Below are 121,896 nucleotides of genomic sequence, written 5' to 3'. Positions count from 1 at the left end.
GTTCCGGCAGCTCCTGTCTTAGTTTAAGAAAGAGCCTGTGTCTTGTCCACAGTTGTTGCTCAAGAGTTTGGTAACGGGAACTGAGCATCCAAGAGATAGCGTGTTAGCTTCCTGTGGCTCTAGCACAGTGCCTGAGATAAGTATTTAGAGCAAAGGTGCACTTGGGCTCACAGTTCTGGAAGTTCCAACTGAAGGTCAATGGGACTTGTTTTGGGTCACTGGTAGGTTTGCCAGATGGTGGCACCAAGGAGCCTGTGACAGGCAAACAGGTGTAGTGATGAGTGCAGGAGACAGATCCCCCACTGGGCACATCTGCAGTGACCTAGAGACCTCCCTGAGGACTTTTTTTTCTGACAATGAGTCAGGAGAGGGTGTGGCTCACAGATAGAGATCCTACTTAGGATGTCCGAAGGCCTGGGCTCCCTCCGAACAGTCCAAACATGTTCACAAAAGCAAAATCTGGAAAGAAATAGAATGTACACAGCCAGGGAATCCCTCAGCCACTGTTGTTTTAGTGACTGCAAAAGAATGTGCAGAGGGAGGCGCAGACTTCACACCTAAATGAGAATAAGTTCACAGTTTAACACCGGAGACTAGGTCCTCCCTCTTCCTCCTTCTCAGGGTTGGCTGGATCCAAAAGCCCGTCAACTTCGGCCCATCTGTGCTTGGGGCTCCCTGAGAATTGGCTAAGATGTCACATCCCGCCTCTTGCCACAAATTAAGACCAGTGGCTTTCAAATATGAAAGAATAACACCAAAAACTTTAATCTTTATAAAGTTAAGACCATCCATAAGCTAAAGAACAAAGGGGCGCTTGGTTCCTAGCCCCCCCACATCCCTCCCTCTCCAGGGACCTGGAGACCTTAGGTGCCCAGATCCGGAGCACTCATTATCACCTTAGTAAGCTTGGGCCACAGGAGAGACTCAGGGACAGGGCACAGTGCAGCAGAAGGAAGTTCATCTGAGCACTACAATTATGCACTCAAGAATCCTACTAGAGGAAAACGGGATGTGTGTGATGTGCTTGTATATCAAAGAAGTTTAAAAACAACATGCTTGCTCTAAATTACTAATATGAAAATAGTTTCTGCCACTATTCAAAATAGTTGTAGATATGTAGTGTCTACTTTGAAAAATATATTTAAAGCTTATGTAGCTGTCCTTTTGGAAAAATTAGGCAGCGGCCAGGGATCATGGGGTGGGTTTTGTCAGGGCCAGGGGACCTGATGCATGCAGGAAGCTGGGCCATGGCGGGCAGTCCCCGGCATCAGCGCCCCGCAGGCCTGTCGGCGGGCCCCAGCAGCAGCTTGTCCATGCTGGAGTTCGCACTGTCCGCGGACTTGTCCGGCTCGGGCACGCAGGTGCAGCCCACCGGGATGGTGATGTAGTGTTCGGCGTACACAGAGCGGCCGCCCGCGCAGGCCGCTGTGCGCCGCAGCACCACGGCTGGAGAGAAGACGGGTGTGCTGCGAAAGCGGAAGTCCTCCTCCCCGTAGAGCCCGGTCAGGCAGCCTCGGCACAGGCAGTAGGCTTCGGGCAGGTACCTCGGAAAGCGAGCAGGGTCGTAGGAAATCCTGCAGACAGAGCGAGAGAGTGAGGCCGCAGCAGGAGCATCACTGCGAGTTCGCGGCCAGCTTGGGTTACATAGCAAGCCTGGCCAAATGAAGAAGGCCTGAGAAGGCTGGATCTGACAATGCAATCCGCAGTAAGCACTCTGGAAGGGCCTATCTGGAACACTAGGCTGTGAGCCCCGACCGGGAAAAGATTATGCTGCCATGGCACGTGACCTCTATCATTTCAGATGCTGAAGGCCGCATGAACCTCTATCCCTGAGTGCCCGTAAAACTACCCGCTGTCAAAATCCAAATGCCAACTTCCAAGCCTACCAGGCTCTGCAGGTCTACATGTGTTCCCTACATGTGCAAAAGGCCATGAGGTGACTCTGTCCAGATGCAAGCTCTCTAAAGGAGCTAAAGCAACATACAGCAGGGGACAGAGAGCTGGCAGGCCAGGGATATTTGAAAAGTGAAAATGATGGGTTAAATTCCATCACTTTGATTTTTCTCCAACTCTTGCAAGTTTCAACTCAGATGCCAAATGTAAGTACTTCCGGGTCAGCCTATGGCCAAATCTCAGGAAAGCTACAACGGTGGCTCACTTGGAGATAAAAATCAACCCCCAGAACAAGAGCCTGCTCTTACAGAAGCCACCTACACAGCTACAGAAACCCAGGGGGTCATCAGGAGGAACCTGGGACCCTTCTTGGTTGTCCCCTTGCAGAAGCAAGGGTTATCCCCACTGCTTGTGAGACTTCTATGTGCCTAAATTCACGTCCATTAACCTATCCAACCAGAACACAGGCAATCCCTTATAGGTCTTTTCTTTCCTCTAGGCAGAGTTCTAGAGACTCTCATATCCATCGTCACGGCTTTGACCTTGGCTAACATGTCGAGAGTCAGACACATCTGAAGACCCACTATGCACCAAACAGTAGCCTCTGAGTATAGTGAAGAAAATGGAGGCAGGATGGAGAGATGGAGAGGGGACAGGCTTGGAGATCTTTCTGTTCTAGCCTGGGGATGTGAGGGAGGGGGCAGTGGGCATGCCATGCCTGCAGTCAGTGCCCATCCAAGGACATGCTTTCTCCTTACTACTAACGAGGGCACTTGCCAACAAAATAGACCTCCCTCCACTCAGAGCACACATGCCATGGAGAGGAACCGGTCTGCAGAAAGCAGGCACTGGAATCGGTGGTGCTGTTTTGGCGAGAGGTACTTGGGGTCAGGAAGGCCTCCTGGGCATAGAACCGTTCAATTTCCCTTGCACACTGTTTCTAGGGACCAGAGAATGGTCTGAGTAAAAGCTGACGACTAGGGCAGAGACAAATGCAGTCTAAACAAACCCTGACTCTGCCCCTCGGTGCTCCCCTCCAGCACAAAGTCTGCAAACATCCACTTCTGAAGTCTGTTGTTCCCGTTTGCCCAGTTCCACCATCAGGAGTTTGGGAGCAGAATGAGCCTGGCGAGTCCTTGCTGGAACCCATCTGTCTCCTGACGCTCCCTCTCACTGAACATATGAAGGAGGAGGAAGTCCTAAATAGCTCGGATGCATAAGGTCTACAATTATTTCCAACGTTTATCCAACGCGTAGAACTCAGCTCAGTTCTATTCCAGGTAGCTGGAATCCAGGCAGAACACCTATGTACCACCGGAGGCGTGTGGCAGAGGTGAGCACAAGTAATCACGTGGACTGAGTGACCTAGAGCGAGCGGTAGAAGGGCATTTGGAAAAGAGGCCAGAGTCAGAGTTGGACAATGTGTCACAGAAGGGAGAGTACAAAGTGGGAGGCGTCAGAGAGGAGAGTGAGGCTGTGTCAGGAACTTAAACCGTAGTCAAGGATTTGGATTGGACCCTGACAGGTTTCCCTAAGTGATGTGGCCCAGCGAGCAACACTTTAGAAAGATCCCTCGACTTCCTGGTAGAAGCTCGTGTGGGACAAAGAGGGAGCTCTTGGTCAAGGATAGGGTTTGGAGTTAGATATGGGAGTGTGTGGAGGGAGAAGGATGACGGTGGGAGACACCAGCTTTTGAATAGCACGAAGTCTGAGTACAGAGACTAGTGTTCCAGGCTGAGAAAGGCAGAGCCGAGATGGGGCCACTCAGAATTTCAGTGAGGATGGAGCCAGCTCACCAGACAGATGGATAGAGAGGATGTTTCAGTCCACCTGCTGGAGCTATAACCTAACACTAGAGACTGGATAATTCATACAGAAGAGGACATTTACTTGGGTATGGTGGCACATCCCAGCGCCAGAGAGGTAGTGGCAGGAAGATCATGAGTTCAAGGTCAGAGTGGACAATATCGGATGGCTTGGTTTCAACCAAGAGATGTTTATTGAGGGAGGGTATGGGGGACTTTTGGGATAGCATTGGAAATGTAAATGAGGAAAATACCTAATAAAAATATTTTTTTTTAAAAAAGAGATGTTTATTTAACATTTAGCATTTAGTTGATTTTGGAGTCTTAGAAGCTCAAGAACATGGCATTCTCGAAGCATTTCGCATGAGGGGGCAGATGGAGTGGCAAGACAGACCAGTCACTGCAGCTCAGATCCCTGTCATTACAAAGCCATTGATGCCAACATAAAGTGCTATGACCCAATCACTTCCCAAGCCCACCCCGAACAAACCATCAACACACGGACTCAAAGACCAAGCTTCTTCTTTCATTTTTCCTTTTCTTTGTTTTTGTTTTGTTTTGTTTCGTTTTTTCAAGTTGGGGCTTTTCTGTGTAGCTGTGACAGTTTTGGAATGCACTCTAGAGATCAGCTACCACCCAGTTTGTTTTGTTTTTATGAGACAAGGTGTCATTATATAGCCCTGGCCATACTGGAATGTGCTATGTAGACCAGGCTGGACTCAAATTCAGAAATATCGCCAGGTGTGTGATGGCACATTTCTTTAATCTCAGCACTCAGGAGGCAGAAGCAGGTGGGTCTCTGTGAATTGAAGGCCAGCCTGGTCTACAGAGTGAGAGAGAGAAAGAGAGTTTTAGGACAGCCAGGGTTACATGAAGAAATTTGTCTTGAAAAACAAACAAAAAAGAGATCGGTCTCTGGGTTTTGAGTTGTGCCACCACTCCTAAGCTTGAAATTACTTTTAAATGAAGAGCCAGAAAAAAAATTCAAAAAAACATTAAGTTATTAAATCTCCCTCATGGGAGAGCCATGGAAATCTATGCCTGACTAACCACAGAGGGCATCAGAGTGAATGAACTAACAGTTGGTGTGTTGAGACACCGTGGTCTGTGCGGCAACACCCTTGACATTTGGTGGTTGGTTCACCAATGGAGACTGATGATGACTCTGGATACCCTGGTGACCTGGGCAAGGATGTGGGACCTGTTTCTAAGATCACACAGATCTGTGGACAGGCAAGACCATGGGCATCAGGCATTGGCCATAGCCAATTCCAGAGGAGGTTCTGGGAAATGCTACAGGGACCTGGAAGTTGAAGTATAGACTTTGCTAAGAAGAAAGCAAGCCAGAGGAGGCTGCAGACACAATGCAGTGACACAAACCTGGACCTGAAAAGAGATGACTGTTGCAAAATGTCCCATGGCTGGAGTGATGTGCATGAGGGTTAACATAGGGCATAGAGGTGTGTATATGCATGAGCATGGAGGAGAGAATGACTGTGTGTGAGCATGTATGTGTGAACAGAGGCATGGGGAAAGGTTGGGTGTGAGATATGAGCACACGTGTGTGTGCAGATGTGAGGCTATGCGAGCACGTATGGTACACAGCTGAACATATGGACATAAGCATGTTCGACTGTGTGAGCATGGGAGGCTGAGAATATATGTATGTATGTGTTGAGTCTGTGAGTAAGACCATGAGAGCACATGTTCTCATGTATGTGCTGGCAGGCTAGGGAATCTGGTGGGTGGTACGGGGTGTATAACAGCCCTGGAGCCAGTGCGGAGGATGGGAATTTAATCTCACAGCTCTCTGAATGTGGAAAGAAGACAGACCACCCAGCAGCATCCAGAGAGGCTCCGGGAGAAGACAAGGAACCGCTCAGAAGAACTACAGAGATGAGGCGCCTCTCTTTGACATGTTTGCCCTGAGACCATCAGCTATCCAATTCAATATCGACCAACATCCTGGGCATGCTTTGGGGACAGCCAGCACTCAGGTGTCACTCTGGTTAGTTTTCTATTCCGGCTTGGGTACCTGATAGCCAAAGGCTCATCCAACTAAAAATATCCACCCCAATACACCAGTTGGTCCCCAAGCCAACGCTTTCCCTTCTCCCTTGAACCCTCTGGACTAAGGCCAGTGACAAGACACTCCCTTCTATCATCCCACCTGCCACCTGGGAGAGAATGGAGGAACAAGGGGCGTTTTCAAAATGTGCCTTTGACACTTAGAACATTTCCTCCAACAGGAAGATGCCCAACATAGAGACCAGATATGCCACTCATGGCAGTGGCTCTCACTCAGAGGGACCAGCACCACAGAAGGGGAAGTGGCCCCTGAGCTGGCAGACACCCAGCTTCCTGCCAAGTCAAGAGAAATCACCAGCTCCGTGGAGAAGAACGAGGCCTCCGTCGGGACCCTTTCTCTTCCCAAACATGGAAATACAGCCCAGCAGAAACCACGCCTGGCCTCCGAGGCCAGTCTCCTGTCATCTGAGTCTGCTGAACACTGCCCTGTGCAAACTTGGCCTAGGACTTGGTTAAAACACATCAAGTTTTCCCCACTGACGAATCAGTGGCGTGGCCCTGGCTCTGGTGAGTGACAGCTGTCGGGGCTTAATCCAAGAACAAAGGACAAGCCCTCCAGAGATGATTAGAGGTGATGGAAGCTGAGCTCTTGGAGGAATTTAAGTGACAGCAGAGACAGAAAAAGAGCACTGCCCCTGGGGCCTGGACACCGTAGGAAACAATTCTAAGCGGTCTGGAGGCGGAACTCAGAGAACAATGAACACATTCCAGGGAGGAATCTGCCACCTGATGTGCGCTGGTGAGGGCCAAGAGTAGTTTGGCAGCCACTGGCCCAGTCTCGCACTTCACAAAACATTTCCATTTCAAAGCAGCGGAGTCCTAGTGAGACTGATTCCCTCTGGGCAACCCAAAGACCCCATTCCCAGGCACCAAGCTGGGGGGTCCTGGTGGTGCGGAGAGGGGAGAGGCATCTATGAGTAAGTGGGGACAAAATGGGCAGCCTGACTTCATGCACACTAGGGACCAGTGAATTCAGCCCAGCCGACTTTCCAGAAAAGGCAGGGACCTGTCAGATATAAGTCCTGCAAAGAAAATGTTGGTACAGTAACCCAGAGTGATCGCTGATGCTGCCTATTGAGGGAAGTGGCCTGACAGAAACGCTACCACTCAAGTTTCCTGAAGGCCCTGAGACCAGGCTTGCGGCTCCAAGGTCTTGGGAATTTCCTCAACCACGCGTATTCCTTTAGTCCGTTAACATCAGCACATCTCAACCCAAAAGCTCAGCTTATGCCGAAACTCACAGGGAAGGAAAAGAAAGGCTCAGAACCTCAGGACACGTCCCAGGGAGAATGAGGGGCTTAAGTGTCCGAGAGACTGGATGAGATTAAAAGACAGTGGGACAGCCGGGCGTGGTGGCGCACGCCTTTAATCCCAGCACTTGGGAGGCAGAGGCAGGCGGATTTCTGAGTTCGAGGCCAGCATGGTCTACAAAGTGAGTTCCAGGACAGCCAGAGCTATACAGAGAAACCCTGTCTCGAAAAACCAAAAAAAAAAAAAAAAAAAAAAAAAAAAAAAAGACAGTGGGAAGGAAGTCCGGGATGGTGGGCCATCACCAGGGATAAGCGGCTTCCCTAGGTAAAGCGAGCGAGGTTCCTCTGAGAAGGCCCTGTCGGTACAAGACAGGAGACAAAAGCAAGACTGCCGGCATGGAGTTTACAGAGCACCTGTGTGGCTCTCACTGAAAATGCAGGCTCTGGCAGAGTGTGGTGTGTGACACACCATGCCCATGTAGCCCTCAGAAGGCTAAGGCAGGAAGACTGTAAGCTATAGGCCAGCCTGGGCTGCACTGAATATGGGACCCTAGCTCCTGAGAGATGTGCCAATCATCTTGACTTGTTTGTTAGATAACTCACTCATGTATTGAAACCTTACACGTGGTGCCTCATGGATATGCAATAATTATTGCGCTAATAAAACTTAACCTTAGAAGAATAGAAACAATTACGGTTCCTAGTCTTCTTGTCCGCCCTCAGAGTACACGGCTCTGTGCTTACTCGCTGACTGTCCAGTGGGTGACCTGCTCTGCTCACTTAAACAGGGCATCTTGTTGAATACACAGATATATGTCTGCATCAAGCAGCAGTGTCTGGTCACAGCTGCACTGGATGGCTAGCCAGTGTGTTACCACGGACAGAGTGTAGCAGCTGGTGGCCAACAACTGGATGACATTTTCCCAGTGCCCACCGGACCCTCTTCGCTAACAGTAGTTCACACAGAAGGTCATTATAACCCGAGCTGGCACTGCCTCAGGGTGTCTGTAGGACTTAGTTGTACTTCACTGGAGGCACATAAGTGAGTTTTTTAAAAATAGCAATGCTCTTCCCTCACCCCTAGCGATTCTGAATTAATTGCTCTGGCGTGGAACCAAGATGTTGCTTTTTTTTTTTTTAAAGAAGCCTCCCAGATCACTCTCCCAGAGAGCTCTGTTCAGGCTGTTTGCTCTCCACATTTAAGAAAAATGAAGCCAGACTTGATGGTGCACACCTGCATTCCCAGCATTTGGGAGGCTGAGGCAGGAGGATTGCCACAAGTCCGAGGTTAGCCTGGGCTATATAACAAGACCCTGTCTCAAAACAAAAAGAAGTAATGACTTCAGGGTTTGACAGCTGGGTTCTTCTCTGTGGGAGAAGCTTTAGGCTCTATTCCCAGCATCGGGGTGGGCTTGGGGGGAAACTGTCTAACCTTCCATTATATCTTTGGAATTAGCCCTGCAGCTGGGGTTGGCAGGAGTCATCACACAGGAAATCTCCCTGTACATAAACTACTGTCCGGTGCTCCAGGGCCTTGGAGCAGTGGGCTCTGAGGGAAGCAGGGCTAACTGGGGACACTGGAGGCTACAAACGGCTTCTTCCCTCTAGGGGGAAGCGGTGGCCAGCAGCCCATCAGCCCCTCCCTCCTTCCATTTGCTAAGGCCCCAGGGAGCCAAAGCGCTGCAGGGTCTGCTGCCAAGAAGCACTGAAAAACGCGTCTCTGGCCCCTAAAAGAAACCACTGTGCATTTCTCATGAAAGAGGACATGGAAAAACTCAGCAGGGATTGCAGCAGTCCTGAGCAGGACGCAGATCCCCTCAGCTTCACTTGGCCAGGGAGAGTTAGAGGTCAGTTCTTCTCTAGCTGCTGCCATCTGAACTTAGCAAAGCTGAGGCTGAGCCTGTGGCCGCTCCAGAGCAAACGTAGCTCTCCTAGCAAGGACCCAGCAAGCTCACCGCTACCAGCAGCAGGAAGGCTCACCTGCCCACCTTCCTCTCACACATTCGGGGAGATAGAGGTCCTAGGATGATGGCACCTGACCACCTGGGTTAGCCTTCACGGCAGTGGCCACAGTGTAGTCTAGGGACACAAGAATGTCCAGTCCCACCTGGGAATCCATGTATTCTGTGTAAAACCAATTCACCAAGTGGCCAAGTGAGATGACAGAGTATTAGGAAAGAATTTGGAAGTTCATGGTGGTGGTGGGGCCTTGCACAAGGAGAGAACGGAATGAGCCAGACAGCCCAGACTTCTCGAAGGCTTTCATTCTTTTGTCATGGCAAATGTGACTCTCTGAGCAGCTGGGAAGCATCTCTTCAAAGGAAAAACTCACTCATGCCCACAGGATGGCTAGGCTCTCCAGGGGAAGCTGCAGAATGCGGGTCCAGAACCATCTTTGATGTTCCCGACCTTGGAACAATGGGGGAGGAGGCTGGCTGTGTGAGGGAGGAGCCCACCTGGTCTGTGGCGCCAGCTGTCACCCTGGAGGGGCAGTTCACAAATACCAGCCTCTGGCCCCTTCCTTCAACTCTAAGAGCCCCTGGTATTTTCTCCTTGACAACGCAGTAATTTGGGGAGATGTATCCTCTGTCCTCCACCTTTTTAATGTGCCACTTGTGGAGGACACAATATCAGAAGGAATGTCACTTCGTGGCCCGTGTGGGACCGCCTGCATTTGCCCAAATCCTTCTGTTGGCACGGGCACCCACATTTTATTCAGGTGAAGAGCGTTGAAAGAGGTATCAGGAGTGAAATACTGTCATCCTCGCTGGCAGCTCTCTGCATGCTAAAGTAAAGCCCCAGCCCTGCGGAGCCAACCATCAAAGCCGACGGTAATCCGGGAACAATGCTCCATGACAATGTTTTTATTTTTATTCCCTGACAGGTGATAGGTGCGGCAGAGCTGGCTGGGTTTTGAGAAGCCCACTGGGGGAAACTCAGCTTTGTCCTTGAGCAAAGCCAAGGCCATCTGTCCATTAAAATAAATACATATATATGTATATATTCATATGTGTATATATAAATTTATATGTACATATAAGTTCATATGTATATATAAATTCATACACACACACATATTATGAAAACACCAACATCTCTTACTTCAGCTGCTTGGAAAACAGTAAATCTCCTTTTCTACAGTGACCAATAGGGATAAACAGCATTATGAAGACCCCAGCCAGACCTAAGGCATTCTCTTGGGTGTTTGTCCCTCTTTTCCTAACAAGCATTAGCCTAGTAAGCTGGCGTAGGAAGAACATAGTACCTGCACTACTGAGATAAATGCCAGCGCATTAGATAAAACAGAATCTCCATCTTCCTGGAAGACAAAAGAGGTCTGTGATGTTGTCTCAAGGTCATTTGGAGCAACCCACAGCTACGGAGCAGAGACACAGGAAAGAGTGAACTTCCCAAGGCAAAGCTTAGTTATGAAGGGACCCTCCATCCCAAATTCCAAGGAGTTGAGAGGCCCTGGGCCACCATTTGGCAGGATGCTTGCCCTGTGCTGCCCCCTGTTGGCCAGTGGCGCCTCTGCAAGGTGTAATGGATTCCCTGGGTCCAGAACTCTGGTCAGTTTGCAGAACTCTGTACTCCAGCCTGAGCAAAAAAAACAAAACAAAACAAAACAAAACAAAACAAAAAAAAAACAAACAAACAAACAAAAAAACCTCTGAAAATGCATTACAGTGAGAGGGTGTGTTTTTAAGTGGTAAATAGGAATGTTTTTAAAGGGTAGGTATTTTAAAGGGTAGAGGATAGTGTTTCCTCTAACATTAAACTACAGATTCCCCTTAAACCTTAGCCACTAGATACCTTCCTGGAAACGTGTCTCCCCGTGCCTGAAACTTCAGAGAGTTCATTGCTTATAAACTAAAGTTTAAGTTATAAATTAGGTTCTCTAGGTTAGCTAAAACAGTCAGTACTATAGTATGTGAATCTCAACATGTCACTGATTTTGAGATTCATGCTTCTCGTGAGGAGATGTAGTGTCTACATGAGATGAACTGAGGAAGGCTAGTGTGCTGACACAGCACTAGGTGACTCTTGCAGAGTCACTTGTACACAGAGTCACTGGTACAAGGGTCACTTGTACACAGCATGGCAGTACTGGGATGCATTGTGACAGCTGAGATGGTTACTGTGTGACTGTGTGGCTGCAGAGAGGGCAGAGCACACAGTGTGTTTACACTGCGCAAAGTGGTAGTTCATGTCCCAGAAGGACAAGGTTTCATGGCACTGCTGAGGTTGACTGCGTGTGAAACATATGGGTTTCTGGAATTCCTTTAGTATTCTCAGGTCACAGTTGGCCCTGGGTAATTCAAGTCACGGGGTAGAAAGTCACGGAGGAGGGAGGTAGAGGCCACGGTGCCTTGATTCCCTTACCACTCTCCAACATTACATGTCTTTGATGTTTAAGTCAGCGTAATGCTATGTAGGCCAAGAGCCTCAAAAACATGATCCTCCTGCCTCAGCCTCCTGAAAGCTGGATGGTGGGTGTCATACCACCTTACTGCCTCTGATTTTTAACTTATTTTCTCTTTTTCTTCCTTCCTTCCTTCCTTCCTTTCTTTCTTTCTTTCTTTCTTTCTTTCTTTCTTTCTTTCAAGATTTACTGGGCAGAAAGAGGTGTGAACAGTATCAGCGCTCATAGCAGCATTTGGGGCCAGTGGCTCCCCTTGTTCCGGTAAAGGCCCTGTAAAACCCTTGTTAACATTTAATGGGTAAATGTGGCCTTAGGTTTGGGGAAGATGGAATAACTAATTGACATCTCACAGGATAAGAGGGTTGCTTAGGTGAGCCATCCTTTCTGTTGGCCTGGCCTTTCCTTCTAGGCCTTTATAAATCAGCACCCACAGAGAGCAGACCACAGCTTGTCAGAGCCAAAGTTCACCCGGAATGCCTGGGCCACCACTGGGCACGGGTAACCTTGTCTGCTCACTAGTATAGTGACTGGAGGTCATATGAGCTGCATCAGTACATTTAGACAGAAGTTTCTCCATAACTGAGACTATGCTACAGGTCTATAGGCAGATGCTCAAGTGATTCCTTAATCCCTTGCTAAGTTACATCTTGGTGGCCCACATGTCTGTTTTAAAGTCACCTGTCCTCTCCAACCTTTGCTCTCAGTACTCTTCCTTTGAGATGTTTGAAGACGTGGCAGGGTCACCCTCAACAGGGTGGCACAGGGAAGCCAGGGTGTTCAGGATAGGGTGGGCTGTAAAAAGTCATTACAGCCCAGGTGCTGGCTGAAGCAAATGCAATTTCTTCCTGTGGAGAACTCTGGAATGCAGAACTTTGAACTTGGAAGTTACCTTGGAAAGAAGGAAAGTCAAGGGCATATGAACCCACCTCAGGCTTCCAAAACAATACACACACCAAAGAATGCTTGCAAGGGATTAAGGGGTCACCTCGGCATCTGCCCACAGGCCTGTGACATTTACTCACAGTTGGTCACCAAGAGCCAACAAATTTTGTTTGTTGTGAAATAAATTTAGATGTAGGCTCTTTTTTTTTGTTGTTGTTATTGTCTTTGTTTGTTTTTTGTTTTTTCGAGACAGGGTTTCTCTGTATAGCCCTGTATAGACTGTCCTGGAACTCATTTTGTAGACCAGGCTGGCCTTGAACTCAGAAATCCGCCTGCCTCTGCCTCCCAAGTGCTGGGATTAAAGGCGTGCGCCACCATGCCCGGCTAGATGTAGGCTCTTAGAGGAGGAAAGGGTATATAAAAAAGCAACAATGCCTCAAAATAAGCTATTTTGCATTATTCATATCCTAGAGAAAAAATATTTTTAGTCCTCTACTATAAGAATAAACAAGCTAAAATTGCTTCGAGTCCCGGCAGGTGTTTATCTTTGGGGTGTCATCATACAAGCTGGTGTGTCTTTAAGCGGTAATAACCTCCAGTGTCCCGGCAGTACATTTCTGAATATATTACGTTGCTGTTTAAAAAATGTTCCTGAGCAATCAAGTTGATTTATTTTTGGCATTTTTGTTTTTGAAGCAAAGGAGAAACAAACATATTATGCCAGAAGGTAAATGAGAAAATGTTTTTATGCTCTGGGAGATGAATGATGCTTTTCTAATAACAGACCAGGGGCTGGATGGAGGAAGTCTCAGGTGCCCCATATTCCAGGTCTACTATTTTGGATCTTTCACCTGGTGATAATCTCTTACAGTCTGAGCTGTGATGTCATCAGAGTGCAGCCCGACAACAACGGAGCCACAGGCCTCTAAGAACCCCACCTCACTGTCTACAGCACCCCTTCTGTGAGCCCCCGGCCCCTTCTAACAGAGACTCTGGCTGTCTCTCCAAGGCTGAAACATGCGTTTTTGCAGCTTCTGCCTTTTCCTCATGCTTGGGAAACTTCCCTTCTCTCTGTTAACAAAGTTGGCACAGTAGCACAGGTCTGTAGTCCCAGATACTCGGAAAGCTGAGGCAGGAGGATCACTTAAACTCAGGTGTTTGAGACCAGCCCAAGCAACACAGTGAGACCCTTTTTTAAAAAAATGCAGTAGGTGTGGCACCTAAGCCTTTAGTTCCGGTGCTCTAAGAGTTCCAGACCAGCTGGGACTATTGAGACCCTGGCTCAAAGAAAGGAAGGAAGGAAGGGAGGGAGGGAGGGGAGGTGGCTATTATTATGTATGTATTATGTTAATTTCTCTTTGAGCACAAATGTGGCAGGTGCTGATCAGAACTTTTCCCTTCATGGAGGGCGACTTATTTAAGTGATCTGAAAGCTATCTTCTTCTTCATTGCTGTTTTATGCAGCTCCCTATTTCTTAGTGGACATCGTGATGCCTTCCACCCTTGCCACTACAGCAATGACTAAAGTCCTTTCCCACCAGTCATTTGGTGTGTGGACACCTGGGTTTGCAGGAGAGATGCTGGTAAGCCGATTCATTGGGTCAAAGTGATAATGACTGAGACTGAGCCAGGCACAGGGGTGCACCTGCAACCTCAGGAGGTGGAGGCAGGAGATCACTTTAGCCCAGAGCATGAAGCCAGCAAGATCCCTTCTCAAGACATATTTTTGATAATTACAGTCCCTGTTTCCTCCTTCCCAAGTCATCCCAATTCACACCCCTCAGCCGCGCCAGGATGTGGGCTTCCTTCTTCCCCCGCCTTTGTCAAAGCAGCTCCCCGATGGCTGCACAGAACAGCTTCTCGCTGTGGTTTCCATGTGTTTTGCTCCCTTGACTGCAGTAATCAGCTCTTCACTGAGAGAGAGAGTCAGACCACGTGGTTTTCCTTCCCTGCATGTGCCCTGACCTTGGCCCACCTTCCCATGATGTCACTGGCTTTATTGGTTTGTGGGAGCTCATTGGGAAAGGAGCCCTTAGTGACATGAGTTGCCCTGCACTCTTTTATTTCCACAAGACAGCACAGCATGTAATTATGTAACCACGTTACTTGGTCTTATCTTTTATGGTGTCTGGGGCTGTGAGCTACTAAACAAGCCTCCTCCATACCAAGATTATAAATAAAATTGTTCGTGTTTTTCTTCCTCTTTGTGGCCTTATTTTTCACACTTAAATCTTCCAATCATCTGGAATTTGTTGTCACACAGGAGCGAGATCCAACCATATTTTCTTCCAACTGGAGACCCAGCTGTCCTAAAACCAAACAGCCAGCTGATAGCTCGGTGCCTGCTTTAAAACCTGAATTCCACCTACAGTGATCTTTCTTGTGCTGTGGTATTTCTGACTCTACATCTGTTTTCCTACCCATCTTCCTGAGCTTCTACTTTGCCTATAGGGATGTGGGCATCTCAGGCCTCCATCCCCAGAGGAGACGGCTCTGGGAATCCAGAAGAAAAGCAAATTCCCCACACATTCAGGAACCATATATGCAGTGGTGTAGAATATGCACAGAACCTCTCGTACTCTCCTCTAGACTTCAGCCATCTCTCCAGGCTTGCAATGTGACCTGACCTAGCCATGCTCTGTATGCTGCTGCGCCATTGGGAGTCATGATGGGAGAGACTGCACACTCTGCCATGCAAGCTTTCTCAGATAATCTTGCAATGCAGCCGGTTGGCTCTGTGGATGCACAATCTGCAGATCAGAGGAAGGTTGAGAGCACCACCTCTGCAGCGGGTACTAAATCCTGCAGCTGAGCTGGTGGGATTTGTGCAACCCTCTCACAGATGAGCCTCTGCACTTCCTGGAATGCACCCCCCACCCCCTTCCCTGACCCACAGGTTTTTTTTTTTTTTTTTTTTATTTCAATCCCATAGATCTCATTATGGGTGGTTGTGAGCCACCCATGTGGTTGCTGGGATTTGAACTCATGACCTCCAGAAGAATAGTCAGTGCTCTTAACTGCTGAGCCCTGGAATGTACTTTTTCTACCTTCTTTAACTCAGGAGGTGAGTGACAATGGAGGAAGTGCCCAGAGAGGCAGGAACCAGGGCTGGCTTCAACAGCATCTGCAACAATGGCCCTGCATGGTCCCCTGAAGCCTAGCTTCCTTCTAGTCAGCATAAGCTACCTGACCCCCATTTTCTCACAGGGCAGATGGGGGTGATAACTCATCACTGCTGTGAAGACTGCATGGGATAAACAAGGGGCCTGAAGCTATGTGATCTTCGAGTGGTAGATGGAAACTGTCCCCCCTTCAGTCACCTCAAGTATGGGGGGGGGGGTCACCAACCACTTCCCTCCCTGCCCCTTCCCTGCTTTCAGATGTGGCCATGGAAGAAATAAGTTCCTGCAGCAGGACCAGCTTAACCTCCCATGTAGGATGCTGAGTGGAGGATCTCTAGCCTCTTTCTCCCTCCCTCCCTCCCCCCCCCTCTCCCTCCCTCTCCCACATCTCGAGAGTCCTTATCACCTGTCCCTCCCAAAGGCAGTAAGACTCAACAAGCTCGACTTAACTCCATCTTCAAACATCTTTTACAGACTATGCCTTGGTCAGAACCGTAGGAGACATGCCTAGAGGGAGAGGACTTGAGACTTGCTGTGTGTTACCTGTGTGTGTTTTGGCCAGCCTCAACTCCAACACTGTGTCCCTGTACAGAGCTAGGATTTGTTACAGAGGGTCCCCTGTATGGGCCCACTTCCACGTGGGTGGAGCTGTGAGAAGGGATGCACCACAGGTGGGCTTTGCCTGAAGAGCAGCCAGGTCAAGGGCTGGGTACCTGGGAGAGGGGCTGCTGCTCAAGGGAACTGATAAGATTGGCCCCAGCCTTGACCCAGGACATAGTTCACACCCCTGATGCCCCCTCACCCCTTCCTGCTACTCAGCCAGCTACTCAGCCAGCCCTCCCTTTTCAGTATCCTTGTTCCTGTCTCTTTCCACTCTGCCGCCTCAGCTGAGGCCCTCCTTGTCTCCTGGAAGCACCGCAGCATGCCTGCTGGGCCCTACATCTCTTACTTGCTACAGTTTGTAACTTAAGTCGTCCGTCACCCCCCCCCCACCCACCCCCCCCCCGTGGCAAAGGCTTGCTCCTCAGGGTGCTGCTATTGGAAGGTAGTGGCGCCTTTGAAGGTGAGACCCAGCTGCTGGAGGCCTTTGGGTCACTAAGTGTGCACACGGAGGAGACTGTGGTACTCTGACCACTTCCTTTTTCTCTCTTTCTCGCTTCTCAGTAATGAGGTTTTGCCCACATGCCCCTGATACACTGTCACCTGGTACCCCACTAGAAGCCTAAAGCAACAGGTCTGCCTGATCATGGACCAGCATCTCTAAAACTGAGCCAACCCTTTTTTTCTTTTTCGCTTTATTATCTCAGCTGTTTGTTTTTTATGACTTATTTCCTTACTTATTTTGTGTATCAGGCGGTAACCTTGTATGTGGAGGCCAGAGGACACTTGCTTGGGGTCTATTCTCTCTTTCTATTGTGTGGGTTCTGGGAATCAAACTTAGGTCCTTAGGCTTGCCAGCAGGCACCTTTATCTGATGAGTTAACCTGTTGGCCCAGGTATTTGTTACGGTAAAGGCCAACTGACTAATAACATCTTCTCTGGAATACAGGAGGGGATCACTGTACAGCTTTAGAAATCAAGAAACATGTACTTCCAACACTCAGAAGGATCTCTGTGGGTTCGAGACTAGGTTGGTCTACACAGAGAGTTCTAAGACAGCCAGGGTTACATAAGGAGACTCTGACTCAAAACAACCAACCAAACAATATGTTACTGGGGTGGGATGCAGCTTGGTGGTGGAACACTTCCTAGAAAATCTGAGGCCCTAGGTTCCATCTCCAGCATGACAAGACAGACAACCACAAAGCCCCTCTGGTAGCTCTCTGTAGACTCGACATTATTCCTCTCCTCTGCCCACACAGCCCTTACCTAGAGTCCACCCCCATCCTGGAAAGGCTCTCGTCCAAGGTGCCTGCCTATCTTTCTCATCTACAGGGTGGAGTGAGGGCTCCCTCATCCGAGCTACTTATGCATCCTGTCACGGGCATCTGCCCAGGCCACTGTGGCCACGCTCCACATCCCCATGCTTCCCTTGGACATGCTCTTCTTTTGACACAACACCTGGATTGGGCCATCCTCAAAATCTTGCCCATTCTCCACAAGGCCTGAATGTCACTTTCTCCTTCAAAGGGGTGTTCTCTTCCTCCCTCAACTTCAGGCTACCTCACGCTGGAAACTTTGCTTCTCATCTGAGGTTCTATCCCCATATTAGTTTCCCCAGACACTCTCTCAGAGGGCGTGCCTCTTAGCTCTCGGCGCCCCAGCACTTCTAGATTACACTCCTACAGGCCTCCTGTAAAAAAGGGTCATGTGGCCTGGTTCTTCATGGTGTATCTGGCAGAGAATTGGTATTTATTGCATAACAAATACAGAAGCAGCATTTCTTCAAAGATCGTGACAGACCTTTGTAGAAACCAATCGCTCCCAATTTAGTTATACCATCTGCCTCTCCTAGCCCCTCCCTGAGCTCTAGGACCAGTAGACACCCGCCTTACCTGGCCTGCCCCCCGTGGTTCATCCCAGTAGTTCCACCCGGCCCCACCCATCACCTCCGTCCGCTCCTCAGACCCCGCCCCTCGGGCACTACACCATCTCCATAGCACCACCCGACCGTCTTGCCACTCCCCTCCCGCTCCAGCCGATCCCACCCGATCCCCCTCACGACCCCTTCCTTCAAGCACCGTCCACCTATACCGCTCCAGTGGCAGCCGGGCCCCGCCCAGGCCCCACCCGACCCCGCCCACCACGTGCTCCGCCCCGCCCCTCGGCCCCGCCCTCCAACGGACTCCACCCTGCCCCACCCACCTGTTCTGCAGGCCCCGCCCCTCCCCTCGGGCCCGCTCACCTGTACGCCCAGGGCGACACGCTGCGCAGGTTGGTGGGTGGCCGGAAGCGGCGGTCGGCGGCCCTGCCCCCGGCCGGGCAGCTGGCATTGCGCGCCTGCTCGCGCGGCCCGAGCTGCAGCGTGTGGTGGAAGGCGCTGAGCACGCCGGCCGCCAGCCGCCCGTACAGCTGCTCCAGGAGCTCCTCCGGCCGGTCCGCGCAGTCCCGCGGCCGCGCCGGGCGCCTCCCGGTCCTCAGCGCGCCCGCCGCGCGGCCCGGCGCCAGTGCCAGCAGGAAGCCGACCGCGAGCATCCAGACCTGCGGGACAGGCCGAGCTCAGCGTCGCGGGACCCGCCCGGCGCTCCGCACACCGTGAGGCCCTCCCCGAGCATGGGCGCCGCGCGGGCCGGCCCCCGAGCGCCGTCCCCGCCCGCCCGCCGCCCGCGCGGTCCCCGGGGCCCGGCCCGCCGCCGGCCCGCGCGCCCCCGGCCCCCGCCGCCGCCGCCGCCCAGAGCCGGAGCCCGCGCGGGGGGCGGGTGCGGGGCGCGCGTGCACGTGTGCGTGTGCCTGCCGGGCTGCTGCGCGGCGGGCTGCGAGTGCCTGTGAGACGCCTCTCCGGGCCGTCCCGCCGTCCTCCCCCCGTCCCTCTGCCCCAGCCCGGCCTCGGCCATGCCTCGCCGGTACCCCCGAGGGCGCTCACCAGTGTCCCCAACATCGCGTCGCCGTGATGCTTTCCAGACTTGTTAGGAGGGGGGCTGAAGGCTCTTCTGCGAAGTAAATAAGGGCGCCGCACACGCGGGGCGTGTGGCCTGCGGGCTGGGTGTCGCCCCTACAGAAGTGGACTGGCGGTCCGCCTGGCTGGAGGAGGAGGAGGTGGTGACTGGCCTCGACGCCTCGGCACGGACCAGTGGGGCCTCGGGGATGCAGTCGAGAGGCCGACTTTGGCTCAGAGGAAACGGATTTCTCTAGACATTGAAGCGGTCCAGGAGCTGGACAGGCCACTTGGAAATGAATGAACTCCAACCTAGAAGGACTCTCCTTCTTGCGACCACTTCCTCTTCTGGGATTTCATAGTTCGAAGAATTATACAAGAGATTAAAAAACAGTTATGTTCTGTTAGGCTAGAAGGAGGCTGTTTTCCCTTAAATACTCATAAAATGACTCCATGCCTCTTATTCAGCTAAGGGCCGAGTAATAAATACCCTCCCCCACCTGACACATGCTGTAAATGGGCATCTCTTGGTCTAGTTTTACAGTGTTGGAGAACTCAATCATGGTAATTAATTGTGTGAGCAGACATGTAAAATGAGCCTAAAGTTCTGTGAATAAATTAAGGGGAATCAGCTCAAATGAAGGACTCTATTGAATCTGAAGAGAGCTTGCTCACTTACTTGTTCATTATTTAAATGCCTTGCTTACCAGGCATCCAGCTAGTGAATATGATTACTTTTGAGCATTTACGCTTTGAGAATAAAGAGAAATGGCTGAGACTAGCTGAACGCTTTTTGAAAGTGTGCAAAATATTTTTTTGACTCCCTAAAACGGCTTGCAGCTTTGGGTTTTAACCAAGTTGTAAACCAGTGGTTAACTGCGTTTCAGTTCTGCTATGCAGAAAAACACTTGCCTTCAATGTTTTAAAACTGAAATACTTTGTAGCGGCTCTACCTTTAAAAGTCCCTTCAAACCTTACAGCTTAAAACATTTTACAATTCCTAGTAAACACATTTGGGTTTATGAAACACTTTGACTCGCACATAAATTGTTAACGTTGTCTCCTTCCTAGTAAAAAAACGGGAATAAAGACATCAGCACTCAAGTACTACTAATTTTCCATTTGAAAGGTACAGCGTAGGAGTATTTTCGAGGCGAGCTTGTCATTACCAGAGTTCCACGGAACTACTCACTGTGCTAATCAACAAAGTACCTTCCAGTGTCTGACCAGTTTGTGGAAGCCTCCAGTTACTGAAAACTTAAACTGAGTAGAGCATAAGATTCATTTGTGATTAAACAGGGGAGCAAAGGCTATAAATAGGTGCAGATTAAATAAAAAGTTCCCAGATCTGAGCATTTTATGAAGATACAAACATGTTAATAATTATTCCAGACTTGAGGCTGGGGAGATGTCTCGGTGGGTAAATGGGTTGTTGTGTTCTAGGGGTGGCCCAGGTTCTATGCCTGGGTCCCAAATAAAGGTGGGAGGAGAGAACCCACTCCACAAAGCTGTCCTCTGACCTGCACATCCATCCATCTTGACCTGCATGTGCATTGTAGTGTGTGTGCTATCACACACGTGACTTTTTACACAATTCTAAAGATATTTTAAAGATTAATCCAGTTACGAGCACTGGCTGTCTTGCAGAGGACCTGTGTTTGGTTGCTAGTACCAAAATGGTGGCTCACAGCCATCTGACACTAGTTCCAAGTGGCTTCACTTGGCTGTTCCAAGTCTAGCAAAGCTGCAAAAGCAATCTTTCAGGTGCCCATGAGGCTAGAAGAGAGCATCATATCTCTTGGAATTGGTATCACAGGTGGGTTGTAAGTGGCCTATTAGAGTGCTGAGAATTGAACCCTGGTCCTCAGTGAGAATGATGGCCAATGTTAACCGCTGGGCATCTCCAAAGCTTCCAAAGCCAGTGTGGGATTGGCTCGTTCCATCCTGACCTTGGATTTCTGAGTAAGGTGCACGTGCAGACATTTTCTCTCCTCAGAGGCTCCTCACATAGCAATCCGCACAGCTGCCATGCACCCAGCTCCTCCCATTCATGGAGATTTTTAGCACTTGGACCTTTCATTATGTGTTCTGCTTATTTTTGTTTTGTTTTGTTTTTTCGAGACAGGGTTTGGGTTCTGCTTCTTAATCCTGCACCATCAACCCGTACTGGTTCTGAGTGCCCACTTGCAGTTTCGTCCTCCACCAACCCAGTCTGATCTTTGACATTAAATTGTGTGGCCATATCCAAGGTCTCCTCATCAGAAACAGCTGACCGCATCCTTGGATCTGATTCCAGTGATCACCCATGTCCTGTCCTGCACCTCTATCTTCAGATCATGCCGTTTTCCACTCACATCGAAACTTTCCCTCCTCATATCTTCTCGAGTCCAGTTTCATTGCTCATCTTTATTATCATATTCTTACAGTCCTTTGGTGCTCCATTATTCTGCAGTACTTGTCTGCACTAAGCTCTTTAAAAAAAAAAAATCACACATGGTTTGGGGAGATGGCTCAGCCACTAAAGTGCTTACTATACAAACATGAGGACCAGGGTTCAGTCTCTCGGAATCAATGCAGAAAAGCTGGGACTAGCATCTGGCTCAGATTAGCAATTTTTTTTCTGGTTTGGAGAAATGTCCTCCAAGGTCTATGTATACAAGGTAGTCCCTGGGGCTCTGTCCTTGAAGGGGTAAACCCTGAGATTAATGGGGCTGTTCCACCATGATGCACTTCCAGTATTGTGATAGTGTTCTATATTCATATATCTGTCATAGTATTCTAGGCTCCTATGTTCTGTCATAGTGTTCTATATTCATATGTCTGTCATAGTGTTCTAGGTTCCTATTTTCTGCCTTAGTGCTCTATGCTCACATGTTCTGTCATAGTGTTCTATGTTCATATGTCTGTCATAGTGTTCTGTGTTCACATGTTCTGTCAAAGAGTTCTATGTTCACATGTTCTGTCATAGTGTTCTGTGTTTGTATGTCTGTCATAGTGTTCTGTGTTCTGTCATAGTGTTCTATAGTCATATGTCCGTCATAGTATTCTGTGTTCACATGTTCTATCATAGTGTTTTGTGTTCATATGTTCTGTCATAGTGTTCTATGTTCACATGTTCTGTCATAGTGTTCTATGTTCATATGTTCTGACATAATGTTCTGTCATAGTGTTCTATATTCATATGTCCATCATAATGCTGTGTTCATATGTTCTATCATAGTGATCTGTGTTCACATGCTCTGTCATAGTGTTCTATGTTCATTTGTTCTGCCTTAGTGCTCTATGTTCACATCTTCTGTCATAATGTTCTATGTTTGTATGTCTGTCATAATGTTCTGTGTCCGTATATCTGTCATAGTGTTCTAGGTTCATATGTTCTGTCATAGTGTTCTAGGTTCATTTGTTCTGCCATAGTATTATGTTCTGTCATAGTGTCCTGCCATAGTGTTCTGTGTTCATATGTTCTCTGTCATAATGTTCTGTGTTCTGTCATAGTGTTCTATGTTCATATATGTCTGTCATAGTGTTCTATGTTCATATATTCGGCCTTAGTGCTCTATATTCACATGTTCTGTCATAGTGTTCTATGTTCATATGTCTGTCATAGTGTTCTGTGTTCACATGTTCTGTCATAGTGTTCTATTGTCACATGTTTTGTCATAATGTTCTAGGTTCATTTGTTCTGCCATAGTGTTCTGTTATGTTCTGTCATAGTGTCCTGTCATAGTGTTCTGTGTTCATTTGTTATCTGTCATTATGTTCTGTGTTTTGTCATAGTGTTCTATATTCATATGTCTGTCATAGTGTTCTGTCATAGTGTTCTATATTCATATGTCTGTCATAGTGTTCTAGGTTCCTATTTTATGCCTTAGTGCTCTATGCTCACATGTTCTGTCATAGTGTTCTGTGTTCATATATTCTGTCATAGTGTTCTATTGTGTGAAGAGATACAATGACCACAGCATTTAATTGGGGCTGGTTTACCGTTCAGAAGTTTAGTCCATTATCATCATGGCAGGAAGTATGGTGGCACACAGGCAGACATGGTGCTGGAGAAGGAGCTGGGAGTTCTACGTCCAGAACCACAGAAAAACAAAAAGGGAAAGACTCTGGGCTTGGAATGGGCTTTTTGAAACCTCAAAGTCCACCCCCAGTGACATACTTCCTCCAGCAAAGACAGACCTCCTAATCCTTTCAAACTGCCATTCTCTGGTGATTCAAATGTATGAGCCTATGGGACCATTCCCATTCAAACCACCACAAGTACCAGTACAGGCTCAAAGCAATAGGACTGTTTTAGGGTTTTACTGTTGTGAACAGACACCATGACCAAGGTAACTCTTATAAGGACATTTAAGTGGGGCTGGTTCAGAAGTTCAGTCCATTATCAAGGCGGGGGAGCATGGCAGCATCCAGGCAGGCATGGTGCAGGCAGAGCTGAGAGTTCTGCATCTTCATCTGAAGGCTGCTAATGGAAGACTGGCTTCCAGGAGCTAGGATGAGGGCCTTAAAGTCCACATCTACACTGACACAGGGCCATACCTTCTAATAGTGCCACTCCCTGGGCTGAGCATATACAAACCATAACAAGGACCAAGTAACCAGAGACTAAAGCCAGAGAAGCACTAAGCTGAGATAAACTTCCCCCACTCTAGATTGGTTAGCTCAGGCATTCTGTCACAGTAGTGAAAAGCTAATTATATTATGTGTTTTTCTCATCACTGACCAAATTCCTGAAAACAGCAGCTTTAAGGAGACATTTATTTTGGCTCAGATTAAGAGAATACAATCAATGGCAAGAAAGGCATGGTGGCAGGAAGCACTGGAATGCAGGAGTGTAGAGGCAGAAGCAGCTCACTCACTGTGGGGAGCGGGTGTGGCGGCAGTCCCAAAGGCGCCAGGGACTGCAGCTAAGTCATATGACTTGCACCTGACTTCCTCATATAAGACACAAACATCTTGAGTGCTGCGCAGGTGTACCAGGATACAGGTGAATCCAATTTGGTGGAGATTTGCCCCTGCTGCCCTGATTAGCTGAAGCCTCGTGACTGGCGAGGGGGCGTGGCCTGCAGTGCGTGGATGAGAGAGAGTATAAAAGGAGTGAGAGGCCCAGGGTTCGGGGGAGATATAAATAAGAAGAATCAGGACTGAATAAACTGCTGTTAGAAGGATTGGTGGTCGCGTCGTTCTTGCTGGTCGAGAGCGGGCGCGACAACTCACAGCTCAGTAGACAAGGAGATAGGACCACCCCAAAACATCACCAGCTGGGGACTGGACATTCAAACACACAGGCCAGTGGGGACATGTCACATTCAGATGATAATACTAACAGGGTTCGATACAAATATCCTATTACATTTCCCACCTTTCCCCCCTTCTCCAAGGTCACTAACTTAGATCTGTTCTCATCAAATCTCTCCTTTTCTTCCAGAGACATAGGCGAGCCATCACCACCTCCATCACCACCGACACCACCACATGAACACTGGCCCACTTGCACTCAAGCTTGTACACCCTCAGTCTTCCATGAAGCATCTTAGGAACCTTATGACCCCAGGGGTTAACGCTCTGGGCTTGTCCCTTGTCTGCTCTGACAGCAAAGTATGTGTGTCTTTGCTCTCTGGTTGTAAAAGTCTTACTCCTGTTGCTCAGTGTATTCCAGCTTGGGACCTTCCCCCAATAGCTCATTGAAATGACTTTGATAAGGTCAAAGATGACAATAATAATAACACATGATATATAATTATTTGACAAGATGATATACTACACAGTATATAATTATTGGCAAAGTTAAAATCTTCATGAGATTGTCTTTGTAAAAGTTGACTGTTCCTTTATACCTATGGTTGGGGTGAGCTTTTCCTGCCCTTTCCTGTTTCAATGGATCTACATTGTGTGTGCGCGTGTGTGTGTACGCACGTGTGAGTGTGTATTTTAAAATCTTTTGAGAACTTTATATATCTATATCACCTTCCCCCTTCCCCTGCAACTCATGTCCACCTCTCAAATTCATGACCTTTTTATTATTGTGTATATATACGTGCACACACACATATATAAGCTATTTTTATGAGTATGTCCAGCCAGGACTGACAGCTGAGATTGGACACTTATTCAGGAGTTCATCTCTGGAGGAGAGTATTCCCTGACAGGTGCTGACCACCTATAGCTCGTCTAGAAGTGGGACCCTGTGGAATTGTCCCTGTTCACACTGGCATGTCAGCTAGTGATATGGTTATGCTGATCTTTTTCAGGTGGCCATATTGTTGAGAGCTCATGTGTGCAGCTTCTTCTTCATATATAGAAGACATTGTCTCACGCAGATGTCCTAGTCCTCTTGCTCTCACAATCTTTCTTCCTCATCTTCCATGATTTTCCCTGAATGTTAGGTGTAGGGGTTGTATTGGGAATATATTAGTTGGGGTTGGATACCCCACAGTACCCTCATATTTTAAAATATTTTTGGGTAAGGTGGCATTTGCTTACAGGCTTAGCTACTCAAGGGGCTGAGTGAGGCAAGAGGATCCTTAGAGCCCACAAGTTCAAGACCAACTATCCTTGAGAAGAATTGGTCTCAAGATGGGTAAGATGGAACAGCCAATTCTTTGGACTATCTAGAGCTTCTCAGACATATCTAAAGAAACACCAGCCATCCTGCCTCAGCCTCATACCCAAAGCAAGGGATGGGACAGCCCGCTGCACTTACTAGTGGGAACCATGAAAAAGAGCAAGGTTACAGGTTTGTGTTTGCTCTACTTGTTTTCTTGCACTGCCTTCAAAATAGAACCAACCATCTTCATAATGAGACAAAATCCCAAAGACTCCAAAGAAAACCTTCTAAACTCTAGGCAGTGTTGCTTGAATAAAGATCATATTTATCTTAATAATTTCTAAGCCGTGAAATACAGTAAGCTCACTACTGCAAGCCTTATTGGCTCGCTGTGGGCCATAAGGAAGTCATTAGCCTCAGGGAGCAGCTTCATAGTTTTTATTCCATTTTAAAAAATGACAGCACAAACCCATCCTCAGAGAACAAAACACACTTATTGAAAGTTTCACCAGTGTACAAAATTAAAGTTTGGATATTTGATCCAGGTTTAACATGAATATTACCTTATAAGGCAATTTCTTTTCTTTGGTAAATGACTTATTTGGCTAGAGAGAGCACAATTGGAAAAGTGCTTGCCTTGCAAGCTGGAGGACCTGAGTTCAAGCCCTAGAGTCCATTTAAAGAAAGCTGGATGTGGTGGCAAGTGCTTATAAATCTCTGCAGCCAGGGAGCAGAGACAAGCAGACCCATGGGGTGGCCAGCCAGCCAGTCTTGCCTATATGGCAAGTTCCAGGCCAGAGGAACCCTGCCACAAATGTAAAAAGGTGATGGATGGTGCCTGAGGAACATCTGAGGCTGTTTTCTGACACACACACACACACAGAGCATATTAGAGTTTATATTATTCTGGGAGCAAGTCATCTCCTAACTCTTCATCAGCAAAATCATCCTCGTCAATTCTTTTCTTGGCTGCAGTTTTTGGTCTTTCTATCTGAGGGCCCAGTGGATCCACGTAGGAGGCATCTAGGTTTCAAAAGAGATCACACTGTTAGAGCAGCAGAGACAACAAGCAGCTTGAGAGTAATCTAGACAGTGCAAACCCAATGACTCAGAGTGAACAGAAATGCTCTTCCAAGGCTGTGACTTCAGTCTGCACATGTCACATTCTCAGCAATTCCCCGGGACACACTTGCCACCTCCCGGTAGGTCTTCCTTAGACCAGCTGTGCTGGAGGAGTTGTCGGGAGCTAGGCGGGGGCCAGCACTTGCCTATTTCTTTGTTACCGCTACTTTCATAAGGTTCATCTGTCCCAGGCAAAGCTCTGAGCTTGGCACTCAGTCGTTCACTCTTACTACTGGCACTATTGTTCTGGCCACTGTCTGAAAACAAAAATAAAAATGCATTTGTTTAACATGCCAAGGAATCACAACACCACATTTCTTACATATGCACTCTTATTTTTTTCTTGTGACAGTGATTCTTAAAAACATTTTTAAAGATTTATTTAATTTATGCATATGAATGTTTTGCTGCATAAAACTTTTGTATATATGTGCACTGTATGAACGTCTGATGTCTGTGGAGGTCAGTAGAAAGCATCCGTTCCCCTGGAACTAGAGTTACAGATGGTGGGGAACCACCACATGGTGCTGGGAATTGAACCTAGGTCTTCTACAAAAGCAACAAGGGGTTTTCACCCCTGAACCATCTCTCCAGCCTCCATTGACAGAGTGATCTTTTTGATATTAGGTCTAGTCACTAAACTAAGTAAGGTTAAGGCTTACCTATATACACGTCCACCAGATGCTTTCTTTAATAAAAATTCCCAAGAATAGCAGGCAAAGAATATGCTTCCTGAAAAGGCAGGCGAGTACAGGGGATAACTTGGGCTACGCACACATCCATCTCTCAACAATGCACCTAGCAACCTGCCAGCAACCTAGGACCTTGACCTGCATAGAGCTGTGTATATACCTGCTTTAAACAAGAATGGTAAGTCACTCTCCTGAGCAACCTTGTGATAGTCCTTGGTAGAAGTAGTAGTACTGAACATATCCTAGAATACCATATGGGAACTATAGGCAGGGGGCCAATCCACCTTAGACTGATTCTGGGTACATGTACAATATGTATGTCCTCCAAGTGAACTTTTAAAGATCCTCTTATGCCTGTGTGTAAGTGGGGCATACATATGATTAAAAGCAGGTGCATTATGGAAAGGGACACGCACTGTAAGCAAGGGCTCTATAATGAAACCTGCCAGGCAAGAGAGAGAACCACCTAAACTATCCCACACTAACCAAGCTCCCCCTTCGGTTGAACTCCAAGATAGGAAGCCCTGAAAGGGAAGCTGGAGCCCTGAGAACCCTCAGCAGGGTGGCCTGCTGTTTGTCTGACAGTGCTTAGCTCGGTTGTTCTACTTATTTGCTTGATAAAGGTTCTTTGCTACTCTGCAATCTACATGGGCTTTTATTTCATTCTCAAGAGGCCAAGAACCTGGAAACACTTAGCCTAGACCCTGACCACTGGTAACTATCAGTGTTAAGAATGAAAGTTATTTACAATGGTTGATAAACTCGAGGCAGAAAAAAAAACTGTAAAGAGAACATAGAAAATAATGTAATTCATTTTTGTTAATTTTCTAGATGGTTAGAAGAGTGAGGTTTTAAAATCAGATCCAAAAGCAAGGATCTGAGCAGACTGAGTGTGTGTCACATGTGCATAAGGAATGACAGTGAGAACCCCACATGCATGGGCTCCTTGCCTTGCACTGTGCTGCTTGCAGTGTTGTGAGTGCTGCACCCCAGTGCGCTCTGCACAAGAGGAAAGGACACAGCACCTGACAGCCCGAGGGCGGCTTTTATCTTAAATATTTCCATGAAGTCACGTTCATAAACATTTTAAACATCCAATAACATTCTTTGCATTTTTCTCATTTTATGGATCTCTGGACACTTCCTAGTTTACATTATGCCTGCACTCTGGCAGCACCTCTGTAAATAGTTATGTGTTAGAGTGTCCAAATCTTAGGGCTCCCGAAGGCAAAATCCTCCATAACAAGATAGCCAGAAAGCCTGGTAGAAGATCCTGTCCTGGGCAGGGAGCAGGGGCCTGCAGTGATTACTCTGCCATAGGGGACTCAATATGCTAAATGCGTGTGTAAATCTTTGTTTGAATCTGCATTGTCCCCCAACCCTGTGTCATGTGTGTGTGTGTGTGTGTGTGTGTGTGTGCGTGCTCACTTGTGCGTACTTCATCAACCTTGGACCTTGCTTTTTAGAAACAAAGTCTTTTATTGGCCTGGCAGTCACTGATTAAAATAGGCTCTTACTGGCAAAGCTGCAGGGACCCTTCTGTGTCTGCCTCCCAGCACTGAGATCACAAGCAGGCACTACTACACACAGCACTTTATGTGGGTTCAGGGGATCAAACCTGGGTCCTCCTGTGTTTGCATGGTAGGTACTTCACAGATCGAGCTAGTATCTGTCTACCCTGATTATCTTTTAAAAAATAACTTCTATTAAGGACATGGACATTTGATTTTATTATTTTATGTGTATAGATGTTTTGCCTGCATGTATATCTGTTCACCACCTGCATAAGAGACCAGAAGAGTAAATTGGATCTCCTGGAACTGGAGTTACAAATGGTTATGCACTGCCATGTCAGTACTAGGAACTGAATCTAGATCCTCTGCAAGAGCAGCCAGTACTCTTAACTGCCGAGGCCTCTCTCTGGCCCCAAGACCTCAGACAGTTTAAAGGTCTTGGTGAACATCATCAGGCACTAACAGCAGGGTGGGAGGCACTGAGTTTATAGAGACTCCCCATCCTGAGGGCACAGTGGGGTGTGTGTGTGTGTGTGCCTATAATCCCAGCACTGATGAGTCGGAGGCTGGAGGGCTGCTGAAAACCTGATCCTCGTTTGAGCTATGAAGCAAGTTCCAGGATAGGCAGAGCATGTACACAGGGAGATCCCATCTCAAGAAAACAAGCAAAACCAAACCCACTCAAATTCAGAAACAAAACAAAACTCTTGACAGTCTTGCGCTGGCCACTCTTGGGATATTTTTCTAAGGCAATGCTAATTTTATAAGTTCGCTGGCCTGTCTTTCGAGTCCAACGAGCCTGCACATTTTACTTCCATGTACATAAGGACAGTGTGTATCTTCTCTCCCTGTGGTTGCTGTCACTGACTGGACTGACATGGCTCTCATCAGGGATACACTGGCCCTTCTAAGTTATCAGGGACCTGGTGGACAACAGATACCCACTGACTCTTCAACCTTGCCTTTCTCTTAAGCCAAGATACCCTTCAATGTCAGGTATCAGCTTCTTATTTTTGAAAAAATGTACTTCCTAAAACAAAGCTTTTCTAAGAAAATACAAGTGCCTATTCATCACAATATTGTCATGAATATAGTGGCTATAATACTTTCACATTTGTTCTTCAAGGATTCCCTTTTGTAAGCTATAACTCTGATTTCCTAATTTGGTAGACATTTAAAAAGTTATTTTTGGCCTTTCTTCCATCCCCAGATGATACTGATATAAAACTGAGAAGATACAGTGATGGAAAGTGGGGAAGGGTCTGCATCTGGAATACCAATGCAAACAGGCACTTGCTCCTCACCCTCACCCCTTCCCTGTTGATCTAAACATCCTAAGCACAGTGGGCTGACCTGGGGAAGACTTGGAGGAGACTTGGGGAAAGCTGACCCTGGCAGCTGCAGTCACTTGCAGCCCTCACAAGGGGCGAGGGTGTCTATGTAGGGACTCAGTGAAGAGGTGAGCAGAAGAAACACAGGGTGAGTAGAATTTTCAATGCCTGACATAGAAATCAGATCTGGAAGGGAGGCAGAAGGGCAGTGGCACTGTACTGAGCACCTGCTGTGCTTAGGGACTTGACACTTATTTGTTAGTAGAGAGGTTCACTGGAGCATGGGGGTACACATCTGAAACCCCAGCCCTTTGGAGGCTGAGGCAGGAGGAATGAGAGCTGAAGGCTAGCCTGGATTGCAGATCAAGGACCCCCCTCCCCCCACTCTTAATTTTTTTCCCCTGAGATTGAGTTTCTCTGTGTAGCTCTGACTTTAGTTCAAGCTAACCTTGAACTTCCTATGTATACCAGAGTGACCTCCAACTCAAGATAACTGCCTGCCTCTGCCTCTGCCACTAGGACTAAAGGCATCTGCTACCACACCTGGCTCAGCAAGACCTATTTCAAAACAAAAGGAAAAACAAAGGAAGGAAAAACAAGGGAATAACTAATAAAATAAGTTTGTGTGTTTCGTAGCAATGGTGGCACAGCCTTTAATCCTAGCACATAGGAGGCCGAGGCAGGTGGATTTCTGTGAGTTCAAGGCCAGCCTGGTCTATGTAAGCTCACTTCTTCCTCTTGGCAACCCCATGAAGGTGGATCCTATTTTCAGTCTCCTGTTACTGACAGGGAACCATGACAAAAGTGCTTAGTGACTTGCTCAGGCTAACTTACCGTATGTTTTGACAAAGGAGTTCATAGACACCAGTGAGTTCAGGGACTGGGGAACTAACCATAGAGATCTTAAACTCAGGACAAGCTAAGGGCCAGAGGAAGGGCATGTGTTCTACTGAAGACATAGAGGTGGACCACAAAACCACAGTGTTGTTAGGGGAGATGCTTTTGGAGGTGGCTGAGGCTACTGCAGTTTTAGGAGAGGGTCATGGACACAGACTCTCACAGCTCAGGATGTGTGTTTGCTAAGGCCACTGGGAACCAGCAGTTTGATAACAAGGAAAATTCTTAGGTACTACTTGTCACTACCATCATAGAAAGCGTAGCCTGAGCAGGGTTTGACATACTACAGGCCTGAGTCTTTTCGTACATATAACAAGCTAAGAAAGAGTTACATCGTTTTCAGAGGTTGGGGAAAGGCAAAGAGTAATATTTTGGAACATTCAATAACATGGCCTTCAAATCCTTACGTCTAATAATTTAGTCTGATGGAACACTGGTACAACGTATATAGATGCTTTCTGCTTTAAGCCTAGATAATCCATGGTCTGGGTTGGCTTATAGTATTGCTAAACCAAATGGAATGCCCTGCAGAGCAGCTAACCGTGGGTACTAACATGTGCACAGTTCTTCTTGATTTTGACACTGAGGGACCTCAACATGGTGGGTCCCTCTATCCTCTAATGTTTATCACTAAGAAGGCCACATGGGGCACAGTGGTCAGACACTAGGGTGTCCAGCAATACCAGCAACTTCATCTTTGGAGTGAAGGGCTGCCCAAGGTGAGGTTGGCAGGAACAATGCTCAGACAGGGCAGTCTCCAGCCTGCCCTCAGGGCTTGCTTCTCCACAGGAGTGGCCTACTCCCTCCCTCCAGGTGACTCAGGTGTCAGGTCTAATACCTCCTTGGTATGATTGTAGTGACCACTCCAGGACACAATCTGGAGCTTGCTCTACTCCTGGGGCACAGGAGTGTGGTCTTTTCACACTCTGCAATGCCATAAAAACCCAGAAAAAATATTGAGAGCTGTTCTAGTTCAAAAAATAAAACAAAAAATTGCCCGCTTTTGGGACTATAATCTCCAAATCAGATGTCCCTCAAAAAGTTGACTGAAAAGGGAATTTCTGTTCACTGAGCCATAGTGCTTTCTTTTCATTTTAGAAGCACTTGGAACATAAAAGACACATTTTTACTGGGGGATTCACATCCAGGACATTGTCAAAATCACACAAAAAACACAGCAAGCCACTAAATTACACAAAACAAACAAAAAAGAGCAATTTAAAAGAAGTCCTTAATAACACAGTACTCAAATTAATCCACAAAACCATGACAGGATAACAACTGTTGTAGCAGGAGGCCTCCTGTGCCGTGAGGACAGGTTCACATGAGAAGGAGACATGGGCAGGTGGGTTCTTGGCTTCTTCAATGGACCCAGCACACCAGTGAGGGCAGGGTTCTCCTCTGCCTCAGTTTATCCATGGAGAGCAAAAGTATGGACTGCGAAGACTGTAGAACACGTGGCTCTGACTTCAGATGCTGACATTCATTGTGGCTTGGCTTAATCTTTTTCTTTTTGTATGTCTATCAGTATGTTACTAAACGGTGACTCCTAAACTCAGCATGTGGAAGGAAGAGCAATGCATTTTTACTTCAAGTGGTTAAAACTATTTTTGTTTACTTCGTTTTAGTTAATTCTGTAAACGTAAAGCTCAAAAAGAAGTCTGCGCATTCCTGTGGCCCTAGTCCACCGGAGACTGAAGCAGTCCGGCCACGAGTTTGAAGGTCAGCCTTGGCCACCATAGCGAGTGTCTCAAAACAGCTATGGTAACAGGTATCATGTAGGTGAGGATAAACAAGGAACTATGGAAAGAGGCATCTCGAGGTGACACCCTTGTAGTAACAATGACAGGGGAAAGACATACTGGCACATCTGGAAGCTGGCTGCGCTAGCAGCAGCAGTGACCTTTCCTGTAACCACATGACTCTCGAGTTTTGACAACAACTCAAGTGGAGCCATGGTTCTTCCGCATGCAGGGCTGGGTTGCCACAGAAGAACAGCAGGGCTGGGAGCTCCTCAGACTTGGTACTGAAACACTGGGAGTGGGCTCTGACAATCTAATAAGCCTTCTGGAGGATTCTGACTCTGGAGCCACTATGGGGAGGAAGAGGTGAGTCTATTCTGGTTTGGAAACATAAACCCCAAACAACAAACTCAGAGCCCTCAAGAGGTGAACCCTGCAGAGACAGCTATGCTATATATACCAGTAATCCTTATACATCCAGGTGAACCCTGCAGAGACAGCTATGCTATATATACCGGTAATCCTTATACATCCAGGGTCCTTGGATTCTTCTAGACAAGCCTTTCAAAAGCTAGCTTGCGGCACTGCATTTTTTGTTTGTTTTTGAGACGGGGTACCTCCACATGGCCCCGACTATCCCAGAACTCACAGAGACCCAGCTGCCTCTGTCTCCTGAGTGCTGGGGCTATAGACCTGTGCCACCACGCCCGGCCCTGCATTTGTTTTTAAGGTACTGCACTTGCTAAAGGCAGGCTTTATGTAGATCCCTGTTGAAAGCTTTTTTCCCCATCTGATCTGTGGATGTGTGGAGGCTGAGTGTTGCCATGCTGAAAAACTGTTAGGAATCACACACAGGTTAACCACGATGGTGTGGAGAAGGGGCTCTTTCCCTCCAGGATCCCTTAAAAGGGAATGGAAGGGTAGAGTGCCTGAAGATGGGGCACAGCAGGCCTGAGGGTGTCCTGGGGTGGGGCAGCCATAGCTTGTATATACTGATTTCAGGGTGGGTGTTTACAGAGGTGTTCACACCTGACGACAGGATGAGGTGAAGACGTCAGGACTGACACGCTTGAGGTGTTAGAAAATAAGGAACAAAAAGGCCAAAGTGAGGAGAAACGGCAGCACCCAGGGAAGGGCCTAGGCAACCCTTTAAACTGGTGCCAAGCAAACCAAGCAGCACGAGGCCCTGCTTGGAAAGTGCCACCAGGGTTGAGTTTCTCCGCTGAGCAGCTTTTTGTGAGCACAAGGCGCACTTGTGTGTTAGTATTTGTTTTGGCCTGGAATGCACTGGATGGGAGAAAGCAAACTTGATGAAAGTTGGCAGTGGAGCCGTGGGGAGGTGGGGCTGGGGCAGTGTCCCTGACAGAGGCTTCCTTCTCTCACTCTGCTGTGGAGGCTGGATGCATTCAGGAGAGGTGTGGAAGGGCCACCAGGAGGGGGTGAGGCTGAGCAGCCTTCCTGCCTACTACGAGAGCCCTGGACAGACTTTCCAGACTCCCTCCTGCAGTGCATCCTTCACAGGCCTAGGGTCTGTACAGCAGGCTTTCAGAGGGATTTCCCAAGTCTATAGATGAACAGGTGGACCTGAAAACCAAGTGTGGGTGGTGAGTGTTGGGAACAGGCTAGTCTTTATTCTGAAAACTCAAGCTTTACAGACAAGTAGCCTCAGAGTTTAAGGAGGCTGATGCTGAAATTTTTTTCTTTTATTGAAGTTTAGTTTTGTATTTTGAAACAGGGTCTCACTCTATAGACCAGGTAGACCTGGTACTCACTATTTAGCATAGGCTGGCTTCAAACTTGTGGTGGTGATCCTCCTGCCTCAGCCTTTGAAGTGTGGGGCTTACACGTGGGACCCAGTTTAGTCCCAGACTTTTAATGCAGCGGCTATCCTAAAGATCAGCTATAAAAGGGCCACTCATTATGAAAGAGCGCGGGTCACATGTCTCCCTGATTCTGTAATCATGCACTATCCCTTTGGACGGGGAACCTTCTAGAGTTCCTTTCTTTTTGGGAGGGGAGGGATGACAGGGTCTCAGAGTGTAGACCATGTTGGCCCAGAACTCCAGATCTTTCTGCCTTGATGGCCCAGGGCTGAGGTCAAGGGTGGGTGACACTTGGCCTGGGTCAAGAGTTTCTTTTAATGCATGTACAGATTCTTGCTGCACAATCCTTGGCTAATTCGATTTTTTGCAATAGGTTCTTAAGTCTCCCACTTACAGTTCAAAAGTCTGTGAGCTGTGAAGGCCAGGTTTTCAGGTAGCCATGTGTGAACTTCTTAGGTACACACCATGATAGGAGCTATGTTCAGGCTTGATTTTCCTCAGTGGGGCTATTCATATGTGACACTGGATTAAGAACACAGTGCGTGCCTCACAGTGAGGTGTTGTATGTGGCTATCCAGGAGATACGGCTAATACTCCACACTAACTTCTGGCTTCACAGCATGCTTCGCTCAGAACCTGGACAGGGGCCTGTGGGCTTTACAGCGGCCTCCAGCTAATGAGGGAATGGTGACCTACATCTTTCAGACTCGAGATGCAGCTCAGTCTGACTGGAGATCACGTGGATTCTACAGAGCAGGAGCTGGGGAGGTGTCTGGGAGCCAGGGTCAGTAAGAAGACAAAGCTACGGGATGCTGCCAAGGAGGACAACTCTTCCTGGTCATGGCAAACTGCCTTTGATGCTCCTTCAACTAAGGCTCAACACTGTTCTCACTTCTCACACTGTGTCACGGCTCTTGTGGACTAAGGAGAAACAGGTCAGAGTTGGTTCTCAAGGAACCAAGCTGTCTGGTTAGAACTACCTGCCACTGATAACTACAACTGTTAAACTTAGTTAGCAAAGTAGAGCTCTGAATTCATGCTAGAATCTTTGTCTCAACTGCATTTCTAGCCACTGAAAGATCAGAAAACCCATGTGTATTCCCTGCCCATGCAGCCCCGGCAGTGGCTTTGAACCTGTGTCCTACCAAGGTGTCAACTGTCTTGTCTTGAGTAGATGACCACATCCTACTCCTCTCCCTCTGTCACCGTCATACTCATGGATAAGAAGAGCTACAAGGCAACACTGCTGGTTAATTAGCCAGTGCAGGCGTGTGCAGGACACACAGTCCTGGGCGAGGGAAAGAGAGGATGTAGGGAAAGGTCAAAGGTATCAATTTAGCACTTTGGTTCTTTCTGTCAGCTTCTTTAGAACCATCACAGGTCCACCACCTCCACCACCTCACAGAAGCTGAGAAAACGGAACAGAAAGGTGACTATAATGCTTTACTAAAAAATGATGTCACAAGGAGCCCAAAGCAAGGGATTTAAAAATGTCAAGAATCCCCAAAAGTATGTAAAGTGTTTACGGCTGGCTCACAAACACAAGTGTGCTGTCAAGATCAAGGAAGGACTTGACAACGTCTTCTCATTAGACTGCACTGCCACTGAGGACAGACTGAAGATTCAGGCTGTCAGCATCCCTGAGACCACACTTCTCATGCTACATTTTTTACTTGAGAATTTTAAAATTAAAACACAGTAAAACCTCATTCATATGCTCATCTATGCCATTCAACAACCTGCACTTGATAATCAATGAGCAGAAGCAGGTTTGTAATTTAAGAACTAAAATATGGTAACATTTATAAACATATACCCCTATCAGAACAATCACTTGCCAAGTTAGAGTGAGGTTTTATTGTGTATATAAACAAACAGACAAAGAACATAAAACATATAAAGGACACTGCTGGATGACTGCAGTGTTTCTGGGAACCTGAGTGCTCTGGCACACAGATGACACTCACCACTGCCAGCACTCCCCTCTCGTTTGCTGCGAGAACCCCCGCTGCTGTCTCTGCCCGATTTTATGCGCTACAGCAAGAAATAAGAAGATAAGTAGAGGAGAGTAAGTGACATCCTTTCAGAATATACAGCCAAAGACAGTAAATTCAAAGCCAGCATTACCACATGTCTCTCAGGACCACATCATCACGAGCTGATTCAACATGAAAAGGGACAGAATCCTTTTGAAAGTGTGACTACCTGGAACTTACAGAGCACACATCGGCATTCCACTCAAAAACCACCACCTTTGCACAGCCAATCAATTAAGAAGTAAAACACCATTTTCTTGATGAGAAGGATCAGGACTCAAACATAATATGAGTTTGAGAAAAGTAAGTGGAAGAGGAAAAAAATCATGTATGTGCCAAAGGGCATTTCCTCCCCTATCCGTACTGTGTAATAGTTTGTCTCAGACCATTGGAGGGTTTAAAAAGGGCAATGGCTTTTGACATTAAACTTCTAAAAAGCATCATTAAAATCTCACATATACCTAAGATTTGGCCAGGCTATGATGGCATCATGTGCAAGTGTGTGTGTGCGCGCAAGTGTGTATATATGCCTATATGTGTGTGTATGTGTGTCTGTATGTGTGTGAGCACACACCAGACCACACATGTGCATGGAGGCCAAAGGTCAATGCTAACTGTCTTTTTAGTTGTCCTTTACTTTGATTCTTGAAGCAGGGTCTCTAACCCTTGGAGTCAGGTATTTGGCTACCCTGGCTGGCTGGCAAGCTCTAGGGCCTCTGTTCTTGTCTCTGCCTTCTGTGTTTAGGATTACAGATGTGCCCTTTACACGGGTGCTGGTCCCTCAGGCTTGCATGGGAAGTTGTGATTTTCTTTAAATTTCTTTCCATAATATAAGGTTCTTTTGTGTTTTGCTTAAGTGTCAATTTTTTAAGAGTTATTTTTTTAAATTAAATACATTATTTAATATTCATAAATGCATATATTTGTCTTCAACCCAACAATTTATTGACAAAATATAATAACTGTAATATATAAATAAGCATTGAATGTTGGAGCTCCCAGTTTCATAAAAATCAACACCAAAAGGTTAGATAGGTCCTGACACAAAAATAATAACTGGCTTCAACATATCACTCTTCTCTTAGATCATCCAAGCTAAGAAATGAGCAAACTGCAGAGTTAAAATAGAAATTCAATATACTTAATATATTTACAGGATATTCCACCCAGTGGATATGGGATATGCATTCTTCTCAGCTGCCCATGGGATATTCTCTAACAGAGCAAGTCTTAACAGCAGTGAACAAATAACAATGAATGCTTTATTATCTTTTCAGTTACCATTTGAATAAAACTAGAAGTCAATAGCAGGAGGAAACCAAAAACACAGGAGGAGCTGGAGACTGAGAAATCCCGTTGGAGGGACTAGCGGGCTGTTGAAGACATTGAGAGAAATTGAAAACGTCTTAGAATTGAATGAAGTCAGTACTCATCAGAACCTTTGGAATAAGGCAACTCTAGGAGGAAAGTGTATGGCTATGACTGTACACATTAACCATTAGAGGGCCAGTGGGATAGCTCAGTGGGTAAAGGGACCTGCCCTGCAAGTCATGTGACCTGAACTGGCTCCCCAGACCACACTTTAAAGGTAGGAGAAGAGAATCAATTTTACAGAGTTGTCCCCTGACTTCCACACATGCCTGTTGCATATGTGTCACCCCCAGTCACACACATACACTCACAATAACCTTTTTTTTTTTTTAATTAGAGAAAGCTGAAATAAATGACCTAATGATGTGTCTCAAGGTCTTAGAGAAACAAAACTAAGTTGAATTCTGAAACAATAGATGGCAACAAATGATTGACAGGATCACGGCAGAATTAGTGAGATGGAGATTAAGAGAACAACAAATGTAGGATCAGGGCAGAACTAGTGAGATGGAGACTAAGAGAACAACAAATGATAGGATCACGGCAGAATTAGTGAGATGGCAACAAATGATAGGATCAGGGCAGAATTAGTGAGATGGAGACTAAGAGAACAACAAATGATAGGATCAGGGCAGAATTAGTGAGATGGAGAATAAGAGAACAACACAGAATTCTATGAAAAAAAAAAAACCAAAACAAAAGAGATTGAAAATACCTAGCCAATTTAACCCAAATAAAGAGAAAAAAAAAGGCTCACATTAATAACATTGAAGATGAAAAAGTGAGGTTACTATAAATTCCAGTGAAATCCAGAGGATTATTACAGAATATATTGAAAACTTCCAAGGGACCAGAAAATTTAGAAGAAATAGATAAATTCCTAGACACATACAACTCACCAAAATTAAATCAAGAAGATAGAAAAAAAAAAAAAAACAACAACAACAAAAAAAGAAGGTAGAAATAACTTAACAGTATCTATAAATATCAATGGCACTGAAGCTGCAATAGAGTCTAACACCAGTGCCCAGGACTGGATGCATTCACTGCAAATTCTACCATATAATCAAAGAAAAGCTAACACCATTGTTCTTCAAATTGTTCAATAAAACAGAAGGAGAAAGAACACTATACCAAACCCATTCTACAAATCTAGCATTAGCCTAATACCAAAACTGGGAAAGGACAGAACAAAAAAATTGAGAACATTATGAAACAATTTCACTGATGAACATAGGTATAAATATTCTCAATAAAATACCTGCAAACTGAATTTAAAACACATTTAAAAAGATGATACACTGTAACCAAGATGGCACACTGCAAGGATATAGAACAGGTAAACAGAAGCAAACAGCCCATAAGCAGCCTAAGTATTTCTGAATCACATGATTACCTCAATAGATGCAGAAAAGGCCTTTGACATTATTTAACATCCCCTTGTGATAAAAGCCTTGAAGAAACTAGGAATAGAACTAAAGACCCCCAAGTAGCCAAAGCAATCCTACACAGAAAGAACAGTGCTGTAAGTACCACAATGTCCAATTTCAGAGCCACCCTAGCAAATGTGAAGGTGGCTCTTCCATCCAGCCCAGGACACTTAGGAAGGAACGAGCTTCTACAAGTGTCAAACTATTTCACCCACCATGCTGTCCCTGCCCTCATCTACAGCCTTCCATCCCTTGGTTGATCGCTATGTTCCTAACAACCATTAAGTCTCTTCTCTCTGTCCATTTAGACTCCTGGCCCACCTTGGTCAGCACTTGTCTGACTCATCTTTCCGGCTCACTCACCAAAAGAAACCTAAGCCTCTGTTGCTTCTGTGACTTATCTCCTTCCCAGGACATGAGGAAATGGCCAACCACACAGATGGACTCCGCAGGGCACCAACGGTACAGTCAGAGTCTTGGCGCAAGCCTACAAAATTCTGTTCTGTCCTTTTCACCTGCCTGCTGCAGGAACTAGAGGTGGAGCCTCCCATTAGGCATGCGGCTCTCCTCCCACCTGCCAGACTTGCAGTTTTCCTCCAGCTCTTCTATTCAGAGATGCATGTGTGTCCCTTGTGGCTTCCCCCTTGTCTCTGCCGACTCAAGCTTTTCTCTAACATCCCAATTTCCAGATCAACATCCATGTGCACTCAAATCCAACAAATACTAGCCAGATGGCTCAGTGGATAAATGTGTTTGCTGTGTAAGCGTGATCACTGAGTTTTACCTCTAAACTTGCAGTGGAAGCAAAGAGTCAACTCTTGAAAGATGCCCTCGGACCTTTATACACACTGACACACACAAGCTCACATTCTCTGTATCTCCTTTTCTCTTTGTAGCTCTCACTCTATCTTCCTACACACACACACACCCACACACAAACACAAATTTTCAAAACCAACAAATCCCACCAGAAGGAATCTTATGAGCCATCCACGGTTAACAGCCATGACAAGGATTTTGCATATAAATCATCAAGGTGACACTGAGGTTCAAAGAAAAGTAACTGTGAAGCCTTAGTTAGCTCTTCACATCTAACACCTCATACAAGATAGAGGTCTGACCAACAGAATTCATTCTTCCCCAGCAGATGCAGAGGAAAGCCCCCAGGGACATAGCCATGCCAACAGCAATCCCTCCAGGCCATGGATCCAACTCTGGTGTGCCCTCAGGGGTTCCAGGGCAGAGCAGAGACGAGTAGGAAGAGCTCAGGAGGGACCAGGCTGCAGAGCTACCTAAGAGCTCCTGCTAGGCTGGATGGAGAAAGACAGACCCTCCCTATCACAGCGAGTACACTAAAGCAGTAGCCAGCAGGGAGGAGGGGAGGAGCCCAGGCACCTCTGAGATGAGAAAATAGAGGCTGAGTGGGTAGTTTATTAATATAATGCTGGGGCAGAGCTAAACTTTGTGCAATTAGAAGCTTAACGAGAAGGAGGAGCCTTCTGGAGAAAGAGCATCACACAAGGAAAGTCAAATAGGCACAAAAGTATAATTTATGTAAGAAGAGTTGAAGGGGAAACTTAAGGAATCTTTGGAAAGTCAGTTGTATCGGAGGCTGTTTTGCTGGAGCAAACATGTGAAGGAGCATTTCCGTGAAGTGGACACAGGTGTGAAAGGATGTTCTGCCAAAGCAGACTCGTGAAAGAACATTTTGCTGAAGCTACACAGGTGAGAGGATGTTTTGCTAAAGCAAGCACATGAAAGGATGCGTGATGAAGGACTCTTCGCTAATGACACACAGGTACTGGTCCCCTTACATTGTGGTGTTGAGCTCCATTTGTATTGACTATATATAGAGAAAGGCACAAAAACTTCTGGTGGTGTGCTGGCGGCTTCTTGCTGCTTCCTCAGACTTGGAACAATTGGCAGAATGATGTCAGCTGATGCAGACTCATGTGCTGAGGCAAGACCTGTGGAGGACACCCAGTGTTTGGAGGGAGTATGAATCGGACTCAACGGACTGTGAGAGGGTCTTGCTTGTAGACGTAGCTGCCTTCGTGGTCTTGAGTCTTCACTGATCTTCGCTTCTTTCTGTGTCCCATGGTCTTGGCCCTCCTGCTGACTCATGCTGATTAAGTTGAGGCCTGGCTGTTCCTGCATGGTCATGCCACTGCTGCTGCTATCCCGACACTACTGAACTGGACTGCTGGGATAACCATGAAGAGTTTGCGAATGGACTGAGGTACCGCTGCTGACCTATGAACTGAATTGCTAATTTCCTGACAATACAGATGGGATTTGCTCCAAAGAACCATTTCTAAACAGGTCCACTTCCCCCATATCCTAGTAACCTTTCTTTTCCACCTCCTCTGGTGGGTGATGGACTAGAAGGGAGGTTAAAGCATTTAAGAACCATTATTAAAAGTAGGGTTGAGAAAAATTAAAGACTACAGAGAGTTGATGCAAATGAGAATCTGTAGCTAATCTCTGTCCCTCCACAGCGGCAGCCTGGCCATGGTGGCCTGCCAGCTCCCCAGGCTCCACAGCCCACCTCAGACCCAGCTGAGGGCCAGTTCCATTGCAATAGTACAACAGCAGCTTGTTAAAAAGCATTGTGACGTTCTTGCCACGTGGGAGATACAGGTTTGCTAATGAAATTCACAGCGAGTCACTCTGATTTCAGGCAGAGTGTGAGGGTAGATACAGGAGGAGTCATCAGTACCATGACAATAAGGCTCTTAGGTCCTTGGTGCTTGCTTAAGTGAGAAGCAGCCATATTGTGGGATAAAGAGTAAAACCGACAGCCTCAACAGCTGCTGGCACTGCCAGCCACCTGTGTTATCTGGCTAAGTTATTTGGCTAACTTAAAAGTTGTAAGGTCGGGCTGGCGACATGGCTCAGTGGGTAAGAGCAACCGACTGCTCTTCCGAAGGTCCAGAGTTCAAATCCCAGCAACCACATGGTGGCTCACAACCATCCGTAATGAGATCTGACTCCCTCTTCTGGAGTGTCTAAAGACAGCTACAGTGTACTTACATATAATCAATAAATAAATTAAAAAAAAAAAGATTCTCATCTTAAAAAAAAAAAGTTGTAAGGTCGTAGTTTTGTACTCTTTGAGAATATATGTTCACCCTTAATGCCAGCACTGGGGAGCAGAGGCAGAGGCAGAGGCAGAGATATCTCGAGTTTGAGGCCAGCCTGATCTACAAAGTGAGTTCCAGAACAGCTAGGGCTATACAGAGAAACCCTGTCTTGAGAAACCAAAAGAGAAAAAAAGACTATATGTCATCATATGCATGTCTATGTGCATTTGTGAACATGCTTGGAAACATATTAAGCAATCTCTGCTAGTGGGAGAAATAATTTCACCCTTATCTTTACACATTTTATTTGAATGAAAACTTATTTAGAGTTGGTCACAGTGGCACATGACCGCAGTGTCAGCACTTGGAAGGCAGAAGCAAGAGGACTGAGTTTGAGATCACCTTGGGCAATTCTGTGAGACCCTGTCTTAGTGAATCAATAATCAATTATTAATAAAAGTAATCTGTCTGAATCGGCGCCCCCCACCCATGGTACGGGTTTGGACGTAGAGCTCCTTACATACCAGGTAAGTGCTCAACTACTGAGCTGTATCTCTAGTCCTATTTGAATTATTTAACTCAGTCTTGCTGAGTTGTTCAGGTTGGCCACAAATTTGCCATCCTCTTGCCTCAGCCTCCTGAGTAGCTAGGATTAGCTCCCAGGTCCAGCTCTGAATTTTTAAAAGAATATTTTATTGTTTGAATCGTATGAAAAAGAAATAGCACTCTTAATTTTGGAAAAAAAAAAGCCAATCCCATTTAGGCGCTGGGGGGTGGGGGTGTAGAAGAAGAGGTGGGAGGAAAAGAGCAGCCATGGAATAAGACCTAGATCAAGATCTAGCCACTGTGGGTCTATGCTTCTCACATTCATAAGAAATGTCAATCATGAATGTCTCTGGCATTACAGGATCATTGTACCAGTTGAGTTAGCTAACCCAGATTGAATGCTTAGCCACGTGCCTGTCTCCCCACATCCTCAGCAGCACCTCAGCTCTGAGCTACAGGCCCAGTCCCCATGGTTCTAGCTAATGTCTAGCCTGGTCAATGGACTAAAGTTAATCAAGGGAAAGCTGCTACTAGAAACATGGAGAAGGCTGCCAGGTCACTCAAGAGTTGGGTACCTAAACTCTGTGCTTTGGCTCGCCTTCCTGATGCCAAACCACTGCATTAGCAGAAGGCAAATGGATGGTCCCTCCTTCTTCCTTTCCTTTCTGAGGACATGGTCTCATCTGCATTTCCCAGCAGTTCCAGGTAAAATCTGGGGTTGATTTCAATCACATGGCTATTGCAAAGGATATCTCTAGTCAACTTTTCTTGTGGGAAGAAATTAAAGAAAGACTGCTTTCATCACACTAAGAATCTCCTAACCAAGCCAGTAAACAGAGCCCTGCCCCACAGGCTCACAATCTAAGAGCAACACACTGAAGTGGGGCCCACAACAATCACTCCAGAAGCAGGCTCTCACACTCGTCAGTTCGTCCAGTTTTGGCCCTTCTCTCTCCTATGACCTTTCTCTTACTCTGCTCCCCTCCATTCCATGTTGATAAGCCAAACTTAATCGAGAGAACAGCCAGAAGAGGTTTCTTCAATGTATGATGTGAGGAGAAATACTAAAGAACAAAGAAAACAATGTTCTTATGCAAATGGAATCATGGGTGGAGGGGGAGAAAGAAAAAGCCAGGGCACAGAGTCTGTGGCAGCCAAATAGGTTTCGCAGAAACTGAAGAGGGATTAGTGTTCTCTGGTACTTCATGGACATGGGCTAAGACTTTTAATATAAGGAGACTGGTGTATGTTAGTGTTATAAAATGCTATAACAACAGACGATGTCTAAGTGACAGTAGGGGTCACAGGTTATAATGAGGTCAGTGAGGAAGTATCTGAGGAGACTTAATTGACAGAACTGTTAATATGGGTGATAAGTGAGCAAACATGGGAGACTTTGAGTGAGCTATTCAGGATAAGAATGAACTACAAGCTGGGTGTTGTGGGCACACCTTAATCCCCACACTCAGGAGACAGAGGCAGCCGGATCTCTGAGACTGAGGACAGGGTGATCTATAAAGTGAGTTCCAGGACAGCAGGGGCTACACAGAGAAACCCTGTCTCACAAACCAAACCAAACCAAACAAAAATAAAGGGAAAGAACTAACTTCAGATAAAAAAAATCATTTATTGGTTAAAAAGATTTCTCTAATCTCTTAGGGTCCTGTACAAATAGCTTGTTCTTGTGATGTTTAAATATTTTCCCTGATACACAGTTTACATGATCAATTGAATCCTTCTAATGATGAGGCTTACCAAATACTGGGTCTAATCCCCTCAGGATACCGTCTCAGAAGAAACCATTCTTTTTCTTCATACAAACTTTATTTTTTCAAAGTACAGATGAATATGAAATAGCCCAGGTCTACACAGGAAACAAGCAAAAGCTACTTAGTAAATACCTAAGTATGTTGATGCAGCGGAAGGAAAAGGCTGTGTAGTAACCGGAGGAGGGGAGTTGTTTAATTCATTTACATTTAGTAAAGTTCTTTAGTCCTTGTGGATATTAGTGCCAAAATGTCAGCTGGATTTTAGAAAAAGTCATGCTACTATAGAGACTGTAATAAGGCATAGGGCAAGAGACAGGACAAACACCAAGGGAGATGGAAGAGCAGGGGCAAAAGGACTCTCAGAGAAACCACTCGTGAACGGCAGCTACATGGACTCCACCCAGGTCCACCGGAAGATGGGATTAAATTAGTGTTGAATTCCCAGGAATCTTTTGCAGTCAGTGCTTCCTAAAGCTTATGTTTACATTAAAGCCACTGTGGCCTTGGAGCAGTGGCACACACCTGTAGCTCTAGCTGGCTGAGGAAAAAGGATTGCCACCAGTTTGAGGCAGAGCTGCAGAGTTCTTCATAACCCATAACGATGGGTTACATAGTAAGATCCTGTCTCAAAAATAAAAGCTGCTTATGAACTGCCCACAAGGAAGCTCCAAGAAGCTCAGAAGCTACTTCTGAGGGCTGGGAAGGAACTCTTCTTAGAAGTCTAGGAAAGCAGGCACCAGGGGCAGAGGCTGCATAAGCAACTGTATCCCTGGAAGCTTGGGCTCACTGCAGGTTGTAATGACTTAAAACCGAACGCTTGTTCAGTACAGACTCCGCACATGCACTCATGGTTCTGTATGAGGGGTCTCACACAATGAATTCAATCCCCAAATGTGCTTCGTTTAAGTACATACCTTTTGGATTCTTATTAAATATGTAACTATAATCATAATCATTTCAATTTGTTCTTACAATGGGTTATGTGTCACAGTTGTGTAATTTCATTAGCATTTGGTACAAAGCAGAGATTGACCAGTACTGTGGGTTTTAATAGTGTAGCCTAGCTTAGCAAATAAATACCAGCTTGGTATTTTAAAGACTTTCAAAGCAAAACAAGTTTGCTTATAATAGTTTTACAAGAGATCAGTCACACCTTAGAAGCAAAGACAACCAGCCATACTGTGCAAGCATATGTGGAATCAAACCTTTTCCAAAGCCAGGATAATTGCATTTTTGAAACAAGTCATTTGCCAGTACATTATTCTTTACTTAGAAATGTATTTCTAGCTCGGCATAGTGGCATGAGCCTTCAATCCCAGCACTAGGAAGGCAGATGCAAGAGGATCTCCATGAGTTCGAGGCCAGCCTACATAGTGAGTTTCAGGACAGCCAGGGCTACATAGTGAAACCTTGTCTTGAAAAAACAAAGGGTTTTATTTTTAATATACCAATATTAAAAAAGGAGAGAGGATTCTTTGGGAAGTGGAAACACTGCCATTTCATCTGCTGCAGAGGTGCACTAAAAAGTCTGCTGACTGCTCTCTGCACTCTGCCCTCACGGTGCTCTCCTCACTGTGCTCCACCACGCAGACCCCTCAGGAATGAAGGACTGATGCCACAGCAAGTGGCAGGTTTTCATGGGACACAGTTCTCACCAATAAAAATCAAATTTCCAAATTAACCTCTAAGTTACTCCATCTTCTGGAAAGTGCAACATTTATGTATTAGTAGCTCTCCACCAAGGAGCCTGCCCTTAGAACCTGCCCTGCAGAGACCAGATTTCAAACCTAGGTTGCAATTTCAGTGGTATTTCCTACTGTAATAGAGCAGAAAGGGAAATTCTGCCTCTTCTTTCCTTGCCAGACTAGGAACTGACCCAGAACCTGTGCGCTAACTAGGATGGAGCTCTGCCTTAAGGTAGGGCCCAGCTCTTCACCTCGGCTTTAAACACTGGTTTCTGTTTTATCGTTACTTTATTCACTAGGGAAAACAATTGCCATTTAAATAGTAAAAATGCAACGGTTTAAATGGAAATGTTTGCTCAAGTGTCTGAGAATGTACACATCATTCTCAGATTTTAGTTTGCCAAGTAAACTTAGTTCTGTACTGGCTTCTAAAATCCCTTCTTGTTGTGAAAGCTGGCATACACAATATAGACGCCATTGAAAGCTGGCATACACAATATAGATGCCATTGAAAGCTGGCATACACAATGTAGATACCATCGAAAGCTGGCATACACAATACAGACGCCATTGCAGCCTTTGACCAGAATGTGCGTCAGTAGATTCTCCTTCCCCTCAAGTCTCACCCACTGCTACCCTCAGTCCTCCCCTTGTGCCCCCAACCCATCTCGTTCATGTGTCACGTGTCCTATGCCCACCCCCATCCATCCTCAGCACCCATTTTTACGCTCTCTGGTCTACTTTCTAGGTTTTACAATTTACAAATACACACACACACACACACACACACACTCACTCACAGGCTGGGGTGCACTTATGAAAGAGAACATGTGGGTTCTGTCTGTCTGAGTTTGAGTTGCCTTACTTAATACTATATTTCCAGATCCATTCACTTTCCAGCAAATTTCATTGTTTGTTACAGTTGAATAAAATTCCAACTCTGCCTTCTGATGCAAGCTCCTAGCCCTGTGCATTTCAGCTACAGCAGGCTGACATTTTGAAAATTAAGAGACAGTAGTTTCCGGCCCATATGAGATACCTGTTCCCTCATTTCTTTCATTTTTTCCAACCTCTTGAGTTTTGTGGCATATTCTTGAACTTCTTTTAATCCAATATCTGTGCAGAGACGAACCAAGAAACGCAAACCTAAATAAAAAATAAAAAAAAAAAAAAGAAATTAAGAAAGGAAAGCTGCACAGAGCAGTTTCAATCCTGCAAATCAGCAATCCTGACCTTTGACAGAGGCGTGACGAGAGCCTTTCATTTTCTCTTAGAATTATAGCCAGGTGTTATAGTATACACCTTTAATCCCAGCAGACTCAGGCACATCTCTGTGAGTTCAAGGCTGCCTGGTCTGTAGAGTGTCTTCCAGAACAGTCAGGGCTACATATTGAGAACTTCTCTTTCCCTCTACCCTACCCCAAACCCGTAACTAAATCTTGTATTCTGTAGACCTAAGAGAATGGACTTCCTTGTAGGTGCCCTTCCTTGTCTTCATGCTGCCAGACCACAGGAAGAACAAGGAACAAAGAAATCACTGGATGAGAACTCAGCTGTAACATCTGATAATGTGCCAATGAGAGATACATACATACATACATACATACATACATACATACATACACACACAGAAAGATTCATAAGGGAGACTTGGCTATAAAACGTAGGCTGTACAGGTAAAGATGAAGGTGATACTACTAGTAAATACTCTTTTTACTGTTGCTAAATTTATTCTTTTAATCAATATTACCCATGTTAAAGAAACATATATTTTATAGTCAGCCTTGAAGCCAATATCAACTATGTATAAGATAATTACACGAGCGAGTTGACATGTGCACCTCTGAGATGATAGCAAGGTGAGGAACTAGAATATCCACACAATTTGCCTTGGCCTGTGTGGATTGCACACTTCCATTCCTGGAGTTCCTGTGTTTATTCATCACTTTGCTCTACAAAACAGTAATCATTTACATACATTTCACACAAATGACTTTATTTAGAGACAAGTAGTCTCATGTATCCCAGGCTGGCCTCAAACTTGTTAGGTAGCTAAAGATAATCTGAACAAACCCCTGACTTGTGGCTTCACCTCCACAGAGCTGAGATTATAGGAATAAACCACCAAGCCTGCTTTAGTGTTGCTATTGTTGTTATGTATATTAGAGTTTGCATCTGGATTTAAGATTGTATTGATAAAATTAACAAAATTAAATAAGGTGTGGTGGTTCACATCTGTAATCCCAGAATTGAGAGGCTGAGTCAGGACTGCCAGTTTCAGGTCAGCCTGGACCAAGAATGAGACCCTGTCTCAAATAACAAAGCTTTAAGACACAAAGAGTGTGGCTGGAGAGACGGCTCAGTGATTAAGAGCACTGGCTGCTCTTCCCAAAGTCCTGAGTTCAATTTTCAGCAACCACATGGTAGCTCACAACCATCTGTAATGGGATCTGATGCCCTCTTCTGTGTGTCTGAAGATAACAACCATGAACTCATACATATAATAAATAAAAAGTCTTTAAAAAAAGATACAAAGAGTGAACTAAAAACAAAACAAACAACCAAAGTGATTTTCTTTCTAATTTATGAGAATGAAATTAATTAATAAGACTTCTACAATTTGTTGCCTCAGTACTTTGAGATTTTTTTTTGTGTCATTTCAAAATAATTTGATTCTCTCAATATAACAGCAATGCAGATTATGGCAGAATATTTATAAAATATGTAAAGGCACAAAGAAAAATGAAAGTTAATCATGTCTTCTCTACTCCCAGAAAACCTAAACATTTTGGGTATTTCTTTGTATTCTATTGTCAGTTATCAAGAGAATAAGCAAAAGCTAAGATAAAAACTAGTTTTGTTTTTGAGACAGGGTCTCATGCACCTCAGAGTGGCCTACAATTCATTATATAGCTGGGGCAAGCCCATGACTTCTAATCCTTCTGTCTCCCCTCCCAGGCAAGCAACACCACGCCCAGCTTCAGCAATGCGGGGAAGCAAACTTAGGGCTCCTTGGTTGCAGGGCACATATTCTACCAGGTTATATTTCTTGTCTCTAAAAAATAGTTTCTGGTACCTGAAAGATATCCAATGATATGCTGAAATTGTATTTATTTAATTGAAAAAGTAGTTCCAAAATATGCCTATTCCCTGGGATGAGTTACCAAGGAGAAGGTTCTGTGAATCCAAACTTCTATCCACCCAGGCTCCTGATAGGAATTCAACTCCAGCTTCCAGGAGCCTGTGCCAGCTTCCAATGCAACATCAGTTTCTGAGTCACCGCATCCCTTTCCATAGGAGTGGAGTGCCGCTCACCAGGAGGTGCTGGCACTGTCATGGTTCTGTCTACCAGAATACAGGCATGTATTCTCTCTCCTGCTCTCACTAGGATAACTTCCTTCAGTACTGCTGGGCTGCAGGCTCCTACCATCCTGCCAGGCTTAAACCATATTCCTTGACAGCCTTAGAATAAGGAGGTATGCAGCATATTTCTCCCCTTACCACAACTGCCATCAAAATTATACTTTATAAGTGTTAGCTAGATGCTAAACTAATTTCTACCCTCATTTGATTGAACATAGAAAAAATCCCACTTAAGCTCTAAAGTTTTTTTGTTTTGTTTTGTTTTTTTTAAATTTTATTTATTTATTTATTTATTTATGTGCAGATGGTTGTAAGCCTTCATGTGGTTCTTCAGAATTGAATTTTTAGGACCTCTGCTGGCTCCAGTCGGCCCCGCTCCAGTCTCTTAGTCTCTGCTCACTCCAGCCCAAAGACTTATTTTTTATTATACACAAGTACACTGTAGCTGACTTCAGATGCACCAGGAGAGGGCATTGGGTTCCATTACAGGTGGTTGTGAGCCACCATGTGGTTGCTGGGATTTGAACTCAGGACCTTCGGAAGAACAGTCAGTGCTCTTACCCGCTGAGCCATCTCGCCAGCCCTTGTTTTGTTTTTTGAGACAGGGTTTCTCTGTATAGCCCTGGCTGTCTCTGTAGACCAGACTGGCCTTGAACTCAGAAATCTGCCTGCCTCTGCCTCCCAAGTGCTGGGATTAAAGGCGTGAGCCTCCACGCCCGGCTGAGCTCTCAAGTTTGAGTCAGCTTTCTAGTGAATTTCCAAACTAAGTTTTAAGCCAGCCTTTTGCTTCTCCAAGAAGTGAAATGAGCATATTTGCTAGGCCCTAAGTTTCTAAGACTATGGTCCTGCTGCGTTCACACACACAGGTAGACTGTCCCACTGCCGTTGGTATTTGGTGTTCAGCAGTGCTGACGGCTACTTGTGTCTGGCTTTCTTTGTAGATGAGTGCTTTTCTGTTCTGGAACATTTTTCTTCTTCTGTACCTGTGATTCCTGCTTTCATTATCATTGTGCTAGTTTACTCTTTGGCAACATCCTTCATTCAGGTTGTCTCTGGGCTCAACAGAACATGTTATGTAACTTTAAGATTATTTTTAGTGTGTGTGTGTGTGCGTGTTGAGAGTAGGGTATTAAACTGGTCATCAGGCTCATGCCTTTACCTTTTGAGCCATCTCGTCAGCTTTCTTTTGCCTTCTTTATAAAATTCTTATTGTCTTTATCTTTGTTTTCTCTGTTAAAATCTTCCCAGTTTTCCATCTCTTCACTTTAATTCTCCCACATCCTTAGTTTCCAGATGAGCCTTTCTTGTGAGCACTCTCACCAATCACACTTCTTTTGTGTCAACCTACTGTTTTTCCACCTTTGTCTATAACTTCTTGTTTCTGAGACAGAGGGGGCAGCTACTTCGTCATATCCTCTTCTGGTTCCTAGAACCACTTTAACCCTTTCATTAAATTATTAGTTAATAGACTAACAACACAAGTTTGTTATTAATGATTATTAATATACTACATTAGAAATATAACTATTAACTTATATTATGATTGACTCCTGTGAATTTATTTATACTTTTTTTAAGCTGTACCTTCCGTTGCTCCATGCTGGCTCTCTCTCCCCTTTCCAGTGCTCAGATGAGGAGAGCTTTATCCAGACTATTTGCCAACAGAGAAGCCTGTGGTCTTCCCTTGGTCCTGTCCTGCTCTACAAGCAGGTCAGTGCCATCCCGCTTCTGTTGACTCTTCCGTCCTCTCTCGTGTAAGTGTCCCAGCTCTTGTCACAACTAGCGTGTCCACTGTCTATGGGCAACTGCACTCCACAGACACTGCTTTTCATTGCTGTGCTGCTGTGGCACATCTGCAGTTTCTCCGTTCATACTGCACCATTCCCGGCAGGCAACAAATGGCCAGCACTCCATCCTAAAGGAAAGGTTCCCTAGACTGCACATTCTGAAGCTCGCCGCTCCCCGCTCCCACCTGACATTTTACACCTTCTGCTCTTCTGTCTCTGCCTCCACGTCCCCAGTGACTTTCTAAGATCAGTGGTTTCCAGCTGGTGACTTCCACCTTTTTTTTTTTTCTCAGTGCTGGGTCAAAATTATTATGTAAGTCACCTGTGTACACATTACCTTAGCAGTTCACAATTCGAGGGTGGTTTATGCTTTGTGAATGATATACCAATGGCTCTCTCTCTTGCCCTGCCTCAGAAGAACAGCTTAGAGGCAATTTATAGAAAATAAAAACAACAAGTTCCAAGGCCAGCTTGAGTTACCTAGTAAGTTCTAGCCCAGTGTGGGCTACAGGAGACTTCAAACAAACAAACCCCCAAACAGTTTTGGTAGCTGTTCTCTGAAATGCATGGCATCATCTGTAAGGCAGGCCAGTCTTAAGTTTAAACAGTTTTCTTATTTTGTGTGTAAAGATGTGTTGCTTGCATGTATGTCTGTGCACCACATGTATGCAGTTCCCTTAGAAGCAGGCCATTGTTTGTTGTGCTCACCAGAAAATGATTCTGCTTCAGATCAAATTCCACAAATTTCCCTACCTATGGCTTCAGTTATGATCGTCAATTGATTGTACTTGTTTTAAAAATTATATAGAGAAAAGTCATCTTAGATATTTCTTTTATGTACATAATCATTCATTTAATTTTTATTTTTTTATTTTATTTTTTTTTAAAGATTTATTTATTTATTATATGTAAGTACACTGTAGCTGTCTTCAGACATTCCAGAAGAGGGAGTCAGATCTCATTACAGATGGTTGTGAGCCACCATGTGGTTGCTGGGATTTGAACTCTGGACCTTCGGAAGAGCAGTCAGGTGCTCTTACCCACTGAGCCATCTCACCAGCCCCTCATTTAATTTTTAAGGCAACTCTTAAAACACTCTATAAAGAAAATATAAGGGGGCTGAAGAGATGGCTCAGTGGTTAGGAGCACTGACTGCTCTGCCAGAGGTCCTCAGTTCAAATCCCAGCAACCACATGGTAGCTCACAACCATCTGTAATGGGATCTGATGCCCTCTTCTGTTGTGTCTGAAGACAGTGAACCCATATACATATAATAAGTCAATAATTCTTTTTAAAAAAGAAAGAAAGAGACAGACAGACAGACAGACAGACAGAATAAACTAAAATGTGTCCTTGGTCTGTCCTTGAGCCAAAGCACTGTGGCTCCTCTAGTGGTTTTCATCAGGAAGCAATTTTACCCTTTCAGGGACATTTCATCAAGACTGGAGACTTCAGGTTTCCACAACTGGGACAGGAGTGCCACTAACATCTAGGTGGAGGCTGAGCATCTGCTTATGCAACCTGCTGACAGCCTGCACTTCAGGATCAGCTGCTGGGCTCACAAAGGTCCTTTTGCCCATTCACTAGCGACACAGGAACATTAAGCACATAGGGGCCTCTTGTAGGAGCTAAAACACCCATTTTCCTGTGAAGAAGCCTGGGAGTGATTTTGTTAAGGATCTGGTATCCTTTTTGCTAACTGTGGAGAAAAAAGTGGGCATGGCAGTCCTCCCCCACCTTTTGCTCTAGAGGCAGAACTCCCCCAAGTTCCCCAGTGGCCACCCCAGACCCCTCCTCCCTGAGCTTTATCACAAGCCTGGGATTGGCTGATTGCTGATTGGAATCCTTTTCCCAGATTGCACTGAGTTTTAAATATGCTGACAATGCCCCACCTGGCATTGGACTCCCCTGTTTGATGCCTGCAGGGACTCCCTCAATCCACTAACTTCAGGTGCCAGGCAGGCAGGTTCTACTTTCAGACACATTCCTGGACCTCTGTCCCCTGAGGGATCTCTAAAGTGACTGAGACTAAGAACCACACTGAAAGGTGTTTAAATAGAAACAGAAAATAGATGCCCAGCTCCACTGCAAACCTAAACAGCCTTTGAAGGAGGAGCTCAAAGTCTGCACTGTTTAAGAGCTCTGCAAGTGAGTGCCCTTAGGCCACTGCCTCATGAGAGCATTAGATAGCCCTATCCTCTCTGCAGTGCTGCTCTTACAAAAGCCGAGCTGAGACTCTGCCTACTTCTTGGATCAGGCTGCACCATCAGAAACCTGGGCTCAGGAAACAAGTGTTTTTACTGTAATGCGTTGCATGTGTTTATTATTTTTGAGGACAAAATGAAAAAGACTTTTCAAAGATGTTCTCTCTGCTACAGCGTTGTTCTCAACACCTCCCACACCTCTCAATGACTATCTTCACCATGAATGAAGAGATTTCTTCTCAAGGAATTGCTCTTCACTTTTTAACAAAAGTGGTAAAAATTCTAAGCTGACGATGACTTTCTGCTTTTCTCCAAGTCAACTCAGGATGAAACTGACAGTTTGGTGGTGAGGTGCAGTGGATGAAGGCGGGTATTTTCTATTTTTCTTAGACTAGCTTTTGTAGTTCCTGCTATAATACTTTCATTATCACTGTGAATGGCTTCAAATCCACAGTACAACAAGAAGGGATACATGGATGGTCTGCACATGTGCACTGTGGCATGAGTGTGCCTATCCACACATTGTATATACATACTCCAATAAAAATCCTACAAATGCCTTCCCTATAAAGCATCACTGTTTATATGAACTCAGGTAACTGAGGAGGACCTTGAACTTGAACTTCTAACCCTCCTGCCTTTACCTCCTCAGCACTAAGACTCCAGGCATGTGTCAGCACATCTGATTTTAGTTCATGCCAGGCAAGCATTCTACCAGTGGTGCTACAGCTATTTTCCCCCAAATTTGTTCTTAAACCTTGTCATAAAAGCTTCAGATATAGATTTGTTTAATAATAAATAGAATGAGTTATTATACTTAAACCCATAACAACTAAATTCTATAAAATGCATACTATGGAGTCAAACTCTCTGAGCAAATCAAAGCTTTAAACATCTGTGTCACAGCTGAGGCATCACTTACACACAATTACCACAGCAAACTTAATTATCTATCAGAGCACAGAACGTGCTCCTGCCTTCAAAGTATAAAATGAAAGGCCACTTACATTCAACATTCTCCGGAAATTTCCTGTGAATCTCTTTATAAGTATCTAATGCCTTTTGGTAGTTACCTGTAAATAAAGAAAGAGGAAAATATAGTAGCTAGCTATATAGAGTTATAGAAATCTTATTAAATTTAATAAAAATTTTGATTCTAATCCAAGGCATTGGCATACTTTAATGGGTTAGTAGAAGGTATTCATGTTTGCCAGAAGCAAGCATGTGTCATTCTTGAATAATTTCTGGGGGAAAATATCCATATACTGTGAGTGTGATGTTTCATGTCTGTGTCAGCGGATGGAAGCAGATGGAGGACTGCTGCTGAGGAGAGGCCAGCCTGACGACACAGTGAGGGCCAGGCCAGCCAGGGTTACACAGTAAGACTAGGCTCAACCAACCAACCAACCAACTAACCAACCAACCAACCAACCAACCAACCAACAAACAAAATTGAAAAAGACTAGAGTAGGAATGGTTGAAATTTAGTCTTTCAATAGAAATAATTCAGTGGCTACCTTTAAGATCCATTCAGAGCTTGAGATGTGGCTCAGTGGTCCTGCACAAATGAGTGTGCACCTCACAGTCACACTGTCCATCTAACAGGAGCCATGGCAGTGTAAGAGAGAGAACCCTCCAGCACCTGGTTTAGGACCGCACTAAGTGTGTAATGTATATCCGGGCCACTCTGAAGACACTGACAGGGATCAGAAAAGCTCCCACATGCAGGTGACAGTGAGAGCCTCAGCCTGTGCTTCTGGGGTGTGGGTGGGGGGATGGCGGCTGACTTTTCCTGTCTGTGGGGCGTGCTATAAACTTCTTCACACGGACCTCCTAGTTGGAGCTCTGGCATTCTAAGCTATAGGCCCCGTTAGGACAGAAACATAAACCTCTGCACATAGTGATCTTTGTTGTAATTATACATAGTTCCCACTGTCCCAGCTCTGAATTAAGAGTCACTCAGGCTCAAAATGGAAATAGAAACTAATATAAAAAGATTATTTTGTGGTTAACTTTGAAAAAACAACCTGTTTTTAGGGGCATTTTTCAACTGGAATACATGATTAGTCCCACCTTGAAGGCTTGCTTTTAAAGTCAAATCCAGTGCCAACCCCTGCCCTTGCTCCAAACAAAACCAACACACGCCCACTTTGTAAGCATGACTTTTTCTGTATGTAGTAATTACGGTTTTTTTTTTACATGATATGGTTCAATTATGTGTAGTTATTTAGAAAGCTAATATTAAATAACAAACATTCAACCGGGACACGATTATATTCATAACTACCCAAAAGAATAGACACAAACTAAATAAGAAATGAAAAAAGTCAAAACACTTACCACTTCTTCTAAAGCAGCTAGCTACCATCAGCTGCCACTTCACTTGTGTGGGTCTATAAGAGCAGGAAATGAGTGGAAATTAGAGACAGAACGAAAACAATGAGACTGTGAAACATTCATTAAGCTTTCTATCTCTATTTCCTTCTGGTCTTTAGTTTATTTAATCTGTATTAATAATATACAGGCTCACATATTTAGAACCTAAAAAACACCAACACCAGCCTCACCCTAGGAGCAGCCTAGGGACTTGGTTAATTCTCCTCTGCCCTTCAAATCTCCCTCTACTTAGCTAGTGGCTTTCAGACAGCCTTCCAATGCCAACCTAGTTTGATGTCAAGCCTACCAGCTTTGGGATTGGCCAGAGCTGGGCCTCAATCTCAGCACTGCTATGTGGCAAATTATTAATTTTAAACACACTGTCCACACCCCTACCCACTGCAATCTAAATAAAATATGTATCAACTATATACTTTCTTCCTGACACCTGTCACCTTCTCACCTACATGCTATACCCAGATTCTAACCCAGTTTATATACCTTCCAGTCCCTCTCTGCCTCTCCAGTCCTCATCCACTACACACTATCAAACCTTCAGCTTCCACAAATCCAGGCAGGAACTAGACTCTGGGTCCCACACACTCCCTTTGTCAGAGGCCATCCCAGCCTCTGATGTCCTTTCACTACTGTTATGCCAGCTCCTAAAACCCGACTCTCAGCACTGTGCTACCACACGGGGTTTATCTTTGTCCTGAGGACCAGCATCATCCCCCCTCTTCATACTGTAACTACCATCTGACTTCCACAGCTCTTAGCTCTAGTGATGGAATAAGCACCCACTTCTGCTTCCTTTAGATGCCTATCTAGGAGCAACAAAGCTAGGTCCCATGGTGAGTACCACACTGCTAGGGCCTACGGTGAGTCTAATGTTTCTTTTTGAGTATTTGTAAATTATTTTTTTTTAAAGATTCATTTATTTATTATATGTAAGTACACTGTAGATGTCTTCAGACACTCCAGAAGAGGGAGTCAGATCTTGTTACGGATGGTTGTGAGCCACCATGTGGTTGCTAGGATTTGAACTCCGGACCTTCGGAAGAGCAGTCGGGTGCTCTTACCCACTGAGCCATCTCACCAGCCCCCTGTAAATTATTTACATGACATAACATTTTGCCTTTTCATTAGCAATCTGCAAAAACTTTGTTTTTCCACATCCTCCTTGACACTTGTTACCCTGTCCCCCTGTACCCAGAGCTTTAAGACAACCAGGGCTACATAGTGAGACCTTGTCACCCTCATTATTTTTTAATTCTTTGAGAATTTCAAGCATGTAAACAATGGAATATGATAATCTTATCTATACAGTCCCTTCCAAATTTCCTAGGCCCCTACTAACACATCCCACTCCCAACTCCTATCTTCTGTCTAAATAGCTCACTAAGTCCAACCTGCTGCCCACGTGTGCATGCCATGACGTGCACTCTGCAGTGGGATGGAGGTAAGAATCCGTGCATATGCTGATCAGCAGCCTGTAGACTATCTTTGAAGAAAAGGTCCTCAAAAACTTGCAGACTTTTGTTACTGTTGAGTTGCAGAAGCCCTTTATGAAATGTACCTATATAATGGCTTACTCTGTGGATTGCTTTTGTACTCTTGTTTCATTTGATAAGCAGAAGATTGAAATTTTGTTGAAATCTAATTGTCTATTTCTGTGTTTTGATGTCATTTCTAAGAGCTTTGCTACATTCACTGGGATAAACATTTTTTACCAAGAATTTTGTGTTTTATAATTAGTCTTACATTTATTTGGCCTTTAATCCACTTTAAGTTCATTTTTGTTTATGGGATAAGCTAAAGGTTCATTTTTTTTCTTTTTTTTTTTTCTTTTTTTTTTTTTTTTTGGTGGTTGTTGTTTTTGAGATGAAGGACTAATTTGTAGCCCAGCCTAGCCTTGAACTCTCAATCCTGCCTCAGCCCCAGAGTACTGAGATCATTGGTGTATACCACCAGTTGGTTTCAAACTTTACTTTTTCTGCCATGTAAATATCTAGTTTGTTTTTAGTTGAAAAGGCTGTCCTTTCTGCATTGCATGGTACGATGCCTTTGTAGGACATCACCTTCCGGGGCTGGAGAGATGGCTCAGTGGTTAAGAGCACTGACTGCTCTTCCAGAGGTCCTGAGTTCAATTCCCAGCAACCACATGGTGGCTCACCTCAGTGGGATCTGATGTTCTCTTCTGGTGTGTCTGAAGACAGTACAGTATACTTATATACATAAAATAAACAAATAATTTAAAAAAAGACATCACCTTCCCGTGTATGAGAGAGCTAATTTTGGGTTCTTTCATCTGTCTTTCCAGCCCCCTTTAGTACCACACTATTTTATTATGACATAAGCAAGCACATATTGAAAATAGGAGTTTTCTAACTTTGTTCCTTTTTGGATTGACTATTTGGAATCTCTCGAGATTCTTTATGATTATCAGGGTGGATTTCCTATGTCTATAAAAATCCTATGGAGAATCTGATAGAGAGAGCCTTGACCGTAAGGTCACTCTGTTCTGTTAACAACACTGGTCTTCCAATCCATGTGTTTGGTGTCTTTCTACTTTTTTATGTCCTTAATTTCTTTCAAGAGTGATTCACAGCTTTAAGTGCATGCTTTTTAGCTACATGATTTAAAGAATTCTTATTACTTATGCTTTTCAATGCTATTATGAATGGTATTACCTATACCAATTTCATAGTTGTCTTTTTGAATTGTTTATTTATTCAAGTCTACAGAAATACAAAAGGATTTTCATGTGATTTTCCCATACTACAACTTTCTTGAGTTCATTTATTGTATTTCAATTTTGTGCATATATTAATCAAATTTTGATATGTAAGATAATTTTTTAATTATTATTATTATTATTATTATTATTATTGGTTTTTTGAGACAGGGTTTCTCTGTATAGCCCTGGCTATCCTGGAACTTACTTTGTAGACCAGGCTGACCTCGAACTCAGAAATCCACCTGCCTCTGCCTCCCAAGTGCTGGGATTAAAGACGTGTGCCACCACGCCCGGCATGTAAGATCATTTTTATGATCAGAGATTTCAAGACTTTAATATACCATCTACTGTCTTCCAGCCTTCAAGGTTTCTGTTGAGGACTCTGCTTAATCTTACCCAGCATGCTTTGTACATGACGACATACCTCGATGCTCTCACGACTTCCTCAGTAGTGTGGCTAGAGTGTCTCCCTGGGACTCTCTTGGGTTTTTCCCACTTACAGTTCACTGAGCTCTGTAGACTCACAAATCCACAAACTTTCCTCAAATGTAGGAAATGCTGGCCACAATGTGTTTCAGTAGTCTCTCTGCTCCCTTCTCTCTCTTTTGGAGCTCCCTCCCATAACACATATACTGGCCCTCTGATGGTGCTTTATGATACTAGCCATGATGAGCATATTAAATAGCAATCTCTAAAACTATTAAATAATAGGATTGATTAACAATGGACCAATAGGAGTAGAATTCCTTTTCTTTCTGTTCTTTTCTGAAATAGGTTTTCACACTATATCCCAGGAGGCTGGCTTTGAACTCATAGAAAATCTCCTGCTTTAGCTCCCAGGCACTGGATTACAGACATGAGCAACTATACTCAGCTTGGGGTAGTAGTTCTTAATATTTTAAAATGTAATTTATAGATATAGAAAAATAAAACAAAACTATAGGCTTAAATCAATTAGAAACATACTAAATTACTAAGAATCTCAAAAATACAAGCAATACAACCAGGAGAGACCTTCCTATTATAAATATTACAAAAAATTAAACTGAATTAAACCACTTGCCAACTGTCTGTACTGTGTAAGGATCTATGTGACAGAAGAATCAATATTCCCACTCCATAAAAGTTTATATTCTTATGGTAGAGGCAGGTTTTATATAACAATAAGTACTAAGCACATATAACTACAACTGTTACGTATCAGTTGAAAATAAAAACGTATTTTACATGATTTAGCATACCAGAAAGGAAATTACAGTATACAGTACAGAAAGTACATGATTAAAATTATACAGGAAATGTAATTTTTGTACACTAAATGCCTCTGTCAACTAAAGAAAATAAGGACAGAAGCAAATGAAAGTAAATGCAGAGAAAGCTAGGGAGAGAAGCATAAGGGACTCTGCATGAAAGAGCCTCATCTTCAGGAAAACTGAAGCATAAACAGAGAGGAACTATAGAGCTCTGAGGAGGATGAGGAGACAGGGAGACACTGAAGACAAGGCTAGTGCTCAGACAGCACACATTTATATGGCATCCATTTACCAGGCCACGAAAGTTATTTCCAATGGAAAAAAATGGTTATATTGGGGGGGGGAGGGTATGGGGGACTTTTGGGATAGCATTGGAAATGTAATTGAGGAAAATATGTAATAAAGAATTAAAAAAAAGAAAACCTTTAAAAAAAAGGTTATATTAATCTAAGAATAAAACTTGGGAGAACAGGCAGGGCAGCAAGAGAAGAGAGAAAATGGAACTGAGTATACCATTAAGAAAGGGAAGAGACATGACCAATTAGACAGATATTCCAGAAAGGCTGTATTCAGATCTGAAGCCAGGAGGAGGCTGGGATTGAAAGAGAAAAAAACGGGGTAGGGGACTGAAGGTTTCAGTCTCACCAGGGAGGCCCACTATTTAAGCAGGGAGCATATCTCAGAGAGAAGTTATGTTTGGACAGCTACCGATGGAAGAGGGTTTACTGATGCTAATGTGGTTAGCATGGAAGAGCTGAGGCTCAGTGGAGTTAGTGCAGCCAGCGTGGTGAGGCTGGAGTACTGAGGAGATGGGCAGGAGATGGACTGGATGAAGAGTGGCTTGCCACACTTTGCCTTTTAGCTTTGGAAGTTAGTTTATAAAAAATAGAAAATTAGAAAAATTTTAAGAAAATAGACTCTTTGTTTAATTAAGCCAATTTAATCTAAAGTATATTTACCTTATGACACTAAGGAAGTTAACCTCATTATTGTTTGTTTTAAAATTACATTTATTTATTTATTTATCTACCTATCTTTCTACCTGTCTATTTTGTGTGTGTGTGTGTCTGTGGGGCCTAGGGATTGCCTTCAAGTGTCAGCCTTGCGGACAAATACTTCTTACCTGCTGAGTCATCATCTTGCTGGCCTCTTGGTTCTGGTTTTGAAATAGGATCTCACTCTTTAGTATAGGCTAGCCTCAAACTCATGGAAAATCCTCTTGCCTTAGTCTCTTGAATGGTGGGATCACACGCCTGAGCCACTATACCCATCTGGGGATGACTATGACACCATTTTTATAGGATACATAAAAATCAGAGTGAAGGATGGAACCATGTGGAGCGTGCCTTACTGAGGAATGGTCTAATGGCTAGGCTAAGGTACGATTAAGTATAATAAGTGTAACTTAAATCATAAAGATGTTACTGAACTAAAATTATTATTCTATTATTGGTAATTAGTTTTATAGTTATCAAAAACATATAGTTATATGAAACCAATGTAATAAAAAGTAATTGCCAAATGTAAATTCTACACAAAGATTACTTAAATCTCTGGGCCTTCTGCTATCCTCCCAATGATTTTAAGTTACAGTTCATCTCATAATTTAATATGGCTGAAGACAAAGGATATCATGCATTCATTTATGTTTGAATCAGATATGTGAAAAACATCCATTGTGAACTTAAAAATATTAAAACACTTAAATTTTAAAAGTTTAATTTTTAATGTTCAATGTACAACAATTGTAAATTGAAACCAACACAACTTCCTTCTATTAAGACTCTTTCAGCAATAAAATTGTCCCGACTGAAAAAGTCACTTTCTGATTTGTAAATAAATTCTATTTCCTCACTGAGGTATGAACAAGGAAAACAGATAAAGTATATTATAAAAGGTATTTAAAATTCCTATGCAACAGAAAATATAGCCACAATAGAGACAAAGAAGAATGAACAAAATACAAGAAAATGAAAATAATTCATTAAGATATTTTTATGACTCTATTAGGCTTACCAGACACTAATTTTTAGGGATAAAAATAGTATTTTTTAAAATAGTATTAATGTAAGATATTAACTACTTACTGTATAAGGGAAGCTCTTTCAAAGTACTGAATGGCTTTCTCGCAGAACTGTGTATCAATGTAATAAGCTCCAAGCCATTCAATGACTTCAATGTTAGAAGGGAAATACCTGTATGACTACAGAAAATAAAGAAGTCAGCAATTCAGCTTCAGTAGCAATACAGAATACACTCCTAATTAATTTATCTATTAGGTGGACTTACTTATAAAAAGTATGAGCTAGTAAAAGAATTTTACGAGTTTTAAAACTATACAAGACTTAAAAAACTTAGGTATACTTGACAGTTTTCAGTTATTTTTGCTCTGAGTCATAGAAAATATTTAAAAGAATCAGGTGATGCAAATCATGGTTGAAGAAAATGAGTTAGGGGCTGGAGAGATGGTTCAGCAATTAAGAGCACTGGCTGCTCTTCCAGAGGACCCAAGTTCAATTCCCAGCAACTGTCTGTAATGGGATCTGATGTCCTCTTCTGTCATGCAGGAATATGCAAATAGAGCACTCATATACATAAATAAATAACTCTTAAAATGAGTTAGTATTTTTCATTTTCATTAAAATGAACCAAACTATAGTTTAAGAATGTTTTGTTTTAACTAAATCATTATTAGTTTTAGACTAATACGCTTTTCTAAAGTGTTAGGGCCTGTTCCTTTAAAACCTGTACAATGTCAGAAATCGAAAGGCACATGAGACAGCACGCCTACCTCATAGTAATATTGGAATGCCTGGGACTTGTCTCCCTCACTATCGTATAACTCTCCCAGTTTAGACAGAGCTTGGGAATCAGTTGGAACAACGCTGATCAACTGCATCAGCCATTCAATAGCTTGATTGGGATCTTCCATTAACTCATATCTTGGACAATGTCAGTTAAGAAATCAAAGTGCTTTTCCAATATAGTAAGAGGCATTAAAAACATAACTCGTGCCTGCTTTTCTAACAGTGAGTGGGGAAACTTAAGAAAGCTGAGTGTTACAACAGCTGAAGTGACAGCAGTGCTCCATACTGCGCATGCACAGAGATCCAAGCGCAGGCTCTCACCACACACAGCACACAGCCCCACGAGTGCCGGCCACGGCACTGAAGGACTGTGAGGATTAGAGTTTTCAGAGAGCTATATTCACTATTCCTATACACCCAAAGGCAACAACCCTAATTAGTCCTCACTATCCTACAGGAGTCAGAGTTAATACGAGGCTAAAGTATTTAGTTGACTTTCAATCAGAGCTATGTTTACTCAAAATGTCCTCAATTCCTTCAATTATCTTTTTAAAAAATTAACAACTAACTAATTTTTTTAATTTTTAAAAGTTTTTCATTTTTTAAGTTTTAAATTTTAACAAATTCCTCTTGGGATTCAAATGATCTTTTACCAAATGAACTACTTATAGCAGTTTAATCCGTTAAGTTATCCTCAATTATCTCCATGGTTAATATTACTTAATAATTAATGTTCAATTTCCAACTGAGGAATTAATAACGTCCTTAAGCTTTCAAGTGAGATACATGTTTGCTATCTGGCAAAGAACTTGAGCGCTGTTCCGAAGGATCGCGTGCAGTTTCAGGAAGGAGTCCAGGGCTTCATCCAGACGGTTCAGCTTCTTATAGGTGAGGCCTTGGAAAGAAAGAAAGCAGCAGCACTACTGGCAGAATTGTACTCAAAGTGACTGGATCAATATGTAAATATATGCAGATATTTATCCCCAAGAGAAAATGAAAGTGAACTGAGGATTTAAAAAAAAACAAGAGGAGGTGAGATTTCTCCTAGCAGATAGCTACCGACAGCCCCAGTGAGCTTTCAAGTGTGTGCGGCGGGGGAACCAGCCAGTGGACTCAAAAGTGGAATAAATACTTCAGATATGAATCCAGCTATAAACATAATAAATAGACATTTAACGTTAATGGAGATGAAAGGATAAATGTGACACTTGATTGACTGCTCATGTTGAGAACAAACGCAGGTCCTTATTTCATTACAAAAAAGTTCAAAAGACGTAATAGCAGAAGCGAGGGGAGTTAGGAAGGGGAAAGGGACCAGGGGAGTGGGGACATAAGAGAGTCGGATGGGACTGAGGAGGTAAATATGATAGAAATACATTATGTTCATGCAAATGTCATAATAAAACCTATTATATATGATTAATACTTACTAATAAAATGTTTTAAAAATTAAAAATTTACTTTTAAATTACACAGAAAAAATAAAGCTGTAAGAATCTAAAAATATCTAGAATTTATAAAGCAAAAAAAAAAAATCAGCATGTAAATAGGCAGTTAAGCTTTCTAGGAAGGCCTGTGCCCTTCTCTTTCATATGCCAGTAAAACCCTTTGCAGACCTCAGATGTCACACGCTCCGTTCCTTCTTGCCATCTCTCGAAAGGTGCCTCAATTACACCTCATCTCAAGGCTTGGCGGTGGGCCTTTCTCCCTTTCTGCCTTTTTGTGCCTACCAATCAAAGGGCTTATAGGCTCTTTAAGTAGGCGCTGGGGATCAGAACTCAGGTTCTCTTGCTTGTGTGGCAGCAGCCATCTGCCCAGCACCCTCTCCCCTAGCTTTTACCTGCAAATTGCTAAACACCAGGAAATAGTTTATAAGACCAGACATCCAAAGAAAAGTAACAACATAAAAAAGACAAGAAACAAGCAAAAAACACAAACAAAATTCATAATCAAGCAACAACACATGCACAGAGAAGCATAATTTAAAAGAAACATCAGTACTAAAGAAACGAGGTCAGTATTAAAGCCATGTATTTGTTTGGAACAGCTTGGAAGCAATAGTGCCCATATCTGGCAACCTGAAGGACAGGAGGAGGAAGAGGTGGGGAAGGGCCTTTGTGGCTTGCAATGGTGCAGACAATACAAATGAATCTGAGAGGCTGGAGAAGTGGCTCAGCAGTTAGGAGCACTGGCTGATCTTCCAGAGGACCCAGGCTTGGTTCCTAGTACCCACATGGTGGCTCACAAACATCTATAATTCCAGTTCCAGGGGATCTGACACCTTGCTCTGGCCTCTGTGTGTTCCAACCACACACGTGTTGCACAGACAGGCATGCAGGCAAAACACCCACAGGCATAAAACAGAAAAAAAATTATGAGACATATTTGGCATTGTTAAAATGTGTCAAACTGTGGCACTAAACACTTAGTATATTTGACTTTTTTTTTTTAATTAAAAAGAAAGATGGATTTTTTTTCCTTCTACCTATTTGGGAAAAGTTTAAAAGCATCATCCCATATAATCAGAAGCTTGGGGACATAGTGTTCTAACTGTGATAGATATAGACATTAGAAAAGTCTTCTTGGAGAGCAACATAACACTGACCCAAATTTTACATAGCATGGCTTGTGAATTATCAACTCCATTTAGAATATCTGTTACTTTTAAAAGAAGGCTGGCAATTCCTTAATGCACTCTGCCATGTTGAACTTACCAATGTTATACAGTGCTTCAGTACAGGAAGAGTCGTTTCTCAGGGCCTCTTTATAGAACTCAGCTGCCTTCTCATAATCACCATTTGCAAAAACTGTGTTCCCTTTATTAGTGAGAGCTGACGGGTTATATCTATCCGAGTTCACAGCTAAATCTGCATAGCTGCTGGCTTGGGCAAATTCGTTTTCCTAAATGAAGTATAAAAGATAGACTTCATTTCTTCAGGTCTCTTCAGAATGTTCAGAGATTACTGAAATGACTTTCTGAGATGATAAACAATGATGAGCAAAACAAATATTTTAAATATCTTGGTTTTCCCAGGCTATGTGTAGCTGTCAAGTTCAAACAGCCAAGCTTCTCATGGCTGGCTTTCCTAGTCTCATGGTTTGATAACAACAGCATTTATATGTAGGTGGTTCCATGTTCCACGCCCTACCCGTGTCCTCATTTGCTGTGTACTGCCTTCCCACCTGAAGCACTGAAATAGCTGGAAGGGCCTCAGCTGTCCCCTGCTTTGCACCTTGCTGCCTCACCCACTAGGAGCCTGCACTTACGCCTATGTACTGCCTTCTCTTTCTCTCTCAGCCAGAAGCTTGATAGGGACCTTATCGTTCACATGAGGCCTGTGGAGGCCTTATTTCATTAGGGCAGGGCCAGGTCAGCTCGGTGAAACTGAGAACCCCTTTAAAATGCCCAACTCAATGACAAATGCTCCCCGGCATTGGGCAGTTACCACTATTGCCTCCCTCCTGGACACTTTCTTCCTCTGCACAGAAACCCTGTGTCCATTAGCAGCAACACTCTCCTCTCTCTTCTCCCGTTTCTGGATTTCTGTATTCTTTCTATTTCCCTTCCTATCCTGGACACTGGATGTTAAGTGGGATCTTTGAGTAGGGCCACTTCTTTTTTTTTTTTTTTTTTTTTTAATAAGTAAATCTTTTTTTTTTTTTTTTTTTTTTTTAAAGATTTATTTATTTTTATTATATGTAAGTACACTGTAGCTGTCTTCAGACACTCCAGAAGAGGGAGTCAGATCTTGTTACGGATGGTTGTTAGCCACCATGTGGTTGCTGGGATTTGAACTCTGGACCTTCGGAAGAGCAGTCGGGTGCTCTAACCCACTGAGCCATCTCACCAGCCCGAGTAGGGCCACTTCTACTTGGCGTGTTTGTATGGTACCATGTATTAACAATCTGTTGCTTCTAATGGCTGACTAAGGTCCAGTGGATGGATATACCATATCTGGTTTCCCCCTTGTTGCTGGTGCATCCTCAGGCTGCTTACATTCTCCTTTTGGTTGTTATGAACAATGCTGCTGTGGACATTCATGTCTGAGTCTTTATGTGCACTCCAAACCACAAATTACACAGAAATTGGTACCACCAAGTAGAATGCAGCTGAGAACAAAACTAAAATGTATAGCGTTGTCTTCTGGACAATAAACAGAACTCAGAAGAGGGCTGCTGAGAGGGCTTCAGGGGTGGGGAACTCGGTGGAGACCACAGAGGTGGGAAGGAGCTACTATCTGAGACTAAGGGGCAAATCAAGTCTGTAGTTGGAAGGCAACTGGCATATGTGGCACCCACCTACTTTCAGGAATCCCAGTGATTGACATCTAGTAGGCACTCAATGAATTCGTGTTACAGATGGTGCTGTGCAGCTCTAAGTCGACAGCACTTCCTTTGTCACTAACATGATAGGTCGAATGTCTCTAGTTCAGCTTGCAGCAGTCAGTCCGTCATTCTCTGGTGCCTTCCTCACTACCAGTCTCCCCTCATTTTTAAAGGGACAGTCTTCTTCAGCCCCTTCAGCACTGTCAGTCAGGCCGTTGGTGCACCTCAGTCCACTTACAGTTTGCACCAATCTTCTTTGGAGGCCTTTTCTTAGGCAGATTTAGTAATGCAAAACTATCATATGAACAACCCTTAGCTGTAAAAACCAAAACCTACCAGATAATACAGGAACGAGAGGTTGGTCGCAGCTGCACTCTTCACTCTACTGTCCTTCTTCTCAAACATTTTCAATGTGTCTACAGCCTAGAAACAGATTGTCTGAAGTTACTACCACTGCCATACAGTAGAATGCAAAGGTGTGGCTGGGGAAGGGTCTGTGTGGAGTGGAAGACAGAGGGCATAGGAGGGAACAACAGTAAATTCAAGAAGAACTTCATTTAAGATAAGATCTCACTAAACAGAAAAGGTAGACATTCTATAACAAGAAATAAGAACTGAATTTAAGAGCACACAGATGGATTTAACAGAGGATTAGACAGAGCTGAAGAAAGGACAGATGACCGGGAAAGGCCAGCTGTGGACCCTGAACCCTGTGAGTCAGGGAAGTTTCCTATTCGTCCTGCACAATGGCTGGGATGAGGACCTCATACCTTTTACCTGGCACAGTCCAATTTCCTCCTGACAGAATATGCTGGGGCTTCTGGTTGCAGCTATTACACACCAATCTACGGACTATTTTCCAATAGAGAACAACCAGAAAATTTACATAAAACACTATAAACAACTTGGAAGGCGCTGGAGAGTTTGAGGACCAAGATCCCACAAAACATTCTGAATAAGATACAGCTAAAGGATGCATATATTTAAAGAAAGATGTTCTTTAAAATGAACACAAAAGAGAGGCAAACACAGGGATGGGGCTTCTTTACATGTAACTGGGGTGCTAAGAGAGAAGAAAAATGGGTGGCTCAACAGCTTTCAAAATCAGTAACAGACAATAATTCTGGGAATGGTACCAAAATACTATCTAAAGTAGATAAATATAACTTCATCTTCAAGTCCTGAGAAAGTACACGCTTGGGCACCTGCCAAGTCTGATATAATGCTACTCAAATGGCATGCAGAACAGTAGGCACCTTACATGAACAGCATGGAGATCCAACTTAGAAATGCCTTTGATATGAGAAGGAGAAGGTGGAAGGGAGAGTGGGCTTTATTTTCATCCTTTTAAAAAGCATACATTTATGCTTGGCATCTTGGTATCTCCTATGTACGGCAAGCACTTGTGTCCAAGCAAACATCTGTCCTCATTTTACTGCTGCCATGAGCTACACCTGCCACAACTAGCCAGAAGAACATGCCGTGCAGCGCTTGATTCCAAGGAAGTACCAGGCAGCATGCTGGTTCAGGTTTAGTTAAGAATAAGAGTTTTAAAAACCAGATTCCAAGGCTAGAGGTGTGGATCAGAGGTATGATGCCTATCTAGAATATATAAAGGTCTTAGTTTGTGCCTAGCATCACAAATCACAATTTTGGTTCCCATATGAGTATGCTAGTACTCTTTTAAAGGGTTTTCATGGCCTTACAAAACTGTCTGACATTTCTAGACTAGCCTAACACTGGATAGGAAACATCCAAACATCATACCCTACCTTTTCAGGCTATGGAAGGAGGATAACAGTGAGTTAGAGGCCAGCTCGAGCTTCAGAGCAAAATTCTGTCTCAAAGGCAAAATAACCCCATGTGTGTGTGCACAACGGTGCTTAGTTTTGGATGAACAGTTATAAAACATGAACTGACTCTAGCTGCATATGTATCAAAAGATGGCCTAGTCGGCCATCACTGGAAAGAGAGGCCCATTGGACACGCAGACTTTGTGTGCCCCGGTACAGGGGAACGCCAGGGCCAAAGGGGGGGAGTGGGTGGGTAGGGGAGTGGGGGTGGGTGGGTAAGGGGGACTTTTGGTATAGCATTGGAAATGTAAATGAGCTAAATACCTAATAAAAAATGGAAAAAAAAAAATAAAACATGAACTATGGCAATGTACTATTAACCTTTTCTAAAAGTAAAGTAAAATGTAAAAATAAAATGCCAAGAGAAAATAGATAAATACAATTTTTTTCTACTGTGTCATCTATAACAGTATACTCCTTCATACACATAAATTATTTTTCAGGTCCCAAGATCACTCCAGCAAGAAAACAGAGACCAATTAATTTGTCTCACATCACATGATTCTACTGCAACAGAACTTACAATAACTGCTTACTTATTTATTTGCTTGTTTGTTTGTTTGATAAAGGGTCTCATGGGGCTCAGGGTGACTTCAAACTCACCAGTAGCTGAGGAGACCCTGGATTTCTGATTCTCATTTCCCCAGTGGTGGGATTACAGGCATGAGCCACTGAGGCTGACCATGGCATTTTAAAAAAGGATTTGCTTTTATTAGTTTTCCAAATGTGTGTATGTGTATGTCCCTGAGTGGCTCTGTGCATGTGATTCCCTGGAGCAGGATTTATGGGCAGCTGTGAGCTGCCAGATCTGAGTACAGGGAACCAAACTTGGAACCTCTGCCAAAGAAATACATGCTCCTAGCCTCTGAGCCACCTCTGCAGCCCTAACAGGTGTTTTAATGGGTGGTAAAATGACAGCAGATACAAGGAGTTTCTAGAAGGTTTTAGAGGTACTTAGGACACTAGCCATCAGTTTTATAACCTAGGAAACCCAGTGTATTCTGCTTGTTCTACTTTGGCATCCTCTCTTTTTCTTAAAACTCTGTGGACTTCGCTTTTGTCTCAGCTCTGCTCTATTTGAGCGAGTTCTAAAAGGCTGACAGTGCTCCACTCCATCCTCAAGACAACAGGTGGCAGTTGCCAGTGAGGGGATCCCAGAGTTCTAAGCCAGTGTCTAGCATGGGGAGCCCATCTGTCATGAGAAACATTTGAAACAGCCTCAAGAAAAGCTGTTCCACACAGGACAAAATGGAAGCACATCAGACTGCTATTTGGGATCCCTACACACACTGGCTTCTACAGGCCTTAGCCCTTTGCAGAACAGTCTGAAATTTTCAGGCCTGGACCAGAATAAGGTTTTGTAACTTAACAATATGTTATATATGGAAGGTATTTACACTTTAACAAACAGAACCAACATGTAGAAGAAGCTTGTCAGAGTTATGGGTGAGGGTGAAGCTCACGGGTAGAGCACTCTAATAGTATTCTAGAAAGGAGTTTCCCTGGGTCAACTGCCTGGAGAATGTGGTGGCACTTACTTGGTTAAAGTCCTTTTGTCTCAAGTAAGTAATTGCTTTGTTAATCTCCAGGTCGTTGGCCAGCTCCACATACTGAGAGGCTTTCACTACTTCCACACACCTGTAAGAAGGGCGAGACACAAAGCGGTACTTGCTTTATTTCAGTTATTTTCAGTTCTTTCTCTCTCCAAGTGTGTGTGTGTGTGTGTGTGTGTGTGTGTGTGTGTGTGTGTGTGTGTGAGTGAGTGTGTGTGTGCCTGCACCGTTCTGCTGGGTTCACACAATTGTGTGTATTCGTGCACATATGGAGACCAGGGATCAATGTCAGCTGCCATCCTCCTATCATTCTCCACTGAGACCATGGAACTCCTACAGAGAAAGCATTAATTGGAGGTTTCATTCCAGGTTCAGAGGCTTAGTCCATTATCAGCACCTGGGGGAGCATGGCAGCAGGCATGGCAGGCATATTGCTGAAGAAGTAGCTGGGAGCTGATCCTGATTCATGGGCAGAAAGAGAAAGCCTGAGCATGGCATGGGCTTTTAAGACCTCAAAGCCCATTGCCAGTGACACACTTCCTCTAACAAGGCACACATCCTATCCCTTCTAGCTTTTCCAAGAGAGTCACTCCATGGTGACTGAACATTCAAACAGACGAGCCTATGAGGCCATGCTTATTCAAACCACCACACATGTCAATCTTAGAAACAATGATAAAAACAACAGAAGGCATTACACATGCGGTCATGGATATTTCATTAAATCTGCTTCAGTGAATAAAACAAAACAATATGTGGCACTGAGGGTGTGGTTCATTAGTCCAGACCATAATTAAAAACATAGAATCCCCTTCTCCAATAGAACCTTTTCCTGAAAAGTCCCATATATAAAAGAGTCTTTCTGTTTGAAATAGGGATAGAGGACTTGAGCCCCCCCTCCCCCACTTGCAATATACCTCACTGAATGACCATCTGTCCCCATCTGAAGACACGGCTCATGAAAGTTCAGTTCCAAAAGAATAATCTGGGAACTCAGGTATACACAGCAAATATTTTTTTTTAAAGATTTATTTATTTTTATTATATGTAAGTACACTGTAGCTGTCTTCAGACACTCCAGAAGAGGGAGTCAGATCTCATTACGGATGGTTGTGAGCCACCATGTGGTTGCTGGGATTTGAACTCCGGACCTTCGGAAGAGCAGTCGGGTGCTCTTACCCACTGAGCCATCTCACCAGCCCCCACAGCAAATATTTATGAAATGCCTATTACATGTCAGACATTATGTTTTGGTACAGGGACTGCAAGAGTAGATACAATACAATGCCTCACCTGTGAGGAAAGAATAGTAAAGCAAGCTCTTTACAAAGAAGTACAAGAAGACAGGTGAGAGATCAGAGATTCCACAGATACTGTAGCTCAGTGTGAAGGCCAAGTCTGAACGACTTGAAAAAAAGAAAGGTCTCCTAGGATGAATCAATAACACTCTAAGGATGTGTAAGGCCAGCAAGCTGGGCCTATTTAAGATGCAACTGCTACATGGAGCAGAAAGCACTCAAAACATGGAGAGAAAGATGTCCTGGGAAGCAGACAGAAGGTACATCATTTAGAGCCTCTGTGGCAAGACAAAAAGAATGCACTCGGCACCCTGAAAGTCCCAGACAAGGATTGAAGATGCTACCAAATATGCCAATTTGCACTGACAGTCATGGAGGTCAGAGGATAGGTAGATAGAATGGACGAGTCTTGAACAAAATGAGGTTTATATCTATATAGGTAGAAAGAGGAGACAGGCAGCCATTCAGAGAGAAAGGGAGGCAGAATTAGTGGGTGGTCACTGAGATAAAGGACATGGAGATAAGTTTAGCTCAGACAATCAGGTAACTAATGGTCCCATCATCTCTGATGTGCAATTCATGATGGGGTGTGTAAGTACACAATAACAGGGCTAAAAGAGAGGTTATGCTTGGGGCTGAAGAATCAGAATTACATTGATAGAGCAGACTGAGCTGGCCTATAAGACAACACTGAGTCTTAGAAAAAGCATTTGGAACTGACTAGATATAAGAGACAGTAAGAGGCACAAGTGTTGAGGTGAAAACTTTCTACCCAAACTTCCAACACAGAATGGTGAGGCAAGTTTCTGTTTCCCTCAGCACAAAACCTAGTTGTTATATAATTTTATCCAGTTCTGCCACTGACTTGATGAGCACAGGACTACCCTACACTTCAAGTCCCTGTTGTGAGGGGTAGGCTGAGGTTCACACTGCAGCCCCATGCTGCCTCAGAGAAGAGGCTCTTGTGAGCTCCTCAGGTTCCATTCCTTGCTATCACGGCACTCAGAACTGTACAAGTTTATCACAAAGAGCATTCTGAGGACACAGATGGAGAATGTGATGACGGCTCAGTGGTTAAAGCACTCACTGCCGGACCATTTGAGTCGGATCTCCACACCCAACCTAAAGGAAGAACAACAGAATGGACTCCAGAAAGCTGTCCCCTGACCTCTCTATGCACACCATGACATCCACAGAAACATTCACGTATAAATAAAGAGAATGTGGTTAAAATCTGGAAGGGTCCTTAGCAAAGGAATGTATTAACTGGAGGAATCTGGGGTCTTCCACCTTAAAGTTTAGTTTAAGTATTTTGGTGTGTGTGTGTGTGTGTAAAAGACTTCAGATATCTGGAATGTAGAGAATATTCTTCCTTCTACTTAGAATACTCTCTTACCCACTTTTATCTTTACTAATTCTTTACTTCTCAATCCAGATATCAATATAAGATTTCTATGGCCCCAGTTTATAAATTAGGCATTCCTATTAAATGAGGGACTAGTACCTTATAAATAAAGTGTCACTTTATGTCAGGGTACTGATCACTTAGATTGCTTTGTTGTTGTTAATATATTTATCAACTTAATTCAACTGAAACTTACTGAATTAAAAAAACTTCAAAAAAATTTGACCTATCATTGGCCTCAATGAACAAGTATTTCCTTTTTTTGTGGCCACTGGCTTTCTAAGCATAACACTAAAATCATAAATGATAAAAAGACTGATTAATCTCATTTCTAAAACCCCTCCTGGAAAACAATTTGTAGTAATTTCTTGCTGGATTAAAATTTTTTCAGTATGAAGACACCTGACAAAATAATATAAAATGTAGAAGGTTAGAGGGAATGTAGTCATGGTTTCTAAAGTCGGATTACCAATGAAGCAGTCTGTGTATCAATTTATATTGTACAACTAAGTGAGCATACTGTTGAAAGCTTTGTCCTCTAAGACTAGAAACTAAGCAAAAATATCTACATCATCACTTCTGAGCATTGAAATAGATGCACCAGAGTGCTGGTTTGCATATGCTTGGCTCATGGGAAATGGCACTATTAGGAGGTGTGGCCTTGTTGGAGTAGATGTGACCTCGTTGGAAGAAGTGTGTCAATGTGGAGGTGGGCTTTGAGGCTCCACCGAGTGTGGAAGAGTCAGTTTCTCCTGGCTGTACTCAGATCAAGATGCCAAACTCTCAGCTTCTTCTCTAGCACCAAGTCTGCCTGGACACTGCCATGCTTCCTGCCATTATGATAATGGACTGAACCTCTGCCCCGATTAAATGTTGTCCTTTATAAGAGTTGCCTTGGTCATGGTGTCTCTTCACAGCAATGGAACTCTAATTAAGTCATCTAGTAAGGTGAAGAAGCTCAGATGGGCATGGTGGGAGAGGCAGGAGGATTGCAGTTTGAGGCCACCCTAGGATACACAGAAAACTCTGTCTCAAAAATCAACAGCAGGCAAGGGAGATGGCTCAGTGAGTAAAGTGTTTGCGCAAAACCATAGAACCCAGATAGAAGCCAGACTGACAGTGTGAGCATCTCAATCACAGCACTCCTGAGGAGACCAGAGAGGAGGAGGACACAGAGAACCCGTGGAAGCTAGAGAACCAGCCCAGCTGACATCAACAGTAGAGGGGAAAGGTGAGCCTTCTCTCTCTCTCTCTCTCTCTCTCTCTCTCTCTCTCTCTCTCTCTCTCTCTCTCACACACACACTTTTTAAAAATAATGAAAGAAAAAAAAAGCTAGTTTGTTAAGTGTGGTGATCCCCTGCAGACTTAGAAGCAGGCAGGGGAAAAATGTTCCATGAAGAGACACTGGGCCAGGACTTCTAGAGTCTGGCCCAGATCATTTCACTTTAGCCATATTTAAGCATAACCCATTTTGGGGGAAAAGAAGTTTTCTGATGATAATGAAGTCAGCCCTGTGAGTAGAACACAGCATTTACATGTCACATTACTGTCTCTGTTAAACACTACATGCTCACACTGAAGCTCTTCGCAAGGACACATGGCTTCATTTGTAAGCTGGGCTCTTGGTGACTTAGAAACAGTGCTTAGGATAAGGTCTAGGAGTAGGAGTGAGGTAAACAATGCCTGTGGGAGTCAGGACTGACCCAGCCCTGAGATAACACAGACGTCACTTAGGCTGTTGTGAAGCACACGTGACATCACTCATAAGGTCGAGGTTTATGGCCTAAAAGCAATGCTCAAGATTTGGGATTAAGATTAAGTAAAAGTAAGTTCTAGGAGATAAGGTAGAGCCTGTCTCATTAGACAGCAAAAGATCCAGGACAGCCAAAGCTAGACACAGAAAAACCCTGTTTAGAAAAACAAAAACAACAACAAAATGTTTACAACCAAAACAACATCAGATAAGACAAATGTAACAAAAGGTATATAGGTATTAGATGACTTGATGTGCTAGGTAGGGGGTGATACCCAAGGGAGCCCCCCCTTCTTAGAGGAGAAGAAGAGGTGGAAATGGGGGAGGAGCTATGGGAAGGGGGGACTGGGAAGAGACGGGGGGGGGCAGATATTGGGATATAAAGTGAACAAATAAATAAATTGATGAAAAAAAAACTCTAAAATGTGATATTAAAAGAAACTTAGGAGACATAAATAAATAGAGGCATATACCATGCTCACAGTTGGAGTGCTCACAATACAGAGATGGTGATTGTTCCTCTCCTCATCTGCTGATTTCAGTGACATTCTAAGCACTTTCCAGAATGTCAAGAAATGAGAAGAAAACTGTCTTAGTCAGGGTTTGTATTCCTGCACAAAACATCATGACTGAGAATCAAGCTGGGGAGGAAAGGATTTATTCAGCTTACACTTCCACATTGCCGTGCATCACCAAAGGAAGTCAGGACTAGAACTTAAGCAGGGAAGGAATCTGGAGGCAGGAGCTGATGTAGAAGCCATGGAGGAATGTTACATACTGGCCTGCTTCCTCTGGCTTGCTCAGCTTGCCTTCTTATAGAACTCAGGATGACCAGCCCAGGGATGGCACCACCCAGAATGGGCTAGGCCCTCCCCCCTTGATCACTAATTGAGAAAATGAAGGCATTTACAGCTGGATCTCAGAGGCATTTCCTCAAGGGAGGCTCCTTTCTCTGAGGTAACTCCAGCTTGTGTCAAGTCGACGTGCAAAACTGAAAGAAAGATGAAATTTCAAAACCTGTAAGTCATATAAAGTACTCAGAAATTGCTGGTTGTTATGTGAGCCTAGAGGCTGCCTGGGGCTGAGAGAAAAGAAAAACAAACCTGGGTATACCCTGTAGTTAAAACATTCCTGGGAACATCTTGGCCATAAGATAAAGAGGAATGTGAGGACATAACAGGGCTATCTGAACTGAGTCAACAACTCACAGAACTCTGACACCCTGCACGTACATGTAAGTTTTCTGCTGATGTTTGAATAAGCCAATAGTGTGTCGCTATGCTGAATTCCACACCCCTAAGCCCCTTACCCCATAAAAACCCCTAGCTTTTGAGCCTCGTGGCCGACATCTGTTATCTCCTGTGTGGGATGCATGTCGGTCCAGAGCTCCGTCATTAAATGACCTCATGTAATTACATCAAGATGGTCCTTCGTGATTTTTTGGGTGCACGCCGAATCGGGAATTGAGTGGGGGGGGGGGTTCCCCACTAAGTTCTATCAAAACCAGCCAGTACAAAAACCTAAAGACTGGGAAAAGATAGTTGTGAAGCACTTATTCATTGAAGTACTAAAACAAAAAAATATGTGAAGGACTCCTGAAACCAAACAAGAACAAAGGAAAACTATAAAATTGGGCCGAGCAGGACTGTGTACTCCTGAAATCCCAGGATGCAGGCAGAGGCAGAAGGACTGAAGTTCTAGAGAAGTCTGGGATAGAGGGGGAGTTCAAGACCAACCTGAATCACACGGACGGGGACTAAAAAAAGGAAAAAGAAAAAAAAATCCAAGGGCTGAGCTTGGCAGAATCTTGACTCACCTGCGTAAGGTACTAGGCTCCCTCCCCAGCACCAGCCAACAAATAAATATAAAATTGAAATTTCGCAAAGACTGCTAATATAAAATAATCACTTGGCAAATAAAAATGCCCTTAGAAAAGATGCTTGATTTCACTAGTAAATCACAAACTATAACAACGCCCGTGAGATGCTTTTCTACATCAATTAGAAAAGACAAACCTAAAGACAATGAGTTCTGGCAAGTATGCAGAGCAACAGGAACTCTCCCTCGCCACTGGAAGGAATGCCGAACAGTACTGTTTGGATTCAGACCTCAGGACAAGGGTCCAGGGGCCAAGCTACATACTTACACACCAAAGCAGCCCTGGCCTCCAGGCTCTCCCAGGATCCCTCAGTCCCTACCTAGCATACCTTGCCCTCAACCATGAACTTTCCAACCCATGGGCTGGGCTACCTTCCCCAGACACTCTGGTCTTCCTTCTCTCTCTCTCTCTCTCTCTCTCTCTCTCTCTCTCTCTCTCTCCCTCCCTCCCTCCCTCCCTCCCTCCCTCCCTCCCTCCCTCCCTCTCTTTCTCTGTGGGCACATTCTTTTTTAATTTCTCTTCACCTTTTCACTTCTCTCTCTCCCCATGGTGACTTTCCTGGCATCCTTTCTTGGGGGCCAGTGAACTTATCTAAGAGCAGCTTCAAAAAAAAAAACCAAAAAACAAAAAAAACCCAAAAAACAAAAAAATCTGTGTTTAATATAATTGAATGGCTTTTATTTGTGGAGAAATAACTTATCAGGTACAGCCACTCTGGAACATAGTGAGCAGTTTCTTACAAAATGTCCTTACTATATGACCTTGCTGTTGTATTCTTTGGTATTTACTCAAAAGTTTAAAACTTATGTTCAGATAGAAACCTATACAAGGATGTTTTTTAACAGTGTTATTCACAATTGCCAAAACTTAGAAGCAACCAAGATGTCTCTGAATGGTCAATGAGTAGACACTTGTAAAATGAAACACTACTATGAATTAAAAAGTAGTGAGCTATCAAACCACAGAACACATGGAGGAAACTCACAGGCATTTCACTAAATGTCAGATCTGATGTGAGAGCTGCACAGATTCTAGCACTATGACAGGCAGGAAAAGATAAAGCTGTGGAAGCAATAGATAGATCTATGGCAGCTAAGGCAGTGAGCTGATGGAGGAATGACCAGAGGAGTTTTATGGCAAAGGTAATATTCTGTATGATACTATACTGATAGATACATAAAATACACACATGTTTCACAACACAAAGAGAGAATCCTAAACCACAGGCTCGGGTAATAATGGTGCATCTGTATGTGCTTATCAGAGGTGATAAATGTACTTACTACATAGTCTAGACAGTGAGGGAGTCTGCCTGGTAGGTGACGAGGGAAATGTGGGAATACTCTGTACATTCTGTTCAATTTTGTCACTCCATAAAATCTAAGTCTATTAATTTCTTAAATTAATAGTATTTTATAGATTTAAGTTTAAATCCCAGTGATTGGGGGAGAGGGAAACAGAAACAGAAACATAAATTGAAACACTGATTCTAAAGGTCCAAGAACAGTCAAAGCAACCCTGAAGAACAAAGGAGAGGGTTTATTCTTGTAATTCTGTCTCATACCACAAATGGGTAGCTTAAAAAACAACACATTTATTTCTTAGCATTCTACAGGCTGGGAAGTCCAAGATCAAGGGTCTGCTTTTTGAAAAGGGTCATCTATCTTTCTTCAGCATCCTCATAAACTGGAAGGAGTTAGCTACTCTCTGAGTATCTTTTTCAAGGGAACTAATTTTATTCATAAGGGTTCTACTCTTATGACTTAATCACATCCCATAAGTCACATCTCCTAATGGTTATGATCTTGGTGGTTAAGATCTCAACTCATGAATTTTGTAGAAAAATGAGCATTTACACTATAACATTATCATATAGCAATATTTGTTATGAATTATAAAAAGTTAAAACTATGTGGGTTTGAGCTGGGTGTGGTGGCACACACCTTTAATCCCAGCACTTGGGAGGCAGAAGCAGGCGAATTTCTGAGTTTGAGACTAGCCTGGTCTACAAAGTGAGTTCCAGGACAGCCAGGGCTATACAGAGAAACCCTGTCTCGAAAAACAAACAAAAAAACAAACAAAAAAACAAAAACAAAAAAACCCAAACCTATGTGGTTTTAGGGATGGAATAAATGGATTAAAGACTCCATAAACAAATCCATGCATGCATAGGCACTTGATATATGCCAAAGATGACATTATAACACCATGAGAAAAACATAATTATTTTACAACTGATACAGAGTTGAGTGGCAGCCCAAAAAGGAAAAGGGAAGAAAAAAGAAAAACTAAACTTGACTTTACATGATACTTTCACATAAATCATCCATCTAAATGTGACAGGTAAAACTTCAAAAAAGCTGGGCATGGTGGCACATACCTTTAATCTCAGTACTTGGGGAAGTAGGAGCGGGTGGATCTCTGTGAGCTTCTGGCCAGCCTGGTCTTGTGACAGGGCAAAGGTTCCTCCCTCTTGTCTCAGCTAGAGCCATCTTTGGTTTAACTTCAAATTGACCTCCTTTTCCCGACCCCCAACATTAAAAGTCCTGTGGGAAACTACCAAACCCTGGTCTAGAAACTTGGGGTCAAAATGGCCCAGCTGAATGCACTGTTTTTGCTAAACTGCTTGCTTGCTTTACTTCCTCTTGCAATGGCCAAGCAGGATGCAGGCTTTCTGTGTTCTTTGCCTTTAAACGCTCTCTGTAAAACGCTTTAGAGGCTTCTCTGTGAGAAGGCAGTCTCTGGCCAGCTTAATACAGACCCTCACTCTGGACTTTGGTCAGTACCATGTAACAGTCTACATAGTGAACTCCAGGACAGTCAAGACTGCATAGTGAGACCCTGTCTCAAAAACAAACTCAAAACCGAGCCCAAAGACTCTTCAAGAAAACAGGAAAATATTTTCATGAAGTTGAGATAAACAAAAGTATCCCCAAGAGGACCAACTAACCAACTAACCCAAAACAAGGCCAAGAGTCTTTTTTTGGTGGTGTTGTTGTTTTTGTTTTGTTTTGTTTTTCGAGACGGGGTTTCTCTGTGTAGCCCTGGCTGTCCTGGAACTCACTCTGTAGACCAGGCTGGTCTCGAACTCAGAAATCCGCCTGCCTCTGCCTCCTGAGTGCTGGGATTAAAGGCATGTGCCACCACGCCTGGTGGCCAAGAGTCTTAAATGGCACTCAGTGCACAACAAAATAACTGTATGACAAATTAACACATGACACTATTCAACCATTAGTGAAGTGCACATCAAAAACCACAATGCTAACAAGCTGTTTAGTTAAGATGAACAACTACAAAATATGCTAAGAATTTCTATATGCTGCTGAGGGAGAAAGGGCCAGGACTTGGTAGCATCAAAACCATCCCAAATATAAATAAGGTCTATACCCACAATCATATAACAATATTGATAATAGTGTCAAATTCCAACTGAAAACTGCCACGATGCCCACTAACATGAAAACAGATACACAGTAATACAACATCAGAAGCAATGATACTGAACAAACCACAGCTCTCTATAAGGGCATGGAAACCATTTGCAAACATAAGGTAAAGAAGGCCATGAACAAAGGAACACAGTCAGTGTGATTCTATCTACAATACAGATTCTCTATCATCTAATACAGAGCTATGCCTGGCTTAAAGCCAGAAAAGCTTCATTACAGTGTGCAGAGAATGCAGAGACGCCTGCCGTGGTTAAGGAGGAAAAGCAAGGAAGCGAAGAGAAGACCCAGCCACCGTTTGGTTGAAGAGTGTGGTGATGGCACCAGGACCTTCTAAGATTCTACCAGTCTTTACATTTTACTTACCAAGCTAATACAGAAGTCACATGGGTGTTTGTTTCACGATACATCATTCAGTGAATACTGTTTTGTATAACTCTTATTTTTCTAGATAAGTTTTACTTATATGCTCAGGCTAGTCTTGAACTACTGGGCCCATCTGAAACCCCTATCTCAGCCTCCTGAGCTGGTATCACAGCTATATATGTCAGTGCCCCCAGCTGGTCTGTATAATTTTTTGTGTACACTTTACTTCTCACCAAAAAAATGTTAAAATGATATAATCATATGGGAATAAGTTAAGAAGAATGCCAGAGGAAATAAGTGGAAATTATAAAACCAAGGCAAGACTGCTTATTCCATACCCAGGCCCTTTGGGAAAGCTGTCCCATGTAAGATTGCCTGCATCTTCACTTTTAACAGGGCCATGTGGTTGATGAGCTACTGGCATGATGCAGAGCAATGTCAGTCACATGTAAGGAACCCCCCAGGACTGTAACCTAAACAAAGGCATTTTGATTTAATTAGTCTAAACTACAGACTGCCCCTTGAGGATGTGTGAAATCCCCTGACAATTTTAATATTCATTCAAAGGAGACACCACTGCTAACAGCAGCAGCAACAACAAAAGTGTTGCACATATCAGAATCACTTTGCGGGGAGGAGTTATCAACACCCAAGTGCTCACTTCTCACCTACAAGCCCTCTTACAGCTTTATGGAAGAGGGGCGACGGCTCACATCAGCCATGCTCCCACCCCTCCTTGCAATGCTAGGCTAGAGCTTCCTATCAAAGTGAGTACTGTCTGTTCCTTTAGCGAGTCATCAGAGCAATCCAGAAGTGGGTGCATGCCTGTAATCCCAGTACTGGGAGGGCCAAAGCTGAAGCCCATTCAGGGCTCCATACTGCCTTAGAAAGCAACATAAGGCAAGGCTCAGTGGGCCACAGTGCTTGCTTCTCAAGTCTCATGACTTGAATGTGGATTCCCAGAACCCATGCAAAACGCCAGACCCTGGTATGTGTCTGTAGTCCTAACACTCTTACAAGCAGATGAGGGTCAGAGTCAGAATTCCTTAGAAGCTCATGGCCCACCCAGCCTAGGATAGAGTGTAGCAGCAGCAAACTAGAGAGACTCTGCCTCGGTAACAAGGTACAAAGAATCCCAGAGGCTGGAGAGATAGCTCAATGGTTGGGGGACCATGTACTGATCTTCTAAAGGAGGCTCACAATCGCCTGTAACTCTAGCTCCAAGGGATCTGATGCCCTCCTCTTCTGTCCTCCGTGAGATGACAACAAGCACACCCCACTCCCCACACATATATAAATAATGAGAAAGACAAAAATCTCTTTTAAAAAGGAAGCAAAACTGAATTGTTATCAATAAACGTAAGCTTAACCTTTTGGAGGGAGCCACAGTTTAAATCACAAACAGCATCAAGCCTGAGCTAGGTGCTCACTGAAAACTAGCTCAGAAATATGGGGGATGGGGAGAGGGGTCAATAACTCCATTTATTTTAGAGAAACAAAACAAAACAAAAACAAAACATTCATGGTTTTGTAACTCTATAGAATCAGTAAAATGTTGAAAGCTGAGCTAGCAGCATGCTGGGGGCACAAAGGTTCTCGTGCCCACTGCGCACTTAGGGAACGGGGATTGCAATCACTCCAGCGCACCTCCTTAAGGGAGGAGGTGCCTGTTTTCTACTCAGGAAACTGAGAGTGGATGTTATGAGTGACCTGGTGACCTGTGCTATCTGCAGAGCCAGACCTTACCCAAATGCACCGGAGTGTTTACCCGGCACTCTCCCTCCCTAGACCTTTATCTTTCGCTCTCTCTCTCTCTCCGGGGTAATAGACCCCATCCTTAGGGGAGATGTCACGTGTACTTTACAGGCTGCTGTCCTGTCTGCTCTCTTGGTCAGAGACCACACCAGATCTAGATCCTTAAGCTATAGAACCCATCTTCATAGTCACATGTATTTTGCAAAAGAGTTTCTATCTAACCATTCTTTGAGCTTTATTGTATACCTAGAATTGGAGTGGTTCTTGCCTGGAAACTTTTTTTCCGAATTGTACTGGGTTTAAAGACTCTAATAATAAACTGTCTAGCATCTGACTCCTGAAGTTTGACCCAGCCTAACTAAGTTGACCAGAACCACACTTTCCTTCTTACTTCATAGGAATCACTTTCCTGTCAGCAGCAGAGCTTGTAGGGATTTCCCCTACCTGCATTGGTATAGTGCAGATCTCAATGGGGGGTGGGGGGGTGGGGGGGGATGTTTCACAGCAAAACTAGTGACTTAAAAACAACCCGTGGCTGCCACTGAAAACCTTTTAAGTGGAAATGAAATTGAAAGAATTGGCTTGAATGGACAGAAAGTAGTCTGGTTCAGTGGTTAAGAGCTCCGACTGCTCTTCCGAAGGTCCCGAATTCAAACCCCAGCAACCACATGGTGGCTCACAACCATCCGTAATGAAATCTGATGCCCTCTTCTGGAGTGTCTGAAGACAGCTACAGTGTACTTACATATAATAAATAAATAAATCTTAAAAATAAAGTGTCCATAAACATGTTTTTTTTTTAAAAAAAAAAGAAAGTAGTCTTTGAATCTCAAAATTACTTCCCTTTAACTGAATAATTTTATATATACAAACACAGAACTCCCCAAGAAGCTAAATTAAACAGAAGGCTTGATTGGCATCTTTCTTACAAATGTCAGTTTAAAATGATATAAACAGAACAGATATCAAATAGCTTAATTTAAATGTTTTATTTAATTTCAAGTCTTAAAAGTTCTCCAAACACTGAACAGCTGTCACATCTTGAAAAGCCTGTGGCTTACTCATCGGCAGCTGGTGACATGCAGGAAAAGAGCAAAGGTGGGAAGGATAACCATGACTCACATGGAATGTTTCTCTGCATGCACACTCTGGAGAATCCCGCCTTTCTCCACTCTCACCTATTCCTCAGCCCGGGTTAAGTCCCGCCTGCCCTCTGCCTCTCGTTCCATTTCTCTATTATATTAAGTGTATAAAGACATCCCACCAGACATCCCACCTCTCTCATATGCCACCAGACATCCCACCTCTCTCATATGCCACCAGACATCCCACCTCTCTCATATGCCAAGGAAGAGCCTTTCTCCCTCCAGGTACTTTCAGCAGCAGACAGGGGCAAACAGGAAAAGGGTTCCATTGCACGTGTTCAAATCTGGTCACTACCCTGAGACACAGCAGTAGAACCCTCCTTGAGTATTCTTGTGCAAACCATCTTCTTCTCCTCAAACTAGCAGACAACGTCACCTAAATTCTTCCTTTAATTTATGCATCCCAGTCACCCCCTGGAACTAGGCGTTTTCTAGAAGGCTGTGGACTGAGACTTCTGATACATCCCATGGCCCAAATTCACACTCCAACTTGGAGAGCAATTCAGGCTTGGCATGCAGTGCCCCTAGGACACCAGGCTGCTGTGGACATCCAGCATCACATCCCTCAGAGGGACCTCTGAGCAGCACCCAGATCCTGCCACTCCTAGCAGGGGAAATGCACAGCTATGTCCTCAGAGGATAAGCAACTCCATTCCTGGCCTCTGGACCCCACTGTCCTCCTCACGGTTCTCTTCATAACAGCACATTCACACGGTGACAGAAGCTGTGCCAGAGCCGTGTACAGAGCCTCCTGGACCTCTTCAACAGGGACAGGACACAGCAATGGATCCCCAAGATGGTGGGCAGATGGCAGGTTCAGAGATATAGGCCCAAAACAGTCTTTAATCTCAATCATAAACTATAAGATTGTCTCCAAAGAGTGTTATCTACTATGCTCTCTCTAAAGTATGTGTATGTATGTGTATAATGTATGTATGTATATTATACCATGGATACAAAATAATCACCTATACACACCTATACACACCTATTTGTATATATGTTCATGTCAATTACTGCCAGATCCTGCGAGGCTTGAACCCTAGAATCCTGACAGAGGTGGTAAGGATATGAATAAAGGACAGTCGCACACTTATATGAGTACAGTAGCATGTCTCAGTAGGAAGTCTCTGTGGGCATCCAGTCTCAGGCAGTAAGCATCAGAGAAGAAAACTGCAGTTGCCTGTCTTCACACACACTGACCAACCACTGATTCCTGAGGAAAGCTTTGCCACCCCCTTCAGCCTGGCCCAGATAGGTTGTTATCAAAGAGACAGTCTGTCAACTGTCCCATAGGTCCAAGGCCTTGGAGCCCTCAAAATGTGCCCACATGAACAATACACATTCCCTGAGGACTTCAGTTCTTCCCCTGGTCCCTACATAGTACAGATATATAAGGTACCTTTCAAGCCACTAAAATAAAATTTGTACTTGACTTTCTTGTTATCTGAAATCTAGCCAAAAAAAAAAAAAAGAGGGAAAAAAGGTTTTTTGAGATAGGCTCTCATGTAGCTCAGGCTGGCCACAAACTTGTTAAACCGGTCATGCAGCTAAGGATGGCCTTGCTCCTAATTTTCACCTTCCAAATTCTGGGATTACAGGCATGTACCACCATGCCTGAGATAGCTTTTTTTTTTTTTTTTTTTTAAATTGGCAGATCCCATATAAAGGATTTGTTCCTATCCAGATAACAAAAGGAAAATAAGACATATTTTAGGTTACAAATAAAATCTTAGAAGTTCTGTTATGATAAAAAATACATAAGGGACCGAAGAGATGGCTCTGGGTAAGAGTACTGGCTGTTCTTGCAGAGGACCTGGGTTTGATTTCCAACATCTACATGGTGGTTCACTTCTATAACTCCAGCTTGAGGGGATCTGATGCCCTCTTCTGACTCTCCTACGTACAAGGCACACACACATCGCACGGACATACATGCTGGCAAAACACCCATACACACAAAATAATAATAAAAATTAAGAAAGAAATATAATAGGAAACTATTCTCTTTGATTAAAACAGATTTTATATTTTATCTTTTAAAATGTTAGTCCAAGATAAAACTATATGAGGGTACATCTGAAACTCAAGTGACAGAACCTGTTGACTAAGTGTTCTGCCTAGATTCCTCCTTCATTAGGTTGGTCTACACTACATATGGTCTGACATGTATCTTTTTAGATAGGTTCCAATATTGATATGCTCATCTATGTGTAGCTGTTTATCAACACTTCCTTCCTTCCTTCCTTCCTTCCTTCCTTCCTTCCTTCCTTTCTTTCTTTCTTTCTTCTTTCTTTCTTTCTCTCTCTCTCTCTCTTTCTCTCCCTTCCTTTCTTCTTCCTCCCTCCCTCCCTCTCTTTCTCCCTTTCTCTCTCTTTCTTTCTTTTCCTTTCTTTCTTCCTGTCTGTCTGTCTGTCTTTCTTTCTTCTTTCTTTCTTTCTTTCTTTCTTTCTTTCTTTCTTTCTTTCTTTCTTTCTTTCTTTCTTTCTTTCTTTCTTTCTTTCTTTCTTTCAAGACAGAGTTTCTCTGTATAGTCCTGGCTGTCCTGGAACTCACTCTGTGGAACTCAGAACTCTGCCTGACTCTGCCACCTAAGGGCTGGGATTAAAGGCGTGCTCCACCACTGGAAATCAACATTTCTTAAGCAAACCTATCTTTCCTTTAAATGGATGATTATCATTTCACAACTGAAACATATTCAAGCAAAAGTATTCACCTTGGCTTGAAGCAAGGGTCCTTAGGTTGCATGTCTGGCTTGAATGATCTGAAAAGTTAAGAGAAAGATGACACATGGGAGTTGGGTATACTGTCCCCTATGCCTGTGATCCTAGCACTTGGGAGGCTGAAGTAGAAGGATCAAATGAGTTCCAGACTGGACCACTGTAATGGCTAATCTTGGTTGTCAATGTGACTAACCTGAAATGAACTAAAGTCTAGGCTACTAGGCACTACTGTGAGAGATTTCCCTGACTGGATTATTTGAGAACACATTTTTAGTGGCAGCTCTCATTAATTGAGATGGGAGAAGGGACCTTTTGCTTTTTGACTGATTGTTCTCACTGTCTCTGGCACATTCATTTATCTTGTTCCTCCTGTATTAAAATGAATTTTGAGATGCCAATGGATACTGAAGATCATTAGCTCTGCTGAAATCCTCAGGATCTAGTGCCAGACTGGGACCATGAGATATCTAGCCTTTCAGTCACAAGACAGCCACTGTTGTCTACACAGACCACAACCTGGGTACCTCAAATCAATCATATATATTAGTAATATATATTATGAATTATATTAAAGACTTATTTAAATATGTATCTTTTTATATATGGGTATTTTGTCTGCATGTATGTTTGTATGCCAGAAGAAGGCCCAGGATCCCAAGGAACTAGTAATAGACTGCATCCAAGTGGTTGCTTAGAATTGAACTCTGGACTTCTGGAAGAGCAGTCAGTGCTCTTAACTGCTGAGCCATCTCACCATCTCTCTATATTCTTTCTTCATTCTATCACTTCTGTTCCTTTAGAGAACCCTATTAATATAACCACGGAATGAGAACCTATCTTAAAAGGAAGAGGGAAGGGGGCAGGCAAGCTAGCTGGCTAGCTTAGTGGTACACACATGTGATCAGAATCTGAGGAGATGGAGGAAGGAAGATCATGCAAGGTCATTCCCAGCTACTCAGAGAATTCAAAGGCAGCCGAGGTACAAGAGACCTTGTCTAAAACTCACAAAGAAGGAAGAGAATCTCCTAGCCTGGCATGACCTAAATCTCACATAACAAAAACAGTTATGAAGTAAAATTTGAAACTTATTTAGAGGAAAATTGCAGTTGCACTAGTTGTGAGTTAGGTAAATCCTCAGTACATCACTTTGTGAATGCTAAGACAACTTCTATAATCATTAAAAAAATAAAATAAAATACGAAAGGCTGCCTCATCCTCCATAGTTCCAAAAGAAACAACCAGAGAAAAACTGTGCTCTTGGAAAAATATACCCACACACATGCACACGCACGTACACACACGTATGCACATACAGAGGAAGTTTGCATGAGAAGTCCAATGAAGTCTTAGAAATCAAAGAATCACCAGAGAGAAAATACCAAATCAGGGAAGGAAAGTGACATGGAAGTGTAAAGTCTGATGGAAATTGATAAACAGATGTGAAGGGAGCAAGTTATAAGGAATATTATATGATGTTTCCCCAAGTTGAAGAGAAACAAGACTATGTAGGTATCTATGGAGCTCTTGAATCAAAGACAGGAGGGAAAAGACAAATTTAAACATATGGTTCAAGAGTTTAAAAGAAAGCTAGGGAGAAAATTATTAAAACCTTTAGAAAAAAATTACAGGTCACGCACAATTGGCTCCTAGTCACCAGCAAACCTACTTAGCAAGAGACACCAGTGCCCAAAGCTCAGAACAAAGGCCTAGCCTAGACTCTCCAGCCTGAATTTCACTCTTACCAGTTATAACCCACAGCAAAAGACGCTTCGATCACAGGAGCAATGAGTTTTGCAGCTGTCATGATGTATTTTTCTGCCATGGCTTTCCTGTATTATAAAAACAAAGGAGTTATATTTAGATGTGACATAAAAGTAATTTATATTTAATTCTCAAAATTGAAGTATAAAGATTATCTATGAAAACTAACACAGCACAGAAGCGTAGTAGCGGACAGACGGCCACATACGCTATGTACTCATAAAGGCTAGGAGTGAGCAGGGCCTGCCTCCTGCACTGAGAAGGGAAAGGCAGATGATCCGCGTTCAGGACACACTGGACTGTATTGAGAAACCCTGTCTCAAAACCAAAACTAACAGACAAGCAAACTAAACACCTGAAACTAAAAGTAAAATGAAACCAAACCAAACAGCAAACAAAAAACCCAAAAGGCAAGGAGTGGTGGTGTATATAATTTTAACACATGTGTAGTAGAGGCAGGAGGATCATGAGTTTGAGGCCAGACAGTCACAGGCCACTCTGGCTTACACAGTAAAGGCCCTGTTCTCCAAGCAAGGGCTAGGGCTGCAGCTCAGTACTAGAGCTCTTTGCCCATCATGACTAAACCTGGTTCAATCCCACTACTACCACTCACACATCCTGAGAGACATGTTTCTAAGTCAGACTAAAACAACTAGCAAACACAACTCGCCATGTGAGTCCTCCTGGGATACCTGTGTGCCTTTCTTCTCCTGCTCTTGAGATGATGCCTCTGACAAGGGAAAGAAAGAATGAAACAGACGAAGCTCCATAGCTACATTATATAACCTACCTATGGACATGAATGCGAGCTGTACAACTATTAAGCAAATAGTGGATGGGACTGGGCAGGGGCTCAGTGGGTTACTGTTTGCTTAGCAAGCACAGGGAGGACCTGAGTTGGGTTCCCTAGCACCTACATGAAAAGCCAAGGGGTATGTGCCTGTAATCCAGCACTGGGATGCAGAGAGGCGAGATCCTAGGGCTTCACTGAGTGATCACTCCAGCCACTGGTTGAGCTCTAGACTTGGTCAGCAAAAGGTGGAGTGATAAGGGACAAGCAACATTGACTTCTGGCTTCTACATTTGCACATCCAGACACACATGTATAAAAGCACACACATGAACATGCAAACACACAAGCCATATATGCATACAATCCCCCAAAAGAAACTATTATTCTTGTTGTTCTGTTTTGTATTGTTTTATGAGAAAAAGTTTCCCTGTGTACCCCTGGCTGTCTTAGAACCCACTATGTAAACTAGGCTGGTCTCAAATTCGTAGACACCCGCATTCCTGCCTTTACCTCCTAAATGATGGGATTAAAGTCATGGAGTAGGCCACCACACCAGCTGCATGTTACTTTTCAAAGTATATATGTATGTGTATGTGTGTGTGTATGCAACATATTTGTATATTATCAAATGCACATTGTCACCATCACTGGAAAATGCCAAGTTGCATTCAAGGGGATATATAAATTTAAAATGATTGCTGATATTTATCTTAATCTACTTTTCTTAGAATTATAGACATAGCAGTTTTTAAAATGGACTCGAGGGGTAGAGAGGTTCAGTGGTTAAAGAGCACTAGTTCTCTTCTAGAAGACTTGCTTTCAGTTTCCAGCACCCACATGGTGGCTTTAACTCCAGTCCTGGGGCGATCTGATGCTCTTTTCTGGCCTCCACTGGCAGTGGGCATGAGTATGTTATATACATATGCATGCAGGTAAACAATGATCCACATAAAAATTTTAAAACTCTTAAAAAAGAAAACCAGTCTACTATTCCATTTTTATAAGGTACCTACACTACTGTAAACCACAGAGAAAGAATGTAGAAGAGTGGTTTCCAGAGAGTAGTATTTGAGTACATACTGGGAGCTACTGTTTAATAAATATGACAGGTACTGAGCTTTAGTTTTTGAAAATGAGTAGAGTGCTGGAGATTAGTAACACAATAATGTAAATGTACTTAATATTACTGATCTGTATAGTTGAAAAATGACTAAATAAGCCAAGTGAGGTGGCTCATGCCTTTAATCCCAGCCCTCAGAGGCAGAGGCAGGCAAATTCCAGGACAGCCAGGGCTACACAGAGTCCCTGTTTTGAGGGGGAAAAAAGTAAATGTTTCGGTGTCAGGCACAGTGACTCACATCTGAACCCCAGAAGGCAGGAAGACCATAAACTCCAGCCCAGCCTGGGCTCCATGGTAAGACCTGTCTAAGTAAATACATTTTAGGATGGTATATTTTACAGTGTATCTATTTTGCCAAAATTAAGAAAATCAAAGGTTGTTCTCTACCATGTAACATATGTATTGCATGCTTAATAACTCTTAGACCTTCAAGTCACGTTTGATGGAGGATGGCTCTGTGAGGAAATGCATTAGAATAAGAAACAAAGTCAGAGTGCTAGGCAGGAGACAGTAAAACCCTCAAAAGAAGAAAGAAAAAGAAATGGGGGGGGGGAGGGAGGGAGGGAGGGAGGGAGGGAGAAAGAGAGAGAGAAAGATCCCCAAACTTTTGGAGCTTCTCCTATGCTAAAAGTATGCTCTTTTCTGACCACGAGTTATGCTAATGAGATGATGTCCCATGGTCCCTAAAAGGTTCAAAGATGAACATGATTACTTAGCAGGTGGATTCAGAAGGACTAAGGTTCAAGGCCATCCTTACCAAAAGAACAAGTTTGAAAAACAGCACAGACTACATGAGACCCTGTCTCAATGGGGATAAAAATGGAGCTGAATTGACAGAAATCAACACATGTGATCAAACGTCTAGAACTTTCAGTTCCTCATCCTGTGGTGGTTTGACTAAGAATGCTCCTAAGAGGCCCATATATTTGGATGCTTAGTCAACAGAGAGTGGAACTCTTTGAAAGGATTAGGAGGTGTGGCTTTGTTGGAGGAAGCTCTGAGGTTTCAAAAACCCATGCCAGGCTCAGGCTCTCTCTTTCTGGCCATGGATCAGGATCTATGTCTCAGCTACTTCTTCAGCATTATGCCCACCATGCCTGCTGCCATGCTCCCCTCACGATGATAATGGTCTAAATCCCTGAAACTGTTAGCAAGCCCTAATTAAATGCTCTTCTTATAAGAGTTGCCATGGTCATGAAATAGAACAGTGACTAAGACACATTCCAGTGCCTAGAAAGGAAAGGAGCTGAAGGCACAGTCATCAGCAATGGCAGCGACATAATCAGTCATGTCTCTAATGCAGAGCCTCGCTTAGGGAGGAAAAGGTTGGTCAACACAGAGGTGGTAAGAAGGAGGCACAGATGGAAAGGACATGGAACCTTACAAGTCTCCCAAGGAGCTCATGCTGTGTACCTTGCCTCTTGCTTGTTTCTCAGCTGTATCCTTTACAATAAACTAGCACATACAAACAAAGGGTTTTCCCAAGATCTGTGCACTTCTAGCAAATTATAGATCCTAAGAAGAGTTGGTTTCAAACAAACAAACAAACAAACTTGTCTCTTATGAAGTCAGAACAGAAGGCCCTGCTCATTGCTGCTGACTCTATTAGGGGATGAAGAGGCTTGTGGGACTGAGTCTCTGTGGCTCTGCATGAACTTAGGTGGTATGAAAAATGAATTTTTGGCCACCCACTTAATTTCCAGAGAATTGGATAATCTTGGTGTGGAAAAGGCTCATATTTGGTGTTAGAACTAGAAACAGCATATACAAACAAACATGCATACGCATGTACACAACACACTTGCACAGGCACACATGACATGACAGGAGGAGGAAGACTTATTGAGAAAAAGATAAAAGTGTTAATATAATAAAAATTCATTATGCACATGTATGAAAAATAAAAATAAAGAACAGAAAACAACAAAATAAATACATGTTTTTCCTTAAATTTGATATTTAATTGGCAGGCAAGACAAAAATGCATAAGACAATTTTTTTTTTTTAAACAAAATAAAGGGGCTGGTGAGATGGCTCAGTGGGTAAGAGCACCCAACTGCTCTTCTGAAGGTCCGAAGTTCAAATCCCAGCAACCACATGGTGGCTCACAACCATCTGTAATGAGATCTGACTCCCTCTTCTGGAGTGTCTGAAGACAACTACAGTGTACTTACATATAATAAAAATAAATAAATCTTAAAAAAAAAAAACCAAAATAAAGGTAACTAAATTGTAATATGATACCAAATGGATAGGGAGAGAATTATAGAGAAATGGTTAAGAATAGCTAAAGAAGGCCAGGCCTGGTAAAGTAGGCTTGTAATCCCAGTTTGAAGAAAGAAGATCACAAGTTCAAAGCCAGCCTGGGTTACTGAATAAACCCAAGGGTAATTCAGAGAACTTAGTGAACCTACCTCAAAATAAAAAGCAAAGAAAAGGCTAGAGATGTAATCCGTGGTAGAGCAGGGGACCTGGGTTTAACTCTCCTACTGCTAAACATACAACTTAATAAAGATAACTGGGCCGTAGGCCACCAGGATTAGAGGAGAAACAAGAGCAACAGGAGTGGTGGGTAACAGCTCAGCTCAGGAAACAGATGCAACTGACCTTTGATTTGGTTTGGTTTGGTTTGATTTGGTTTGGTTTGGTTTGGTTTTCGGTTTTTTGAAACAGGGTTTCTCTATGAAGCCTGGCTGTCCTGGAACTTGCTTTGTAGACCAGGCTAGAACTAAGGAATCCTCCTGCCTCTGCATTCTGAGTGCAGGGATTAAAGGTGCTTAACATCACTCCGGGCTACTGACAAGTTTTATAAGAATCAATAAGAAGGCAGTCATTTTCTAAAGTCTAAAGTCATATTAGTGGCCGTAATGTTACCTTTCACGTTCCATTTGCCTAAGGTGGTCATTTTTTATAGCTTCAATCAGCAAGTTAGTATGGGGATCATCCTAGGAAAAGAAAATTGAAAAGTAAGTGCGAAATAAAAATAAAAAAACTTAAGATTTCTAATCAAAACCCAACATCCAGATGTATGAAACAGTGCATACATTAATCTATTTTCCTTACATAGGGCAGAATTTGGTTTTGTGGTTTTGATAATGGCCTATCACACTCTCCATGGAATAATACATATTCTGAACAGCAGATAAAAGGGCCAGGCCAGAGAGGATAGTACCAAATATACAAACACTGTGGTTGTGTGTATAAATATGTGATACTATAAATTCTAAATTCAATTCTAAGTCTGTTCATGGTTATTCACTGCTTAGTGTAGCCCCATGACTCCCTCCTGAGAGTAAGAACGAGGCTGGGGATGACACAGCCCACCAGCACTCTACCAGCTTAAGCACGGGAGGCTTGGGGTTGTCAGTACCACCCAGACAAACACCCATGGTTCTTAAATAACACACAGCAGTTTTCTCAGTATGAAAATAATACATAATAATCCACATGTATCCAACATTATGCTCTATGTATACTTTCAACACCTTACATTTACTGGTCATTCCGCCCTCACAATCCTATATGGCAGGTCATAGTTGTCCCATTATAAAGCAACTGAGCAGCAAGGAGAGTAAGTTCTGAGTGGCGGGCCAGGCATCAGGCTTCATAGCCTACACCCACTCTTTTCTAGGAACAATAGTACCCCTATATTGTATCAGAAAAATCTATTTCTGGGGGCGAGAGGTGGGGGTGGGGGTGGGGGAAGACCCTTGGTTAAGAATTTGCTGTGCAAGTTTGAGGGTCCAGGTTAGATTCCCAGCACCCATGTAAGAATCACAGTGTTGGAGAAGCAGAGCCAGGAATGAACCTTGAGGCTTTCTGGCCAGCCAGTCTTGCTGTATCAGTATATTCCGGGTTTTGAGACTCTTGTCTCAAAAAATATGGTGGTAAGCTACTAGGGAAGATACCCATTACTAACTTCTGGCTTTCATATCATAGGTACACACATGCATATATACATACATACACGTACGCACACAAGGGGGGTAGAGAGAGAGAGGGGGTAGAGAGGGAGAGGGAGGGGGAGGGAAAGAGGGAGAGGGGGAGGGAGGGGAAGAGGGAGAGGGGGAGGGGGAGAGGAGGAGAGGGGGAGAGGGGGAGAGGAGGAGAGGGGGAGAGGGGGAGAGAGGGGGAGAGGGGAAGAGGGGGAGAGAGGGGAAGAGGGGGAGGGGGAGAGAGGGGAAGAGGGAGAGAGAGGGAGAGAGGGAGAGAGGGAGAGAGGGGAGAGAGGGAGGGAAAGAGAGGGAGGGAGAGGGAGGGAGAGGGAGAGAGGGAGAGAGGGAGAGAGGGAGAGAGGGAGGAGGGAGGAGGGAGGAGGGAGGAGGGAGAGGGAGAGGGAGAGGGAGAGGGAGAGGGAGAGGGAGAGGGAGAGGGAGAGGGAGAGGGAGAGGGAGAGGGAGAGGGAATATCTAGTGTTGGGCATGGTGTATGGTGAGCCTACAATCCCAACACTTAGAGGTTGAGATGAGACAGGAGGATTCAGAATTTGGAGGCTAGCTTGGGCTACATGATGAGTTCCAGGCCACCCAAATTTAAGAGACCCTCAAAGAATAAACAGTGGAGTTCAACTCTATTAAGTTGAAAAAATACTGCTTTGACCTATAAATACAGGAAATTTCATGTGGTTTGACTTAATGTAATAGAATGCTAACAATTTATGCATAAATATTTGGGAAATTTCTTCAAAGTATTAAGAAAAAAGAAGAAGAGGAGGTGAAAGAAAAGGAAGAAGCAACAGCATCCAACTGCCAGGAACTATTGTTTCTATTTTAGTGTATTTTCTACCAGTTTCTCATGTGTAAAATACCTATACCTCTTAATATTATATAATATTCCCTCTTTAAATTCTTTGAAAACAAGACTTTTCAGAGGCCGAGGGTATAGAGGATGTAGTTCAGTTGATAGAATGTTTGCCTGTGATCCATGAAGCCCTGAGTTTAATCCCCAAGATTGAATAAGCATAGAGGCATATGCTTGTAATCTTAGTGCTATATTCAGAAAGTGAAGGCAGTATATAAATTCAAAATCACCCTTAACTACATAGCAAGTTTGAGGCTAGCCTGGGCTAATAAGATCCTATGTCAAACAAAACAAAACAAAACAAAACAAGAATTTTCGTTTCCATGGTAGATGGGCAGGGTATATGGCTCAGTGGTAGAACATGTGCAAAGCCTTAGTGTCAACCCGCAGTACTACTGTTCTAGTTTGTTCTTACTGTTCTGATAAAAACACTGACCAAACCAACTTAGGTATGGAAAGTTCAATTTAGCTTGAAGGTTTCAGTCCACCATCGATGGAATCCAGGGCATGACTCTCAGGCAGTAGCCTGGCATCAAGGAACAGAAGCAGAGACCATCAGAGTGTTCTTCATGCCTTGCTCAGCCTCTTCTCTCATACAACCCAGGGCCACCTGCCCAGGGGTGGCACTGCCCACAGCGATCTGGGTCCTCCCACATCAAACCTGAATCAAGAAAATGCTTCACAGACCCACCTACAGGCCAACCTGATGGAAGCAGTCCCTCAGATGAGGCTCCCTCTTCCCAGGGGCCTCTAGTTTGTGTCAAGCTGACAAAAACTAACCAGGAAATAAACATCCCATAGTCACACGGTCTAGGTATAGTCAAATCTTATTTTTAATGATTCCTTTTTTAAAGTTTTGACTTAAATTGCATGGTCTGTTTTAACCATATTTCTAGCCCAATTTCAAGAGTTCCTTTCTCAACTCAATTTAAATAGCAAATGAAATATATCAACTGCCCCTTGAGAAATTCCAATTAGCTCATTTACAAAAACAGAAAGACAGACAAGCAGGAGATGCTGTTAACTCTCATTTGCATACTCACACTTGGGGAGATATATTTATCATCTTCATCAATTTCTAACGGAACAGCAATTAATTTTTGGAATGCCTTCTTCATTTTCTCCCGATCTCCAATGGCAAAACAACTAAGGATGAGGTTGAAGCCTGCCTTCAGGCTCGGGGCCATGCTCATGATGTGCTCAAATGAGTTGATGGCATCTGAGTACTGACCAGTTTTTATAAATGTGATTCCAATGTTCTGCATTATTTTGATCCTAAACAAAGAAAACACGGGTTATTTAATGCTAAACAAAGAGGGACACCGACCAGCCTAAACTGTGTGAATCCTGCTCTGACGCTCAGGAGCTGCACCTCCCTGCCTCTTTCTCATCTTACTCTCTAATTTATAAAAGCCTTTTAATAGAGTAACAGGAGATCACAACATTTGGTGATTACTGCTGTATTTACATATGCAGGACAATAACCACATATTACCCTGAAAAGAAACCCTTTGTTCCCATCCTCAGTGAGCACTAGGCAACCACGAATTGACTTCCTGTCTCTGCCTTTCCTAGTTATTGCCTATAAGTAGAATCCTATGAAGTGTCGGGTTTCATTCCCTGACACAATCCTGAGGTTCCTCTATACTGTAGTATTGGTGATTCACCACCTTTTAAAATCACTAAGTGGTATTCTTTTTTTTTTTAAGATTTATTTATTATTATATCTAAGTACACTGTAGCTGTCTTCAGATGCACCAGAAGAGGGCGTCAGTTCTCATTACAGATGGTTGTGAGCCACCATGTGGTTGCTGGGATTTGAACTCAGGACCTTCAGAAGAGCAGTCGGTGTTCTTAACCACTGAGCCATCTCTCCAGCCCCACTAAGTAGTATTCTATATCATAGATACTATATTTTATTTTATTTTTTGAGACAGGGTCTCAACTATGTAGCCCTGGCTGCCTTGGTGGCTTGGCACTCTATGTAGACCAGGTTGGCCTTGAACTCATAGAGATCTGCCTGCCTCTGCTTCCAGAGTACTGGAATGAAAGATGTGTGCCACCATACCTGGCCATACCATATTTTCTTATTTACTGCCTACCTGGTGGAATTTTAGATTAGTGCTATGATTAATGCTACTATGAATATTCACATATAAACCTTTGAAATAGTGTAAATTTTCTTGATGGCCATATGGTAAATGTTTACCTTTTAAGATTAGCCTGTCTTCCAAAGTAGTTGTAGCATTTCACATATCCATTGCATAAAATTTCTAACTTATCAGCATCTCCATCAATACCTGTCCTTTTGGGTCATTCTAGCAGGTGTGATCCCGCCTCTTTTCTAAGTATATCTGAACATAATCTCATTGTCTATTCATAGTTAGCAGACTGTTATCAGGGTCACTCATTCCATGAATGTAACCCACCTCAGTTCCCTTCCTTACAGAACTCGGAGTAGTCCTCAGTAGTTACTACCTTGGCTAAATTACTACTGCACCCACTGCCTCAGTCATTATTAAGCATTTAATATATGCCCCCAAATTACATTTTCCTGACATGCTCAAATTCTTGGTCTTATCTGAGTTAAGGGTATTTCTAGAGTAATGTGTAAGTTAGGTAGCACTTGCTGAATAGTAGCATTTAAAGGGACTATCACAAACGAAATGTCCTAGGGAACATTAAACCAACAAATACAGGTTTTGCTCTTGAATACTGCAGGGGTAGAGAACACCCCAACTTCTCATTCCACCGTGATCATTTAGGTTCACTTGTCTCACAGCAGGAGGAGTGCGCCCCTGGGTCTTGGTTTCTAGCCACGTACTGTGGTCTGCCGTGCTGTCAGCACTGTTGTCAAGGCTGTGTTGGTGTTAAGCTGTGTAACGTTACTAACAGCTGCACTGCTAGCTTAGTTTTATTTTACTTGATCATACACTATTCCTTTAACCTTAATTTTGCCATTATAGAGGTGTGTGCAAACAGACACAGGTGAACAGAGCAAAATACCACATCTGAAACATGAACCTAACACCTCTCATCTATAAACACTTCAAATGCTCAGCCCAATGACAGCAAATCATAGTCATCTTATTTATGAAGAGATACTTAAAATTTAGACACTATATTTTACACTTACCTCATTTCTTTATGGACACTTGGGATCTGATCTAAGGCCATTCGGTAGAACTTAATGGCTTTGGAATAATTTCTCTGCTTTAAATAAATATTTCCCATATTCACTTTCAGTCTTCCTAATTAAAAAAAAGTATAAAGCATTTTCATGTTTGTACTTTTCCTATGATATTATAGACAATCTTAGCCTATATTCTCTAAAACTTTTTTTTCAAGTTAGGAAGCTTTAAATGTTTTTAAATGTATTGCGTGTGTATGTGTACTGGTATAGCACACATGTGTAGGTCAGAGGAAAATTCATGGGAGTTGGCTCTCTCCTGCCACTTTCTAGGATCTGGGGACTAAACTTGGGTCATAAGTCATATGTACAAGAGCGTTTACCCACTGAGCCATCTCATGGGTCCTGTTATGAAGTTTTATACATAAAATTCTAACATCAAAACAGTACACCACTGTCACGTGCTCGTGCATGAGACTTATGCTAAGGAAACCATGAGACAGGAGAGACCCCGCTAAAAGCACTTGCTGTGCAAGCATGAGGGGCTGCTTCCAACTTGGATGTACAGAGGAAGAAAAGAAGAGACTCTACAAGCTGTCCTCTGTCTCCACAAGTACAGCATCACATACATGCATTTGTATTTACACACACACACCACACACTTTAAAAAAGGAATATGAGACATCTGTAAGTTACTCAATAATGCTACATAATTTTAATATTAAAGGAAACTAATTAAATTTTAATATTATGACAAAATTATACAATATAAATGTACACTCATCTCTTGAGAACAGTCACATAAGGAAAGAAACATTATGGTTATCATGCTTCTTTCTTCCTATGATGATGGGACAAAAAATATTTTAATTTTTTATTTTTTTCTGAGACAGGGTCTCACTATGTAGCCCTGGCTGTCCTGGAGCTCCCTATATAGTCCAGGTGAATTCAGAGATCCACCTGCCTCTGCCTCCAGTTCTGGGATTAAAGGCATGAGCCACCTCGCCAGCTTGGAATATATTTTCTGTTTAGCATTAGCCACTTATCTCATGGCAATGGCATTTCTTCTTGTATTCGTATAGGTTTTCACACATAGTATCTTCAAGCAGGACACCACATCATAAATATAAATTTACTTAAAGAAAAGATCACTTTATTATAAAAAAATAAAGTGAGGAAATGTAATTAACACTACAAAAGAGCTGCATATCTACTTATAGACACCTACCTGCATTGCTAAACATCTTGTTTTTCACTATAACTTGGTATGTGTTCAGTGCTTCTGCATACATTTCATTAGCAGAATACTGACTGGCCAAGTTGAAAAGAACCTAGGAAAGAAACATAAAGGCCACATAATGACCACTCTCGGCCCCATTCACCTGCAGTCATTCTAGAGGTCAGCACACTTGCTGGGCCGTGGTGGTGCACGCCTTTAATCCTAGCACAGGAAGCAGAAGCAGACCTCTGTGACTCTGAGGCCAGCCTGATCTACAGAGGAAGTTCCAGGACAGCCAGAGCTATACAGAGAATCCCTGTCTCAAAGACAAAAAACAAAACAAAAAAGAGCAACAACAACAATAAAAACCCTTTTTGAATGAAGCTGTTGTCTCAAGCTACTCAGCCAATCATATACAACTACTACCTTGCCACAAGAAGTAAATAGACTGCAGATGATGGAGAGCTGGCCTGGAAACTTCACTCAATTTTCTATGTATTTTATCTAATTTCCATAGTACTTGTCATTCAATAATCTTGGAAAGGCCCACAAAAAAATGAATGTGCATTGCTAGTGTTACCGGTAGAAAAAGAATAATCAAGAAAAGGACTATTTAGTTCTCCTTATAAATAAAAACGAAGTATCATTTAAAGTAGCCTAAACAGTAAAGTGAATCAGAGACTTCATATAACATGACCTTTTTCCGAGACAGGGTCTCACTATGTAGTCCAGGCTGCCTGGAACTAGATATATAGACTAGAGTAGCCTCCAGCTCCCAGAGATCCGCCTGCTTTGGCCTCCTGAGTGCTGGATTTAACAGCGTGCGCCTATCTGGCATTTTAACATTTCAGATGTTTCCATTGATTTAGCATTTAGGACTCCTTAACAGCAATGTAAATATCAAACAAGCATCTTTTCAGCATTAAACACATTTTGTAGAAATCAAAGGCTTTGGTTTTTCCCACTGTCTTCACATAGTCACTGATTAAAAAAAAAAAAACTATATTAGCATCTCATTAAGACAGCACTGGGTAGCATAAACCGTAACAATGCTTGTGAGTAGCGGCATAAGACCACGAGCTTGCAATTATTTACTGAGACAACTGATGGCTGAGAATGCAGGTCACGATGAGGCCTGCACCTGGCACGCATGGGGCCTAGGCTCAATTCCCATCACAGAAATAAAAACAATTAACTGAACAGCTAAACAAAAGAGATCTTATGCAAGCCACAAACAAAAATGTCTCACAAACTAAATATATTAGACTAATTCTGAATACAGAAGAAACAATCAAATTTTAAAAAATAAAATTGGGCAAAACCAAAAAGACCAGGAGAAGTAAAGGAGAGGAAGAGCTGGCCAATGAGTGCAACGTTACAGTTACAGGGAGAAGTTATGGTGTAGCTGGGCATCATGGCACATGCTATAATCATGTAGGAGGCTGAGGCAGGAGGATTAAATTTGAGGTAGTTCAGGCTGTGTATTAAGAAAGTGTCTCAGGCTAGAGACATGGATCAATGGTTAAGAGCACTGACTGCTCTTCCAGAGGTCCTGAGTTCAATTCCCAGTAATCACATGGTGGCTCACAACCATCTGTAATGGGATCCGATGCCCTATTCTGGTGTGTCTGAAGACAGTTACAGAGTACTCCCATAAGTAAAATAAATAATTCTAAAAAAAAAAAAAGTGTCTCAACAAAACAAAGCTGCAGTGTGTTATTTTGCATCAAGAGAACCAAAAATAATGATAATATACTATATATTTTAAAATGCTACAAGAAAGGAATTTGAATGCTTTTATAATAAAGAAATGATCAATGTTTGAGAACATAGATAAACTCAATCTGACATAAGCATTAAGCAATGCATACGTTTGTCAAACTATCAGACGGTTCCTGGGGTAGTTTACACAAGAATGGCCCTTATACATTTGAACACTTGGTCAGCAATTGGTGGACTATTTAGGAAGGGTTAGGAGATGTGGCTTTGTTGAAATAGATAAGTCACTGGGGGTAAGTTGTAAGGTTAACCTCTCTCTCTCTCTCTCTCTCTCTCTCTCTCTCTCTCTCTCTCCTTTGTAGTTGTTGTCTCAACAAGTGAACTTTCAGCTCCTTCTCCAGCTCCATTCCTGCCTGCCTGCTGCTATGCTCCTCACAATGATGCTCACAGACTCACCCTCTAAAACTGGCCCAGATTAAGACCTTTCTTTTATAAGTTGCCTTGGTCACGGTGTTTTGCCACAGGAACAGAAAAGTAAGACAGTCAATACCCCATTAGTCTGTATCAATTTTATGATTTGGTGAAAACAAATATCTTTTCCCAAATGCTACAAGAGGGCTAGAGATGTATGTGACAGAGCATGTGACTAGCATGAACAATACCTGAGTTTCATCCTTAACACCAGAGAAAGAAACAACAACAAAACAAAAGGACCGAGGAGACCCTGGTAAGCACACTGCCCTCAGCAGGCACACCAACACTTACGGAGTAGGTTAAGTCCAAGTTGATATTTTCTGGACTTGTGACTTGCTCTCGTTGTCTCACCAGGACTCTCTCTTTTCTTCCTGCATCTTTTGCCTTCTCTAAGGCCTGAAATCAGACTTACACTTGGTAAGATAGGTCTTTGCATTTGCCAGCATTTATGCATCTATATGATGTACAACCGAGTGCCTACCCCACATCAGATGACTCTGAATGCCCCTATGGCCTCACACAAAATTCCCCAGAATGCTGTTTAAACTGGAGCTTTGCATCCTAGACTGCCTATGTGGTCTTGCTGAGAAGGGGCTTATTTACTGCAAGTTCCACAAAGAAATATAATAAGAAACTTATCTCCCCCACCCCCACCCCAGACAGGGTTTCTCTGTATAGCCCTGGCTGTCCTGGAACTCACTCTGTAGACCTGGCTGTCCTTGAACTCAAATTCGCCTGCCTCTGCCTCCCAAGTGCTGGGATTAAAGACGTGCGCCACCACGCCCTGCTTGAAACTTATCTTTTAAGTCATGGAACATTGTACTTTCATGGTCTGAGGTCCAAAGTAATGTAACCAACCAACCGAGAAGAGAAGACTTAGCACTTGCTGCTACTGTGGAGGACTAGGGTTTGCGTCCCAGCAACTACACGGCAGCTCAAACAGTCTGTAACTCCTGATCCAAGGGATCCAACATGCTTTTCTGGCCTTCACAGATACTGCATATATACACACATACAGGCAAAACATTCATACACATAAAATATAAATAAACCTTAAAAAGGTAATGTCAAAAATTGTATAATCATCCAATTGTGGTATAAGAGTTTGTAAGGCAAAATTCTCAAAATAATTGCCTTACTCAAACAGTCAACAGCAAAAATAAATAAATAAAATAAAATAAATGCATATTTAAAAGTAGATACAGACATCTGCACATATCTTAATCTGAGTTCTCCTAGTTTACCAACTTACCAGTTTTAAGTCTCCACAACTGTTGGCAATACAGCTTTCTTCCACCAACTCATTTACTTTCTTCTCCAACTGTCTAATTTTTTCTTCTGGACTGTTGAGAAAACAGTATTACTTAAATCATTCAGCCACTAAAATCTATATCACAAGTTACTTTTTAGCATTGTCTATTAAATGCTATTACACTTTAAGAATATATTTCAAATAAGGATATATGTGGAATTGTTTAAAAAATCCACAATATTGTGCTTAATAATTATATTAGAGAATTATTCATAATAAATATACATTCAAATAAACTGAACATTTATTTAGTGTCAAGTGTAATAATCTAAATGTGCTGCCCTAACAACTCCACTTACTTCTCATAAAACACTTGATGTGAGAACTGTAATTATATTTTACTGAAAAAATAAATTAGCTTAGAAAGTTCTGCCGAGATCACAAAACTAGTAAGTGATAGAGGGCGGATGCAGACCAGTCAGGCACACTGGACCATCACAGCTGCATCACTGCTCCAGAGAGAAGGGGATATTTTTTGAGATCCTATGAAAAATAAAAATTTCCCCAATGGCTAGGAAAACTAAAGCTCAGAGATTTAAAATTATTTATGAACATAAAAATGCTGTAAAGGACATTTCTAAACAAGAGCCAGTTTAAAAAGACTTGGCTCCAGGGCCCCACATAGTGCCTTAGTGCCAGAACCTAGGCATATCTCTGACTTAGAAGCCAGCCTGGTGTACATAGAGCACTCCAGGACAGACAAGGCTCCATCGCGAGGCCCTGCCTCAAACACGCACGCATGCACACACACACACAGGCACCCATGCATGTACGCACACAAACAAACAATTGCCAAAGCAGTCACATTTGAAAATAATGTTAATGTTGCTTTGCTACTCTTTTCTTCCAGGGAAATAGTGCACACTGACAACTAAATAAAATCCCACTGAAGATACGAAGTTTTTCTTTGAAAACATACCCTTTCAAAACTACATAACATTTATAATCCTGTTCGGCCTTCAAGAGAATCACTACTCATGAAAATTAGACCACAACTTCAGTCAACTAACAGTTAAGAATTTGTATGACTTCACATAACTATTCCTAGATTTGTATTCCTTTACTAAGGCCAAGAATTGGGAATGAAGATTCATCAGAGTACTGCTCACACAAGCTAATACTATGTATCTAGAAAAAAACAAACAAACAAAAACATGCAGCAGCAGCAGCCGAAGGTCTTGCATACCTGTCTTCATTTTTGGCTTCCAAAGGAGGAGCAGGGCCCCTGGACTGACCAAGGGGGTCAAATGCAGAGCCTGAGACACAATTCAAGAGTTTCAGTTTATGATCCAGCAAAGTTCAAGAGAATCTTGTACATAGTAAGTTATCATTGATTAAATGGTGTAAACCCAATAGGTAAGACAGCTATTACACCTGTACTTATTCACTTATATAAATATTGCATGGAAATTGTTAGGATTTTTAACAAACATGAAACTGTAAACAAATCTTACAGATAAACAAACAGAAACAAAATAAATTACTCCCTCAGTATTTACTTTCTTCCTTCAGAGATCTGTATTTCTGTGAACTCTAAAATTATCAAGCATCTGTATGGGATAATCTGGGACTAGCTTTATCATTTTTACTCATACAATAAACATTCATTTTTGTTGGTTTTATTTTTAAAATTTTAGCTTACATATTCAAATAGTATTTTTACCTCTCATTTTTAGGATCAAGTTCTAACTTACACACACCATATTTTAGGTGCATAGTTCAGGATATTTCGACACATTACACACTGGTGTAACCACCACTGCAAGTGAGCTATAGCACAACTGCACCAGCCATTTCCTCTAAGTCATGTATTAGAGCAGGCTCTCCATATGTAGCCCAGGCTAGAGAACAGGTGGCGTACCTTTTTTAGCCTCGAAAGTGCTGGGGTTACAGGTGTCAACCACCACAGCCACCTTAACCCCTTTCTTTCTTAGTAGAGTGCCTTATAATCAATGGCATGTTTGATTATATTTGAAATGTAAATGATCTGCATATACAGAAATGGGGGTGAGTGTGGTAGGAATGCACCAACCTCGCAAAGCTGCCTTGGAAAAGCCAGCTGCTCTCACTGCTGTCATCGGTCGAGCAACTCCATCCTTTAAAGAGCAAGAAGCATTTCAAACTTATTCTTGAGTAAGAACTATACCCACTGACAGCTCTGCACATTACACACATCCTACTCTAGCCCTGATTTTTAATAACGACCTCCTCATGCCTTACTTCTGTATCCTCATGCAACAACCCGACTCTTCCTCTTTCCCCTATAACATTTAAGTGCTGGAACTAACAGTTATTCTTTTGGTTTGAAAAGAATAAACTAATTAGCTAATTTGTCAGCTACTCCTGCTCTTTTGGCTGGTCTCCCATACGCCACAAGAGAATCCACAGAGATTGTAAATGGTAGCACAGGAGAGCAAGTTCCAGCTGCTCCAGAAGGGCAAAGCATCAGTCTATGTCAACTTCTACAGCCTCTCACTTGAGACTGAAGCATACAAATCCAAGAAAGCATACTTCTGAAAAATCAAAACAACCCAAATATTAACCCAGAATGAAAAGGTGTTACTACATATGTAACAACTTTGTTAAAATACAAGAAGAGGAAAAATCTTTGGTAATAAACTCTATGTCACAAGACAGGCAGAAGTAAACCACAGGAGCAGACAGACCTGAATTGTCCCTGTCATCGGTCTTCCCATTGATGATGTCAGGGATGTCTTGGACTAATAAACAGAAACACAGGTTAAACACAGTCCTAAAATTAAAATAGCTCCTGCAACTTTACAGGTAAAACTGTAGGCATCTCTTGATTTTTTTTCTTCTATCTACGCATAAGCACAAACAAAATTTTTCCATTTGTTACCTAATAGCGTGGTATTAACTTACAAAACTCTTATCAAGGGTAGGCAAGTAACAATCCACCTTTGTAAATCAAGTTTTCCTGGACTACAACATCTATTTATACATCACCTGTGGCTATACGACAAACACCGTTGCATGGACAGCTGTGACAAAGACCATTTGATCTGCAAACTAGAACTATATGTCCCTTCACCACTTCTTACATTGGAGAAAGACCATTGCAAACACACCCTCAGGCTCATCTCCTGGGCCTCTGGGCTCTGAAGCCATTTTGCTGACCGTAGTAGAATGCATGATCACAAAGATTCTAAAAGTTACTCTACTTCAGTCTTTCATTCTTCTACTGTCTCTTTCTTATTTTATGTGAGCCAAAACATATTTAGGAACATTAAATATGGTTAAAGGACAATTACTCTAGGGGGTTTAGAGACTACTTTCCCCAAAGGGTCAATAAGATAAAACTCAGATATACATCCCTGAAACATTTTCTTAAATTTTATACCTTCATCTATTACATGGTTAAGTTCTTATAAACACTATTATGCTTATATAACATCTAGACCATGTAGAACTCAAGAATGGAATATACATCAGAGTTGGTTATATTATGTAGAAAACAGAAATCAGTCAGCAAATAAGGTCTACAAATAAAAAATAATAAGATATAGTTATGCAGAAATCAAACTTACTGAATTATCCAAAGCTATTGCTCAAATTAGACTTTTTAATATATATAGGTATACATCTGCATTATGAATTGACAAAGCACAAATTACTTAGAACTGTCTTGAATGAACTTATATATATTTAAGAACCTACCCCATATCCAGTAGCTATGGGTCTGCTGACTGCTGTGCTTGGTATTTTAGCAGTTACCTTGGGGAGGAAAGAGAGCATCCTCAGCAGGCCTCAGATCATGCTACATACTGGAAAAGGTAGAGACTCATCACTAAAGAAGTATGCTGTGTTTGGTGATCCTCCCCAGAGAAGAACACACTAATTGGTTTTCCGATGCCAAATGGCCACACACACAAATAGCATTATATAGACTGAGCAGATTATATGTAGAAACACATATGTATATACATATATATGCATGTAATAACAATTAATAAAAAAAGAGCCCATGAATTTGAAGGAGAGTAGGGAAGGGTATATGAGAGGGTTTTGAGGGAAGGGAACAGAGAAATGTAATTATAATCTCAAAGAAAGAAATATGTCATACTTAGAATGATTGCTTAAATACTAGGGAGTTCAGTTATTGAAAGTGCTGAGGTGGAGACTCAGTTTGAAATTCATTTTAAAGGGAAGGGACTTAGGAATGACTTGAGGTCCTAACAAGTAAGCCCAGTGTTCATGCTTGCATCTACTTATCTCCGAAACAAATCAAAACAAAACCAAAAAACAAACAAAACAGAAAAACCAAACCAAACCAAGAAATCCCACAAGAATAGTGGCAATTCTGGCTCTGAACACAATCCAGAATTCTGGTATTGTTAGGAAGTAGTAAAACTGGTTCATGTGGATCTCTGCAGCCGCTTACTTATCACCCACAATTCCCTCTTGTTCTCTCTCCTCCACCCGAGCAAGATGCCCAAAAGAAGGCCAAGGGGAAGAAGGTGGCCGGGCCCCCACTGTTGTCAAGAAACAGGAGGCTAAAAAGGTGGTCAATCCTTTGTTTGAAAAAAGGCCCAAGAACTTTGGCACTGGGTAGGACATCCAGCCCAAAAGAGATCTAACACACTTTGTCAAATGGTCTCACTACAACAGGCTGCAGTGGCAAAGAGCCATCCTCTATAGATGGCTCAAAGTCCCTCCTGCCACTAACCAGTTCACCCAGGCCCTGGACAGGCAGACAGCTACTCAGCTGCTTAAGCTTGCCCACAGGTACAGGCCAGAGACAAAGCAAGAGAAGAAGCAAAGGCTCCTGGCCCGTGCTGAGAAGAAAGCTGCTGGCAAAGGGGACATCCCAACTAAGAGCCCACCTGTCCTACGAGCAGGAGTCAATATGGTCACCACCTTGGTAGAGAACAAGAAGGCTCCGTTGGTGGTTATTGTCCATGATGTAGACGCCATGGCACTGATGGTTTTCCTGCCTACCCTGTGTCAAAAGATGGAGGTGTCCTACTGCATCATCAAGGGAAGGGCCAGGCTGGGGTGCCTGGTTCACAGGAAGACATGCACCACTGTTGCCTTCACACAGGTTAACTCGGAAGACAAGGGTGCTCTGGCTAAGCTGGTGGAAGCTATTAGGACCAATTATAATGACAGATATGATAAAATCCGCCACCACTGGAGAGGCAACGTTCTGGGTCCTAAGTCTGTGGCTCGCATTGCCAAGCTGGAAAAATCAAAAGCTAAGGAACTCGCCACTAAATTGGGTTAAATGTACACTTAGTTTTCTGTATATAAATTTATTTACAAAATTTAAAAAAAAAAACTGGTTTATGTGAGCATTTATAAATTAAAATAGACCATTCAAGAAGGAAAGAGCATCCTTTCAACATTCCGAGGGAAGAAGTTGATCCTTAATCCTAAACCACACACATAAATACTGAAGACAAAAGCTATAAATCTCCTGGGAGAAAATGACAGAAGAAAAGCTGACAGCCTTAGCCTTCACAGTGATTTCTAGGACAGGACACCAAAGCCTGACTGACCAACAGGACTGCACTGAGCCAGAAACTTTTGAGTACCAGAGAACGCCACCAACAAAATGAAATCAGATGAATCACAGGATGGGAGGGAAATCCTTGATCATGGATCTGAATGAGGACAAAACTGAGCATATAATGATGAACCTCAAGAACATTTATGAAGGACAATGTTCCAGCACCCACGATCGCACTGTGTGAGGGTCTAGTAGTCAGTCTTAGTAGCAGAAACCTGAGTGGTAGCTTCCAGTGTCAGGGAAGGAGAAGCGCAGGAGTCATTTAACAGACGAGAGGTTTTTTGTTTGGTTTGGGTGTGCTTTGGGTTTTGAGACAGGTTTCTATGTGTAGCCTTGGCTGTCCTGGAACTCTGTAGAATGAGATCCCCCTGCCTCTGCCTTCCAAGTGCTGTGATCAAAGGCTTGCGTCACCAATATCCACCTTAACGGACAAGAGTTTTACATTCCCAAGAGGAGCCGATTCTGAAGCCCTGCCTCACAGCATGTAAACGCAGTGAGCATTACTGGGCTGTACACCACTACGACGGGGGAGCTCATGACATAGTTTCCACAAGCTTATTTATAGTTTGCTTACGGGAGGTCTTCTGCCATGACTGGTTCTCACTGCTTGCTGAAAACCCGTGTCATTCTCCAACTCCTAAAGTAAAAAGGCAAATTTAACGTTCAAAATAAGTATGACGAAAGTTAAACTCTTCTGGTTCATATTCAAGATCCAGATAGGATCTGATTATAATAAGATTTTAGTTCATCTTACCCAAAATACAGACTGCTGTCTTCAAATTCTATACACCTAGCCCCCAAATATCAAGGCTCCTTCTACTCCTCTGGAATCCTTGGAATTTTTTTTTTTTTTTTCACAAAGATCTTCCAAAGTGAAGGATAATTAGTTATGCTAGTGTGTACCTTTGACTTCACACTTCACAGGAAAGTCCTCAGTTTTTTGTTTTTAAATTTTTAAAAATTTTTAATTTTTTATTAGGTATTTTCTTCATTTACATTTCCAATGCTATCCCAAAAGTCCCCCATACCCTCCCCAGTGCTGAGTTTTTATGACTTGAGAACTGTGTACTTATTTAACATCATCTAAAATAACCAAAATCCCGAAAAGAGGCTGGTGCTATCACTTGGTTAAATGTCAAGTATTCAAGGACATGACCTTTCTTTCCCCTTTCTCCCTAGTAGCTGGTGGAGATGAGGTTCAAATCTTTCCCTTTCTCTCTTTCATACCCTTATCCTTCTCCTACTTTCCTCTAATATTCCAGGATCACACTAATGTCCCTACCTAAGGAAGCTGTAGGATAGAAAGGCCATATTCTCTACAAGCAAGAAGGAAATATTTCCTCTGTTCCTCTTCTGTTTGACCAAATGAAACACCAGAAACCTGCACTGTAGGCAGGGACTGACATCTGCACTAAAATACACTTTCCTGACTCCTGACCTGTACTTAATTTCTCCTGAGAAGTCTGTGGGAAAGACTGCTAGTCAAGGCAGGACGTGCACATTTCTGAGCTACCTGGCAGTCTGTCTCACCAACTGGCCATCTTCTAAGTGCCTCTCACTTTCTGCCTCTGGACTACCTTCAGATACACTGAACACAACCCTCACGCTTGCCTTTCCTCTATCTCAGTCTGCTTCCTGAAAACACACTTGCTGCTAAGGTTGAAGATAGAGGCTGAGTCCTCAGCGTGGTGGCACAGACAATGTGGAGGCTGCTGTGCTTAGACATGGTCATGCTGGTCCCAAGAGAATAGGATGTTGGAAGAGTAAGACTGGCCCTTCTCCACTATTGCTGTCAAAATACAGAAATTATTCACAAATAAAATTTTTATTGTAATGTTATTTATAATAGCAGAAACCTTGGGGGTAGAAATCTACAACAGAAAGTATGTCTAAACAAATGAGCATTTTCAGTTATGCAGCCTTAAAATTCTATTTATACATGTCACATCATGACATAATGTTAAGTGAAAAAAAAACAAAGTTTCTAATTTCAAATATGATAAAAATTGTATACATATGCAGAAATAAAAGACAATAAAATACTAATAGTGATTATATCTTTTATGTTGGGGGATGGGATTTTTTGAGACAGGGTTTCAATATGTAGCCCCAACTGGCCTTCAAACCATGATCTTCCTGCCTCAGCCTCTTAGGTGCAAAGATTACAGGTGGACACTACTGTATCTGTCTCACATGCCGTTGTTTCTGAATGACAGTCATCAGCAAATTTGTTTTCAACAATGGGCATGTGCTACTTGGTTTGGGTGGTCTCTGGAGCTCGAACTCAGGGTAGATAAGCATGTTATTTTAAACTGGGACGAGAGGGGGGTTTCAATGTTTTTGTTTGTTTGCTTGCTTGCTTTAATACTAACTTTAGAAACTGCTTGCAACTATTTTAACTAAAACTGAATAATTCTATCTGCATACATGTGTGTTTGTATACCAGAGGGAAACAACTGCATATATTAAAGGACAAGGGACTACAACAAAATACTAGGTTGTAATACATGTAAGAGCACATGATCTTCAGGTGACTGCATCTGCTATTTTGTTATAATTATTCCACTGTTACAATTTGTTAGTTTATTCTTTATTTTCTCCAGTTTCCTATATTTTCCTACTTTTCTGCTGAGCGCTAAGGTTACAGGCATGTGGACATACAACTACTGTCCTTATAATGATCAGTATCAGAGATTTACAAAGAAGCCATCCCTATTTGCCTTCTTGCTTTCTTTCTACATGTCAAATTCACAGACAGCTACATCACACCAAAGTAAAATTTCCAGAAAGCCAAATGAAAAGAAACAGAATGAGAATTTCTAAAGTCCGACAAACACTAGTATTTTATTCTTATATGCTTGCAACTAAATTAACCACATCTCTCTTTTCTCTTTTCTTTTCTCTTTCTTTCTTTTTTTCCTTCCTTCCTTCCTTTTTCTTTCTTTCTTTCTCTCTCTCTCCCTTCCTTTCTTTCTTTCTTCCTTCCCTCCCTCCCTCCCTCCCTCCCTCCCTCCCTCCCTCCCTCCCTCTCTCTCTCTCTCTTTCTTTCTTTCTTTCTTTCTTTCTTTCTTTCTCCTCTTTCTCTCTCTTCTCTCTCTCCTCCTCCTCCTCCTCCTCCTCCTCCTCCTCCTCCTCCTCCTCCTCCTCCTCCTCCTCTTCCTCCTCCTTCTTCTCTCTCTCTCTCTCTCTCTCTCTCTCTCTCTCTGAGACAGGTTCTTGCTCTTGCTGTTCTGGAACTCCCTATACAGACAGACCAGGCTGACCTCAAACACACAGAGATCTGCTTGCTTCTGCCTCTCAAGTGCTGGCATTAAAGGTGTGCACCACTGTGTCATGCATTTTCAGTCTTTTTTTTTTTTACGAACAGGCTCACCTCAAACTCACAGAAATCACCTGGCTCTGTCTCCCAAGTGCTGTATTAAAGTTGTATACATCACTGCCCAACTTTGCTTTCATTCTTTTATCCATATTAGGTTAAGATAACTTTTATAAAGTTTTCTGTTTTATTATTATTATTATTATTAGGTATTTTCTTCATTTACATTTCCAATGCTATCCCAAAAGTCCCCCCATACCCTCCCCACCCCATTCCCCTACCCACCCACTCCCACCTCTTGGCCCTGGCGTTCCCCTGTACTGGGGAATATAAAGTTTGCAAGACTAAGGGGCCTCTCTTTCCACTGATGGCCGACTAGGCCATCTTCTGATACATATGCAGCTAGAGACACGAGCTCCAGTGGGGTACTGGTTAGTTCATATTGTTGTTCCACCTATAGGGTTGCAGTTCCCTTTAGCTCCTTGTTTTGACAAAATTCAGAAACTAAAACTTCCATAACAGATGTGAATGTAAATCTGACTTTGTAATAATTTAATCTTTGTAATTATTATAACATTAAATATTAAACAGATTAACTTACATAAGTGGGAATTCATGAAAATGAAAAATTAATACATAATGTGATCTTGTAGCACACATACACACACATGTTCAACTAAGGGAACAATATGTGGTAAGACCAGCACTTAAGTTAGTCTTCAAGGTAACAGTTTCTATGACTGTAATTTTTCTTCTATGCTCATTTCTATTTCCCAATTTCTCTATAAAATATATGCTTATCAAGAGAAAAATAACTCCAAGGCAGGTGAAAATTAGAGCACTACAAAGGTGGCCTCTACTCTAATATCCTTGAAGATCACACTGGAGGCTGAATTTATGCATGCTAGGAAAACACTCCATCAACTGAGCAGCGTTCCCAGCCTACGATCCAGATCAGGTGTGTATCAACATCTCCCCAATAAGAAGACAGTAGAGTCTGGAAAAGCCAAAACAAACTTCGGCTGGAGAGCTGGTTCAGTGATTAAGAGTACTTGATGCTCTTGGAGAGAACCTGAGTTTGGTTCCTAGCACCTTGGCTCACAACTGTCTGTAGCTCCATAGCTCCAGTTCCAGGGGATCTGACACCCTCTTCTGACCTTTGCGGGCCAGGTATGCACGTGGTACACATAAATACACGCAGGCAAAACACTCATATACATAATCTGATCCTCGGTATCTCCAGGTTATGTGCAGAAAAGTGCAGGGATATAGCTGTCCTGTTCTGTTAGTCTTCCTCATGAGCTCCCCTTCTGCTGCAGCCACTGTCACTGGTAGGAATTATGAGGTTCTTCAATAATTAGTTTTCTAGTTTTTAAGACTTTACTTAGTCTGAAGGACATAAAAAGCAAGAACACTTAAACACAAAGTCCTCAGGAACCAGCTGAACTGGCTAACAGAAGACCAATGTGAGCAATGTTTTACCTCAGTATCATAGGCTGGGTTGTAGTCGTTGAAACCAGAGTAAAGGTCGTCCTCATCTGTTTCTGGTGCCAGATGAACATTTTCCATCATTTGTACCTGTTAAAAAATCAGCACTATAAAAATGTTCCTGATATAACAATTTATTTTTCTGAAGCTAGTAATTGAATCCAGAGCATGCTACAAGTCACATCCAGATCTAAGAAATAATTCTTAGTTCAAACAAAGAATTCTTCAAATTCATTCATATTTTTCTAGAATCCCTTTTCCAAATTCCCCAAACTGTCAAAACTTATTTCTACCTCCCTCATTCATATTTGTTCCACATCTTTTATGTAAGTTACGTGTGTGTGTGTATGTGGGGGGGTAACTGATTACCCTGATTTGCAGAGGTTAATATTGAGTACAGAAAAAATGCAATGATCAATTAAAATGTAAGGCAAAATCCATTATACCCCCAGAAATTATAAAGACCAACAACACACAAGGTCAGCGGGAAAAGGGGGGTAACCAGAATACCTACACGTCATCAGTGGGAGCAGACAATGTTACAGCTTTGGGAGAAGGGCTGCTGTTTCGTCCTATTAACCTTTTGTGACCTAGAAATTCTATTCTGTTTTTCTGTGACAAAAGTGAAAACATATGTTTATATGTTAACGTAGGAATGTTTATAGCTGTGCTAGTCCTCCAGCCACGAATGGTCAGAACACGAGCCCTGGAGTACTGGTCACAAGGAGAATGTGCACAGTAACAAAGAGCAGGGAATAGACACTGCTGAAAGAAGCCTACGGAAAACAGCACACCGGGCATCCATCACTTTACGTCTGTGGAGCTGCAGAAGAGGCAAAGCCAAGCAATACAAGAAAACAGAGCAATGGCTGCTTCTTGGGGCTGAGTAGGGGAGTGAAAGAAAATGGGCATGAGAGAATTGTATGGCATGATGATAAATGTTTGACTTGGGTCACACTGGCACACAAGGTGAAAGCTCAGCAGGGGGTGAATCCATGGGAGAGCACCTGCACAGGAAACCCAGCAAATGTGTGCTTAGTTCTGCTCCTCTAGGAAAAACCTAAAAACTAAACAGATGTCCAAACATAAGCCAGTCAGCGCGTTTAGGGGAAGTTTAACATCTGTAATTTACTTAGAAAAGTGCAGAAAGAAGATCTATTGAGACAGACAGACAGACAGACAGACAGACAGACAGAGATAGGCAAGTGGACATATAATAAATAGTATAGAAAACGTCGGGAGGCACTAGGTAGCAAGCAGTCACTGTAAAAGTCTACACTTCACTGAACAGTTGGAAGACTTCTTGTTTGTTTTGTTTTTCCAGACAGGGTTTCTCGGTGTGGCTCTGGCTGTCCTAGAACTCTCTCTGTAGACCAGGCTGGCCTCAATCCACCTGCCTCTGCCTCTGCCTCTGCCTCTGCCTCTGTTGGGATTAAAGGTGTGTACCACTACCACCACCCAGGGGAAGTCTTTATACGTGCTGAGAAAAATGAAAGGTGGGGAAAAAAAGTCAATACAAAGTAGATTTGAAGGGAAGGCATGTAGTTACCACAAACATACACTGTATCTGTACTAACTATTGAGTATCTAGAAAAGGGTCCCAAGTGTCACTGAAATCAAGTCAGTATTTTAGGAAAACTGTGAGTGGTGGTGGGGAAGGTAGTTAGTCAAGAAATGTAGCACTGTTGATGCCCCAGTATAAGGGAATGCCGTGGGAGTGAGGTGGGAGTGGGTGGGAGGGTGGAGGAGCACCCCCTTAGAAACAGGAGGAGGGATGGGACAGGGGGGTTGCAGAGGGGAAACCAGGAAAGGGGATAACATTTGAAATGTAAATAAATGAAACAATAAAATATCCAATAAAAAGAGAGAGAAAGAAATGTAGCACTGAACTGCAATGGCGATCTAACTTGTATCTTTGGTGTGCTAGTAAATTCCAAAGAAAATTCCATTTATTCTTGCTGTTTGGCATAATGCCAAGTTTATGTGGCTTCTCAGAATCTTTTGAATAGTAAAATAGTGCCCTTAGGATTCATATACTGTAAACTCCACCCCCTACTCCTCACCCCCCACCCCACCCCTGCCATTTTAAATCATATTTGCTTTCATTTTCTGCAGATTTCTCCTGTAAGTTTCTGCTTCATTGGTTTCTCCTGTGAACTTTTTCCTGTGCAGCCTCTTCTGCTAGCTTAGGAATAGTTGGGGTTTTTTTTGTTGTTGTTTTTTAGTGAAGATCACCTCAATGTGACCAGGAGCTCAGACGTGGGTTATCCCAACCATGAACTCTAAAAGCCCAGTCGTGCACCTTGGGAGCTTCCTTTACCTGTATCTGACCAATAACCAGAGACTCTACATTTATACCTCAGTTCAAGGGCCTGTAAAATGGCTCAGCAGATAAAGGTGCTTGGCACATATGCCTGGTGACCGGAGTTCCAACCCCAGAGCCCATGACACAGTGACTGGAGGGAACAGACTTCTCAAAGCTGTCCTTTGACCACCACAGGTGCTCTTGGCATGGACTCACCCCTTACCCTCATCACGCACACACAATAACAACAAACACACACCCTTTGCTTCAACACTGTTTTCCATTCTTTAACATGTGAAATAAAACTCCAGCACTCCTTTTGGGCTCCAGTCTGGGGCCAAGCCCACTGTTTGGCCGAGGCACATCTACTAGCTCTACCATCATTCCCCAGGGCTGCAAACTGCTTCTTTAAACTGACAGCTTTCAAGTACTTGGTGGCTTTTTTTTCTTTTTTGATATGCCTACCTTTGATGACCTGGTCAGTTTCACAAGTGATTTGTAGTTCTGTTTATCTGCTTTGGGGGATTGTTTTTTTTTTTTGTTTGTTTGTTTGCTTTTTTATTTTATATTATTTTATTGAGACAAGGCCTTACTATGTAACCCTAGCTAGCCTGGAACTATTTGTACACAGAAGATTGGCATCCAACTTGCCAAGATCTGCCTGTACAGACTCCCTAGCGCTCAGATTAAAGACGTATGCTACCACACCCAATAGAACACTGAGATCTGGACCTCTTGGTTTGTATAGTTATGTAGCATTTTCTGGGTCAATATAATAGTGAACCTTGTTCACTGTTTACTTCAGTTCTTAAAACAGCGGTTCACAACATTTCCAATGTTGCAACTCTTCAATACAGTTGTTCATGTTGTGATGAACCCTAATCATAAAATTATTTTCATTGCTACTTCATAACTATAATTTTGCTACTGTTATTCATTGGCTTCCAGTATATTCAAACAGTGTATAACCATTACATTTTCTTCATCCTATAAAAACAAAAACCTGAGGCTCTTTGACAGTTATCCCATATCCCTCCTTTTCCCCAAGCGCCTGAAAGCCACTAAATGACTTCCTGCCTCTATAGATTAGCTAAGATTCCATGTGCAAGAGACCATACAGTATGTGGCATTTATGTCTGGCTTCTTTTATTTAGCATGTTTTCAGGGTTTGTGATACAGTTTCATTATATTGCATTCTTTTTCATGACTGAATAATAAAATTACAACATTTGACTTCTTTATTCTTTAGGAGATGAATATTGGGTTGGTTCTACCTTGGGCTCTTATGAATAACCCTCTTATGAATGTTTATATGCAAGTTTTTACCTGAATATGTTTTCTTTTTAAAATGTATGTGTCTGTGTTAGGAGCTGGCCAACATGGGTACTGGAAACTTAAGACCTCTGGAAAAGCAGCAAGTGCCTTTAACTGCTGAGCCATGTCTCTAGCCATAGGTGAATATACACTCAGTTCTACTGGGTATATACCTAGGCATGAAATGTCTGGTTCAAACAGGAACGCTGTGTTAGCTTCTGGAACAGCTGCCTGTTTTTTAAGTAGAGTGATAAATATCACACCATCCTAATCAATGCCTCTTGAGATGTTAGCCACTCCCTTTTCCAGCGTATACACACTGCATAGACTACCTGCCCAAAAGTCAATAGCAGCTATCTCTGTTACCAGGTTAACTGCTCTGGTATCTTGTTATCTTGTTATCACTGTTATCTTGCTAATCACTGGACAGGAACAGAGATGTTAGCAATCAAGCATGTCAAAGGGAAGCCATAAAGTATTTCCTTTAAGTGTCAACTCAATTTATCACATCCCAAGCACTGGGAAAACAGGACAGCAGAAAATAAATAAATAAATAATAAATAAAAAGTTAGAGCAACAAACCATATTTATATTACTTGCATCTCAATATAGTATTATAAGTACTTTTCTTTTACTCTTACTGTTAATGTCTTACAGTGCCTTGTATAGTTTAAATATTATCATAAGTATGTATATTAAAAAAAAAGTGTACTAAAGGTTGTGTTTAGCCGGGTGTGGTGGGTGGTGGCACACGTCTTTAATCCCAGCACTTGGAAGGCAGAGGCAGGCGGATTTCTGAGTTCGAGGCCAGCCTGGTCTACAAAGTGAGTTCCAGGACAGCCAGGGCTATACAGAGAAACCCGGTCTCAAAAAACAAAACAAAACGAAACAAAACAAAACAAAAGGTTGTGTTTGATGAGGTTTCAAACTTCCCTAGGGGCCTTGGACTATGTCCCTCTCAGATAAGAGGGACATTCTCTGCTAAACCAGTGGCTCAAACCAGAGCACAAGCCAGCAGCTTACAGCTTTTCATTTCAGCCCCTCAGCCACCAGTGCTTCCGATTCAGAAAATCTTATGTGAAGGAGATTCCTTGATCCCTCAGAGAGGAAATGTATTGGGATTTCTTTGCAGGGGAGGGTTGTTTTGTTTCTGAGACAAGGTCTTGTGTAGCCTTGGCTGGCTTTAAACTCAACATGTAGACAAGGCTGACATTGAACTCTTGCTCCCACATCCCAAGCACTGGGATAACAGGTATGAGTTATTCTGCCCAGGCAGGATGTGAATTCCTTGTTGTGGGTATGACAGCTTCTGTGTGTGTGTGTACAGGTGTAAATGTGTGCATGTGGAAACAGAGGTCATCCTCTTTAGGCACTGCCTGCCTTGTTTTTTGAGGTAAGATCTCCCCCTGGGAAGGAGGACCTGGGGCCAGATTCAGCCAAGCTAGCTAACCAGTGAGCAGCACAAATCCTCCTGCCTCCCCCAGCCACCACATTAGGTTAAGTGGGCGCTAGGGATCACTCAGGACCTTAGGCTTCTGCAGCAAACACTTTGCCAACTGAGCATCTCCACAGCCCCAGAATGTTGATCAATAGGTTCCCAAGGGATGGATGCTGAAGCTGCTGCTCCATCGATCACACTTTCAAATCATATACTCAAAAGCTCCCTCCTTACAAACTCTTCTGATCTCACTTTCGTTTATTCATAAGGTATTGAAACAATCAGCTTTTAGAACTAGACCTTTCTTCTGGCTTTTAACCAGATTTACACACACACACACCTGGGAGACAGACCAATAGTGGAATACACAAAATTTTAAAGATGTAGAAAGCAAGGCTAGGAAATAGTAAATGAATTATCCTTTACTAACAACTATGAATGGCTAAGAAATAATACAACTCAGTATTTCTATATTCTCCAAGGTGGTTCAAAAATAATTTGGGATGCTGTCACTTCAATATTGCCAGTGAAACTATTTTACATGGCAAAGTCCTTTTTATATACTTCTACCTTGATACAGTTCACACTCAAAATGCCTATTGTAGTTTCTCCAAAGTTACCAACCAGAGTTGAAGATAAAAAGGAAAAGTGGAATTTTAGGCTTTTGGGAAAACAGTAGTCAGATATCTTTTGTCTGTGCATCCTTAGATTCAACCAACTAGAAACTGAAAACATTTGGGAGAAATTTTTTATCTGAACTGAACATGCACAGGCTCCCCCCCCCCCCCCCCGCCCCCAGCCTCCCGAGCGTGCTTTTCATTATTCCCTGAACAATTAGGCATAACAATTAATTATAGAGCAATAAACAGTCTAAGATAACAAAAATGGGAAAATGGCTTATATACAATACAAATATACCATCGTATATATGTGAAAGAGCACCTGGGAACTTTGGTATCCAGGGAAACTGGGTGTCCTAGAATCAATTCCCAGAAGATATGTTTTTATCTTTATAAGACTGTGATTTATTCATTCTTTTCTGTACTTTTGCTTTTACTCCCGATTACTAGGTAATCAAAGCTTCACCGGATGCAAGTATTAGAAATGTTCGCTGTAACCTACTGTGAAACTCTAAAAGTTTCACTGCTGCCATGGCATCGCCAAGCCGTGTGACATTAGCCCGGGTAGCCGTGCCGGGTGGAGCGGGAAGTCCACCCCCTGAGAGGAGCACCATCCAAGTGTTGGCTACGGAAGCGCAGTCGCCAGGAGCCGGGCTTGGGCGCCGCCAGCCCGCCTGCCCTCGCGACCCCGCCGCCGCTCACGCACGGGGCAGGGAGAGGGCAGCAGGGAGGGTGGCCGCGAGGGGCCGGGCGCTTCTCCTACCTCGCGCCGAGGAGGAGCGGGCTGACCACGAGTGGGCCGAGGGAAGAAGCGACGCCTGATCCTAGGCAGGCCAGAGCGGGACGCCCAGCCGTTGCCAGGCGCGACTCCAAGGAAGCCGCTCCCACAGGCCTCCGCGCCGCGTGGGCGAGGCCGGAAGCTCGTGACCGGAAGTGCAGGGCTGCTGGGACCTGTGGTCCGCCAACAGCGGAGTGATTCTCGAGGCTGGCCCAATGTTTATGGTGGTCCAGGAGATGCTACAGGTGTAGGAGTAATCACAAGAAGGAAACCAAGGTCGAGTGAACCCCGAGGCAGCCATCCCCAAAGCTGGAGACCAGAGCAAGATGGCCCGGATGAATAGAATGTGTCCCAGAGCCACTACGCGGCTTGGGAACCTTGGAAGACTGTTTTCTGTGGAACATTGCGTAGAATTGTACGCGTCGTCCCATAAATTTGTCATATTAATCCTGTCTGGGTTCTCTCTAAATAAATTTAATCTGAAAATTAAAAAGTAAAGGTAATGTAATGCCAGCTATGATGACGCACATCTGCAATGGGAGTAGAGATGACGCTCAGGAGTACAAGACCAGCAGGGGACACCCTGTCTTAAAGACAAAATAATATTTCTTTCCGGAGCAAATGTTGGGCATGTTGACTTGAAGCCCGTTATAAAAAAACTGAAGTTTACTAACCTTTATTGTTCAGTTGTGTCAGAAAGTCATTGAATATGTAACATCCACCTTAGCCTCCCACGGATGGGGGTGGGGACAGATGTAGGGGACAAACTATTAGATTGGTCAGGTTCGGGCTACTTGGTGTGTTTTGAAGACTAAACCTCTTTATCTCTGATCCAGGTGTGTTGTATCAGCATTCAGAAGGTTACCTTGCAAGTGGGGTATATCGTACAGTAACTGACAGTATCTGGCAACTGTGTGTCAATAAGTAGTTGTTACGTTAATTAGTGAACATCATGGGGATATTTTAAGTTACTGCACTTCAATATAGAAAGAAAAAATACTGGAATCACAAGTTACTGCACTTCAAAAAAGAAAGATAAATACTAGAGTCAATCTTTTTCTTTTTCTTTTTTCTTTTTTCTTTTTTTTTTTTTGTTTGTTTGTTTGCTTGTCTTTTGAGACGGGGTTTCTCTGTGTAGCCCTGGATGTCCTGGAGCTCTCTGTACACCAGCCTAGCCTCAAACTCCTTGGTGCTGGGATTAAAGGTGTGTGCCACCATTGTCCAGCACTGAACTTTTTTTTTTTTTAAATGACTGTACATTCAGGGTACCCAGTCCTTGTCTGAGAAGAAGACATTATGTTTTTGTTAAAATAAAGGTTCATCAGGCAACATATTTTCTTATTTGTTCCCACACTAATTATCAAATAAACTGTCAACATATGTAATTAGTTACATATAAAGTGGGATGGGTAGCAGACAAGCCTGAGTCCCATGAAGTGGGTATGGAGTGAAAGAGTTCCATGTGTGAACATGAAGAACACTAAAGGAAAAACAGGTTTGAGGGAGAACACATCAGGTGTCAGATGCCTAAAGAATGTGCAAGAAGAGATACTGAGTAAGCAATTGTATATAACAATATAAAGCTCAGAGGAGAGGGCTGGGAATGTAACTTAGTGTTAGAACATTTGCTTGCCGTGTTCAAGGCCCTAATTTGGATTCCAGCATCATCATAATCATTAAAGCTCAGAAAAAGATGCCCATCTAGAGATACACACTGGGGATTCAGTAATTCCTAAGAAAAGATAGTTTGTAAGATTGTGAGTGAGTGAGCAAGATGTATTTTTGGAATAGGGGGATGTAGAACGGCAAAAAAGACAAGAGATAGTAATGAGGGTGGGTAAATACCATCAAAATGCATGTGATGGCTATCTGTGATTGTCAACTTGACTATTTCTGGAATGAACTACAATCCAGAGATGGAGGGTACATCTGTGATCCAGATCTTGAAGCTGAAGACACAGGCTTTTGATCTGAATCTTGGCCTGGGATGACACAGTATTTTGGTCTGGATCTTGAGGAATAGTGATCATAAAAAGCTTAGGCCTAGACATGTTGGTACACACCTTTAATCCCAGGAGACAGAGGCAAGGAGATCTCTTAGTTCAAGGCCAGCCTGCTACAGAACAAGTTTCAGTTAAAGAAAAGCTGGGCCCAGGCAAGG

The 121,896-nt window shown here is 43.2% G+C and overlaps 2 protein-coding genes across 9 annotated transcripts; both read right to left on the bottom strand.

Annotated features, from left to right (window-relative positions):
* Positions 1 to 741: 741 nt before the first annotated feature.
* Il17d (interleukin 17D) lies at positions 742 to 19,079 on the bottom strand. The gene is made up of 3 exons (NM_145837.3): positions 18,987 to 19,079; positions 18,309 to 18,604; positions 742 to 1,574 (listed from the first exon to the last, which is right to left on the bottom strand). The coding sequence occupies exons 1-3, from the start codon at positions 18,999 to 19,001 to the stop codon at positions 1,268 to 1,270; spliced, it is 618 nt and encodes a 205-aa protein (NP_665836.2). The 5' UTR covers positions 19,002 to 19,079; the 3' UTR covers positions 742 to 1,267.
* A 6,892-nt stretch (positions 19,080 to 25,971) lies between these two features.
* On the bottom strand, positions 25,972 to 119,844 carry Ift88 (intraflagellar transport 88). 8 transcript variants are annotated; one of them, XR_003950838.1, is made up of 27 exons: positions 119,721 to 119,844; positions 113,275 to 113,370; positions 109,051 to 109,113; positions 106,625 to 106,681; positions 105,613 to 105,666; positions 104,979 to 105,042; positions 104,133 to 104,202; positions 102,887 to 102,977; positions 101,926 to 102,030; positions 99,451 to 99,553; positions 98,229 to 98,343; positions 96,136 to 96,367; positions 93,167 to 93,237; positions 88,361 to 88,447; positions 70,834 to 70,933; positions 67,779 to 67,865; positions 65,831 to 66,017; positions 63,903 to 64,011; positions 63,101 to 63,251; positions 62,397 to 62,512; positions 56,284 to 56,336; positions 54,951 to 55,016; positions 47,629 to 47,735; positions 37,987 to 38,078; positions 36,637 to 36,703; positions 26,817 to 26,927; positions 25,972 to 26,571 (listed from the first exon to the last, which is right to left on the bottom strand). XR_003950838.1 is itself a non-coding variant. In XM_006518811.2 (26 exons), the coding sequence occupies exons 4-26, from the start codon at positions 106,700 to 106,702 to the stop codon at positions 26,450 to 26,452; spliced, it is 2,346 nt and encodes a 781-aa protein (XP_006518874.1). In that variant the 5' UTR covers positions 106,703 to 106,731; positions 109,051 to 109,113; positions 113,275 to 113,370; positions 119,721 to 119,837; the 3' UTR covers positions 25,972 to 26,449. The 8 variants fall into 8 exon arrangements, 5 of the variants coding, with proteins under 5 accessions (XP_006518874.1, NP_033402.2, XP_006518875.1 ...); XM_006518811.2 differs by lacking the exon at positions 37,987 to 38,078 and having other exon boundaries at positions 106,625 to 106,731; positions 119,721 to 119,837; NM_009376.2 differs by lacking the exon at positions 37,987 to 38,078 and having other exon boundaries at positions 119,721 to 119,837.
* Positions 119,845 to 121,896: the final 2,052 nt, after the last annotated feature.

Source organism: Mus musculus, chromosome 14 (genome assembly GCF_000001635.26).
Source record: "Mus musculus strain C57BL/6J chromosome 14, GRCm38.p6 C57BL/6J".
In the NCBI taxonomy this organism is placed as follows: Eukaryota; Metazoa; Chordata; class Mammalia; order Rodentia; family Muridae; genus Mus; species Mus musculus.
This window is presented reverse-complemented; position numbering and strand designations above follow the sequence as displayed.

Coding starts and splice junctions, on each gene's coding strand:
- Il17d (NM_145837.3), bottom strand. Junction 1,575..18,308: donor GTGTCGCCCTGGGCGTACAG/GTGAGCGGGCCC, acceptor CTCTGTCTGCAG/GATTTCCTACGACCCTGCTC.
- Ift88 (NM_009376.2), bottom strand. CDS start 113,364: ATGATGGAAAATGTTCATCTGGCACCAGAAACAGATGAGGACGACCTT. Junction 106,682..109,050: donor GTCATGGCAGAAGACCTCCC/GTAAGCAAACTA, acceptor TTCCTCCCCAAG/GTAACTGCTAAAATACCAAG. Junction 63,252..63,902: donor CTTTGCCAGATAGCAAACAT/GTATCTCACTTG, acceptor ACATTGTCCAAG/ATATGAGTTAATGGAAGATC.